This window comes from Leptosomus discolor, chromosome 14 (assembly GCF_034619465.1).
Source record: "Leptosomus discolor isolate bLepDis1 chromosome 14, bLepDis1.hap2, whole genome shotgun sequence".
In the NCBI taxonomy this organism is placed as follows: Eukaryota; Metazoa; Chordata; class Aves; order Leptosomiformes; family Leptosomidae; genus Leptosomus; species Leptosomus discolor.
The window spans coordinates 1,917,701-2,048,070 of record NC_141404.1 but is presented as its reverse complement, the minus strand read 5'-3'; the positions used below and the strand labels follow the sequence as shown (position 1 = coordinate 2,048,070).

The 130,370-nt window shown below is 57.7% G+C and overlaps 8 protein-coding genes and 1 non-coding gene across 9 annotated transcripts; 4 read left to right on the top strand and 5 right to left on the bottom strand.

The window, feature by feature from the left end:
• Positions 1-20,827: 20,827 nt before the first annotated feature.
• Positions 20,828-60,467, bottom strand: HS3ST6 (heparan sulfate-glucosamine 3-sulfotransferase 6). The gene is made up of 2 exons (XM_086473001.1): positions 60,100-60,467; positions 20,828-21,446 (listed from the first exon to the last, which is right to left on the bottom strand). Exons 1-2 carry the CDS (start codon positions 60,465-60,467, stop codon positions 20,828-20,830), a joined length of 987 nt encoding a protein of 328 aa, XP_086329127.1.
• Positions 60,468-84,309: 23,842 nt separating this feature from the next.
• MSRB1 (methionine sulfoxide reductase B1) lies at positions 84,310-85,858 on the bottom strand. Its single transcript, XM_086473237.1, has 4 exons — positions 85,804-85,858; positions 85,104-85,246; positions 84,855-84,969; positions 84,310-84,341 (listed from the first exon to the last, which is right to left on the bottom strand). Exons 1-4 carry the CDS (start codon positions 85,856-85,858, stop codon positions 84,310-84,312), a joined length of 345 nt encoding a protein of 114 aa, XP_086329363.1.
• Positions 85,859-91,325: 5,467 nt separating this feature from the next.
• LOC104345405 (testis-expressed protein 2) lies at positions 91,326-96,137 on the top strand. Its single transcript, XM_086473146.1, has 11 exons — positions 91,326-92,183; positions 92,347-92,547; positions 92,651-92,954; positions 93,256-93,473; positions 93,583-93,840; positions 93,945-94,044; positions 94,203-94,335; positions 94,455-94,592; positions 94,838-95,050; positions 95,183-95,303; positions 96,012-96,137. The coding sequence occupies exons 1-11, from the start codon at positions 91,326-91,328 to the stop codon at positions 96,135-96,137; spliced, it is 2,670 nt and encodes an 889-aa protein (XP_086329272.1).
• Positions 96,138-97,115: 978 nt separating this feature from the next.
• Positions 97,116-105,353, bottom strand: RPL3L (ribosomal protein L3 like). The gene is made up of 10 exons (XM_009949839.2): positions 105,342-105,353; positions 104,310-104,502; positions 103,541-103,709; positions 102,540-102,675; positions 101,193-101,379; positions 100,498-100,658; positions 100,106-100,207; positions 99,361-99,456; positions 98,759-98,878; positions 97,116-97,231 (listed from the first exon to the last, which is right to left on the bottom strand). The coding sequence occupies exons 1-10, from the start codon at positions 105,342-105,344 to the stop codon at positions 97,175-97,177; spliced, it is 1,224 nt and encodes a 407-aa protein (XP_009948141.1). The 5' UTR covers positions 105,345-105,353; the 3' UTR covers positions 97,116-97,174.
• A 560-nt stretch (positions 105,354-105,913) lies between these two features.
• On the top strand, positions 105,914-107,568 carry NDUFB10 (NADH:ubiquinone oxidoreductase subunit B10). Its single transcript, XM_086473347.1, has 4 exons — positions 105,914-106,100; positions 106,615-106,753; positions 107,095-107,234; positions 107,368-107,568. Exons 1-4 carry the CDS (start codon positions 105,953-105,955, stop codon positions 107,466-107,468), a joined length of 528 nt encoding a protein of 175 aa, XP_086329473.1. The 5' UTR covers positions 105,914-105,952; the 3' UTR covers positions 107,469-107,568.
• Positions 107,569-108,041: 473 nt separating this feature from the next.
• On the bottom strand, positions 108,042-111,090 carry RPS2 (ribosomal protein S2). The gene is made up of 8 exons (XM_086473346.1): positions 111,077-111,090; positions 110,735-110,893; positions 110,497-110,586; positions 109,957-110,064; positions 109,259-109,432; positions 109,009-109,168; positions 108,476-108,567; positions 108,042-108,169 (listed from the first exon to the last, which is right to left on the bottom strand). The coding sequence occupies exons 2-8, from the start codon at positions 110,888-110,890 to the stop codon at positions 108,089-108,091; spliced, it is 861 nt and encodes a 286-aa protein (XP_086329472.1). The 5' UTR covers positions 110,891-110,893; positions 111,077-111,090; the 3' UTR covers positions 108,042-108,088.
• Positions 111,091-111,518: 428 nt separating this feature from the next.
• On the top strand, positions 111,519-111,643 carry LOC147414475 (small nucleolar RNA ACA64). The gene has a single exon (XR_015183883.1). It is a non-coding gene; the product is annotated as a small nucleolar RNA ACA64 (small nucleolar RNA).
• Positions 111,644-112,390: 747 nt separating this feature from the next.
• On the top strand, positions 112,391-124,569 carry TBL3 (transducin beta like 3). The gene is made up of 22 exons (XM_086472809.1): positions 112,391-112,443; positions 112,600-112,651; positions 112,747-112,839; positions 113,121-113,168; positions 114,158-114,299; positions 114,778-114,862; positions 115,311-115,478; positions 115,818-115,893; positions 116,295-116,391; positions 116,746-116,942; positions 117,310-117,451; positions 117,892-117,950; positions 118,447-118,550; positions 119,832-119,982; positions 120,126-120,356; positions 121,054-121,124; positions 121,522-121,678; positions 122,050-122,108; positions 122,586-122,689; positions 122,888-122,959; positions 124,038-124,196; positions 124,333-124,569. The coding sequence occupies exons 1-22, from the start codon at positions 112,403-112,405 to the stop codon at positions 124,443-124,445; spliced, it is 2,421 nt and encodes an 806-aa protein (XP_086328935.1). The 5' UTR covers positions 112,391-112,402; the 3' UTR covers positions 124,446-124,569.
• Positions 124,570-126,059: 1,490 nt separating this feature from the next.
• Positions 126,060-129,673, bottom strand: NOXO1 (NADPH oxidase organizer 1). The gene is made up of 8 exons (XM_009949677.2): positions 129,608-129,673; positions 129,075-129,155; positions 128,886-128,961; positions 128,214-128,394; positions 127,756-127,949; positions 127,373-127,486; positions 126,970-127,087; positions 126,060-126,714 (listed from the first exon to the last, which is right to left on the bottom strand). The coding sequence occupies exons 1-8, from the start codon at positions 129,671-129,673 to the stop codon at positions 126,060-126,062; spliced, it is 1,485 nt and encodes a 494-aa protein (XP_009947979.2).
• Positions 129,674-130,370: the final 697 nt, after the last annotated feature.

Genomic DNA, 130,370 nt, shown 5'->3' with positions numbered 1-130,370 from the left:
TAGAAAAGGCCATTTACTTGGAAGGAAAGAAAAGCGTTGGGTTGCAAACCAACTTAATCAAGGTTTTGACTTAATATTAAATGACTTTAAAATGTGAGTTCATTCCTTCCTCCAAGTAGAAAAGTTCTGAATTTATTAAAGTAGATCTTTTAAAAAATCAGTTCATTTCAGGCTGCCAACATAGCATTACTGCCCATTCCCGTGAGCTACTGCGCACTCAGGCCCTCACTATTGCTGCCAAAGTCGGGCCATGGATGCTTTGTTAGCCCACCTGAACGCCTCTCATTATTTCGTGGGTCCCTCAGAGACATTACTGATATTTGGCAAATAGTTGTCAGATTTTATCTTTTTGTAAAAGAAACCATCAAGTTGTCCAAATCTTAATAACCTTTAATATGAGAGAACTGCTGACGTTTCTCAGAGGATGCCTGTTCAAACTGTTGTTATAAAGTCCTGAATGGCTTTCGCAGTCTTTATACCTGGCACCTTGTGTGAGAATTGCTACCCATTTCGTTGGGCTTTGGGGTAATGACCTGTTGAAAACACTGGAAAAGAAACAGACGCTCTACAATTTTTTTTTTTTTTAAAAAAGTAAGCTGTTACCTGAGAACTAAGTGATTTCTCTAGAAGAGAGTTTCAAACCAAACTCTCACAGAAAGATATCCCAAATTTACCTTCCAAAGTCTACTGAACAACGGGGCCCTCAAACCAATTCCCATCCCATTATATGGAAGAATTCACGTTCACTTACGCAGCAAAGTCACCTCAACTGTCCCTCCAAGCCACGTCAATATTCTTACCTCAAAAGAAGTTGAATATTGTTAAATGATGTACCTCACACCGCAGCTGAATCGGGTTAAAGACAACAGCACTGGGAAGGCGATATCAAAGGAAGATTAAAGGCAGTTTCGGATTCAAAATACTCCAGGCCCTGACAGGGGAAGCTGCCACGAGCGGCTGAACCCCTCACTCGCCGCCCAGAAGCAGGGGCTGGGGGTCCCCAGGCCAGCCGAGGGGACTCTCTGTCACCACCACCCAGGATCAGCCCAAGGGGTCTCAGGGGTGACCCAGACCAGCCGGGATGGGAAAGGAGCGCCCTGAAGGGATGGCATGAGGCGCTCAGGACAGGGAGACAAAATGGCGGCGAGCGCCGTGGGCGGGAAAAGGGCTTCGCGCCCCCTCGCTGCCTGCGACCTTCTGCCAAGGGCCAGCGCGGGCGTGAGGGCGGCCGTGGCTCCACACCGCGGGCACGGGCCTGGGGCTCAGAGGATGGCAACCAAAACCAAACTCACCAGAAACTTGAGTCCCGCGGTTTTCACGTACCCGAGCAAGGGCGCGCTGCCCAGGGGGACCAGCCCAGAGCACCGTCAGTGAGCTGAGGGCTGAGAGCTCGGCTTTGAGAGTCCTCTGATCCACGGGGCTTTACCCAAATCCCCCACCATCACCGCCCCGTCGCTCCCTCTGGGGCTTCATCCTGACGCACACGAGGTTTCCTGCGTAGGGTATTAACTGGAGCCGCCCGATTGCATCTTTTCCTTGCTGTTCTAGCAAAACCTCTGTGTTTTCTTGCAGCGCTGCTCCACAGCAGGCCCTGGAAGACTTTTTCCTCCCCAAATGCGTTCAGCAGGATCACTAGCGGGTCTCGAGTCCCTGGAGTTCACAAAGCTGACAAAGCACCAGCCCAGGAGTCTAAAGTCAGGCTCGTTCTGCCACAATTACAAATGCACAACACACCAGCCAGCCAGAGCACATTTCAGAAAGCTTTGGAGGAACCATTCCCTCGTTCTTCTTTTTTTTTTTCTCTTGTGGCAGCTCTAAGCAAAAAAAAAAAAAAAAAAAAAAAAAAGCAGCCTGTATGTTATAAATTAATTAAAATTTATGGTTTAAGATATTATTTGTATTGATTTGCACACAGCACTCCTGGGTTTTCAAGCCTTGCAGAAGACTGGAGTGAGCCATTTTGTCCATTTATATTGCATATAAAATTATTTTTTATAAAAATCAATACTCTTCGCTTCTGTATCATAAAAAATTTTACTCCCGATGAGTAATCTTATGACCTCAAGGTCATGGCTATTGAAGTTTTTAGAGTAGCCTGACAAATTCTATGTTGACTCTGTATTACAGGATCTTTCATTTCTTCAATTAAATAGCTGAAAATGGATACGACCTGTGCTCTCATATTTATTGTGTCACTAAAGTCCATGATAATTACACTGTGCTGATGACAAATGGCATGCCAGAGAACTGACAGCCTGGGTGGTTTCTTTTTTAGGTCACCTTTTATACAGTATGATCCATGGATCTAACTTTGTTCCATAGGTTTGAAGTCTATAAACAGAATCAGGTAATTTTTTTGTTAGTTCCGTTGTTTTAATTATCTCAAGCTAACGAACAAGCAGAAGACAATAAACATGGTGATGGGATCCTAATGGAATGGGAAGGATAACTTGTACACTAGCTGAAAAATGCTGGTCTCATTCTTACCACCAAGGTAAATCAGGAAAACCACCCCAAAACCCAAAATGAAACCTGCAGGGTCTCCACTGCTGCAGAGGGTGACAACAGCAGGATCACAGCCCATGGGCTTGCCGGCACTGAGCCTGCCTAGTATCTCAGCAAGGTTTTGGTGGGGCGTAAGCACCTGCTTAAATGGAGACTTGCTGAACCGGGCTGGGATCTCGTGCTGCTGCCCAGCATGGGCACCATTTCCATTAGGTTTTGTCCAGCTTGAGGTGCTTTTCTCCCACAGGCACAAAGGGCAGGTGAAACTCGACGCTGCGGTGTCCCCGGCCCAGGGCCGCAGGCTTTGTTTCGTTTCAAAGCCACCAGAACAAGGATGCTGTTGTGCGCCGCTCCTCGGCGTCCTGGTAGCCTCAGTAGACATCTAATGATAGGGAGGTTTTGCTTTGTGGTTTAGTTCCACTCCCGTTTTCAATGCACCTACGTTTTGAAAAAAAACCTGCTTTTTTCTTTCCCATGATAGCTCCTGCTAGGAAGATGTTATCAGGGCCATCATGACGGGATGCACCGATCTGGCCACAGGCACAAAGGCAGCAGACGTGAGACCAGACTTCTTTCCCTAGAAGACATGATTAGATGCTGAATTTCTAATTTGCAGATACTGAGACAAGAATTCATTTGACTGATCTGCCTGTCTCACAGCGATGCTGTGACTTTTTGCCATCCATACCAGCGCAATGGGTGACAGTCAGCAATGTGGACTCCTGTAGGCGACTGTAAACAAATAACATCTTTTTTTGGTGCTTGTAATAAACAATTGTCTAACCTGAATGTCTCCCGCTAGTTTACAATGTCAGCTGATTCTCCAAGTTAGGAATTTTTAACACAAACACTAAAGAGAGCCTGCAAAAACAAGAGTTATTCAACAAGTACTCAGCTTTACTCAACCTTTCCTCCTCAATTGACCTCAAAGTGGTCTCTGAAAGAAATCAGCATCGTTATCTCCCTTTGACAAGTGGAAGAACAGAGGCTAGAGGAAGGCCACAAGCAGTTTCCTTAGGGCCATGCACCACACAAGACCTGCTCCCCTCTCCAGTACTACCAACAGCCCCTGCGGAACAGGAACAACATTAATTCAGTATTTTTCTGATCTAGTGCTTGATCCCTGAGTGATTTTAACTCTCCAGCACTTCAGTGGCACTTAGCACTCTGCCGGATCCAACCTGTGATTAGCAGAGACTTCCCATACATGGCTGCAAATTGCACGGTCCCGGCTAATTAGTCTTTCATGAATGGATTTATTTAAATTACACTCGTTGGCATGGTCAAGGAGCGCACATGCTATTTCATAATTCACTTAGCAATTTGTTACGTGACCATCGGTACCGTTTGCATGCAGGGAAAGCTAGTCCCCATCCAGCAGCAGCAGGGGTATTTCAGAAATCATCTTCAAAGGGATCTTCAAAGCTAGAGCAATATAAAAATATTTGCTCTGTGAGTTTTATGCTGCCCACAGCGTTTACTAAGTGGGCTCATTGAATATTTATGCATTCTTAGGACAAAAAGAATCTGTAAAATGAAAAGGGGAGACCTGTAATTTTATGTAATTGGCCTGACTGAATGCATTAAAAGCAGCAAATTATTAAAGGTATTCACTGTTCAGCGGCTTTGGCTGATACCTGAACTGGCTGCGAATCGGGAGTGCTGATGGAGTAATGATGGACATCTTCAGCAGAAGTAACGCAGGTGCTGGTGCAGCCCACAGGTGCTCAGCGCGTTGAGGGATATTTAACCTAAATTTTTCCCGCATCAGCTCAGCGAGTCATTGTTCATCTCTCGCTTTGCCCTGTGTCTCCCCCATCCTGGTCCCCAGCGCTGGAATCATCCCGGTGCTGTTTCAGTGGGATTTCCTCGCTCTGAGCAGCACCGCGACCTCCTGCAGCACAGGAAAATGCAAAAACCCGGAGTTTTATTTTTAAATGAAAACAAACACGAACCATGGCTGGTTCCCACTCAATCTATACTAATTCTGGCTTCTTTGCTCCAGGGAAGACATCAAGACCCGAGGCTGGGGCATCCGCGTGGCAGTGGCATGAGCGATGCTCGTGTGCGTGCAGGCAGCTCGGACGCCGAACGCGTGCGTGAGCAAGCAGGACCACGCACCGAGGGCTCGGGTGGTGACGCCAGCAGCTCCCTGCTGCACGAGCAAAGCCCTGCTGCTGGCAAAGAGGAAAAAAAAAAGGCTTTCTTTAAGGTGTAAAGCTGTGTGGGACATGTAAGTGCTGCTCTTCCCAGCTGTCCAGGAAGGACAGTGTTTTGAAACAACAGCTGCTCTCAAGACAACAAAGTCTCCCTGTTCTCTCTGATGAATTCACATGAAACTGCTTAAAAACAGACCCAGCCTTCCCCACGGGCAGGGAGTGAATGGCGTCCGCAGGGTCCAAATGCAGCAAGCACGGCATTTCTGCGGCGGTCCGTGCTAGGGGAAGGCCTTGTCCTCGCTCTCCAAGGCAAGGCCTGGATGCCCCTTCATCGGCAAGCTCAGCTCATTACTGTTTCAACACTAATTAATCCCTTCTGCGACATTCACGCAATGGTGGAGCAGAAACATCACGCAACGCAGGCGAGGCGGCACGACCCCGAGAGGAGAGCAAGCTGCCGGCGCCAGCCCATACGTTGAAATCAGCTCGTGTCAGGTGGCCATCACAGAATTTTAGCAAAAAATAAACACAGTTGAGATCTAAGACCTTCTGGATAGCTGGTATATTTTCAGTGAATACTTTGCAAGTAAATGCATCCCCGAACTAATCCTTCTGTGTCTTTTTTTGTAGTAAAAAGTCAGAATAAGATGTCCACATAGGAATTTTCTGCTGGAAAACATGGGCACGAGTCTCTCTTGTTCAATTCTCTTTGCCCACACAGGGATACTCTACCTATTTTTTCAGAGATCAAGCTTGATTGCTCAAGATTTTAAAGACCTCAGCCTGCTGTTTAGCTTGCTTGAAACCACAGAGGTGGAAAGTGCTTCTTTTTGGAGCCTCCAAGTGATGTGAGAACATTCTGGCTATAGAGAATAACTTCTCCTGCACATAATTCCAAAATAATTTAAGTGAGGTCAGTGAAATTACTTTGATTTTCATCACTTTCCCCAAGACCAGAATTTCCTCCTCCCTCTCTGAGCAAACAAATGATGAATATTTTCCAACAAAACATCATGAATTAAAAAATACAACAATTAAAAATAGTTTTAGTGACAGCTCCCTGACACTGGGGGAGAACGCTTTGGGAGGAAAAAAAAAAAAAAAAAAAAAAAGATATTCAGCATCGGTTGGCTTCCATTCAAACATTTTCAGCTATTCAAATCAATGAAACCAAAACCAAATAAATTGTATCTGGATTTCAGTTTGAGACACATGATACTGAACAGTACCAATTAGGGCACACGGGATGAGCGTCTTCCAGTGACAAAACTGGAGGAAAACCCTTCCAACCTTCGGTTGCTGCAGTTTCCAACCAAGTTTAAAACTCAATCCTTGCAGTTCATAAGGAGGAAAACTTGGGACATAATTCTCAAAGACATATGGGGATGGCTGTAAAAGAAAACTGGAGTCTTAGAGTAAGTAAAATTTCTTCCCCCACCACAGAATTCAGTGAACAGAGCACCAGTGAAATCCAAACAACCCATCCAAGCTAAACTTTCCAGCAAAAATATACCTTTGATCTCCCGGCTGAGCGCTTGGCCCCGGCGTGGTGGTGGCAAGCCTCCCGTTGCCTCTGAGAGCCAGGACCACATCCAGCCCCTTCCTAGGTAATCGTGTGTCAACATTTCCACGGTACGCCTGGCCGCCTGTCAGCCAGCTCGTTAGAAAATTCCTGCAGACTGACACCGGCTTTTTAAAGTTTTATCCACTGGAAAAGCAAAGCCTCCCCGCAAAGCCCGTTCAGAGTGCAAAGGTACGAGACCTGATCAAAAGAGGACTTTATCAAGAAATTTCCCCTTAAGAAAATGAACGCTAGAGGTCAATCTAACAACTTGTCCCAGAAATATATATCCCCTGAATAAAATATTACAGACTTCTTCTATGTACTGTACACCTCTCTAACTACATCCAGATTCACTGGCTTGGCAACGCACTTTGTATCTAACAAGAGTTTCTTCTATTCTTTTGAATTTGTTCTTGTCTTGCTATATATTAGTATTTCCTTTCCTGGAGCCTGCCCGTACGATCGCTGTCCCGATTCACGTGGCTCAGCGCTGTACTTAACCACCCGTTTACGAAACGAAAGGGGAAATTGGCACTTGCGTGTGTAAATACTGGAGGCCAAATGTGTCCCTGATGTGACTCCCCTGCAGCCGGTTGAGTCAGATTAAAGATGAGTGCAGAAACTGAGGAGCAGCCATCGCTGTGCAGATGAAAGCCCGTCTAACTCGGGATCTTGTGTCTCATGGATAAATCCATGGTTTCAAAGAGGCAGCAGGGAGCCTGCAGAGAACTGGGCTGGGATGCGAGCGATGGGTTTGTGACTTCCATCCTTCAAGTCTGATTCCCTTCCAAAGCATCTCCCATCTCATAGCAAGGGGGATGACTTCATTACTTGTGCCTCGTGCTTTCTTCGGCTCAGATTCCGCGCTCAGATTCTGCAGCACCTTGTGGCTACAAACTCCCACGGACTATTTACGCATAACACACAAAAATGGTTTGGGTTGTGTTGTTTTTTTCTTTACCACGCTTAAACGCCCAGCCTAAGTTTCAGTGAATTTCTTCCTCCCTCTTCCCTGCTCTTAACAATAGAAATAAGACATAACCCTGCCAGCCTGCCTCAGCCTCCCCATTGCAACCTTCTTTAGCAAATCCCCAGCTCCCCCTTCATAAGGTTCGACGGAGGCGCAGCAGGGGCGCAGGCTTCGCTGACACGGAGGTTGCCTCCACCAGGAAAGCCAAGGGAGATTCAAGGCACAAAAGTCAAGTCAGATGAAAGCGCAGATCCAGCAAAGAGTGTGTTTAAGCACAAAATTTCTCCCAGGGAGTCACCGGGACCGCTGGTGTGCTTCGCACTGAGCACATATGTGAGTGCTTTGCTGAACCCAGGCCAAAATGCAGTTCTTTATGAATGTGGGCCAGATCCTGCAGCACTGAGTAACGCCGATGAGTAACATTTATTCACACAAGTGGTCTCTGTGGAAAGGGCTGCCAAGTCCTGGCCCTGTAGGATTTTTTTCTTTAGCAAGCAGCCAGAGCAGAGCTCCATATGGCAGCGCCGACTCCTCACTCAGCAGCTTGCCTGCTGCCAGCTCCTCAGTGGAAATGGCCCAACAAGGCAGAAATGTTCCAGCTCAACCTTCATGTTACAGTTACCTTTAAAAAATTGCCAGATAATTCCTTAAAATTCTTCCATGGGGGTTTCTTCTTGCTGTGGCTGCCTGTAGGACTGCGGCCATCCTGGCTGCAGCCAGCGATGTTCTCCCAGGGCGGCTGCTCTCCTGGGGCAGCGCCTGAGCTGACAGTTGACGGTGTCTCCCAGGCAATGTTCAAAGGGTGTCCATCCTCAGTGCTCAGATCCTTGGAGGCCTGGCACATCCCGAGGCTGTCACAGAGGTGATGGGCTAGCTGAAAAAGCCTCTTACACTCCTCTTCCACCAACCCTACCCTAACTCAACCCTTAAGCTTGTGCAGGGACACATCTCTGATGGCCCTTCCCAGTTAATGCACGCACAGGAGAGATTTAGGAGGGGTACTGGAGCAGTTGGGTACAGAGACAGGCACCTTGTGCCACCATGAAGCTGTCGTGCATGAACACCCTTGCTCAGAGACACCCAAAATTGGGCAGAGCTGAACAGGATACCTCCCTCCTCATCAACTTCCCTTGCAGCTTGCCCCTAGAAGCTGAGGGCTCTCTGTGCCTCACCTTAGTAGCTTTTCTTCCATTAAAATGCACAAGGGAAGACACAATCCCTGTCAGCCTGAGGTGCTGCCCTTCACCCCATCCGCCCGGGAGTCACTGCAGCCAAAGGCTGGGCGCACCCAGAGGCTCTTCCCGAGGGCTGACAGCAGCGACCGCAGCAAGAAACGCCTTCTCACAGCAGGGACACGGTGCAGGGCCTTTGCCAGCCCCGATGCCAGCTGCATCAGACATAAGGACCTCCAGGCACTGCCAGGATCCTGCTCGAGCCCCCCAGCACCACAAACCCCACAGCAGAGACCAGCAACTGCCCATCCAGGGTCCCACGTGCACCCTGTGCTGTCTCCGTCCTTCACCACCCCCTCTTCCGAGGGGCGACACGTGCAATTGCCAGCAAAGGTCGGTAACGGGGGGCTGACATTTTGCAAGGGTCTCTGAAGATGCCGAGCACGGCACTTCAAAGATTTAACTGCCAGCAAGGACCACGATGGGGAGCGTGGCCATCTCGCACCCCTCACCCCCGACAGCTGCTCCCCACCACCTCCAGCACAGCCCTCAGTGCCGTCACCCTCCTCGTAGGGTCTGGGCATGCAGCAAAGCCAGGGGTGACACCAGAGCAGCAAAAAAAAAAAATCACAGCAGTACCTGACATACTGTGGGCTTAACCCAGCCAGGGTCAGGCCTGCTGAGCACTGAGGCAGGATCAGACCCAAATCAAGGCTCGTGGTGAGCCCAGGTTACGCTTATGGAGCCTTTCAGCATCCCCGCAGCCTCAGCCTCACCACGGCATGTGCAGTTACTGCCAAATCAATATGTGCATCTTCCTGGTAAATAATTGTGTCAGTGGGATGTTAATGGTGCACAGTGCTTGTGGTGTCAAGGCTTTTTTTTTTTTTTTCCTCCAACGAAGCAAAGTCATTCATTTTCCTCCCCCTTCCCCCCCAAAGCCTTCCCAAATGCACAGAATGGGCTCCAGACCCACCTCCTACAAGGAAATGAGAACCAGCCCCGGAGGATCACCCAGCAAGAAGCCTCTGTTCAGAGATCTGATGCCTCTTCAAAGATGGGGGGGGGAAGCAAATGCACTCCTACCTCCGCTGATTTATGAAGAACGTCTGCGTCACCGATGAAGGGGAAATGCTTAAACGCTACCAGAGGGAAGGGGAATCGAGCGCTCGCTGCCTGCGCTTCGGGGGTTGCGCTGAACACCCCCTCTATTTATTATAGTTTGTTTTCATATGATTGGATCTACATTGCATTTCGAAGGAAAACAACTGCACCAGACACTCGCTGGCAAAGTAAACACCGGTGTGCCACCGCCGGGACTGGCCGATGACAGGCGGGACGTGCCAATGGTGGCTTTTAAACTGCATGTGGCAGCAGCCAGCCTGGGACCGCGTCCCCACGTGCGAGGGGACTTGGGGAAAGCAGGTGGCACGCCCGTGCTGGTGGGAAACGGCCAATATCACCACGGCTGGAGGCAGGAGCAAAGCCAGAGCCACGGACAGCCAACGTAGCACCCCAGGAAAGGCAGGAGAAAGGCTCGGTTAAGTGAGGGGCACAGCCCAGGAATGTTGTCTGAAGCAATTGTTTCCTTCCTTCCTTCTTCCCTGTGTAGAAAAACTCTGGGTGTAAATTGTTCTAAGTTATATCTGTTTGGTTTTAATTTCTGCTGATGCCCCAGTGTTATTTATGCTCTTGAAATACAGCAGTAGGCACGTGTATAGCATTCTGTCCTGAAATACAGCTCACTGCCTATAGTATTTATTGATCAGTGCAGTGAATAATTCCAACGAGCACAACTCATCCAAGCGAGCAGAGGACACGGCCGAAGGCTGCCCATCTGCCAGGGCCCAACACAGCCCTTCCAGGGCTGGCAGGATTGCACCAGCAGCACAGGGCTGATGACAGAGCCGCTCCCAAAATGCTCTTTTTCATCCCAAACAAAGCCAAGAGAGCCAGTGCAGCTCCCAGGTGGGTCCCAGTGGCAGCTGTGCCCTGTGCTGGCACAGGGCTCCCAGCCAGGATGGCCAGTGCCATAGGGACATCCCCGGGGACACAGGATGCAGCCCTGTGCCCACCATGGGATGTTCCCAGTTAATGCCAGAAGGGCAGTGACAGACAAAAAGCAACTGCTCGACTGCATCCAAGCCGGAGCAGAGACACCCGAGGGACACACAGCCCCACTAGGAGCTGGATCCCACACCACCTCACCACCTTCAGCTCCAGGACAGCCAGGAGGACACTGCTGACAATAAAACCTCTTTGCAAAGGTCTTTTTTTGGTTGGATTTGACCACACTCGGGGAGAAGAGGAAGGCAGTGCATAACAGCCCTGTGTATAAGCAGTTGCTTGATTAGCATAGTTAATGTCTGAGGAATTTATTCAATGTCTGGATTCTCGAACTTTTTCCCAGGGAAAGGCAACAGGGGACTCTGCATAATGCTGTCCATCCAGAACCGTGTCTCTCAGCTGTCCCAAGTATTTCCCTGGAAGCCCTCCCTGTCCTGCAGCAAGGAGAGAGACCTGGGAAAGCCAAGCACAAGGCTGGATAGATTTAGTGTTGCTGCACGGGGAGTCATTTATCTTAGCTCGAAGGTGAACCAACACCATCCTCAAGGACAGGAGCTTAACAAGCAGAGTAGGAAGATCTGAACCAGATCTTGACCTGGTCTCAATCATGCAGCTGCGCTGAGCCAAACCAGATATGATTTATGCCAGCAAGAAGCCAGTCTCTTAGGCTTAAATTCACGCCCAGCTCTTACTGCCACCAGCGTTGCTGGAGCTGCCTGTCCACGCCAGACAGAGCTCATCCCTTAACGCCAACTCTCCCAGCAGCTCACTCTGCCAGCAGCCCGATGCAGAGCCACGACACGACACCGACGCTCAGGCTCCACGGGACACTCACACCAAGGTATTGTACCACTGACCTCAGCATCCTGCCTCATCGGCAGCCTTAGATGTCTCAGGGTAAAATAAAGACCCTCAGAAGGGGTTGTGCTGCAGCAGACACTCCTCTGGGTTTCACACGGCTGCCCATCACCGCAGGATGCTGTGTATTTTAAACACAGCCTGGTTTTAGGAGAGACCCTCAGCACCACATGGTACACATGGGACTGTCCCCACAGGCACTCACAGACAACTCCTCTTGGCTTAGCTGCAAAAATACCCCTTCCCAGAGAAGATAATCCTGCATCAAACTCATGTCAAAGCCAGTCTCGGAGAAGGTCCCCAGTCAGGGACTGGAGCAGGTCACGGAGGAGCAGTGTGGTTGTGCAAACCCGCAGATCAGGAGTGGATTTTATGCTGCCTGCCCGGGTGACACTGCACACACAGCAGCGGCAGCACCTTTGGTGGCACCTGCAGCGTCCCCACACCCTCTGCTAACACAGGGGCCCAGCACCTTGCAGCATCCCCCCCACTCACGCGTGACAGCAGTGACGGGGCTGATGCTAATGTCTCCAGCGACGCTGCCAGCTCTGGCCTTGCCGATCCCAGTTCATCCCAGGGCAGCGTTTCTGAGCAGGGTGGTACGCAGCAGAGCACAAAAGGGCGCTTTCATCAGCTCGGCTGATTTCTACCCTGGGGCGAGCGTGATACCCTGATGGCTTCTCACCAGGGGACAGCTCCTTCCAATTTAGCTGGTGGCTGCCCCAAAGAGGGCGAGCACAGTCGGAGATGCCCTGGAGACCACAGTGGGATTCCCAGCTCCAGGCAGCAACAGCTGTCAGATCGCTCTCCCGCCGGCCAAGCCCTCTGCTTTGCACCACTGCCTGCACAGACCAGGGCCTTTTGCCTTCCCAAGCTCCCCCCAACCACCCTCTTACTCCACAGGCACAGACAGGGACAGCAGCAGACACTCACCGGCCCCATTTCCCAAGCTGCCCTCGAGCTCAGCCCATGCTCCTTTCCACCACCAAGGAACCTTTCACAGCCCCAAGGAGCTGCAACATCTTCCACCTCCTGCAAAACACCCCAACTCACTCCCAGGACTGAAGGCACCAGTCGCCGCTGCCGGGGATGCCCCCGTGCACCCAGCATCAGTGGAGTGACCAGCACCCTCTGTGCTCCCCAACACCCCAAACCCCACAGACACTGAGCGGAGCCACTTCACCTCGGCCCACTCCCGGGGTAGGAGCTGGTTGCCAAGCTCAGACTTGGATCTAGCGATAGCCTTTTGTGCTTTGGCTCATGGATCCTGAAAACAAGAGCTTTAATCATTGCTTGCTTTTATGCGCCGAGAGCCAAAATTGTCTTGTTAAATACAGTAAGTGATCAGTGCTCGCAGTAAAGAGCATTTCAATGACTGCTTGTGCGGGTAATTATTTCAGGCTTGCCTCTCTTCCCCTCTTGAGAAAAATTACGGAATGTGGAAATTATTGCGAAGGCTCTTTGGACTTGGAAAGTTTTCTGCCAGCTACGGGCGCTTGCTCTGGGCAGCGCTTCAGCCTGTGCCTGCGTTTTGCTGCCTATTTGTGCACCACCCTGCTCACCGACAGGCACCAGTCCCCAGGCAGACTGCACCAGGATCACACGCTCCGCAAGCAGGTACACGACTGGCCTTTAGCTCAGACAGGTCTCAATCAGTCCAATACCTGTCCTAAAGGCAGCCTCTGCTGTGCTAGCCTTGGGGTAAGCCTGTCCTCCCCGTGTCCAAGCACAGCACATCAGCCCACATCAGCCCAGCCCAGGAAACATCGATTTTTATGTGATTTTTTCCCCCCATTTCTGCATCCCTGAGCAGCAGCTGTGGGTCTGTGCTCAGGAGCCCCAGCTGTGCCACAGCCCTGGCCCCAGACAGGAGCTCTTTTCTCCCTGCACTTCTCTTCCAGCCCTCTCTAATATTACACTATTAAAGTTGCCTTTTAGCTTTTATTGTGATTTTTTTCCCCCCACAGATAAAAGAGCACTGTGGAAGCGGGGGGAGCTCCAGCACTAACCATGTCATTCGAGCTGACAGAGTGGGGAACCTCAAGCTGGGAGCGCTGCAGCGAGGCCAGCATCCGCAGAGGAAGAGGAGGAGGATGGCGCCCAGTCACCCCATGGCTCAGCCCCGACTTTGATGAAAGGACCAGGAGAGCAGACTGCAGCGACGCTGCTGGCTCCAGCAGTCAGGGGATGCTTTGCTGGAAAAGGGGGAATTTTACCCTTTCTGAGGAAAAACCCCTGAGCCCACTCGCAGCTGGGTTTGCATCATCTCCCGCTCTGTAAGTGCGGCTTCTGGCTGAAACCTCAGCAAGAGGAGGAGAAAAACCCCAGACAGGGGACGGCTGTCAGTTTGCACTCGTTTCTCGAGAAAGGTTTAGGGTTGCAGAGAAACACACAGAACTGCCTTTTAAACACAGACTGCTCCGCACGCAGCGTGCTCCGCAGCAGGGTTTGGCACCCACAGATTTCCGCTGAGCCTGGAAACGCTGGGAAGGCCTGGGCCATGGGGGAGCGGAGGGAATAACCTCCATCTGCGAACGCATCGCCTGCTCTCGCAGGCAGCTCTGGCCTCGGCGAGGAAGGGCGATGCAGCACCCGTGGCCGCCACTACCCAGTTCCCCTGCTACCAGAAGCTTAAACCTAATGCAAGAGGGGAGGGAGGGCTGGGGGCACCCCTGCAGCCACCCACACCCTCCGGAGCAGACCACCCTGCTAATACCAGCCCCCTGCATTACTTACAGAGCACTGCATCATCCCAGCACAACTGTAATTCATGGGGCACTTTCACGACAATAATAAATATCCCGGTGAAGTGGGGACGGTGCATCACAGCCCGCGCCCATCCCACCCTCGTGGCCCGTGGGCATCTCTGCTCTCACCTCCAAGAGGGTTTTGTACAAGGCAATTTTGGCAGTGGGGTGTGGGAGGGAAGAGGGAAAGGCTCTGGGAGGATTTGGGCGAGTGGATGAAGCTTAAAAAGGCAGAACAAGTCCCTGAGTAGTTTCAGCATAAACACCCCTGAGCAGGTTTATGGGCAAAGCAAAGCCTGTCCCCAGCTGGCAGGTGGGCAAACGCTTTCACTCTGGAGCTCATCTCTGCAAGTTCATTGTAGAAGGGGAAACAGGACAGAGCCATTTGCTCCAGCAGATGCCTGGGTGCTCTGTGGCACCCCTGTCACCCCTGCCCAGGGGTCCTGCATCTGTAGGCAGGAGGGGCTGGACAGCAGGGCTGCAGGGGGTGCGGCACCCCACGGCAGGGAAACAGCGTGAGGATTGCAGCAGAAAAGGTGTCCCCCCTTACCTTCTTCCCGCCCCAACTAGAGCAAGATCAGAGCAGAATCCTTTCAGGGTGGACTTGAACATGGGGCTGTATCGCCACGTGTAAAACCTGCCGTGAGGGCAGAGCTGAAGGCAGCGCAGTCCCGCCCAGCACCAAGGGCAGGAGACGTGCAGAATGAAGCTGAGCACCCTCGGCAGAGAAAGCAGATACATCCCATGGCAAGCACAGCTCCACAGCACCAAACCAACAGCAGCCAGGCACGAACAAGTCCCCGAGGGGGAGCAAACATTTTTGGAGGATGCTGTCACCCTTCTCTGGGTGTGAAGCAGCTCCGCAGCACCGGCTCAGCCACACACACACACACAAAGTTTGCTCCAGGCTGACTCTTCAACCCTGATTTCGGTTGGTTGTGTTTTTCTAGAGGCAATACAAAAAGCATCAGTGCAGCCACAGGTACAGCACTGAGCAGCGGTGTTTGCTCACTTCATGGAGAGAGTTTTCACGTGCCTTCAATGCACCCGCCCTGCTGGACAGGAGCTCCTGCACTTCAAGTGCAGCTTTGACCTCCTGTACACGTCCCCAGACCTCCCCACAACCTAGCCACAGCCCTAGGGCTGGTTCCTGGCACCAATATCCCCCTCAGAGATGATCTGGCGCTCCCAATCCAGCATTTGAGTGCTGGGTGTGAGACCACACTGTCCCCTCCCAGCGCCCAGTGATGCCACCGGCACGCTTCCCCCACGAACCCCTCTGGGTGCTGCAGAAGCTGCGTTAAAGATACTTGGGTGTTGCCATTGTCAGAGAAACAGGTTTGTTCCCTGCCTCACCCCTCTGCGAGGGCAGAGGGCTCCCCATCCTCTCCACCCAGGCACGACCCTGGTTTTCTCTGCCCCATTTTTCAGAAGGCGTGGGGGGCCAGGGGCAGTGGGGTGGGGACCCATCACCCACACACAGGGCCGACAGGAAGGGAGTCATTCCCGAGGAGCATTGCTTCTAAACCACTCCAATATGGCAAGACAATGTCAACCAGCTGGGAAAACGCTTTAAAGACCCTTAATTAAAGGCTGGCTGTTGCACAAGCCCCTTTCCCACCCCCACCAGAAGCATTTCCCAATTTCCCGGCCTCTCCCCCACTGCCCTCCATCCCTCGCACTTTCTTTCCCGCTGGCATCTGCCGGCAGCATGCTGCGGCTGCTGCGGGGTGTCACTCCAGCAATCAGCCCCTGCCATCAGATGGAAGTTTGCACTCGCAGCAAAAGGAAAAAAAAAAAAAAGTGAAAAATTCTCTCCCTGTCGACTTTCAGGCATGGCTGGAGGCAGCAGCTGCCTGCGTGGATGCTGAGGCAAAGCTAGCACGGCCCTGCCTGCTCCTGCCCGGGCACTGGGAGCATCAGCTTCATCATCTGGCCATGGTCTGCACCAGCCCTCACCAGCCACAGTAAACTGGGCAAAATGGGGCTGAATCGGGCAATCCAGCACCACCGCTCACCTCTAACGCTGGCCCTCGTGCAATGAGCTGCAGCACCGCTTGGTGCCCCGCCACGAGGCCCAAGGGCTCCATCCATCTGCTGCCTCCTCCTGCCCGCTTTGTGTGGCCATAGCCCCTGGGGAAGGAGCGGTGGTGGCAGTGCCCCATCCACACGTCTCCTTCTACCTTGCACCCATGAGAAGCAACGCGAGATACACGATCGAGGCCTGGGGCTCACCCCCTGCCAGGGAAAAGCTTGCCAGAAAGTCACCAATTTGCTCTTTCTCTTGGTATAAATTCATTAATTACACAAAGTAACATGTTGCTGTTTCTAATCAAAGGGAAAAAAAAAATCAGAGCTTTCACATTAGCTGAGGGAATCGCTCAGCTTAAGCAAAGGTGGGCGGCTCTGTGGGGCCACACTGCTCCAGCCAGGATCCATCCCCCTTGCGCAGCCATAATCTCAGATCTTGGAGTGGGATAAAGGATGCTGCAAGCAAAGGAGACGTTCTTCTTCCTGACCACATTTGTCACAAATGCCCCACACAGCAGCACCTCTGCAAGCCCACGCACCCGCTGCAGCCCAGCCAGCAGGATGGAGACAACCCCGAGCACGGAGAATGAACAGGGGGACCAGGGTGTTTTAAAATGCCCCTGAAGCTGAGCTCTTCTGTGAAACAACATCCAGGCTCACCAACAGCACCAAGACCTGCTCCTGCTCCTGCTCCTGCTCCTGCTCCTGCTCCTGCTCCTGCTCCTGCTCCTGCTCCTGCTCCTGCTCCTGCTCCTGCTCCTGCTCCTGCTCCTGCTCCTGCTCCTGCTCCTTCCACAGCTGAGACAGATCCCACAGGGAGGCTCCCCTCCCCACATTTATAGCCTGCAGGTGCCCCCCATGGCCCCAGCATCACAAGCTCCACCTGGGGACAGTGGCCTGGGACAGGTGCGGCCACAGGCACACACTGCAGCAGGCCGGGAATGGGGACGGATGGGGCATTTTCAGGAAAAAACGTGGCTTTCCCTCTTACAAGTTGTGAAAGATTCCCAGGGCACATCAAGATGAAATGTGTAATTGCAAATCAGCCCTGCTGCTCTCCTGCATCTCCAGACCTACACAAAGGCAGGGAAGTTGTAATTTCTTCCTTTTGGACCTTCTTTTTCATCCTATTTTTGTTCTTTCCCTTCTGTCTTCCTAAATTTGGTACACAAGAAAAAGGAGTAAATAAAAATTTTGGAAAGCTCTTGCAACCCTGCTCTTCCTGGCTTAGGGAGCGGTTGGGCTGGAGGGGGAGGCCCAGGGCACAGGAACCACAACACTTTGGATAGCTGGATTTTCAAAACAAAGATGAGGTTAGAAATGGAAGCTTTGGTTAACTGAGACAGGGATGAAAACTTCACTTCTTGCTTGGCAGCAAAGCTGGATCTCCATCGTCTTCTTGCTCTGGCACTTCCCCCCGGTTTCACCTGGTGCCCCAAAGGCATTTCTGCAGCTCTGGCAGCACGGGGGAGCTTGCCATCATCCTTGGAGCAAGCAGTCGTGGGCACACCACTGCCCAAAGTCTCTCAGGAGCTCACTTGGAAACCCTTCCCTGAGGAAGCGCCAGCGGCGTGCTGGGGAGCGGACAGACGTCGGGGGCTCACCTGAGGTTTTAAGCACGTTGTCCCAGCACCTGCCATCCTGGGGGGAAAATATCACCTTCCAGGCTTCTGGATTTTTAGCAATCTGAGATAGGTACAATGAAGGGAGAAAGCCGTAAGAGCGGCCACGTGGGGCTGTGTCCCCTCCCCAGCGCGCCCCAACGGTGCGTGGTAGCAGGCGCACACAAGACATCAGCGCAGCTCGGCATCGTTTTTTGATAACTTTATTTCCAGAGGTCTTGTGCAGAAAGTTACAGCGGTGTCACCTGTCCCTGGGCCTCTGCGGGAGTATTCTGGGGGTGTTTCAGAACAATTCCCGACTCCCTAAAATCTCCTTTTTCAATAAGGGGGGGTGAGGCAGCGACGGCGAAGGCGGTTTCTCCTCTGGATAGACGTGAGAAACACGTGTTGCACCAGCACGTGACGGGATCCCCGTGGGCCCAGTGACGGGAACCCACCCGACCCTGGGGAACAAAACATCGCGGTGGAGAACTGCTCGGTGAGCACCCTGAACTTCAAGCAGTTGCTACTGGAGCAGGGCCCACCCTTCCCACGCCCCAACCTTTCCCTTGCACGTCAGCTCGCTTCTCGAGCCGAAACCCCCGTGATGCTGGGTGGACCCACACCACAGGACAGGGCGGGTGGGACATGGGTGCTGTGTCCTCGCGTGCTGCAGGTGACCGGGGAGCGACGTGGTGCAGATCCTGGCAGAGCCACTGGCCCAGCAGCTCCGGTTGGAAGCGCGTCGCTCTGCTGGGGCTCTTGAAAGCAACAGAAACGACCCAAAACACGGCTGTGCTGGACATAAGCTTGTGCTCAGAGCAAGAGCCGGGAGATTTCATCCCGGGCACCTTCTCCCTTCCGACCCAAAGCTGCTTTTATTGTCTTGATCTAATGAAGTGCAGACTTCACCTGGACAGACCCATAAGTGGCTCCTCTCGGAGGCAATGAATACAAATACTTGACCTCATGAGCTGCGGGGCAGCAATTAGTTTAAGCAGGGGGTTTGTGTAACACTTCAAAAGTCTTAATCCGTGCGGTCAGCCCTGGCACGGTATTTGCCAGAACCTATTGAGTAGTCTTAATGAGTCTGCAAAGCAAGCTTTCAATACATTTTGGGTCGCTTCAGATGCTCTAAATGGCATAGTCTATATGGTATTGTGCGGCTTTAGAAAGGCCCGGGCTTTAAAAAAGTATGGCTCCCTTTCACAGGGCAGACAGAAACCATCTTTAGAGCCGGGACCCTTAACGTTTTGCATATCAATATGGCTGGGGCTGAATGCAGTCACTCAGCTGAGAAATAGGATCACTATCAGCGTTTCCAGGCTTTCACAGGCACTTGGGAAACTTTAAAGCCCTTCGTGGAGAATAATTTGGTCGAATGTCGTGGCTGGAAACAAAACCTAAACAAGCAGAGCGCAGTCCATCATGCGGAGCTGCCAGCGAGGCTGACAACAGGCTCCAGCCGCTCCGACATCCAACCCCCAGCGGGTCGGTGGCCGGGGCACTTGCAGTCCCAGGGGGACCCCGCGCTGGGCGCAGGGTGCTGAGCCCATCCCAGCAACCGCTCAGAGGGCTCTGGGATTTTAACCAGCAGAAAACCAGTCCTGACTTCATCTCTTCTTGCTATTCCTTCACAATATCCCGTATCCTTAGGACCGGCCATAAAGCCCCCAGGCTCTGGGAACACACCGGTGGCGCCTGTGTCTGTCCCCACACACGCACGGATCCGCCCCACGATGTCCCGCTCCCCGCGCAGAAACAGGCAACTCTTTGCATTTAACTCTGACACCACGTTCAGCCCGTCCCCGCACACGTCACTTGTCCCAGCAGCGACCAGATGAGCCCAGGAGCTGAACGGGGCGAATGTGCTCACCCTCAGCCACAGCCCAGCGCATCGGTGCAGAAAATATGTCACCTCCAAGGGGCGCAAAGGAGGTGCCAGCGGCCAGGACGTGGGAGCGGGGAGAGCTGTGTGGGGTAAAGTCCAACGTGCCGGTGTAAAACGCGGAGGAAAGGGGCCGGTGCCTGTTGTGCATCCCAGGAGAAGCGGTACCTGCCACCTCCGTCACCCCCGGAGAGCAGCAGCGTGGAGGGGAGGCGATGGCACGCCTGGCAGGACACGCCTGGCAGGACGGTCAGCATTGCGCGGTGGAGGAAACCACAGCCAAAGCCTATCTGCAAGCAAGGCAGGGCCTGAGGGCCCTTGAAAGCACATAATTAGCTCATTAAAGAGACAAACACAAGTCACTAATAAGATATTAGAGGTTAATTAAATGTTTTCGCCATCTTTAATTAAGGGAAAACTAGTTAATTCAGATTAAACTAATTTCTGCAGCCTCCCATGACGGCCCTCTATGGCTGCAGATTTGAAAATCTATTGAGATTATTGAACTGAAAGGTCAGAGATTTGGGGCTTTTGTCTGCTCTGCTTGGGTGAGTTCGGGGGAATCAGGGATTTTCACCCTAAGGGTTAGAAATGCCCCGCTTTATCATCTGGGCTACCCAAAGAACATAAGAAGGTATGTGATACGCAACTCCCTCTCCCTAACCCTGGACCTGGCATTTATTCAAAACTCCTGCCCTTAATTGTTTTTCTTAACTAGGAAATTCCTGCCGATGATTTTCTGTCTGCAAAACATACCCCACGCTTGGGGTCTGCCGCTCGGCCGGCCTCACCCACCGCCCCACGGCAGCCGCTGCCGGTGCTCAGCACCGCAATTGGATTCAGCAAAAAACCCACTGGCCGCGTGCCCCAGAGGCTGACTGGTTTCCAAAGCTTTTATTGTGGATGGCAGAGCCATCCTCCCCCCCCCCCACGCACCCATCCACGCACTCACACGCCACCCAGAATGGTCACGGTTAACAGAGATTAACAAGATTTATATTGAAGAATATTTAATCTGGTCAGGGAGGGGAGAGGGGTCATCTGTGGTTTTATTTCTTAAATATTTCTCTCTACTCCAGAAGGGTCCGTTTTCTTGCCAGAAAAGGTCCAATATAAATTAGAACGAAGGGAGGAGGTTGCTGGTGGGGCAGCCAGGAGCATCCCTGAACCAACGGCAGCCACGAGCATCCCTGGACCCGCAGTCCTGGCTCCGCACACTGCTGGGCAGAGTAGGTCCTGGCACCGCGGTGTGCCCTGTGGATGGCTCAGTCCCACCCAAAGTCCTGCCCTGTCATCTGATAAAACTTCATGTTGAAGGGTCTGTAAAACTCCCGCAAGCGCTGGACCACCTGCCCGTCGATTTTGGGGTGCGGCCGCCCCTTGGATTTCCCCAGGCAGCGGGGCTTGCTGCCGCCCTCCGGCTTCTTCAGGCAGGGAAAGCCCTTGGTCTCATTAAAATAGAAATGTTTGTCCGTCACCACCCTCTTGAGACCCAGAAAGTCCTGGACACGGCCCATCTCCCCGGCCGGGTCGCTGACGAGCCTCTCCCCACTGACAAAGAGGAATTTGGAGAGGGGGAAGTACTGCAGCCAGTTGTCCAGGTGCTTGGCGTAGATCCCGATCCTTACCGCGCTCCAGCTCGTGTCGATCAGTCCCGTGCTGGCGTTTTTGAAGGCCAGAGCCTGGAAGCTGGGGATAGCGGGGTTTTTGGAAAGCGTCTGCGTGTAGTCCGAGATGGCGCGGGTGACGGGGTTGCGCACCACCACGATCAGCTTCGTGTCTCGAGACATGTTGTAGATGCGCCGGGGAGCCTCCTTGGTGACGAAGTAGCTGGGGGTCTTCTCCATCGTGATCTGCCCCTCCAGCGTCCGCGGCATCAGGCTCCTGGGGAGAGAAAGGGACACGGTCAGGGCTTGAGGCACGGCTGCTCCCACTCGATGCCATGACGGGGGCGAGCGGGAGCAAGCTCCAAACCTCGGCCAGGAATGCCCAGGGGCTCCTCAACCCTTCTCCTCCATCCCAGCGAGTTTCAGGGGTGGCAACCGGCACCTCAACCCGCGTGTTTTGGGACGGGGCTGGTTTTCATCCCAGCCTTCGGACAGGTTTTTTGTCCTGGAGATGCCAACTCGCCACGTAGGTTTCCAAAGGGGAAAAATCTCATCACGAGGGTGTGCACCCGCGGGGGCGAAGCCCAAGCAGCGGCTGGGGAGGCAGATGCCCACCATGGCTCCCAGCTCCTCTGCCTCCAGACAGCAAGCAGTTAAGGCCGGAAAAAGACTGTTTCCTTTTTTTATAAAAAAAGGCAGAAAAATCTCTCAGGGCTCAGCCTTTGTGCTGTGTAAAATTCACTGCCTTGATTGTTCCCTTGTGCACTTTAATGAGGCATTAATTGCCGGAGAAATTACCCAGGCATGTCACCCTATGAGGAGAGCCAGGGGCTGCAGAGCGGGTCCCTCTGCCACCAGCACAGGCACCTGCCACAGCGCCCCTCATGCCCCCCCAGAGCCCTTCATGTCCCCCCATGTCTTGGGGGTGGACACGTCCCCTCTGGCCATCCTGGTGAAAAGGGGACTTGCTTTCCCCAACGGTGGATCCCTCCAAGCCAGGACGGCAGGGCCAGCCAGGAGGGAGCTCACGGCTCCCTGCGGGCACGGCACCAGCGTGGCTCCCCGACACGCAATGCCACCCCGAGCCGCTGCTGCTCCCCACGGGTTCCTTTGCTGGCAGACAGTGCAGGTGTGCCAGGGGACCGACAGCTCTCGCTGCTGCGTCCCAGCCACGTCCCACCAGCTCGCTCCCACGTCACCCGGCACGGGAGCCCTCGCTGAGGGACCCCACGCGGATGCAGAGATGGAGCTCGCTCTTCATGGGGTCCTCTGGGATTGAAACGGCTTCATCTCCCCTGTGCTGTCACAAGCCACAGTCCCCATTCCCTCCGTCGGGCTCAGGGTGACACACATGCTCCCCCTCCCCGGCCACGTAAAGCAGAGAAGTCTCTTGCTGAAAGCCCCTGGGCTGGAAACTCATTCTGCTCGGAGCACAGCAGCGTTCTACCCCGGTGCCAGGGGCTCAGCCCTGCTGTCCACCTGACCCAGGCAGCTGTCCTTGCACTGGGACTGTCCCAAGCAGGAGGCTGCTTCCCTGCAGGGAGGGGACACGAGGCTTCCAGAAGTTTGCTTCATACTTTGGGAAATGATAAAACCACTTCAACAGTTCTTCTGAAATAAAAACGACACGTCTGGGTGCCCACAGAAAGACATCTACAGAGCAAGCATGTCCTTTGCTCCCACCTGGGACTTTCCTTAGAAGGTGGCAGAGCATTTAACCCAGCAGGCAAGTGCTGGTTTCCCATGGGAAACTGAGGCACCGAGTAATGACGTGGCTCGTGCAGGAGGTGCTGTGTAGATGCCTACATTCATCCAGCCAACAAACATCGACCATCTTGACACAAAATCACTTGAATGGGTCAGCAAACACATGGGGATCCAGCCTGAGCTGCTCCACACCCAGAGGCACCCCAGGATGAGCTCCAGGGATCAGGAAGTCTCTTGGAAAAAGTACCGATACCTGAATATTAACTGTGACAAGGGATAAAATGAAGCAAAATTCAAGTCTAACCGAGACATTTTACTTAATCGAAAGGAGGGAGTTGGGACTGGACAGACTCTTTCCTACAAGGACTTTCCAAATTTCCTGAACTTGGAAGAATTCTGGTTTTAAAATACACTCGCCCTGGTGCGTCCCCTGCACCCCTGGGGCTGCTCCACCCCGTGTCCCTCGGGGCTCGCTGGAAAGGAGAAGAGCTCCAGGCAGGGGCAGGGGTTTTTTAACGTTGCTTGTCTGAGGCCAAGCCAACCCACGCAAGAGCAGCGATTGCTCCAACCCCCCGCTCAGGGCTTCCCGGTGGGAACGCTGGCAGAGCAGGAGGACGAGGACGGACCCTCCTGCCGGGCTGCAGCTGGGTCCCGCACTGGGGCTGGCTCTTGGCAGCAGCGTTTCGGGGTCGGACGGCGTGTTTCAGGGATCCCCATCCCGCTGCTCGGCGCGATGGCACCGGAGGGTTGGGCCTGGCGGTGGAGCTGGGTCCCCACGGTGGGAGGGGGTGGGCCACGCAGCAGCCGGGGCTGTGCAGTGGGGAAGCCAGGGCTCTGCCCAGCAGCATCTGTTCCTTATGTAATGGGAAAAGGCTTGAGGTTTCTGGATTTTTTTCCCCTGGACGCAGGAAAGAACACTTTATTAAAAGCATTTGCAAGCGATGCCGGGGCCCCGCACAACTCCCTCCCCCAAACAGGAGGCAAAAGCCACTTGTGGCTTCCCCCCCACACTCTTTTTTGGGGGGGTTTTTTTGGACAGTGCCAGCATTTTCAGAGCCACTTCTCACCCCTGGCATCACCACCAAACAGCCCAGCCTCTCCGTTGGGCACCACTTGTGCCCAGGCAGGCAGGATGCCCTTGGGGGGTGCACGCATCCTGGGGCAGTGATGGGTGGTTTCCCCAAACTTTTCAGCACCTTTGCCCCCCCCTCCCCAAATAACCATGCTCACCAGAGGGGCTGACGGCCGGGGTTCCCACTGGGAAGCACCTTTCCAAGCCAGGATCAGGCCCTTACAGCCCCACACCCCGTCCCCTCCCCGCGGCGCTTGCCCAGAGGCAAGCCGTAACCAACCGCCCATCTCCGAACGCCGCTGTCAGCACAACTCCAACCCGCTCCTTGGGCTTCCCCCCGCCAGCCAAGCCAGCAAAGCATCTATAACTCCATTATCGCGTCCAGAAACCTGCCACAGGGTTTGCCAGGCTGCTTCCCGCAGCTTCTCTGGGTGACTTATGGGGACATTGCTGCAGCGCTTCCCCGGTTGCCACCGGGATTTCTGCACAGCGAAACAGCTCACCCACCCAAAACCCTCTCTCAGCAAACATGGGCTTAAGACCTAAAACAATCCCTCTCCTCAGGGGGCAATAAAATGTTTATTATCAAACAGCAAACACTTGGGATGACGTGATCCGAGAGCCAGGAGAGCCCACGCTGAACCGAAACGCTGCTTTTCTCAGCCTGTGCTCCCCAAACCGGCACGGATTTGACCCAAGCTCAGGAATTCATGGTTGCGCTCAGCTTTTGTAAAAACACGATGGTTTGGGTTTGCTGCACTTGCCATCGCGCTGCTCCTGAGGACATAAACCGGAGAGGAAACCCGTGAGCTGCCCCCACGACGGCGGTGCTCTCCGAGAGCTCTCACGCAGCGACCGCAAAGAACGACGTGAGTCTGGCTGCCCCGGCAAAGGTTTTGCTAAAATATTTCAATAAAAGTCGTTTTACCCTCCCGCTTCCTTTTTGCAGAGGGACAGCGAGGGCCAGGCTGAGCCCCACGGTGCCAAGTCCATCCCTAAGGGGGCTGTGGGCCAGAGGGACCCCCAGGACACCCCCACCCAGCGGTACCAGCACCTTCCCAGCGCTCACCCCGCTGACCTGGGGCTTCTCAGCACACAGGAACGTCACCGACTTTAATTAAAGCCAACCACACCTTCCTAGGCTTAATTAAAATGTAATGACAATATCACTTTTAACGAGAGCCCGTGTTTGGGGAGGAATTCCCAACTCCGTTTGCAGAGGTACTGCCCGAGAAGCGGCGAGCGGCTCCCGCGCCTGTGAGCTGCGACGGGGTGCAGAAACCTTCCCCCGCCACCAGCACAGCCCCATACTTGGTCCCCCCGCCAGGACCAGCGATGCCCCGTGCCAAACCCCCGCTAGACGGGTCCCTCAGAGCCGTAAGCTCTGCGAGCCAGCACTCGGGGGGACCCTCGGACAGGCTGCAGCACACCCAGAGCTTTGTTTCTGAGGGGAAGGAAAGGCACACGACCCCCCCCCCCCCCCCCCCCGAGCTGGACGCCGCTGACTCGGATTGAAACGCTCGATCCCACGCTCGGTTAATGCGGAGCCACCCGCCGCTGGGGTCGGGGTGGCAGCAGAGGAGCTGGGTCCCAACATCATCCCGGGACCGTGTCGGGAGCGGCAGCCTCGGAGGAGTTCATTGTGCAACACCTCCTCTTCCTCAGCAGCTCGATCCCTCCCAGCTACTCGCAGGATAATTACCTATTTCACATTTTCATTAACTCCCTAATGCTTTCCCCTAAACTACCCCAGTTAATTATTGATAACCCCCGTCTCCCTCCGGATCTGGCTTAAACTGGCAAAGAGCAGACCAGGCTTCTGTTGCGCCCCACTTTAGCGCAAGCACTGGAAACTTTAATTACGTTGACAGTTAATTCTTATTGACCTTAAGAAAACGCCTCGGGAATGCTAAGCATCGCCTACAGGTAGGCGACACTGCACCGAGGGAGCACCTCGGCAGCCTTGGAGGGAATTTGTATTTCAGGAGGAGACTGTGTGCCCAGGGGGAGGAATAAAATTCTTTTTTACCTTTCTATTAAGCTGACAAATTAGGGAGTAAAACAACTGGCACTTGAGAGGCATCAGAAATGGGATTTCCTAGGTAGAAATACCCAACGTGTGAAGCTGCTAAAGCTTCAAGAAAACAGCAAAACTGTGGAGAGGGGTGGAAAATGCCACTATCTACTTCAAAGCCTCCTGGGAGCTGTTTCGCTCATCGTTTTCACCAAGTTTTCCTTTCCACCCACCCCAGTGACCCTTCCTCATCCTCCTCTCACCCTCCAGGCTGCGGTACCCGGTTGTTTGGAGGCTGTGATCGCCGCCGTACCACCCCGTGCTTCGCACGGGCAGCCAGCCGCGACCCAGGGCTGTGGTTACCAGTCACTGAGGGGCTGAGCCGACCAGCTCGGGTCTGTAACATCCCCTAATTGCTCTCAGCCCACAGCATTTCCAAGGGCTGCCGGACCTCTCCGGGACGTTCCCTCTATTAGAGTCACTGGGAAATTGCAGATTACGGCTGTGCTCCCGGGGGGCCCTCGTTTAGATTAATTACCTCCTCTGTGGAGGTAGCAAGATGCAATAACTTACAGCCCTGATAAAAATGCAGAAAGCTGCATTAAATACAGATTAACAGCCATAGCAGGCAGGTAATCAAAGCAGACTTCAAAACACTGCGCCGACATAACTTTCCAGGGTTAATTGGTTCATGATTCCTCGACTCCGGGACGATTTTGTTGCAGACGGAGGAGAACCCCTCCCAGTACCACGCTGAGAGCAGAAAGTAACAGATGCGCCCGTTGGAGGACAACCTCGCTGATAAATAAGTCTCCAGCCCGACAACACCCCTGCGATAGCACCCACAGCTCGCACGGCAGCTTCACGTGTGGGGCAGGCTCTGCCCACACCTCAGCCCCCTGAAAACGCCGAGCAGTATCTGTAGGATGGATGCAGCTCCAACCTGCGCTAGGAGCGTGCAGGGAGGCCCCGAACCCCTGGATAAACCACAGGCGCGGGTGATGGGCGCCATCCGGATCAGGGCTTGCAGGTCCTATGTTATCACCAACAGTGGAAGAGAAAAGGAGGGGAATAAAAAAAAACCCTTCTCCATTATTATTTAAAAAAAACAAGCACTGACAAAAAAAAAAAAGCCCCCCACAAAAGCAAGTGAAAGGCGAAGGGATTTCTGCCGGAGGGGATATGGTTGAGAGCTTTCCGCAGGGCCAAAGAAAGTGACTCTTTCAAGGCGATGCGATGGGCGATGGGATGACGTGGGGGACAAAACCGGCCCGGACAGCCCAGCTTAGCGCCGGTGACGGCCCCGCTCGCCCGCCCCAGCCCAGCCTTGTCTGGGCAGGGGGCACCCAGTGGCGTCCGGCTGCGGTTCCAAGGGGACCTCCCCTCTCAAAGGCAGGGTGACAGGCTGCCCGGGACAGGGCTCAATGGGGGGACAGAACCTTTTTTGTGTAGATGTAAAACAGTTTGGAACCAGGAGAGGGGGACAAGGCTTGGGACAGATTTATCCTCTCCCAGCAGACACCCAGTACCACCCGGATCTGCATATGAATCGCCCCAACAGGCTTATCTCACCCGGGGGGGACAAGGCTGCCTTTGTGGCCACACAGCAGCTATGAAGTTGTTAAACTGGAACCAGTTATGTAGACTTCAGGATACCGGCCTTTTCCTTCGAGGCAGCTAAAACAGCAGCACCTTTGCTGGGAAGCAGGGAGGGAGAAAGCAGCGAAGGGGAAAGGATGCCGGGAGGGACAGATCCAGCCTCGTGTCCCTGCTCCCGCCTCCGCCAAGGAGACCCCGGCTACCGGTGGGGCACGCCAGACCCCCCCCATTCCCCAAAGCAGGGTGGGGGGCAGCCTTGCTTACGCCAAACCCAGTCCCCTCCGTCACCTCTCCTCTTCCCGGAGGAAGCACCAGGGCATCTGTTGAACCTCAGCGCAAGGCACGGAAGGCTGAACTCGCCGGCAAGCCGCCCGGGAGCAAATTAGGCCATGTTCTTTTTTAGTCCTAATTACTGTGATATTTCCCCCTCTCCTTCCCCGCTGCCCCCTCGGAGGAGGCAGCGGGTCCTGCCAGCACCTCCCCGAGCAGGCAGAGCCCCCCGGGCGCTTTCCATCCCAGGCCTGCCTCCATTATTTTTGATTCTTTCACCGATTCAAAAATGTGCAAATGAGGCCAGGGCTTCCCAATCAGGCCTGGCCAGGAGCTAATTGGCTTTAAGCAGAGAAACCTGAATATGCTAATGAAGGCAGTAACAAGCCTGTGATGCGCCTGGAAGGGGAGCCAAGCCCTCGGCTCAACGATCGGCTGACTCTGAGACACGTCAATTAACAACAAGGAAGATAATTTATTAATGCTCCTTTGCACCCCCCTGCCCTTTGCTCCTAATTACAGCTTGATACATGAAACATCACGGAGGTTTGCCGGGTCCTGCCGCAGCCCCGATCCCAGCCACACCATCCCTGGGCAGCCCCGAGCATCTCCTCCTGCCCCCCGAGCCGCCTCTCGCTGGGGCAATAGCCCAGGACCATGAACTGGAGGGTCTCCAGCCAGCACAAAGGACCCCAGAGCTCTCCCACCACCAGACCACGGGGGACGGGGTCCCTGGGCTGGGATGCAGCCACGTCAGGGGGCAAAAGATGCTCAGAGAAGGGAGACACGACGGGCTGGGTGGTGCTGCCGGCCAGGACTGCTCCTCGTGGGGTCCGAGCCCCCCCAGACCCTTCCCAAGGGGCTCCCCTGCCGGCTGCAGAGCCCGGCTGCTTCGTCCTGCGAAGGGCCCAGGCTGCAAAGCACGGGGCGGGGGGGGAGACAGCACTGGGGTCTGTTGGGGGGGGCTCCGGGAAGGGCCAGGAGCCGGAGAGTTTTGCGTTTGACTTAGCATCGAGATCTGGGAGATGTGGAGCGAGGGAAAGGGGAGAAGCTGACGGCAGCATTAGCATTTCTAATGGAGTAGCTGCTTTCACAAGTCACCCGACACGCAGTTATTAACCTCAATAAGAACCGAGGCCATTTGGGAAACTATGGCTGCTTTGTCCATCTATCCCTGTGCGCCCCGAGTCCCCAGCCCTGGCAGGAAGGTGAGAAAAAGCCAGTTCCCTCCCCCCACACCCCCCGCCCCCCAAACCCCGCAGGGCAGCTGCAGCCCCCCTGCATCCGCCTCTGCTCCCACGCAGACCCAGACCCGCTCCCCTCCGCCGCCCGGCATTTGCATCGCCACCGCGCTCCTGTTTATGGCTGGGGGTTGCAATTATGGGCAGCTCGAGGCCCTGAAGGGTTTTTTTTTTTTTTCCTTTGCGTGGTTATTCCAGCGGGGTCATTAAGGCCAAAGGGCTCCCAGTGAATGCACATAACGGCATATGATTATGAAAAGCAGAAACCAGTTAATAAGGGCACGGCCCCTTCCCTGCTCGGAAGCGACAGTGCTGGAGGAAGAGGCTGCTTGGCCCCTGTTAGCACCCAGGGGACACGGTCCCTCTTTGCCCTCCTCCTACGACGCATGGGGTCACCCCAAAAATGCAGAGCGGCTGAACTCGCTGAACAGGCGTCAACGGGGACCTGCCGCAGGACCTGCCGTGGCCGGCAGCGCCAGCGTCCCCCCTGTGCTCTTGCCAAGGGTGGTGCCCCTCGGCCAAGGCGCAAGGCCACGGCCGCCCTGGGACTCCTGCTCGCCCCTGGAGGCATTGCCCAAGGCTGCAGCAGTGAGCATCGGGCACCCCACGGTCCACGGGGACATGTGCTACCCCCAGAGCTCACCCAGGGAGAGAGGAACAGCAGGACGGTGCCGCCTGCAGCCCTCAACTGCAGGAAGGGGACCTGAAACCAAACCAACCTCGTGGTCCCAGGAGCAATATTTGACTCACAGCGAGCAAAGACGTATTTCGAACAACCAGTCGTGAAAAAGCAGCAGAACCCGCTGCTTGGGTTAAAGCAGGTGGGAAGCGGAACAGCTACGTGGATCCCCCAAAACCCTACAGAAAGCCTGGGCTGACACGTGCCCGGCCTCGGTGGGTCGCTGGACTGGGGCCAGTACAAGGCGAGGGCAGGGCTGCAGCGGGCACACACGGCCCTCTCCATCCCTCTGGAATGAAGCGCGTCTGCCCGGCAGCAATTAGAAACCATCTTCTGGCGGCTCGCTCCCCGGTGTCCCTTTGATTCCCGAGTCCCCCTGGCCTCGGGGGCGTGGGGACAGCCTGTGGCAGGTGTCTTGCCTGTGACCCGGGTCAATCGAGGGCTCTGATCTCCAAATGACCCTTCCCAGCAGTGAATATGTACCCACGCTCAAACAGCTTGCAGATGAAGGAGCAACAGACTGGAGATGATTTATTCAGGAATTAAAGGTTCAGTACCCCTTTTAAGGGCTGCGCCTCGGCACTGTCAGCCTTCATTGCACACAATTAAAGGGGTTAGCTGCCCCGGCCCGCCGCGGCCCTCCTCCCTTCCAGGGGAATGAAATCAAACAAAACCAACCCCCCCCCCCCGCCCCGCACATCCCCGCCAAGCCCCGGTCCGGTCCCTCCAGCACCTAGTTGGGGGCACTGCAGAAGGACTTGCAAACTCAGCGCATGAGCGGCCAGGGAAGCTGCTCCGGCTCCGTTCTCTGCCAGGGACCAGCTTGGCTCTGCCGGGGATGGAGGGACGCAGCCGCCGGGGTTTTGGCCCCGCTCGCAGGAGGGGATGCTCGGGGTCGGGGTCTCTGCTCGGCTCGTGGCAGCGGGAGCCCCGGTGCCACCCGTGCAAAGCCCGTTCCTGCAGCTGGGGCTTGGCGAGATGCTCCTGGAGCCCTGGACCGGGCAGGGTTTATTCCTCCTCCTGTTTACACCTCCGGAGCAAGACCCAGCCCCGGCAGCAAGACTCGATCCCCCTCCACCACCTCGGCACCTTCAGGCTCCGAGCAGGGAAGGAGCCAGTCATGTGTGAGCTCACGCCAGCATAATTCAACCACAGCCTCGAATTTCCCTCTCACACCTGAGAAGGGAGATAAGGACAAAAATTGGCATCGTCTGGATGATTTTTTTCCCTTCTAAGTTGTGAGAACTGACGCGGTGGTTTGGCTGTGAGGGGGGGGAGCATCGCTCGCGGGCGCGAGCAGCAGGAATTCAATGAAAAGCTTCCTTCCTCTTATAAAAGAAAAGGAAGAAATCTGCTGGCAGCAGCCGCTGCTGATAATCTCTTTCCAAGGCAGTAAATTTTCCTGCAGCTACCCGGGCAAGTAATCCAGCAGATTATTACACCTTTCAGCAGAATCAGCCTTTTAAATACGCTCTCCCCTCACCGTGCACCTTGTGTTTTATGACCTGACTTGCCGTCTGAGCACGGGGAAACACAAATTACGCTCCTCTGCAACCAGAGTACAGGCACCGGTGACAAATTTTATACCTCTGGTAACCGGGATCCTCAGGCGCATCAATAAATAAGGAAAATTTGCTCTTAAAGCTGCCTGGGGCTCCGCATCACTGCGGCACGACAGCCTGGGGAGGGGAAGGGACCCCCGGCCGCTGCGCTGGGCAAGCACCCTGCTAGCCCAGGCAATTGCAATGCACACGCCGCTGGGACGGGCGTAACACGATTAACGCATACTTATACGCTTCTAATGGCCAGCTATTTTTTACGGACCAGTTGTCCCCAGTCTGAGCACTCCAGGCAGGCAGCACGCTCCTGGCAGGCCGTTCAGATGCAAAATTTATTGCCGTTAAAAAAATAGAAACCCCCCACCCCGAGATCGCTATAAATATGTCTAAGGTCTTTGTTTTCAATTACAAATAAAAAATACACATATTGGTTTTCACTCAATTATCCTCCTGCAGCAACGGGCTGATCGTTCCTGGTTTCCCACCTAGACAGAGGAGAGCACAGGAAGGACATAAAACCCCTCAAAATCGCCTGTTTTTCAGGTTTAAAGTTACGTGGCCAGCAGAAACGGGAATTCCTCCACTTCCCGATGCTTGAGTGGGTGAAAGGAAAACCAGCAGTTCCTAAAAGACAACTGGGAAAGCACAAGGGCATCAAGACAGGTTTCCCCGTGGCACAGCACTCTCAGGTCACAGGCATGAGCGGTGCCAACACCCATCCCTCTGACCACCTCTTCCCCAGTGACTCTGCCTCACCCCACGCAGCCAAACTACGGCCAGATCCCGCCTGGATGCTCCGGGGATGGAAAAGTCGGGCACCCACCGTGCACCCAGCGCCGCGGCCGCGCTCGCCTCCGCCCCGGGAGCAGCTCGGGCGCAGGGGTTTCCCCGCGCAGCCTCCGGGCAATGCCCGATCCCAAGGGTCTCTGTGCCCGCGGTGTTTTTCTCTCCCACGGCTTAACCCCACGCACGGCACAGGAGCATCTGCTGCTTTGGGGAGGGGACATTGAAAAAAAACCCCACACCACCCCCCACCACGCCGAGGAGCTGCAACACTCGAATTTGAGGCAAAACCCTCCAATATTTCAAATGCATCGCCTCCACGCGGTGCCACGTGCTGGGGGACAGTGGCTGCAGGCAGTCCCAGCCCATGAGCAGAGCCACAAGCTCTCAGCTAATTAGGTCAGACTAATTAGCCAGGGTGAAGTGCCGGTGGCAGGATCTCTGCGGCGATGGGTGCCTGGGTTCCCTCCTCACCTCCACCACGGGGTGCAGGCGAGGGGCATTCCCAGCAGCCGGGGCAGCCCTGCCCAGCCCTGGGGAGGGTGCGTGGGCAGGACCCCCACGTCGGACACCCCGGTCCCAGCCCCGTCGCAGGTGCAGGAGCAGCGGGAGCTGGTACGAGGGAGGAAGAAAAGAGGAACCCGCACATGTCTGCCAGAGCGAGCCCTTCCCGCTGGCCGGCGAATTGACAGCTGCTTTGATTTGATTAGCAGATGCTGATGAGGCATCGAGACAAGTCCCCGGAGCCATGAATAATTTCAGTGTGTTTGTGTTTATTTGATCTCAGGATGGGGCTGGCCTCGTCCAGCCCCGGCCCAGCCCCTCGCAGAGCGATGGGGAAGGGGCTGCCGGGCTCTCCAGATGGCCACTCCGAGGCCACCGCTGGCAGAGCTGGCTGTCCCCCTCCGGCACGTGCTCCAGGGAGGAGAGAGCCCTTCGCCGTGCTCTTCTCCATCCTCTGTCCGCACCTCCTGCACAGCCATCCCACCGGGTTGGGGGGTGAGGAAGGGAACCCCCAGCAGCTTTCGGGGAAGAGAAGAGATCCCCCCTCCCAGCCTCATAACTCATCCCAACATTTTCAAGTCTTTTTTACCTTTTCTCCTCTTCTAAACAGACAAAAATGGGAACTTTGCAGTTTCTGGTTCCCGGAGCAGAGATGGGATGGTAAGCCATGTGCCAGGGCCACCAGGTCCTGCTGGTGTCACCAAGGGTCAGGCGCTCTTTAGAAAGCGATTGATGCCTTTCAGAGTAAGGAATTGGCCATAAACCCCCACAGCCCGACACACAAACCCAGTAGCTGGTACCTCTGGACCAGTGTGCCCAAGCACTGCACCAGGTATCAGGCATCCCCCGTGAATGGGGGTGGAAAGGAGAGCTGGCCTAGGCTCCAAACTGGAGAACCAGTACAAAATGCTACCGGCGGAAAGGATCAAGAAAAACTCCCTCCCTGGGTGCCCCCGGGATGCTCAGCTCCTCTGCCCCAGCACCGTGGTGTGCGATGGCACGGGACCCAGCCAGGGCTGAAGAAAGGGGGTCTGAGCCCAGGGCAAGAGCTGAGATGCCTCTCATGGCTCCTCCCGGGGTGGCTTCGGGAGAAGATGACCCAGGACCACGCTCAGCAGGCACAGCCCTTGCCATGATGCTGCCGAGGGTCTCCCTGTGTCTCCCTGACTGAGGACCCCAGGTCCTATTCCAGTAGGCAGCAGAAGCTAGGCACACAGTCCCTGTTTTAAACCAAGCAAATGCAACTGCCTTAACAAAAGCTATTGTAAGGTAATTCTCTCACCCACGGAGCCTTCCACATCCACTTTAAAATGGCACTGGTTGGGTGTGATGACTTAAGAGATCAAAGATGTTCCGAGCGAGGCGAGAGCCTGACCCCTGCCATCAGAGTAACGCCTCTCCCATCACCATGTGCTGATCCAGCACGTGGCGAGTCCAGCAACCACACTTCATGGAGCCTTCTGCAAAAATGCCTTCCCAGTCTGGCTCTCCCCTGCTGAACAAGCACCGAGTCCTGCTCGAAACTTCAGCTTCAAACTAACCACGAGTCGCTCTGAAACGCATCCAAAACTGTCTCATTTCTACCTAAGAAAACATAAATCAGGCCTCGCTGGGGAACTGGAGCCAGGTCTGAGGTCTGCAACGAAGCCGCGGGGATCCATCAGCAGTTTCCAGTGACAGTTTTAAGCTCTCTTGGCCAGATCCACAAAGGTATTTGGGAACCTAAAGCTCACCAAACCCACCAGTGACTGCGCACCTCAATCGCCCTGTGAACCCCGCTTCTCCGAAGAGGAGAATCAAGCTGGTGCCTCACTCTGCCCCGGCTTCCCACACCCTCCACCCCAGCCTGCCGCAGCCTCGGCTGGCCGGGAGCATCTCCCCACACCACCCCTGCACGCAGGGACCCCGTGCCCCGCAGCACCAAAACCCTCCAGCGCCAGACACCCCTCACCGGCAGCTGCCGCCGGCACCGGGGGCTGAGCAGGAGGGTGCCCTGGGCTGCCCGCAGCGAGGAGGGACAGGAGCCAGCAGTGTCACTCCTGCCCTCGCTGCGCGGTGCTGGGCCAGCCCGGCTCTCCTCAGAGCGAGCAGCAGCTTCGACAAACAGCCCAAAGCGATGCAGGAGCTGTGGGGCTTGGCCCGAGGGAGGAAAAGCACCATATTGGGGCAATTCCCTGAGTTTAGAGAAACCTCGGCGGGTGCCTGGGCCGGGTTCAAGAGCTGGCAGATGAGCAGCATCATTTGCAGCATCAGCTCTTGGCTGGCGCGCGGGGACCCTCCGCAGGGCTACCGGGGGGGGGGGGCTCGGGGCAGCGACCAGATGTCCCGCGGGCACGAGGCCCCGGGAGCCACTGCAGGTGTGGGGCAGGGGGGCGGCCCGCGGCGGGGAGGAGGGGGAGGCAGCGATGCCGCAGCTGCGCGCAGGCAGGAGGGGCAGAAATGTGCTGAGGCTGCAATGTCGCCATCGCAGACCCCCCCAGCCCTGCCGCCCCGGACCCCGGCCGCGGTCGGGCTGCGGGCAGGATCCGGCCGTTCGCATCTCTCCAAGTGAACTCACGCGGTGGTTACCCTCGATGCCTTGCGACGGCTGCCTGCAAGGACGCTGGGATGGAGCCAGGGCTGCCCAGCCCTCCTCCTCCTCGCCACCTTCAGTGGCCAAACAGGGTGAAGGAGCCGTAACCGCATCTGAAAGCAGAGAGGTTTCACTCTGCGGCTGGAGAACAAAGCCCAGAGGGTGCCCAAAAGCCCCCCGGGCAAGCGCAAACCATCCCCTTGTCTCCTCCTTCCCCACAGCAGAGGTCACAACAAGCATCCATCAGCCCAAACCCCTGCGTCCCCCCAGTTTCTGCATCGGTGCTGCCATTTGCACCCTCCCTCCCTGGCTTTGGGGGTCGAAGGGGAAACTTCGACTTAAAACCCCCTTGTCATGGTCACCATCTCTGCACCCAGCTGGTGCCCACCCAGAGCAGCTCCCGGCCCTCTGCAAAGCACGTGCTGGGTGTGCTACAGCTCACGACAGCTCCGAGCTGGAGGAGCTTGACTGCTCTCCCCGTCTTCACCAACGACAAAAAAAAACAGAAATACGGTTTGTTTGGTGTTTGTCTCGGGTACAATGCTGTCATGCTGCTCTTGTTGGGATGGAAAATGCATCCAGTTTTCCACAGAAACAAAAAAAGATTCCCCATCTGTGTCAAATTTGTAATACAGCCTGGGGGAAGATGGGAAACAAATTTAGCGCTCTTTTTTTTTTTTTTTTTTTTTTTTTGGCTATCAGAAAAAGCCCCGTTTCCTAGCGAAGAGCAGAGCCGAGCTTCGCCCCGGAGCACGGCGGCGATGTGAGCCACCACCGCTTGCACAGCCCGAGCTGCTCCGTGCCACCCCACCCCGCGGCCTGTGCCGAAACGCCGGCAGGAGCCGGGCAAAGGGAATGGGGAGAGGAGCCCCGACACGCAGCTCACGGCCCCGGGGCAGCTGCCAAATGGTTCTTCTCCCCAACAACCTGCTCAGCCCTTTCCATGCGCGTGCAGGACTTCCCTCCCCAGTCTGCAGCCCGTCACATGGGAGCTAATAACTGTTTCCTCCACAGATAAGGGAGAAGCCTCAGAAATCCAGCCAAACCCAGACAACAAGGCTTTGGGATGCTGGGGATGCTGCTGGGCGCCCAGCGGGACAGCAGCCCGTCCCCCTCCGCATCCCCTCGCACCGCGGTTCAGCTGGTCCCCAGGCGAAGGAAATCCCCCACCGAGGAGGGAGACGTGGGTGGATTACGCACTTTGCTGAAAAAAAAAACAACAAAAAAAAAAAACCCCAAGCTGTTTCTGCAGCTCTAGAGAAAGGGGCCACGCAGCCGTGGGGAATAACACAGAGGATGCAGGGGTTTCTCCAGCCCCGTGCCCAGACTGGAGCTCCCAGCTCCCCGTTGGCAGCACTGGATGAGCCCCAGGTGCTCGGGTGGAGATGGGCGAGCTCCATCCGCAGCCCGGCAGGTTCGGGTCTCTCGCCCCAGCTCCCTTCCTCCCTTCCTCCAGCAGGAACAACTGGGAATTCTCTAACAAAACATTTCTTCACTGGAAAAGCATCGGTTTGTGGCAACCGGAGCTGTTTGTGGGAAAGGACGGGATTTTGATTATTTTTAGCCCGGCTTCCTAAGGAAATGTGGCTTAAGCAATCACACGGTCTGTCTGCCTGTCCGCCCAGCCGTCTGCCCGTCTTCCCCCAGCCACGTCTGATCCCCCCGGCCGATTCCAGCCGGATTCGATGGAGGACAAGGATCAAAAATAGGAAGTTTGCACATTTCCATGGCAAGCTGGGGCCAAGTAGTGGCTGGGACCCCCGCCGCCACCCTCGGCTCAGGGCAAGGACTCTCCAGCACAGCCCAAAACCCAGCAGCCCCATCCACGCCAGCCCCACCAGGAGACTGCTTTGCTGGGCTTCAGGCTCCCCAGGTCCCGCTCAGTGCCAGGGTATCCGGGCAAACAGCGTTGCGGAGGAAGGAGAAATACACTCCTTGCCACTAAACCTCATTTGCAGAAGTTGGAAAGACTCTCAGTTCTCTTCTCCTTAAGCAGCTCCCCAGGCAGAGCCACCCTTGGCAGCCATCCCTGCCCACCACCACCAGGCAGCAAGCAGGAAAGTCCTTCCCGGAGCCAGCGGCTGGATTCTGCCAGGTCTTGGGCATCAGTAAATAACAGCAGCCAGGCCAGACATCCTAAGGGTCACAGTCCTGACCTTACACCCCAGGCTAACGCCTGCTGCTGGCTTGTCCCCAAACTGCCTTTTTCATAAGGAAAAAAAAAAAATGAGCAAGCATCCCAGCCGGCGGTAGCGTGTCTCGCTGCCGCAGCCCCTCTTCCCGAGGGGAAAACCAGCCTCGGGTCGGGCAAAGCGCTGCCTCGGCAGCGGGCAGGGCAGCGCAGGAGGGACTCACCCAGCCCTGGCAAAGCGGGGCAGAGGAGTTGCAGCAAAGAAAGGGCATTTCTGCAAAGCCCCAGGCTCAGGGCTTCGGCAAGAGGAATTCAAAGGCTACTTTATTTGCTCCCAAGCTATTAAGTGTCATCATATATATCTGAGACAGGCTTAAGCCCTCAGAAGCCCGGCAGAGCAGCGGAGGTTGAAGCGCGGAGGCTGGCAGAAGCAGAAAGCTGCTCTTCATTTCGCCCCAGTAGAGAAGGGGAGTAAATCTTGCACCGCCTTTTCCACTGCTGCAGCAACGATAATAGCGCGCTTAATTTAATTTGTGCTGTTTCCAGTCATCAACTCCTGCGTGCTTCCAGGCAGCAATAGGTTGATTTTCATTTCTACGTTCGGAAATTGGGAAGACAATGACCAGCTCAGGCAGTGCTCCCCCGAGAGCTGTGACCTCCACGGCTCACGGCCAAGCCCCCGGGTGCTGCCCAGCCCTGGGTGGCGGCGGAGCGAGGGGCACCCAGACCTTCAGCCCCTCTCTCCAACGAGCTGCCCCTCTCCTGGCTCACAGCAAGCGCAGCAAGGCCTCCATCAGCGAGCGTGGTCCAAACCAGGGCTGGGCATCAGGGGCCTCAGGGCTGCTCCCTCAGGACCTGCCGGGAAGCCCGTGCCATCCCACCGGTGTTCACCGAGGCGGCAGGATCTCGCAAGGTTCTGCCCCGGTAGGGATGCTCGGGGCTGCATCGAGCGACCCCTGTAAAGCTGGACAGGACCCCGCCTCACTTTGACAAGAGCGGCAGCTCCTCGGGAGCCCCAGACCACCCCACTTCCACCGAGACCACCAGGGTGGGGCGGGAGGAAATGCTTGTCTGCCCTCAAGCAGCCTCGGGCTGCAAACGCCAGCAGCTCCCAGCCACCGCTCCTCCAAAACCAACCAGCCCCCAAGCGCCACTGCCCCTCATCCCTGGGGATGGATTTAGGGCAAGCCCCACAGCGGTTGCCCCTCTGAGGTGGGCTTTCTCGCGTCTCGTAACGTGGGGGAGCTCACTCGGAGGCTGCCTGTGTGGATTCTCTGGTGTCCAACAACACGGCTGTGCTCCGGGGGCAGCCCCTCCTGGGAGGGCATCGCCCCAGGACAGAACTGGAGGGGCACAGGCACTAGCAGGGTGCCCGTGCGTGTGTGTGTGTGTCCCCTCTGCCCACCCTCAGCTGCTTACTCACAGCCTGTAGGTTTTGCACCGAAATTGGTCAGCAGTAAAAGCACCAGAGGTTCTCCCACCTCGGAGCCTGACAGAGCGGGGCGGGAGCAAGGCACAGCAAGCGATTCTGCAGTGGCAGAGACCAAGGCTGCCTGGGACTGACACCATCTCCCCCGGGGCTGCAGCCAGACACACAGTAACTCCCTCCCGTGAGAGCGGAGAACCCAGCTCATCCTTTTAACCCAGCTCATTTTTTGAACCTTGCTCCTTTTCCCGCTGAGGCACCGGCAGCAGACAGGCTGGCAGCCACCTCCACCACCTCCGCTGAGGACCTGCAGGCCAGTTGCTGCAGGATAAAACTCTCTTGGTTTAAAGAGAGTCAGACCTGGCAGCGACACGTGGGAGGACCACAGCCTCCTGGCACTCCGGAGTCATCAAAAAGCAAGAACCATGTTCCCACGGGCTCCTCGCTACCCCAGAGCCCAGCACGGGACCACATGGACACTCGCTTACCCGCTTACACAGCACTGGGAATGGTTTGGTGTTCCTGGCTGAGAAGGAAAGCAGTAATTCCACCAGCCAGCCGTCTGAGTCTATTCCCCATCTCCTACAGCATCACTGCGTTAGCGTCCTTAACTAGACACTTCGATACCTGGGTGTTGATGGATGGGCGGAGGGATGATGGATGGGAGCGCGCAGCTAGACGGACACATCGATCCCCGCATCCCCTGGCAGCTGCTCCCGAGAACCCAGCCGGGAGCAGCCAGGGGCTTTGCGAGGGCTAGGGTCCGCAGCGGAGGTCTGGATGGTGAGTTTGGGCTGCAGAGCCTGAGGACACGTGGAGCCAAGCCCACCCCAGGGCCATAATAACCAGTATGACAGGCTGGATTTAAAGGACTGGTAACATCAAGGGTTGCAGCAGCTGAAGTTTCTGCTGTGAAAGAGCTTCACGAACAGCCACCAGATAAGGAAAAGCACTGCTGACCGCAGGCACGGACACAGTTTGGGCTGTTTTCCGGTAATACCCAGCCTAAGAAATCACCCACAAGCAGCAGCCATGGAACCCCCGTCCTACACAAGGGATGGGGGACAGCGAGCACCATCACACGGACCCAACGGCAGCCCAGTTCTCCTGCCACCGTCCCCGTCCCATCGATCAGCAACTGCAGCCAAAGAGCCACAACAAAGCCCAGCACCGCCGACACCCAAGCCGAGCACCTGAGCACCCACAGCGGCCGCTCGTCCTGCAGAAGGGCTGCTCCTGCCCGGCGCGACGCAGCCTGGCCTCTCCGCAGCCACCGCTGCGACTGGGACCAGCCCGTAGAGAAGGGCTGAACTCCCGGGTCGTGCCAAAACAACCGCGGTGGGCCAGATCAGCCCACCGCTCACCAACCCCGGCGCACTGGTCCGCCCGTGTCCCTTGGCCAGGTCCCCAGCCACCCACACAGCTCCGTCAACAGGTCTTTTAGCCCCGGCGCAGCTACACCCGCGCTCACGCGTGCACCAAACAGCATCTTCATCAAAACCAGCCACGAGCAGGGCAAGGGCCAGATCCTGGAGCCCCACCTCACGCCAGCCAGCAGCAAGGCAACGATCCCACGGCCCCGCCGGGATCACGCACTCAGCAGGGCCCCTGGGTCCCCGTGTTCCCAACAGCCGTGCTGGCAGAAAGCGAGCAGGACCCTCACGCGGTCTGCACGGCCCCGGGAGGTGCGGGGGAAGCTCCCCAGCCCACAGCCCCGGCGGCGGCGGCGGCGGCACCACAATTTCCCCTTTCTTTCCCTTTTTGAATGCACCAGAGGAAAAATCCGGGGCCGTTTGGAGCGCATTGAGCGGTGGGAGGCCAAGAGGCGTTCCTCCCGAGGCACGTTCAGCCGACGGCCAGCGCGCCTGGGAACCCCAGCGGCTCTGTAAAAGCCGGGAGGACACTGGGAGCTTGTTTGCTGCTGGACTCACGCAGGGTGGGATGTTACGAGCTGACAGGAGCATTTCCCAGAGTCCCGTCCCCCCCCCTCGCTGCAGCTGACAGCCTCTGGGGTACCACCACGGCCCCCCCACCCGTGGGACATCTTCCTCCAGAGTCCTTGTCCTCATCCCTGCAGTTGGCAATGCAGAGAAGACACTCGTCGGGCTGATTCCCACTGCTCCCCGACAGCGTCATGCCCCAGGCTGGGCTCTGCTCCCCCTCGTGCCAGGGCTGGCAGCTGCAGAAGAAGGGGAGGCTGGAAATCGGGGCGCTGTGCTCTGGTGTAACGGGGTCCGAAGCCGACCAAGGGCTGCTGAGGAGCACCGGCATAAAGTGCCCAGCACTGGAGGGACTCGCTGCTCCACGCCACAGCCACAGCTTGGGAAGCACCAGCTTAAAAGCCTCCAGGGATGCAGGGGATGTTGTGAGGATGATGCTGGAGGATCCAGCCAGAAACCCCACCCGTAGAGTGGGGACCCAGGCAGAGCTGGGCTCAGGGTGCAGGCGAGCAGCAGCAGGAGCTGGACCACAGCTGGACCACACCCCCATCAGGTCCCCCCACCCCAAAAGAGCCACACACAGAGGCACAGCAGCACCCTGAAGGTGCAAACGCCAGGTTGATGCTGGCTGGCTTCACAAGCACATGTGAGCACGCTGCACTGATGCCGAACCACCACGCGCCGCAGGATCTCAGCCCCGTCTGCGGGATCCCACCGACCACCAGGACACGGCGGCAATGACGAGCCCATGGCAAGTCGTCGGCCGGCGTTAGGACGGGACCTGCCCACGGGCAGAGGGACCCCCACCTCTCCTCCAGCGCTGGCTTCCCACCCCACTGTGTGAGGAGGAAACGCAGAGCACGTGGCAAATTAACCCCAGGCTGTCAATGGCAAATTAATCCCCGGCTGTCAGCAGCGTTCGGGGGGACACCAAGGGGCACTCGGGCCCCCCGAGCTGCGGTCGGGGTAGATCGACCCTGATGGGAAACGGCTGTAAAACCAGCGCTGGTCTGTGCGGACGGGAACGGTGGGCACGAGCAGAGCTCTGCTCCCAGTGAGAGCAGGTCACGAGAGTGGGCTCGGCCCCAGGCTGGGACACCCAGGGAAGGCTGCGACGGAAAAAATGAAGGCAAAATAAAGCAGAGGGTGGAGGGAGAGGGGTGCTGGCAGTGGGGCAGATGGCACCGAGCGGTGGCTGCCTGTATACCCTCCCTGCCCACCCAGGTGCTCCCCAGGGCAGGGGGACATCTGGGGTGCTGACGATGATGCTGCATTTATCCCGGCTCATGCCACTCACTAAACAATTCTGTTCCACTCCGCAAGATCACAACTCAGACTTTACTAGCAGGTAGAACAGACCTCGTTTTAATCTGCCGGCAGAGGCAGGGTGCTCACCCGGCTCGAGTTCCCCGAGCTTGTTTTCCCGATCACTAAAGTCAAAACGACGCAGAAAAAGCACGGAACCAAACACCCCGAGAGCCGGGCAGAGCTGCTGCCTGCCCACCGCCCGCCACCCACGGGGACAAGCCCGCAGCGAGGGGACTCGGGTGGCTCTGCCCGAGCTGGCGGCTGGAGAGGCTCAGCACGAGGAAGGGCTTCCAGCGTGGGTTGGACAGATCCGTAGCCCACCAAACCCAGTATCACGACAAAAAAAGAAAGCGAGCGACACACCGGCTGGCGCCAGGGCAGGACCAGGCGTGCGTCACCCCGTGCCAAGGGAGGATAAAGCCCCCATTTTCTCCGCGGCGTCCAACTGGATCACAGCTTCCCCCAGCATCCCAACGGCAAGAGGGGTGCACGCTGCGAAAGCTCCCTGGGCTTCTCACGACAGCGCGTCCATAATTCAGAGGCAGCAGCGCCCAGCCCTGGATGGGACCCCCTGCCTGCAGCGGCAGAGCCCGTGGGTTTCCCATCCCGATCCTGGGGACCGGTCCAGGAAAGCCTTGGGAGCAGAGGGGCCGGTGCAGAGAGGGGCAGGGTGGGGTGTTCGTGCCACTCCGTGCTCCGTTTTCCAGGTCTGGGAGGGGGGTGAAGGGAGCCCATCGCAGAGCCCCACCACCCCCGCGGGCACCGGACGTCCCTCTGTCCGCTCTTGAATGAATGAGCCCCTCGGACGGACGGACAGCGAGGCAGCCCTGTTTCCATTTCAGAGAGGAGTGACCGCAGGGAAGGTCTGTCCTGGGATTTGGGGCTCCCTCTGCGCCCCAGCGAAGGATGCCCTGCCCACTCGGAAAGCTTCTTCCAGGGGCGTCTGCCCATGGCACCCCCCGCCAGCGTGGGCTTTCTGCCGGCAGAGGGGAGGACGGGGGTCCCGGGGAGAGTGACCCCGCACCAGGGCCCACCAGAGCCCCCGGCTGGTGCCAGGCACGGGGCACACGCTGCCCGCCTCGCCGGGGACACGAGCCAGCGGGCACTGGGATAACGCTGCGCCGGCTGGCATCTGCCGAGGATGCCAGGATGAATTTTGCTTTAGGACGAAATTTAATTTGGGGGGAAATAAATAGTTCTGAAAAGCCACCTTCCAGTAAATTGATTTTTCCCTGCATGGCAGTAGCTTTAAAGTAAAAAACACCTAACCAAAACAAAACCAGGCATTTCGGAACAGTTTTTCCTAGTTATTGTGAAAGTTTAGATCAGAAAACGTGTTGGGTAAAATATTCAATTCCCCACAGCCTGGAGAGCTCATCAAAAATCCATTTGAAGTATTACTCTCAAATCCCTCATGGCAATGGGATATTTTCAGGTCAGTTAAACTTATTATTCACTCAAGATTTTCTTTCAGGTCCCTGTACATTTCAAACAGATTTTTCCCCATCTCTAGCCCAACTGTGTTACAAAAAGCCCTTGCCCCCCTTCCCGCCTTTTTTTTTCTGAAAAAAAAAAAAGTTGTCAAAAGAGAAGATACTAATCAGAAACAGCTTCTGAAGTCTTAAAACCCGCTACAGTTTGTACTTGTTACCTAAAAACATTGACGCTATCTCCAGATCCCTAAATCCCTTGACTTTTAAAACACTGAATGGAGCTGTGCTCGGAAAAGAAGAATTAACTCAAATTTGTTGTTCTTGTTTGCAATTCATTTTCCTCGAAACAGGGTATATACTCAGATGGTTTTTTTTCCCCCCTTCCATTGTGCAAGGAAAGAAAACAACTTCAAAAACAGCAACCTGCATTATTTTTGGATTATTTAGGATTACCAACTTAATGTAACTGCAATTTCTGCTCCTACCGTGCCTTTCCTCTCCAAGGACACCAGGCACTTTTTTTTTGCCTTTTTTTTTTTTTTTAAATAAAGATCAGCCAAAGACTAGTATTTTTTAATTTCTGAAGTGTCCCCACCTCGGGGAGGAGCACACCAGCTCTCCTAGAAGCACACAAAACCCAAGAGGGATCAGCTCTCACATCAGCGGAACTTGCCCAAGGGTCAGTAGGATCTGTCCCCAAAGAGACCACCCAACAACCCCGAATGCAATTTGTCTGGTGCAAAACACTCAAATATTAGAGAGAAAATATAACAATATCGATTTTTACAACCATCCAGAGACGCTTGACAGCTGATTATGAGGTTCTGAAGTAGGAAAAAGATCAGCCCTTCCCCTAAACCACAAATGTCCGTTTTCTGCCCAAAACCTCTCCCATTTTGAAACACCAACACACACCAAACCCAAGTTTTCACTTGCTTTGTATTTAAACAAATAAATAAATAAAAAGGCAAACTCCTGCTTTGAAGAAAATTAAACCTTTGACCACAACAAATAAAAGCTTGAATTCCCCGCTGACCTGCAAAGGGTTTGGGTTTGTGTCTTCCCAAAGACAGAAGCTTTTCTGGAGAGAAGATGAAGTGCCGAGACAAAGCAGCTCTGCTGATTGCCGGGGACTCTCAGAAAGGTGTGATTTTGGGTCATTTTCAAAGCCAGCCATAGAGATGTAGCATGGGGAGTATCAGGACACCTGAAGGAAGCGTGGGCTGGGAGAGTTCTCCCAGCTTCTCCAAGCTCTTCCCAGCTTCCAGGGAGGACAACACAGCACCAGAAAGCCATCCTGAGGACTCATCCCTAGGAGCATTTCAGGCACCTTTATCTTCACAGAATCACAGAACGGTTTGGGTTGGAAGGGACCTTAAAGATCATCTAGTCCCAATGCCCCCGCCATGGGCAGGGTCACCTTCCACTAGGCCAGATTGCTCAAAGCCATCTTCATCCCCAAAGCCCTTCAAACACGTCCTCCCTCCTCCCTTGCCTCACGTAACGTGAGGTTCAGCCACTGCCAGGAGGAGGGTGGCACCTTGTGGGACCCAGGTTCCAACATCTCTCCCAAGAAGGATGACTGCACGGCAGCCAACGGTTTGAGCTCAGCTTCTCCGCTGAGTTACACGGCTTGGTAGGAGCCAGAGGAGAGCTGGTGCACACCAGACCCCCTTCTGCCCAAGTTCAGCAGGTGCTTGTCCCACGGATCTGCTCAGGGAGGTGACAGCGATTTTGCTGGCCCTTGGCACAGGTACTCCGGTTTTCAAACCGGCCCAGCCAGGTCAGTGTGAGTTAGACCAAGAGACCAGTCTCCCCCAGGACCCACCCCAGCTGCTGCTGGGCTGTTGAGACCCTGTAACGTATATGGGACTGGGACAGCCACAAAGGCGCTTCCAAAGCCCCACCTCCCTGGGACAGAGGGGTCATCCTTACAAATCATTGGCAGCTCCCTGAAAGACGCTCAACATTTATACCCCAGATAATAATTTCACAAACTTCAGAAGGTCACCGACAATATTAAGAGCTCTACCCAAAGCCAAGAGCAACGCAGCCAACACAGGAGGCAAATCGAGCAGAGAGAAAAAGATCGCAAGTGCCCATAATTTTGCTCCAGAAAGCAAAGAGTTCAGAAATTATTAAACAGTTCTTTGCATTTCCAGCCATCTGGCCTGCATTTCTCCATTTATTCAATCAGACATATGTTGCTTTTAGTTGCTTTTATCCCCACCACTGCCAGCTCTCCCCTGTTCTCTGAAAACATGTGCATCCTCCACTCTCTGCTCATTTTCAGCTCAGCACAAAGCAGAGGCTGCGAGTTCGGCGCGGTGCAGACTCCGAGTGAGTGAACGTGCCCGTCAGAGCCGCTTCCACCAGCAGATTTCTCCTACTTGTGCCTAAAAATCAGTGTTTGCACCAAACAAGGCAGCTCTGGCAGACTGAGACGTAATTTCAAGTTGGGAACCCCACCGCCACAAAGCAGCCTCGCTCCACCAAAGCCAACGGCATCCTATCGACTTGTGCCAGCCAGGGCCTGGAAGGAGAGATCTCCTCCGGCTGTGAAGGCGTGGAGGACCAGAGTTGACCAAAAGAGTGTTTTCTCTCAGATCTCACACTGCTCTTCAACCCTACTACACGCAAGCTCTACACTAACACGTGCAGTAGCACATCCAGGCCTTCCCTGCCAAGGTGTAGCACCACAAATCTTCTCCATCAGCCCACTCTTTGCACTTTTCATTTCCAGCTATGATGTCTTCCCTCTGTCGAGCAGAACACCCATTCCAGGGGAACCAGAAGGCAGAACTGCAAGTAATGGATAGAAAGGGGGAAAGAGGAATGCTGCACGGCTCCAGCAAAGCAGTCTCCCACCGCCTGAGCCACCAGCATCACCCGGGACCTCTACAGTCTTCAGAGGGCAAGAGAACAAGGAGACCCAGCAGCCTGTGCAAGGACAGCCAATGCTGTCACACGAGTGTTGGGCACCATAATAGGCCTACGAGCCACTGAGGCCGTTTCGGAGCTGCAGTCATCACTAGCGAGAAGATAGAGCTGTTGGTTGGGATCAGGCTTAGCTTCCACCAAGCATGAAAACTCCAGCCCTGGCTCTCTTGCCACCTGGAGATGGCTGCTTTCCCGCAATACAACTCTCGTGCCCCAGCAGCCCGCAGCAAAAGATGTCTTCATCTCCACCTCAACTTTGCTTGCACGTTCCTCTTCCACGAGGCTCCTCTGAAGACTGCACTTCCAGCAGGAACAGCAACTCTCAGAGTCTGCAACAGGGCAAGGAGTGAATTATGTTTAATTACACACTGTCCAGGGTCTTAAGTATCAGGCCAAGTGTTACCAGATGTGCAGGGATCTCTGTCAAAGCGATTCGCAGGCTTGAATGCCTGTTTGGATATTTAATATGTTGGTATCTGGGGTGTGAGGGTCAGAGACGGGGTTTTCGATGCAGATGTTACAAATCTTTTCTACTCTCACCATCACCTTTTAATAACGCCATAAATCATCAGGCACTTCTCAGGTGGCCACATAATTGCCCATTTGTGTATCTGAGCAAGCTTATCTGGGCTCTTACTCTTTGCTGCCACACAAAACTGCCAGCAAAGCAGACCTGCTGAGAGCAAACTCCAGGCTTTTGCGTGCCCCACCTCTCCTCCAACAAGTCGTCTCTTGGCATATGTGCTTCAGATGCACTGTGGCAGCGCAGGAAAAAGACAAGTAACTGATACAGGAAGATTAAAAAAAGGTTGGATTGGTCTGTTCCTAATGCGAGCCTCGCTGCTCGCAGCCCTTTGATTGCAGCAGAAACAAAAGATGGAAATTCACTGGAGGCAAAGGAATTAATTAAAAGGAGAATAAAGGAGCATCAGTCTGTTGGAGTCCTGGCATCAATTCTGAGACTAGTTTTGAAGTGGCAACAGTTTTACTCGTTCTTTAAAGTTGTTCTTCTTACATCCTGCACGGTGACTCGGGGAACTAAGGTGCAGCACGTGCAGGGCCTCACGCTGATGGCCATCCAGGGCCAAGGCGATCCAGCCAGCACAGGACCTACCTGCCTGCCTGCCAGCCAGGGGGGACACCCAGCCACTGCCCCAGCACCTTTCCACCTTCTTCTGCTTCAAGGGTTTTTCCTCCAGACCCTGGAGGAAAGGACATTTCTGTACAAATCAAGTCTCTTCAGGACCTCACACACCACGATCCTACGCCGAACTGCTCCTAACTGCTTTCTTCTGATCCGCTGAGATCTTCAAACCACGGTGGAGCCACCGGGCTGCCAGCACTCATTTGGGGCTTGTAAACTGTCCCTGGATGGTTTCAATAACTCTGCAACAAATAACTGCCAAGGTTTTTCTGTAGGTGAGAAGAACACCAACCACCTTCAGCCAAATCACAGCTCAAATTGGGATTGTCTTCAAATACAGCTATCCACATACACACGGACTACGGTTCTCCTTTCTTCTGGCTCCTGAGCCTTCAGTTTCGTCAGGAGATACTTACTTCAAGCAAGAACTGAAACTCTCCCTGTCCCATGAATCCAGGAGCTGAAGCTCAAAATCTCCACCAAGTCTCTTGAGATTCACCACAAACCCAGAAGAGTTCCCAACCCTGCCCTCCGCCCAGGCTGTGCTTTAAAAAATCACGGTCAGCTGCCACGTGAAGAGCAGGATCTGGCACTGAGAGCGTCCCAGCTGAGCTCGGGAGGGTTTCACGGCCAGAGAGCGTTCCAAAGGGCACTGGTCCCCCTTCCTCTTCATCTATGAACTTGGCCCCCTCTTCACCCACGCAGAAGCATGGGGTTTGGGGACTGTTTCCAGGTCTGAGCTGGGTACATCACACCCACACAACCGATGGTGTAATCCACCGGCCTATGATGCCATGCAACCAGAAACCCGCTAACGACAAGGTGTACGTTAACACTTACAGGCAACTCGTTGAGCCGTGACGCAAACGCTGACGTGAGGCTCCCACAGCCGGACACAGCTGGAGCCAGGCGGTCGCCAAACCTTGGCAGGATTTAAGCCTGGATCTGCCTTTGCTTTAAAGAATGTTTTCCTAGGAAACAACGTCTAGAAGAGGTCTCGCACCATCAGAGTGATTAATGCTAAAAAGGAATCGCTCATTCAAGGTTCCTGTTCAGTAATTCAAGTTTTATGAACCTTTTACGTGACAGATCCCTGCTAAGACCCGCGAACACAGCAAGCCCTCACACGCTGCCCGACGCACCTCGAAGCAGGGAAATATTAATTTTTAATACACATTACAAGATCAGAACTGAACAAGGCATTCCCTTGTTATCTGCCGGTAACAAGATCAGGATCAAACCGAACGCGCTCTCGGAGAGGACACGGTGGCTGGGTTACCTGCAAGTAATTAGCCGGCACGCCACGCTCGCAGCCTGGGCTAATCCCAGTGACCCACTGGGACCCGTGTGGGCTGTACCAGACTCAGCGGCCCCATCCCCTCCCCGAGGCTGACGGGCTCTGATGCCACCTCTGCTCCCCCATGGGATGGAGCTGAAGCACCAGAGGTGAGCTCCGACTCCCAGCACAGCACAATACCCCCCCCGCCCCCCGCCATCGTGCACAAACACAAAATAAATATTAAAGCACGACTTCAGGCGCAGGAGCCCGCCAGACGCAGCCCGGACCGCAGGGAAACGTGGTGGGTGAGGGCAGGACGGTGCCCTGCCACAGCAGGTTTGGTCCCACTCCTGCACGTGGCCCCTTCCCCAGACCAGGGCACCGGGATGCTCCCGCCATCTGTAAGAGTCGGTCCAAAACCAGCATTGTCTCAGCCTTGTCATCAGGAGTACGGACTCTGGAAGTGAGGCTGACACCTTGACATGAGTCTGCCAGCAGCCTGAGGAGCAGTTGCTGATCCTGGGAAGGGAATACCAGGCTTGAGAGGTCCTTGTGCCCTGGACAGAGCAAGGATGAGAGCTGAGCAGCTTGTTCATCTGGCAGGAAACAGCAAAGGATAAGAGATGCTGCTGTCTGCTGCTCCCTTCTAGAAACCTGGTGGGGGGAGAGAACAGCCGAAGGAGGGAGCCTTGCGGAGGCAAGAGGGCTCTGGTTTGGCTCAAGAGTGCTGTGCTGTTCTCCGGAGCCAAGGACGAGCCTGAGAACCGTTATCAAGAAGGATCGATCAGCATCGATGAAGCCAAGAAGAGGCAGAGATGCAGAGGAGGAGCAAGGGCTGCTGCTGGGCATAAAAAGGGGGCTCCTCAGCACCCAAACTTCAGAAGCTTTCCCCAACAAGGATCACGACGATCGTTAGGACCGGCAGGACGCTGCCTGGACCTGGGACCACAGGGACGCCTCGGACCCGCGGTGGCAGCTATCGATCTCTGTCCCCTTTCCACTTCACTTTCTCCTTTCCTCTCACCCTCTTTCCCAGTCGCACGCCGCTTTACGGGCAAACAATAAAGTTCCCCTCTTTGATTGCAGCAAACCCCTTCGGTGTGGCCGCCTGAATTTTGCACTTCCAGATCACAGCAGACCGAACCACCGCGAGTCCGCCGAGCGGACCGCCACGCCATCGCAGTCCGACCCTCGTCTCCCACGCGTGCGCTGAGCCGGCAGCAGCACGTGCCCTCGCCACGGGGCAGGATCAGGCCCTTGGGGACGCCTTTCTCCCTTCCCTTCCCAGCAGCAGCCCAGCCCCTGCCTGACGGCCTCTTTATGAAGGAGAGTCACCAGCGACAGCTTTGCGACGCCCGGGTGGCAGCGGAGCGGATGCAGGTTGTCACGCTCGGGTCTCTGACGCCGCAGGGGGACGTTCATCTCCCTCCCTCCCCCCCCAAAACGGGCTTTTCATGGAGACAAATGATCCCTTCCCTCAACAAAACCTAAATTCTCCGCTGAAAGTACTTGGCAGCAACCCCCTAAAATTTTTCTCATGGCTTGCGTGGCTTCGGAACACGACTTTCTGAAATATAAAAGCAGCCGGAGGAAGCGGCTGATGCTCTTGTCGAAAAATAACCCCCCCATACACACCCCCCCGCCCTGGCTACGTCCCCCGCTGGGCTGTGGCTCTCAGGGATGGAGCTGGTAGGTCCCAGCAGCCGGGAAAAGCTCTGCTCGGCCATCAGCAACCCACCCAGTCCCAGAGAGCCACCGCCTGCTTCGGCTGGGGACCGGAGGGGCGGCCAGCGGCCCCCTCCCGCTCCACAGCATCTATCGACAAGCGGCAGCGATGAGGGATTGCGGTGAGAGGCACCTGATCAATGGCACTTATCGAGCCCCCTCCGCGCTCCCGGTAATTGGAAGATTTCTTTCGCTTCCACTCCTATTGACGTTTCCTCCCTGGCAGGGTGTCCGTGGGGGTGCGTTGTCACTTGGAATTACGGGGGAGCTTAGTGGGACAGGGGGGATTGGGAACAAGGGCACGTGGTGCGAGGCATCTGGCAGGCAGAGCCAGCGGAAGGGAAACCTTCGGGGCACGACCAGCACCCACCCTCGGCCTCGAGAAAGGGAAAAAAATAAACTAAAACGACCTGACGTGGGGCTGCAGCGGTGGCAGAGGCATGGCAGGACCCTGCCCCATCGGTGCGGAGAGGCAAGGCTCTGCTCCCGGGGGTCGCCCCACCTCGCTGCGCCGTGGTTTGCTTTGGGGGCTTGATTTCACCTGCAGCAAGGAGAGAGTCTACTGGCACCCACGGAGGAGCCCCCCCTGCCCTTGGTGCGGGGAGCAGAGGGTGGCAAGCAGCCAGCCCTGCCTACAGCCCAGCCCCCCCCCCCCCCACTCCAAGACTGGGATTTGGGATGCTGGGGGCTCCGGAGCAGCTGGGAAGTTGGGCGGTGCAGGAGGGCTCCGCCAGCCCCCGCCGAGCGGCACCACGCAGCGCCGGGCAGGAGGCAGAAGCGTGATGTGGCCTCCGGGGACGGGATCTGTCACTTTTCTTGTCCCTTCCCATCAATCACCGGCGGGTCCCTTTTATTTCGCACACCACGGCGCCCGCCGAAAGCGGCTGCTGATTCACCGTCTGAACTAGCCCAAAGGGCGAGGAGATGGGCGGCTCTTCGTCTCGGCTGCAGAAACACCTCCCGCGCACCCACGCGTGCCCACAGGCACGGCCACGCGCGCACACCCCCTGCTTCGGGCCCAAGTAACAAATCAATAGCAAAGTGGTCAGCCTTCCCCTCTGCAAGGACGCTTGACAAGGTCACATCCTTCTTCTCTCCAGACTAATGAGTGGAGATTACTAATAAGACCTCAGTGACAAGTGACTGTATTAATGTAATTCTCTCCCGCTTGTAATCAATTTTGTGTGTTAAAATGCACAGCGATCTCGGCCGCCCGGGATCCCTGTGCCACCCCCAGCGCCGCGGAGCTGCTGGCTGGGCTGGGAGAGAGGAGTTGTACTCCCCTGGCATCCCCGCCGGGCCGTGGGGTTTCCTCAGCAGAGCACGCTCGCTCGTACAAAATCGCTCCCAGGAGGAGCCCAGCGGCGCATCCCGCTCCCGAAGCGCTGCTGCTCCCCTCGGGCACCTCAAAACCTCTCCGTGCTGGTGTTTTAATAGCCCAAACAGGGGAAAGTTTTCTGCAACTGCTCAGGAGAAGCTGATTTCAGCCATTTCACCCCAAGTTTCAGTCTCGAACGGTGCTGATCCCAGCACTCTGCATGCTGCGGGGTCAGGGCAGTTGGTGTCACCCGCAGCCCCAAACCGAGCAGCACGGGGAGGGGGGAACAGGGATGCTCTTCTTGGTCCGTGGCTCCAGAGCACCCCAGCCATGCAAAGCCTGGAGCTCTGCGGGCAGAGGCAGCCCTGCTGTCGGCAAACACCAGCAGCACACCGGGCCGGGCATTTACATCCCCGTGCATCAGGATCACTTGCAGGTTCACACTCAGTTAGCCGGGCACGCTGCCTCCGTGCCCTGGCTACCGCCCCAGTGCCCTGCCTGACTGACTGCAATATTCCCCATTTGCATTTCAAACGACTCTTCGGATCAAGAGTGACTCACTTAAGAGATGCATGAATAATTTCGAAGACTTCTGTGGTCTGGGAGCTGCCTCTGCGCAGAGGGAGGAGGTGGCGAAATCAAATGAGTTGCTGCGAATTTTCCACCCAGGACCCTCAGCACGAAAGGTGAGCGTGTCAAACCCGAGCAGCCACGAGCACACCGAGCCCCAAGACTTCGGGACCTCAGATCCTGCTGAGGGGAAAGTCCCCTGAATGCACAGCCCAGACGAGACTCCCCCAGCCCAGGACACCCGACGGGCGCTGTAACGCCAGACACGTGGTGCCCTGGCGTTTAGGCAGAGCCCCAGTAACTAATGGAGCGGTGCAGGATCAGACCCACACTCCTCTGGACTCTCAGCCCGTCTGCAGAAAGCTGTAATACATTCCCTGTGTCTGTCACTTCTTTATTAGAGAGTGGAGCTGGCCCACCCCACTCAGGGGGACTAATTCGGCCAAGCCCAGGGTAAGTCACTCTGCTGGAGAGATCCCAGTTGGCTCCTGCAAACCCCGACTCGTGAGAGCAACGCACAGCGTCCCCCGGCGCCCCGCACACTGCTGGGGAGCGAGGACAGCGCTTCACTCCACCTATTCCCACATCCAGCCCCAACATCCCCTTGCAAGGAAAGACTCGGCTTAAACCAGCACGCTGGCGGTGCCCGGGTTGGACCAGACCCGGCCAGCCTGCCTCCACCCCACAGGCCAGGCTTCCAACCAAGCGCTCTCCAAAGACCCGCAGAACACCCCTCTGCTCCTCGCTTTAACAAATATCTAAACAAACGCACCAGAAAAACGCGGTGGGAGGCGCAGAGGGAGATCCAAGAGCTCCGCGGGCTCCTCTGCCATCCACCCCCCGGTAGATGAGCTGGTGGAGCAGGGCAGGGAGGGCACGGCTGGCAGAGACGCCTGGCACAGCTCTGCGCCCCAGGCAGGGCTCGCTGGTGGGGCTGGCCGGGCACGCTGCACCCCTCAGTGCCGGGGGACTCGGAGCATCTCGGTCTCCCCCACAGCACGTGGCTTGGTCCTCACTGGAGGGCTGAAACGCAGCGTGAGGGCAAGGGCAGGAGTTAAACCAAGCCCTCCGGGATGCTCTGCAGAGGAGGGCAGCAGCGGGGGGCACAGACCACCCCGAGGGGCTCCGGGCTGGTGGCCGGGTGATGCCAGCCTGTCCGAGCCCCTTCGGTCATGCCAAGAGCCGCGACGTGGGGAAGGAGCCCCCAGGCTCAGGTCTCGCCCAGCTCCTGGAGCCCCTCAGCCCTCGCTCGGGGGCAGAGCCCGGTCCTGCAGGACGCGGGAGCATCCCTCCGACGCCGGCCGGCTCCCTAAGCAGGCGGATTTCCAAAGCCCTTTGAAAAGCCATTTAGAGCTAAGTCCTGGTATTAAACCTGGCCTTTCATTAGTCGGGTTTTCAATCACTGCCCGAGCCTGTTTCAGCAAAAAGTTTTTTAAAAGGTCAGGAAGAAGCTTTTAAGCATATTTGCCAATTAACTATTGTAACCCCCGCCTCGACTCGACGCGAGCTGCCCGCTTCCGTCTCAGGGGATGGTAATTACTGTTTTATAAATAAGCTTTGAACTCTTCTTAAGTAATAGTCTCTCCTTGCATAAAAGCACCCTCTAAATCCACTGGCCTTTTCCACCTTCTGTCACTGTCTGAGTCTAAAAATAGTCTAGGGGGGGAAAAAGAAGGTAAGACTTTCAAGAAACAACTCCGAAACTCTGTCTTACTCTGTGATGACTATTTCTCCAGCCCCTCAATAACTCAACTAACAGAAACCCTGCAGCCTTGACTGCTCTCTGTGAACTTTTCGTGATATCTGATGTCTTTTCAGAAGTTCTCTGGAATTACGTGTAGGTGATTAAAAAACCTGTCCATGTTTATACGTTTAAATTTCCAGCCCCTGAGGTTACAAAAAGAGTAACCAGGGGAGGACAAGAAAAAGGGCACGAATGAAGAAATGTTTTCCAAAGGTATTGATTCATGAAATATTGATTTTTTTTTTTTTTTTTAAAAAAACACCCCCGTGATTTCTAGGTGCCCGGCTTTATATATTTATTTAAGCAGTCTGGGACAGCAACACTGGCAGACTTGAAATCCTTTAGAAACGCGGGTTACTTCTGCACACCCCACTGCACAGCCTGTATATAAAACCACCGTTTATTTAAAAGAGACAGTGACAGAGAAAGCATTCCTCAGCTGGGAAGACCACGACTCGTTCCACTCCGCAAGTCACAGCTTTTATCCAAAAAAAAAAAAAAAATCGCAGCCAACACTAACACGCAGCTTTAATCACTTGAGCCTGACGCTATCTACGTAACAACACATGGAACAACCCGACTTCATCTTGCCTTGCAGCTGAGCCAGGCTAAAAATCAGCCTCACAAACCTGCTTGTATCAGCAAGAAGCACTTCGTCGGCCTCGGCGGGCTTTGGATCGGGAACAAAACTCGGGAGCTGCCACACGAAAGCAAAGGAACAACGTCAGCATGAAAGCGGGGCGGGGGGCAGGAGGGCCAAGCCATGCTCCTTGCCCCATCGTTGACTCGGTGCCGGTGGGGAAGACCCCCCGCAAAACACAGCGGGCACAGCCCCTCTCGCCTGCCCTCCATAATATCTCCCTAGGATCCCTTTAAACGGTTTCAAATGTTAATTCCTCAGCGTGGCAGTAAAAGCTATTTTTAATCCCACGCGAAAGCAGCTTGCAGAAGACCAAACTTTGCACGTGTTACGGACGGCTCCTAAGGACGGGCGCTGCTGCGCGGCAGGGAGCAGCGAAGCGGGGACGTGCCACCGTGGGGACACCTGAGCGGCTGGTACGGACGCGGGCAGCGCTTTGGCCCCCTCCTGAGCGTAGAGCTGGGGCTAAAACGTGGTCTAAACAGGCAGCGATATCGAAGGGCCATAGAGCCCCTCTGCCCACGGACACGCTTTTTCTGCCTAACAGCAAATCCAAAGTATCGTGCATTAAGTACAAGCATCAAAACATCTTCTTCATAGTTACAAAAGTTACAGCTTTTTCCCCACGTTTCCTGCATTTTCTCTTTGCATTTTCAGATTCATTTTCCCAACACGAGGGTGAGGATAGGGGAAGCTGATAAAGGCCCTATTTTTGTAACAAACGTTAAAAAAAAAAAAAGAAAGAAAGGAGATATCATGAAGTAACAAACCCAAGCAGTGTGCTGCAGGACTGAGTCTCTGCAAATGCACCGAGAACAACGAGGGCCACTCTCAGCCGCGGAGCGTTGAAACACGAGTCCGGCAGGAGAACAGATTAGCCGGTGGCAATGAATAAAGATAATGTCCCGGAGCAGGTCTCGGTGCATCGCCATCTGACTCCTCGCAAGATTCTTTTGTCTCTTCCCACCTATGTGTTTCTTAAACGCGCCTGTGAAAAGCTCTCCCTGGAAGGGGATACGAGCTCCGTGCCAAAATGCAGCCTGGTGACTCCAGAGTAGCTGAAATGTCGGATTTTATTCAACAGCTTGCGCTATAGAGTGTCTTGATCTGTCTGTACAATCACAACACACACAAAAACCCCTCAAGGCATCTACTTAGCTCTACTTTTCAGCTGCCAATAACACTCACGGCGAAAGTCAAAAGAGCAGCGCCGGAGCCGCGTCCTTTCCCCACCGCTCAAAGGCTTCGGGGTTGCAAGGTTCGGAGATAACAAAGTCTGGCTCAAGAAATCCTGGATGCCTTTCAAGTACATTATTAGCTCCCATGAATGGGTTTGAAGCAAGGGGGGGGGTGGGGAAATAAAAAAAATAAAACCAAAACAGCCCCAAAACCAAACCACATTGCATGTAGCAGCTCTCTGCTCACCGTCCATCTCCCCTGGGCGCACAGGGATGCTCCAAGCTGGGGCCCCCCCCGGCACTGTTTAAGGCACGCACGGAAGCACAGTGTAACGCATGACAAACCACATGAAAAGTTCCTCCCCCCCCCTGCCCCGCGGGCAAATCTGCATTCACCGCATCTGAGCGAAAGGGGAAATGACAATAACAAGCTAAATTCAGCCTCCAAGAGACTCAGAGCTCCGCGATGAGGGATGCTCGGCGGCGATGGCCGGTCCCCGTGTTCCACCACAGGCGGCTGCAGACCTCCAGCCTGGCCACTCACCAGGAAGCGTTGGCCAACTGTTACTAGCCATCCCGTGCTACTTTTTTACTGCTTCTGCCCCAAACTGTCAGAAAAATAAGGAATTCTTTCCAATTCCTATGAAACCCAACGCGCAGTTTCACCGAGCACAACGCCCAGGGCTTTGTGCTACACGCGGGGACGCGACGGGCCGCTGGGAGCCTCAGCCCAGCCCCGTTCCTGCGCAACGCTTCCTTTGGCTACTGGGAAAAAGCAGGAAGAAGAGATGGAAAAGAGGGACTCGGCTCATAGATCATACAAAGAAATACAAGACAGAGCCAAGCCGTCGCGTTGAGCTGACGTCGCTGCAAAGTTTTGGTGGATGGAGACAAGGGAACTGTTCTTTGTAGAAGCTACCTCGGGCTGAATTCCCCAAAACTGCCTTTTGTGCAAGCCAGCATCTGCAAAGAGCCTTCCCCGCGCCGCCTTCATGCTCCAAAGCCGCTGCTATCCACCGTGTCTCCTGCCCTTTCTCCCCCAGCACCACAAGTGCCGAGGCCGTGCCGGATCCCGGCGCGAGGCAGACGGAGCGATCCGCACCTCGGAGCGGCTTGGGGCGGCTGCGTGGGAAACGAGCCGGGCTCTGGCAGCCCAAAAAGGAACAATCCCCTGCAAAGATCTCAGCGACGCCCACGAAACGCCGCCAGTGGGGCAGAGCAGCGGCCGCCGGAGCACGCAGCCCCGTTTGCACAAGCACCGTACGACTTGCGGGCGCCCCGAGCACCCCAAATGCCGGCTGTGACCCCAACTCTGCTCCTCCTCGCACTGAGGAGCCCCTGGGCCGAGAGCGGGCGCTGCTCTGCGGACGCAGAGGGGGTTACAGCCGTCACACGCCGTGGCGACGCAGCCCACGAGCGCGGCTTTTCCTCAGCTCACGCGAGCAAAGGCAGGGTTTGGCCCCGCGCCGCCACGCTGAGCATCTCTTCACGGTTTTGCCATGAAGTTCTACATATCCCCGGCCAACACCTCGGATCCAGTTAAGTTCTTCCCGTTTGCCTCTGCCTGCCTTCCCGTAAAGCAGCCAGCCAGGCTCCCAAACAGGACACACACGCTCCCCAGGCCGCTGCGTGGGCAGAGCGGTGGACACCCCGACATCGCTGCTGCTTCTTCTCGAGGTTTACGTGCAGCAGCACCGAGCGCCAGAAAAATTAAAACTGTTTTGCTTTAGGATAAGCTGTCGCATCGCGCTTGGATTATCCGTTAGGTGATTTATGTTGCAGTCTAGAAAAGGTGTTTAATCTTCTTCTAATTATAAATAAAGCTAGAGTAACTCAAGGTATTTCATAGGAGATGCTTGCTGCTTTTGCAGAGTGTTTTCTTCTCACTAGCGAAAGGGACTACTTCAAAAAAGGGGCTTTGGGCTACTTCAAATTTAAATAAAAAAAACCACTCCAGTAAGAATAAATGGGTTCAGTCAGTACCTTGCATTATCACGTAAACTACTCGGCACCCACAAGCAGATCCTCCTGCCACAGCAGTGAAGTCGCCCCAGGACTGAACTACCAAGAAGGAACAAAATAATTCTGTGGTGATATTTCCAAGGGATTATTTTTTTTTTCTTCTTCCACATTCACTTAAGACAAGCAACGACCTACAGGTGCCTTCGGGCCAAATATCTTGGCATGAGAAGCAGTTGGTGTAATTTTGGTTTCCTAGCAAGTTCAAATATTTTAAAAATGTTTACACCGCTTTGAGATATTCATTGGAAAAACCTGAACTTCTCTCCAACTTCTATTTTCCTCCACTCCAACACACCCCAGCTTTAAACATTTAGCTCTGTCTGGCTTTCCCGGGGAAAAAAAAAAAAAAAACCCTCAGTATAGCAAGGTCTGGTAAGAAGACAAAACACGAGAGGCAAAGGGAAGAGGAAACCAAAGAAAATAGTTGTGCGCGTGATTGAAAACACACTTACGCTACGCAGAGTTAAAGCAAAACATCTACTGATTTTTTTTCCCCGCTAAAAAGGATGCAGCTTCTTCCCAGCACAGCGTACGCTTCCCCGCGATGCATCTGGCTGCGCCAAACCCCCTTCCCTGCTCCATTTCTCCAAATTTACCATAAACATCTGCAGAGCCATCCTAAAACATCTCGCTGGTACCCAGCCAGGCTCCCTGCAAGCGCTTACAGCGCTAAAAACTCACGACGCAGCGATCCAAAACTAAGATTTATTTATTCTCCTCTCGCTGTGGTCCACCCTGCGAACGTCTCGCCGGACCACGGCGAGCGATATGAAAGCGTTCCATCTTCCACGCTTTAATTATGTGCTCGCAGCCATTAAACTCCCATTCTGCCCAGTGAGCTCTGCCTTGTAGTCCTCACCCAGAAAGATTAGTTATCGTCATTATTGTTTCTAGAGCAGCGTAGGTACAAACGGAGCCGAGCAATGAGCCCATAAATCACGGCAGTATTAATACAGTCACAAAAATAAGTGCGCTACTTACTGCGTTTGAAGGTGTGTTAAGTCAATAACTTTACAGCCCAGATGTGGTCTTACAGAGCTGAAACTCTGCGGGTAAAATTACCGCTAAAATTACACTTCCCATTAAACACGCTGATTCTCACAGGTTATTATTTCGGCGAGGATGGCCACCTCGCAGCCTCCCCCAAACCATCGAGAACCATTAAGAGCACGCAAGAAACGCGGTATTCCTGCAGAGCTTGGGGAGAAGGGGATGGAGAGGCAGGAAGGACAGGGAGAGCTACTCCTTTTATTATTTTCAGATGTTTCCCCGAGAACACCGCAGCGCTTTTATAAATCTACACGTTTGGACTCTCTTCAAAATAACGGACCAGATTCTTTCACTGCCTTCAAGGGACTTAGCGCTCCGGCTCCCTTTGGCCCGGCCACTCCGGAGTTGGCCAGGAGACGGGAGTTTAATAGACACCACATGCACAGTAGCTGCTCTTCCGAGCGCTTTATCGCCTGAAGAGCTCTATTCCATTGAAACCCTCAAAACTCAACAGCTCCCTTGAATCGATACGCCTCTGCCCCTTGACACAAACCCAGCCAGGACTTCAGGTTTTCCCCAGGACTGCCAAGTTCTCCCCCCTCCTTCGCTCTTGCAACGCGCGGCCAGGATCGAGCCCGCTCCTGCCAGCCGTGGTCCTCGCTCCCTCGATTTTTATAAACCACTCAAATAAAATAATGCTGAAAGGGACCCAGTGGGGAAACGGTGGGGTGGTTGAAAAGGAAGCGTTAAAGGTTAAAATCTCAAAGCTTGGATAATTATTTTTAAAAAAAAAAAAAAAAAAAGCTAATTTCTACTGTTGGCCACCTGTCCCCAGACAGGGGACACGGGGGGACAGGGGGACACCGGCTCTCCCGACTCCAGCCCCCAGCCCCCTCCCCACGCAAGGCGGAGGGTCGGACCTATCCCCCCCCATCCCCCATCCCTCCGCATCCCCGCCTGGGACCCTCACCCCACCCCCCCCCCGCACCCCTTTATCTCCGCGGAGCCGCCGCGCTCAGCCCAGCCTGTTGCAGCGCAACCCCCCGCACAGCCCGGCAGGCAATTAGAGGCGGCTCAGCGCTTAATTACCGATTACCAGGGCCACCCCCCCCCCAACCCCCTCCCCCCACACCCCCCCTTACCTGTACCACCGCAGCCCCTTCTCGTAGCACCTATCGAAGAAGTGGGGTTCGGCACCCACCGCCCGCACCCCGGGGTGCACCCGCAGGAACTCCAGCAGCGCCCGCGTCCCGCCTTTCTTCACGCCCACGATGATGGCTTGGGGGAACCGCCGGCTCCCGCCGCCGCCCCCCGCCGCCGCCCCCAGCCCCGCTCCCGCTCCCGCACCGTCGGGGAGGGCGGCGGGCGGCGGCAGGAGCAGGGCGGGCGGCAGCGGCTCGCAGGGCCCCGGCAGGCAGTAGAAGAAGTAGGTGAAGAAGAGGATCATGGTGAGGAGCAACGAGGCGCGGCGGCCCCCGACGGGTCCCAGCAGCCGCCCGCTACATCCCATCGGGGGCCGCTCCCGGCCCCGCCGGGCAGCGCATCCCGCACCACCGCCGCCGCCGCCGCCGCCACCACCACCACCACCCCCCCCTCCCCTCCCGCCCCGCACCTCCCTTCCTTCGCCCCGTACCCCCCCCCACTCCTTCCCGCGGCCCGACCCCTCCCCACCCCGGCCCCGCCCGACCCCTCCCCTCCCCTTCCCGCACCGCCCCCCACGCCCACCCGCGGGGCGGGGGCCTGGCACACGCGTGGAGGGGGGGGGGGGGGACACCCGCGGGGGGAGCGAGGAACACCCCCCCCAGCGCCCACCGGCAGCCCCCGCCTGGGTGCAGCCCCCTCCGGGGAGCCGCAGCCGAGGGAAACGCTCCCAATCCCAGTGCGCGGGGGGGGGGGGGGGGATGCGTTTTCCCATGTTTTTCCCATCTGATTTTTTTTTTTAATTATTATTATTCCCCCCTTTTTACAATTTCTGGGGCAGCCAGAGGGGGTGTTTTCGACCGCTGGCATCCCGCCGGGGAGGCTGCAGCTCTGCAGCGGTGCGGGACCCCAGGCAGGAGCCATCCCCCAGCGCCACGCAATTAGCAAGCGCGGTGCTAATGAGGCTGGAGGGGCTCCCTCTGCAAGCGCTGGAAACGCACCAGCCGTCTGCGTGGAGTTCTGGTTTGGGATGGGAAGGACAGTCTTGGGTTTCCACCCGTTCCCTCGCCCCTTCCGAAATAAGCCCGAAAAGCAGCCGTTGAGGTGGCGGGTGTGTGGTATGGGCGGTGGGGTGGGAATGAGGTGGTTTTCCTGCTGCTGCTGGGGAACCCCCAGTCCCTGGGGCTCAAAGCAATGGGCATCCTAAATAAATCCCATCCAGTCCAGCATCGTCGGTGACACACGGAAGCCGGACCCTGCGGCGAGCAGCTCTGCCGGCAGCATCCTCGGATGCCGCTGGCCAGGCCTGGGCCTCGCGTGCAGCAGCGGCACCGTCCCGGCTTGCTCCTGCCCTCCCGGCAGCGTGTGCCATCACCAAACGTGAAATAGCCAAGGTCCGGTCCTGGGGTGCCCGTGCCTGGGGGGTCCCACGGGGCCGTGGCGCCTGGGACCCGCTGTGGCTTCATCGCGATGCTCCTGGCGTCCGCCCTGCCCCACGCCTCGAAACGCTGCGGCTGATTCCCAGCCTTGCGCCTCCCTTTTTGTATCTGCAATCAGCAGTGTCTTAATTAACCTGTTAATGTAATTAGCTCTTTTTATAATGAGATCCCCCGAGTCTTCCAAGAGCTGGAGCATGGCGGGGAGGGGGAGATCCATGGCCTGAGACCGGAGCGGGTGCAGAGCTGCATCGGGAGGCAGCGATGCTCTCGCGCGGCTGCATGGTGCCACGGCTGCACCATGGCACGCTTGTACGATGGGACGGCTGCGAGGTGGCACGGTTGCATGACGGCGCAGTTGCAAGACTGCCCGGCTGCATGACGGCATGGCTGCATGACAGCTCGGCTGCAGGGTGGCAGGGATGCATCAGAGCATGACTGCAGGATGGCAGGGCTGCAGGGTGGCAGGGATGCATCAGAGCATGGCTGCAGGGTGGCAAGGCTGCAAGGCACCATGGCTGCAGGGTGACAGGGATGCATCAGAGCATGGCTGCAGGGTGGCAGGGATGCGGGATGGCATGGCTGTGGGATGGCAGGGCTGCAAGGCACCATGGCTGCAGGGTGACAGGGATGCATCAGAGCATGGCTGCAGGGTGGCAGGGATGCGGGATGGCATGGCTGTGGGATGGCAGGGTTGCAAGGCACCATGGCTGCAGGATGGCAGGGATGAATCAGAGCATGGCTGCAGGGTGACAGGGATGCGGGATGGCATGGCTGTGGGATGGCAGGGCTGCAAGGCACCATGGCTGCAGGATGGCAGGGATGAATCAGAGCATGGCTGCAGGGTGACAGGGATGCGGGATGGCATGGCTGTGGGATGGCAGGGTTGCAGGGCTGCAGGGGGGCAGCAGGACGGGGCTTTGTGCCCTCTCGTGGCTGGTGCTCGGAGGCTGCGCTGGGGCTGCCTGGCCCGTCCTGCCCGGTAGCTTCGCAACGAGGGGAAACAACTGCGCGAGTGCGCCTGGAGATCCCTTCCAGCTCGCATCGCGAAGGTTCCCCAGGGAAAAACGAGGAGGAGAGATGACGGCGAGGAAGTGAATCTGTTATCGGGAGCAGTTTGATAAATAAAAACGCATCCAAAATCTGCCGCGCGGCACTTGCCAGCTCTTGTTGGGTTTACGTAAGCGATTAGAAATAGGGACTGTTTCACTCGGGGCGAGAGCGGGTGGGAACCGCTCCAGCTCCCTGTTTGGGCTGGGGGGGAGAGGGGGGTGTTGTTGTTGGAAAATGCCACTTTGTCAGGATGGAAACGTTTGGCAAGAACACATTCATGTCGACAAACTTCTGTCAAAACGCAGCCAGGGAGGCTCGGGGAAGGTGGGGGGGGGGGCGGGGAGCGCAGCGCAGCACACCCACCCTCCTCATCCTCAGCGCAGGGGGAGCCCTCGGGGGCGCAGGGCTGGGGCTGCCCGCGGCGAGCTGCTGCAGCGGTGTCTTTTGGCACTGCCAGCTCCCCCCGCTGCGCCCGCAGGCGCTGCCGCGTCTCGGGTTGGAGGAGCAGCGCCTTTTCCTTTCTCATCTTTGGAATTGGGGAAAAAAGGCTTAAAATGGGAGCTGGGGGCTTGCTGCTGGGGCCAGGTGCCCGGCAGCGAGGAGGAGAAGCACCGAGTGCTGCGGGTGCTTGGGCTGTGCCCGAGGCTTCCCCAGCCCCGCGTTTGGGTGAGCCGGTGGGTGGCCCTGCAGGAGGGTCCCCAGCTTCAGCCGAGACCCCGCTGGACACGGACTGGCTCCCTGCCGTGCTGGCAGCTCAAGCAATTAAGGACAACGAGCGCTCGGGTGCAATTTTTTAAGCGAAAGTGGGACATTTTCTTTGGGAAAAAAAAAGGTGCCTTGAAATGATGTTCCCTGCGCTCAGTGCCCTCGGCAGGCGGCAGACGCCGTCGCTTCTCCATGGCCACCCAAGGGTGGCTGTGCAGGACATGGGATGTGGACCTGGGCCAGCAGGGACAGTGCCCCGTGGCTCTCTGATCCCCTGCCCACGTCCCCCTCCGCTGGCACACCTTTGCCCGCAGCTCTGCTACCACAACCCACCGGAGAGCGCGGCTTCCCGAGAGTTTGGGGATCCTGTTGGCATGTCTCCTGCTGCAGCCGCTCGCTGGGCTGCCGGCGGTGCCGGTGCCCATGGGGGGACAGGGCTGCCTGCCCTGGGCAGGAGCAACGCCACTGCGATGGGCACCGGCAGGCAGCAGAGCGTGGAGCCAGCACAGCCAGCACGATGCACGTCTGGGAGTGGTGTTGGGAGGATTTATCCTCGCCCCTGGGGAGAGCAGGGACAAGCAGTGCCGTACCCTGTACCCCAACACCTCAGCTCGCCCCCAAGGCTGATGCACGCCGCGATCCCTGCCCTGGGTCGCTGCGTTAGCCCTGGCTGCAGGGCTCTGCACCCTCAGGTGGCACCCGTGGGCACCCCTGGGGCACAGCCGGCTCCCAGGGCCGCTCACAGCACACAGGAGCCACCGGGCTGCTCCGGCAGAGGCAGATGAAAGGGTTTTGGGGCTGTCACCGGCGTTACGGATGGGCTGCGAGCGCTGGCGGAGAGCAGCACGCAGACACGGCGGATATGGAAGGAGCCTCCGCGTTTCCGAGCCCTGATTGATGAGATGCAAGTGCCGGCCGTTTCTCTTACTATATCCCTGTTGCCTCAGCCCTCTGACCGGGGCGAGGGTGCTTCAGACCCCAGAGACAATTGCCTCCACTGAAGGACGAGAAGGGACAGTGTTTTCCCCCTGGGGTCCCGACAGGAGCGAGCGGGTGCCCAGGAAGCCCCATGACCCGGCTGATGGCTCAGCAGCTCCCTGAGGATCAGGGGGCTCCAGCAGCCGGGGGGCAGCCAGGGCACCGTGGCCGTGTGGGGGACGACGCTCCGTGGAGGGGCTGGAGCGTGGCCAAAGGAGCGTGCGGTGGCTGCCAAGGGGAAGAGGTGAGACACATCCGAGCTCCCACGGCAGCGAGGGGTCAGCAGCAAAAGGGGGAAATAAAGCAGCAGAGAGGCCTGAAGCTGGCTGGTACCCGCACTGGTGGGCTCGCAGGAGGTACCAGGGAGCAGCCTGCGGGATGCTCGGCGATGGTGCTGCTCCACCCATGCAAAGACCCACCACCAGTTTGCCTCAGGGATGCCTTTTGCTGGTGACGGGCCAGCCCGGCTGGCTGCGGGGGTCCCCGCGCTGCTGGGGGCTGCCCGCCCGTGTGCTCCCCACGGCTGGGGAGGGCTGGGGGCTGCCTCCTGCCCTGCGCCCCTCGGCTGGGTCAGTGGTGACACGAGCCCTCCATCCACGCCGCTGCAGCACCCAAGGGGGTGAGCAGGGACGCCCTGCGTGGCACCCACCCTGTTCCAGCGGGGAGGGTGCTGCTCCTGGCCCCCCGCATCCCCACCTCGCTGGTGTGGGGCAGGCAGCTGAGGCTCCCCGGCTGGTGACGGGGGGGTGCAGCTTCCCAGCCGGGCTGCAGGTGCCCCTCACCATGCCAGGGGCTGCGGGGTTGGGGGCTGGCGCCTGCCTTGCCAGATCTTGTGGCAGAGCACCAGGTGGAAGCCTCTGGCGACCGTCTCAAAGGGCCGCGTGTCTGCGCAGCGGCAAGAGCCCGATGCCAGATGTGGTCGTGCACATACGTGTGGTTTGAATTGGGGGGTTTTTTGGGGGGGCGAGGGCTCCCTCCAGCCAGGTGCACTGCCCTCTCCTCTCCCAACGCGGGGCTGTACCCGCCAGCCTCCCTCAGGGTGGCTCAGCCTTGGAGAGAGGAGGCATCGGGACAGACCACGCGCCCAGGGCAGCCACCCCCGAAACTCCCCGTGCCCCATCCTGGGGCTCACCCGGAGCAGAGGGGTTAGCTATTCCCACTGCGGGCTGAAATCCTGGTCCCAAAGTGGGTGAGGCTCATGCCTGATCCGGGACAGCCGAGTCACAAGCCCCAAACACAGCAATATCAGCACAGCACCACGTGAGCTCGATGCTCCCCTTGTCCATCCTCTCCCCCACCCCAAAACCAGCACGTCCGAGCAGGATGGGACCCTGGATAACCAGCCTGAGCATCCTGACCGGCCACCCCAGCACCAGCCCCTCCTCCGGAGACCTCCCCTCTGCCCACCGCAGCCCGCAGGCAGGAGCCGCAGCGTGGGTGCTCTGGGATTTCCCAAAGTTTGTTATTACAAAGAAAGAAAGAAAAGGGCTCAAGGGATCAGCGGGGATGAAAAATGCTTTAGAAACACGGGAGATCATTTAACAGGTCACCTCCAGAGCGGAGTTTGCCAAGCTGATAAAGGCGAGCAAACTTATTAAGGCGCGCACAGCTTGATTCGAAACGGCTGCTCCCAAACAGCCAATTACTCCGGGCTGTTCCAATCCAATTAGGAAGGCTGTTTCCCTGATTACGGCAGTGTGTTTTACACACATGTACAAATACAGCACAACTCCTCGGGTTCAAAGAGCAATCCGTTAAAGGCAGCTCGGTAAGAGGCGAGCCAGCGCCCGCAGCCAGGCGAGGCAAACCCCATCCCCAGGGATGTGGGTACCACAGGGGATGGGATGCCCAAGCCCCAGGCACGGTGGAAGAGCAGCCCTGTGACCCTTCCTAAAGCAGCACAGTGTCCCCCCCTCCAGCCAAGGAGACAGGATCTTTGAGCTGTGGTCCCCACCAGGAGCTGAGGTCCTGCCGTCTTCTGACTAGGGGATGCCAGCGGGGTCCCTGTCAGTGCTACCCCTCCAGGGTCTCAGTGACGACCACCCCTTGTCACCCAGCTCAGCTGGCCTGTGACTTTGCCTTTCCCCAGAGACCTGGCAAGCTTTGAGGTTTATCCACTGGATACTGAAAAAAACCCCCAACAATGTAACGTAAAAAAAAACCAACCCAAAACCAATAAAAACCAACTCCATGTAATGTTGCGGGTGGATTTGCGCTGACCCTGCTGCTGCAGGTTTTACCGAGGGAGAAACGCAGTCGGGACCATCGAGGCTTTGCCCGAGCTCACCAGGGCCAGCCGAGCTGGGATGGATACGAGGATGAAGGAGGAGGAGGAGGAATGAATCGTGTCTCCCTCTAACTGGGATCACGGGCGCTGCGGTGATCGCCTCCAGAGCGGGTTCCCCATCACCTGGGGCAAAGGAGACACCGACAAACCCCGCACTGCGCTCACACAGAGGAGGCAAAACGAACCCGCAGACTCCGTCCTCGGTCCAAGAGGCTGAGCCGGGCTGGGGGGGGCAGGAAGGGCCGGGGCTGAGCCGCGGCTCCAGCGCCTTCGCGGCCATCCAGCCCCTCACCGCAACCGCTCCAACGGGTTCGCTCCGAAATCCTGGCGCGCGGCCACCTCTGGGGTGTAGCACAGCCCCTGTTATTAAAACGTGTGACAGCAGCTCAAGATGGAAAGTGAAGTTGTACATTCTCCATCTGAAACTCCGGGAGGAATTTCAAGCAGGGGAATGCAATTTCCAGCCTGGAGGAGAGCCAGCAGCACCAGGGCGAGATTTTTCTTAATATGGTTTTGCAAAACTCGAACACAGAAAATTGCCCGTGGCTATAACAATACCAGCGAGCTGGAGACAGCCCCGCTCGGGGTGGAGACGAGGCAGATGCACAACAAAAACACCCACCGACTCCAACAAGTGTGCAGTCCCCTGCCACCGCCGGGACGCTCGGCCACCTCAGCTCCCCGCTCCAGCCCGGTCTCCACTGGGATTTGGGGCCTGAGCCACGCGGAGGCTGCAGGGACCGCGGCAAAGCTGCTCCCCTGCCCATCTTGGGAAGGGAGCAGCATCCCCGGAGCGAGGGTTTGGGCAGGGGAAGCAAAGCCCCCTGCACCGGGCGCTGGCTGCAGCCTTGCAAAACTCCCCAGGGGACGGCGGGACGCGGCCGCTCGGCCCGACGCACCTTCCCGCGGCGGTGCAGGCGGCCAAACGGCAGCGCAGCGTTTCACAGAAGGCAAAATCTGGTGCTGGCAGCACCGAAGGGAGGACGTGGCTTCCCCCTGACCCCCAGCACTTAAAGGTCTCTGCCCCCTCCGTCAGCCCAGGAGGGATGCAGGTTCAACAGCTCCGCCTTATTCTCACGATGGCATTTTGGGGCAGCAGCCTCCTTTGCCACGGGACCCCCAGCCGCCCCACCGCCCTCTGCCTCCGCCGCAGCCCGGGGAGCACTGCCTGCCCACGGCAGCGCAGACACGGCTGGCCCCTGCCCAGCCAGAGTTACAAAAGGAGCCTTCCCCCTATTTCTGCTTTTGATTTAAATAATCCCAATAAGGGGATAAGGCAGCCAAAACCCACTGATAGGGGTTTTTTTAAAGCTTCAATTTAAAAAATAATATACATGAAATGTGCGATATTTATTAGAGCAGGCAGAGCTGCAGAGTATCAGAGACAGCCCCTCGCCCACCAAACCTCCGTCCCCGGGACACCGGCTATTAACGGTGCCATCCAGCGCGCTCAGACACCCTCCACACAGCTTCCCAGCTCTGCCTTGGCCCCGCTTTCCTTCTGGTTTCCCATGCAAACTCGGAGCTGGCTGCAATTAGTCCTTTATTGATGCCCTCCTGGGCGAAGACACAAGAGTGAAAACCCTTTCCCATCATCCTGGGAGTGAGAAATTAGAGGGACAGGGAGGAGGCACAAAAGCAAAGGTGCTTTTTTTCCTCTTTTCTCATATTTGCTCAGCGTCTGGTCACACAGGTCGGTGGGAGGAGAGGGATTTCTTTACCCTGGTTAGATGTACGGGGCAACAAGACCATTTCCAGCTGGGAAAGACCCCTTTGAAGACACCAAGCGATGCCACGCAGACAGACAGCGAAATGTCACTGTTTGCAGGTGGCCGATGGCCACGGCCGAAACCACAGCGCGGAGCCCGCCTGGCCGCCGCTCAGGGGAGGGGTGGGACTTTCAGCGCAGCGCCCAGCACCCTGACGGGTGTTTCAGCAGATCTGCAGCCCAAAAAGCCTGGGGACAAGGGGGGTTCACTGCTGTGGAGGTGGCAAAGTCCCCGTGGGTTTACCAGAGCCAAGACCCGAGGGTGAGCCGGCAGCACCTCTGCCTTTCCTGGGCAGAGGGGGGAGCAAGGTCTCAGGCCCTGCCGTCAGCCCCTCGTTACCAGCCTCCCCGACACCCCTCGCATCCCCTGCAGTTATTTCTGCGCCTCTGCTACATCCATCTGCACAACGAGCGCTTGGCTGACCAGCCAGGGGTATCTTGACAACTGCTTACCTGCTCTTTACAAGCTCTGTAGCTCGGTGGAACCATAATTATATGTTCATTGCCGGCCTCATTTAGAGTTAATTACATGCCAAATAGACATATCTCTAATGTGCTTGGAAGCATCCCAATAAGGGCTCTGAGCAGCCCGTCGATACGTGTGTGAACCCGGGTATTCGCTCCGCTGGGTGTTTCACCACCCGGTGCTTATTTGCAGGTCTAAATCGATAGCATCATCCCCTTTGGGTCGGTGGAGGGGGAGATGCAGCATCAGTTCAGCCCCGAGGGAGAAGGGGAACCTGGGGGAACCTCTCCTGGCCGCAGCAGGCGAGACCCAACCCCATGGCACCGCTGGCAGCCCCAAACCCATCAGCTCTGGCAGCAGCACAGCCAGGATGGGGCCAGTTGGGCTGATAAAATAGCACACCGCCCTGAAATTCCCTGTTTCTTTTTTTAAAATGCATCTACAACAGGCTAGCAATGGGGTTGCTGTGTGGTTTAATCCCACTTTTTTAGCCTAAAAATGGAGCTGACTGCGTTCGGGTCATGACCCCTTTGCATTTCCCCCCGCCCCGCTGCTAGGCTGGGGGCTGCCAGCTCCACCGTAGGCACTGGGACAGCACTGGTGTGGGACTGGGGAGCACGGATGCACCAGCACCCTGCAAAAGGGTGGTGGCAAGGGAGGGGCGTTAGCCCTGTGCCTGCTCTCCTGGCACCGCGGTGCCAAACCCACCGGAGAGAGCCGGGAGGGCTGGAGCCCGGCTGAGCTCTCCCACGTGCTGGGCAGGCAGGGCCAGCTCCGTGCCGTAAAAAACAGGCACAGCTTGTCACCTTGGAGGGCAGAGCTGGAGAATTATACCCTAAACTCTCCCCAAAATCAGGCAGTAAGTGCGCAGAACTGGTCCCAGTCGAGCAGCGAGCTGGCACAGCCGGGGCACATCCTCACCCTTTCTGGCTTCCCCCAAGTCGTAGCTGGTGAGCTCCACGTCACCCTGCCCAATCTCTGTGGGAACCAGCTTTTCCCAAGTAAAACAGTTGACCAGTTTCCTTGGTTTTGAGGGGGGGGGAAAAAAAATAAAAATCCCTCCCCAAAAAAACTAAACCAAACCAAAAAACCACCACGAACCCCTTTGGGGGTAGGAGGCTGTTTTGCTTGTTTGCCTTTAAAAAAAAAAAAAATCATCACATCACCAGGTGCAGATGGCTGCATTTATGAGTCTATGAAGCTCTGGCATGCCCACTGCTAATTCCATGCACAGGTGGGGGGTAGCTTTCATTTGGCTCCGATTCAGCCAAATATTCAGTGGCCAAAGGGAGAAGGAAGGTGTGGGATCAAGAACTGGAACATCTGGAGCAGCGCTGAGCAGTAACGCAAAGTTTGAAAGAAAACGTCTCGAATGGATGAAGGGGGGAAAGCGGAGTTCAAAGGGCTCCCCACCGCCAGCGAGGAGGGAGGCAGGCTCCAAAGCGTCCCTCTGTCAGGCCTTTGGTTGGGTTTTGGAAACAGGAAAACAAATGTGGTGTCGAAAAGAGAGGCAAAACCAACCAGTGGGTTAAATCCTTGCCAGCTGGGCCACCAGCAAAACCTGCTCCTCTGCTGCTGGCAGGGCGGATTCCAGGGCTTTATGCGATAAAACCCGAATTTCAGAAGGTTTTCAGTAGTAGCAGAGGAATCAGACTGCCGGTTTGGGTCAGAATCCTGACTTTTAGCCCCAGTTGATGCTGGTCGGACCCTGGCAGGGGGCAGCGGGTGCAGGTGCCCCCGGCATCACACAGGCTCCATTTCCCAAGCAGCCCCGGCAGCAGGACTGAAGTCCTGCCTAAGGGCAACGCGTTTTCTTTGTCCGTTTTCATTGTCTTAACTCTGCAAAACCCCTAAGACAGCAAAATATTGCACCATTAAGAACGGCTAATGAATGGACAATGAATTGGGTAATGAACATAACGAGCTAATACTCTCACCCCCCCAAACAGTGCTGTGCCTCACGTGCGCTCAGGAATTACAGCTGCCGAAATCAAAGCCTGGCAGGTCACGCCAGGCGTGCCACGACCCTGCTTTCCGGGTGAAAAACACCCGCTTTCCGGCAAGACCTTGGGTCTCACCCGGGAGCGAGGAGAGGCGAGGGCAACGGAGCCGCGGGGAGCACCTCTGCCTGCCGGGAGCTCCCGCCGGCGCGAGGGCAGGGGCCGGCCCCGGCTGCCGTGCCTCGCCCAGCAGGCAAGGGCCGATCCCGCTCATCTCTCATCATCTGCCACGCACATGCTGGAGCAATCGGCGGGGAAAGGCTGGAAAGGCTCCAAAATGGGCGAGGGCGCAGGGTACGCCGGTGTTGCCGCAGCCCCGGGGCTGCGATACCTCCCGCACCAATAAACTGCAGGTGCTGGGGGATTGCGAGCACTTGCCCGTGCGCTTCGGTAGCGTTCGGATCCTCCTCGCCGGCACCCCGGCCCCTTCCCGGCTCACATACGGCAGGGAAAGCGTTGGGGAAAAGCGGCCCACTGAGAGACAAAAGCCTCTTGGGTGGTGAGGATCCCCGTTCCCGGGGACAGTGGGCATCTGGTTCCCATAGCACAGGCACCCCCATGTGCTGCGCGACCCCACGGGCGCCATCCCCACCCCGAAAAGGCAGGTCAGCGCTCACTGGCTTTGCAGGAAGGAGTCGGGGCTTTGTCTGGAGCCTGGATGATGACAGGAGCTTTCAGGCAAATCACCCGGGCTCTGCCACGGCTGGAAGAGATGGAGCCGGGACCGAAGGTGTCGGTAACCCAAGGCACGTCAGCCTGAGAGCTCTGCGCCGCGGGGAGAGCCGCCCCGGGGGGCCCTTGGACCGACAGCGCTGGGCTTGTGGTACCCACCAGCATCCCATGCCTCTAAGCTTCATCCGAATATTTGGGTGTTTGTGCTCCGGGACTTGCCTGTCGCTCCCCATGTCATGGTCCCACACACAGCGTGGGGGGCTGCTGCAGAGCGGCAGAAGCCCCCTGCCCCAGTCCCAGCTCACCCACCCGAGACCCTCTGCCTGTTCCTCCACCTCCTGCCAAACACATCTCAACAGCACCGGCTCCTGCTCCCGTGGGAACTTCACGGATAAACCCCACGGAGAAGGAGAGAGCCGACAGCCCTCAGCGGAGGGAGCGCGGGAGCGTCCCCCCAGCTCGCTGGGCTACAGCACCCTCCCCGCAGGCAGCAGCGCGTGGCGTTGTACGTCCCCACCTTGGGTCTCACCCATCACCTGACACCACCAGAAGGCCACAGATGACAACAGCAAGAGAGCTCATGAATCCAAAATGCTGGGAACAGGCTTTAGGGTGGCACCTTGGGGGTGAAACCCAGGCAGACACCACTCCGTACCGCACGTCCCTCCTGTGCCGGGGCTCGGGTCCCCGCTGCAGCACCAGGGGGGACCAGAACAGCCTGGCATGGGGGATCAGCCCGTTCTCCAGGCTCAGGCTGGGGGTCTCACGTGGCCATAGCCAGGCTTTTGCATCCCAGGATGAGGCCGAAGAGTGGGACAGATGACAAGCCAGGGGCAGCTGGGGGAGCTCAGACACAGGGGCCAGCTGCCCGCAGCCCCCCCAAACGGGGACATGTCTGGGACAAGCCTGCTGGCTCTGCCCTGGCCGCGCCTTCCAGGGCATCCCCGCATCCCTCTCCCTCGCATCACCCCCACCTTTTAAGTCTGGTGGCCGTCAGAGCTCCTCGGAGCACCCTCTGCCTCCCCGAAACAGCCAGGGCTGCCCAGCAGGGTGCTGGGGGGGCACTTTGGTGCTGGAAGCCCCGATGGTGCTCACCCACCCCACGCAGCACCAGGCGCAGAGGCAGGACGTGGGGCCAGGCCCCCCCCCAGCCCCTCTCCCAGTGCCCCCCACAGCAGGACCAGCCCGCAGGGACCCGCCATCCCGGGGCTCATGTGAACGCCCCGTGGTCATTTCTAACCTCAGATCTTCGGCGTTATTAATAACATACATGTGGGTCTCGCTTCCCCTATGGGGTAACATCTGGGGGATATTCATCACGGCCACCGCGGGCTGCAGCCCCCCGCTCTCCCCGCGGAGCGGGATGGGTCACATCTGAGCCCTGAGCCGCTTGATGTGGAGTCATTAGCATGCACAGACTTCCAGCCCAATTACTTGACAGATGAAATCAAGATCCGTCAGCCTTATTGTTTGCATCTGGAGTGCTGCATCCACATGCACACACTACTCCTCCTCCTCCTCCTCCTCCTCCCCAGCCCGGCCGCACCAGCGTCGGCTTCATCTGGATGTCGTTTACCCTGGCTTGGCGCATGGGAATGTAACAAACACACCGTAATAAAATTAGCCCTGCACAACAGCAATTATCCACAGCACCTCCAGAGAGAAAAAGATGCACCGTTTCCCGACCCTCCTTTCTCTGCCCGTCTGTGGGGAGAGGAACCCGCTGATTTTCCTCCCACGAGCAGCTCGCTCAGGACAAGGTTTTTTTCCCCCAGCGAGCGTGGAGCCAAGCCCAGGTGGATCACACCACAACCTGTTTGCCATTCCCCTTGAGCAGCCGAGCCGCTGCTATTCTACCGGCTGATTTTACACAAAGGAACAACTATGCTTCACATCTACCCATTAACACGTTCAACAGCTTTAGGAGCAGGGGGGAAAAATAAAAAATAATAAAAAAAAAAATTGCATCAGAAATATTTGAGGTGCTGAAGTCAGCAGGCAGGTGTCGGGGCTGACGCGGCGCCCGGCAGCGTGCCAGCACCAGCCCAGGCAGAAAGCTCCTAATCCCAGCGGTTACGGCCCATAAACGTGGGTGTGGGGATGGGGGTCACACCCCGGGCAGCACCGGCCACTGCAGTCGGTGGGTTTGGCTTTGCCCCGGAGCCTCCCCTGGAGCTGCTAATTAGGGGAGAGGAGGTTAATTGTTGCCATGTGTCTCCCACTGCGCTTTGCTCCTCTCCAGGAGCTGGTGCTCCGCTGGGGGCTCTGCTCCGCCGCAGGGTGGGGACACGGGGTCTCTTCAGTGGAAGCCCAAAGTCCTCCTGGGCCATCGCTGGGGAAGCACCGGGGGGTCGGCCACGAGCAGAGAGCGGGGCTGGCTCTGGCTGCTGCAGAGGCATCATCCCCAGGGCAGAGGTGCTGCTTTCCCCACAGCGGCTCACCCAGCGCGCAGGAGGATGCCCAGCGAGCCCCGTGGCCAGCACAGAGCCACAGCGGGGACAAGGCACTGCCTCAGAGGCAGGCACCGAGCTGCAGAAAGGAATTTGGGTTTCTTTTTCCCCCCTGTAACCCATCTGTCCTTAATTTCTTTGGGGGTTTCACTCCAAATTCTTCAGATTCTACGGCAAATGTTTTGCAGTCCTCGGCTCAGCTCGCCTCCGCGGCTGCCCAGCTCAGGGCTGCCTGCAACCGGAGCAGAGGGAAGGAAAAAAACAACCCCACAAATTCACCAACAAATAACCCACGTCCGACCAGCGTCACCAGCGGCAACGCAGAGGCAGTGGGAGCCTTTACTGGGGGCTGCACCAGCCCGTCCCTCCGTGCAGCAGCAGGGGACAATGGATTTTGGGGCAGGGGACACCAGACTGCGCACCAGCCCTTGTCTATCCATTCCTGCGTGCTGTGCTCCACGCACAGAGAGGGGTCTCAAGCTCGGCCCGTTTTTGCCACCCCCTGGACCGGGTGGTGCCAGCCCTGCCTGGGAGGCGCAGGCACAACCACGCTCCCACTGGGCATCCCTTCCCCGCCCGCAGACCGCAGCGCCGGGAGGCAGACGTCTGCCTTGCCAGCGCTCTGGTGGGACGCGTTCCCATTTGCTCTTATCGTTTGTAGCAACAAACCGCTTGTTTTGCCCTAATTTCGCAATTACAAGATGGTAGCTCCGGGCTACGGGCAAATGCAAATGTCTCGGGCTGGGGAGCGGACCAGTGTCGCACAGGCACCCAGTCCCGCTCGGAGCAGCGGCGTGGTATGACGTATGCTGCAGTCGTGGCTAATTAGCCGCTAATTTTACAGACTTCTTTATGGTTTGCAGGGATTTAACCTTTCCCATGGGCTGGAGCCCTGCAGCCAGAGCTCTCCTGGTGGGCACCAGGACGGCTCTGCAGCGGCTCCCCAGGGAGAGCAGGGCCGGCGGCGGAGCAGGAGCCCCGGCGCCAGCCGCAGCCCCATCCCCGGGATGCTGGGGACAGCCTGGGGAGCATCCGGATGCACTCGCAGCCTGGCTGAGGCCAAGCTCGGAGCAGTCACAGCTCTCCTTGGGTGCTCCCACCTCACCGGGATCTGACAGCTCCCCCACTGCTGTCATACAAAGCAGAAATTCAGATCCTGCACAGTACTGGCTAAAAATGATCCTGCTCCAACAGCAACTCACGCAAGCCCATGTACAGGTTCGATTCGGGCTGAGTTCTGGAGATTTAAGCAGCGCCTTGGCTTGACGCAGGCTGTGCAAGAGCACGTTTCCTCCCCAGAGCCTGCGTCCAAGCCACAGGTTTGATAAGTATCAGGATACCACGCTGGCCTCAAATGGAGAAATTAAACAAATACCTTGCATATTTTGGCGACTCACGCACGTGAGCAGCTGTAATTGAAGACACGATCCGTCTCGCCCTTCAGCATGTATCGGCAAATTACAGCCACTCGTTACTTCCCCCAGTTTAATCTGCACCGAGGCAGAGGCGTCCGTCTCGCGTTCGCCCCTCACAGGGAGCCCAGCTCCCAACGAGTCCCTCAGAAACAAGAAATGCTCCAGGCTTATCTTCGCCCGTCCTGCCAACACCCACGGCAAGAAAACCCAGAGCACGGGGATGGACACAAGCTCTAGCAGCGAAGTTTCCCAGCAAAGACCTTCTTGGGCTCACGGCTCTCTGGAAGACTCGTGCACCCACGACACGGGGTGGTCGTTAGGGGCTATGGGTGCATTTGGGGCAGGGGGTGCGGGAACCCTGCTGAGCAGCACCCCCATCACCCACCACCCAGACCGGGGGCTCCACACTGCAGCTCCCACCTCACAGCCAGCGTTTCGCCCTGGTGTTTACCAGCATTTATGCGACATCTATTGTTCAGTTTTTTAAATACACAGTAAAGCGCCTAAGACGAGGCTGCAGCTCAGAGCTGACGTTTAAGCCGGGTCTTGGGGATTTGCTGCGTTCAGCTGAAGCATCCACTCACCGAGCAGGGCCATCAGGCACAGGGTTTGCTCCTGCTGACTCCAGCAAGCTCTACCGGGAGGAATTTGGGGGTCACAGCTCTGACAGAGACCCCCAAGCAGCCTCTGCCCCGACCCCCAGCTCAGCTCATCCCAGGAGGGGCCAGGACTGGCTGCTCCCTCCTTTAAGCCCTGCTCTGGGCGATGCCTGAGGCAGGTGGAGCGACTCAGCCCCATCAGTGCCCAACCCAGCCCTGCGCTCCCCACCCCACCGCACCCCATCAGCTGTGCAGGCAGGAGCAGCCCCCGCGGTACCCCCCATTTCTGCAGGGCTCTCAGGAGCCGGGACCCCGCTGGCTCACGCCCAGCTCCAGCGCGGGTCCAGGCGCCCGTGAGCTGGGAACACCGGCGCATCCAGCTCTGCAAAGCAACGGGACAAGCCAGGCCGAGCTCTCCTTCTGGGCTGGGAAAGGACGTGTTTGCCCGCTGCTCAAACTGAGGCTGGTTTTCAGCAGGTCAGTGAGCTTTAGAGAGCCGGGGAGGTGGAGGCAGCCAGCCTGATGAACCCGCCACTGGGGGCTTTGTGACCCACGTGAATGAAGAGAAGAGCTTTTTGGCAACGTGGTAGAAGAGGGTGTCTCCCCACCTCGGAGGCACACCGGGAAGCGCGGCTGAGGCTGAGCCCACTGGCGGCACCAGCAAAGCCTCCAGCTCCCATCCCGCAGAGCCACGGGGCGATGGGACAACCCAGACCAGCTCCTTAGGGTATACTGGTCTCTACCTCGCTTTGTGGATGAGCTGGGGCGCAGGGAGGGTCAGATCCCCACGTACCGGACAACCCAGGAGGTTCAAAAGCTCTTTGAGCACCGAAGCCGTGACCCCTCGGGGCCTGTTCCCATCCGAGCACCGACTGAGCCGGAGCGGCACAGGCAGCTGGTCCCCACCAGTCTCCCCCGTATCCCACCGGAGCGGCCGTGCCGGGTTGTTGCCATCCCTCTGCTGCTCGTGGGCTGGACAGGCAAAGCGGACAATCTCCAGTATTGCATCTTAGGAGCCATCAGTTAAACGAGCTCTTTTAATTAAGCGCAATCTAAGTTATGTGGTAACGTCGGGAGAGATGATAGAAAACACTCCGCTTGGCCCCGGCAAGGACGTATTTCATGAGCTTCATTAGCCCGTGACCCGCCACCGACCTCGTCCCACGCGTGCGCTCGCGCACACTTGCACGCCTGCACCCACAAACCCCGCTCCCTTCGGGCCAGAGTTCCCGGGAGAAGAGCATGCCACCCGATTTCTGTCCCCCCGCCCGATTTCTGTCCCCCCACCCGATTCCTGTCCCCCCGCCCGATTTCTCTCCCCCCCACCCGACTTCTGTCCCGCCGCCCAGGAGGGGTGGATGGAAAGCCCCGCAGTCAGGGTTAGCTCGTCCAGACAGACAGCAGGGAGCGGTGCCCCCACGCCTGGACAGACGGATGGACGGACACGGGATGTGGCTGAGAGAGGCAGCACCTCCCACCTGCATTGTTGCATCCCTGTCAGAGCCTCGATGCTTCACCCACCCAAGCCAGCAGCTTAAATTAATCCGAGATGAACTAGTTTGATCTCTTAGTTTGAATTTTGTGCCTGCAAGATTTTTTTTTTTAAAGCCCAGAGAAGTTAATTTCCAGCAGAGCTGTCGTGCTGCTGGCAGGCACAGCCGTGGCCATAAAATACCAGCCCCGACTCAAGACGTCAGAGGGGAACAAAGATAGACTGTGATGCAGAAAAGCTGCACGCATTTAAAATGATCTCCGAAGAATGCAGCGCAGCCCCGAAGACACGTCTCCAGTGTCTCTCCCGAGCTGATCTTTTCCTCTTTAAATAGACTGCTCCGCTTATTCTCTCCTGGTGGCTTTCCAGTCTTTATTCTGCATCTACCAGCAACACAGTTCAAATCCATCGTGTCCTCCCGGCCCCTCCGGGAAGCCCCTCGCTGGGTGCCGCTGCGGAGCACCCGAAACCAGAGCCTGCGGCCCCGGAGAAAATGTGGGGTTTGCAGAAATTCTTGGCAACCCTCCCACAGCTTCCCTACTCCCGAAATTAAAGGATCGAGCCACAGCAACCCCTCCATCGAAATTAAAACGAGCTATATTTACTGTTCATGCTAATTGAATTATATTAACTCCGAGCTGGATGATAAGCAGAGCCGTCCCTTACAGTTCCTGGTCTTAATACGTTTAGCGTCCAGACCAGCGCACGCCAGCGTGTCGTCGTGTTCAAAGCGGAGGAATTTGGTCCTGGGCTATTTTCATCCTGCCCTGACAAGGCTGCCTGCGGGACCCGGGGAGTTTTTGGGGGGCTGCAGCGCGGAAGCTCTGGCGAGTCAAGTGCAAACGCCGCGTTTCTTCCTCCGGCGCTGGGGAGCAGAAACCCCGCCGGGGCGGCACGGGCGGTGCCAGACGGTGATGGCAGCACCAAGACGGGCTCGGGGCGATGCCGGTGCCACATAGGCACTGGGCAGAGGGTGGTACCAGGGACGGGAGCAGCTTCTCGCCCCAGTCTATATCCCCCCATCTCTGCAGGGCTGCGGTAGGGCAGGACCCAGCCTCACCCTCTTGGTGCTGCAGGATCAGGTCCCTGCGGTGCTGTCCCCACTGTCCCCACCCAGGCCGGTGCACAGGCGGGTCGGGAGGGACACAGCCCGCGGCACCCCCCTGACAGCTGGGGCAGCAAAGGGGTCTGGGCTGGGGCAGAGCACCGTGAAGTGACAGGACAGAGGTACGGGTGGAGGAGGAGAACACGCCATCGGCCCTAACGCTGTCAAGATGAACTTAACTCGAAAAACTCGGTCAGGAGGCTTCGATAAGACCAAAGGACCCTGCCAAGAGTCACACTTCCTATATTGAAGTGCGTAAAGCTGGACATGTAAGACATGAGGAAAGCACTGTCAGGGTAGGCCAGTGCCAGAGAGCAAATCTATAACAGTGGGAACATGAAATATTAATCACTGGTGCATAAAACAATAGGAAAAACCTGCCTTTGGAGGCAGCCATCAATCCTCGCTCAGCAGGGAACATCAAGAGACGCTAATACCATACAGGTTCTGCTTAAATATTTGCCTTCCTTAATGCTCACGCAAGAAGCATTTGCTTTGAAGTTGAGAATAGACTGTAAATGTCTTTTGTGTGAGATGAAACATGATAAGACATGAAACCAGGAGGCTAAACTGTAGTTAATCACGGTGGTTTTACAAGCAACAAATCATTATTGTAGACAGGAAAGTGTATCGCTTAAAAGCACACGCCATGAGGATCGCAGAGGGGAGAGCCCCAGCCGGGCATCGCCCGCCACTGGTGGGTTTTCGGGTTGTGGCCCATCAGGGTGGCCCTGGGAGCAGCTGTGGTGCTGGACCGATGCTGGCACGGGGCTGGACCGATGCTGGCACGGGGCTGGACTGATGCTGGCATGGGGCTGGACCGATACTGTCACAGCCTGGAGCAGCTTTCCCCACTGAGGTCTTTCCCCAGGGGATTTTTGGTGGGGTTTGGGTTCATCCAGCTCCCCGCAGGGCAGGCAGGAGTCCCCGTGCCGGCACCACCGTTTCGGAGCCTGGCTCTGTCTGCACCCACAGCCCGGGAGGGCGTTTTGGCAGGGGGTGATTAGTCCCACCCTGGGCAGAGTCGGGAGCTCCACGCAGGGAAGCCACCCCTGAAAACTTGGGATGCGCTTGGGCGGAGGATGGAGCCCGCGGCGGACACGGCAATTTGGGCACGGGAAGGGCGGCCCTGCCGCCAGCCCCCGGCCCATCCCGGCCCAGCCGGCAGCCGCTGCCGAGCGCAGGAGCGTGCCAGCGCCACGGCACGCACCGCCGGCCTGGGACAGGTACCTCCCACATCAAAAACGAAGATCGTGATTAGAAGCGATGTGCACTTGGGAGCGTGAGGTAAGACCCCAAAGCAAGCGTAGAAGTATGACTGATTAACAAATAAACCCTCACTAATTGCCTTAAAAAGTCGGATCTCGACAGCCACAGAAGGGGAAAAAAAAAAAAAACAACAAAGATTTAAATTTTCCTTGGGCTAAACATTTTTCCGGCACGCTCAGACTCGCTCTGAATGTTTCCAGTCATTATCTCCCTAATTAACACACACCGCAAACCAAAAACAAATTTCCCCACCTCGTGGCTCTGGAGGTTCAGATGGATTAAACCAACCTCAGGAACGAGGTCAGCGCTTGCCCCCCGCCCGGCAAGCGGCGTCTTGGGGTGGGAGGCAGCCCAGGACAGGGAGAGATGAAGTTATTATTGGTGAATGAAGTGGAATAAGCCTTTAATTTCCTCCAGCTGCTGCTGGATGCGCTGAGGGACAGGTGAGATCCCCAGGATGGAGCGGGCGAGCCGGGCGATGGGGAGGCACCTCGTCCCCTGACAACCCCCCTGCGTCTTGGGGGGGGGTGCGGTATTTTTTTAATTACCATCGCTTTATTTTCTATATCTGACACAAAACCAGCTCCAGCCCTTATTGTCCCACAAGGAATTCAAATAATCCCTTTTTGGCAAACTGGTGCTCCAGAGCCCATCACCGGGATGGGACCCCGGCACGGCCCGGAGCTGCGGCTGGGGCTGAAGGCTGCCAAGACCAGGCTGTGCAAGAGCCCCCCCAAATGAGGCTGTTCCCCCTGCCCCAAGGGATACCCCGATATGTAAAAACCCCAAAAGTGCTGCTCCGGGCGCTCGGTGCGTGTTGACAGCCCAGGGCACCCTCCTGCCCTCGCTGCGCCACCGTGGCCACGGCCCTGCCGGCACGGGGGAGCCCGTGGGCTCGGCTGGAGTGGGAAAAACTGGGTAAAATGAAAGAAAACGACACAAACAGAAAAGAAGGAGCCAGCCCTGCGAGGCCAGGCAGCCCGCTTGACACACAAGTGAAAATTTCAGGTAAAAGCAGCCGGGTGCAGGCGGAGGACTGCCTGCCCAGCTGCCTCGCTCCTCCCGCAGCCCTGGCTCCACGGAATAACAGTAATTAGAGCTTCCTAATGCCTCCAAGTCATTTTCTTTTTCCTTGGCGTAACGTAATTTCTATAGGGCTTGTCGTCTTTATTAGGAGAATTAATCTAAATCTCGCCGTGCTCTGGTCGCTTTGCCGTCCGCTGGAGCCATCCCGAGGAGGGTCAAAGAGGCAGGTCCTCTTCGTGGCATGCAAATAAAAAAATTAAAAAAGGAGGTCAGCTGGAGGCTACGGCGGAGGAAATTGATGATTTTTTAAACAACCAGGGATGTTTGCGTCGGCCTGGTAACGTAATTCGATTTCTGTCGTTAAACCCGCATCGCTGATGTGGGGCCACTTTTGCCCAACTAAGCAAAAATCCTCTTGTTAAACCCGAATTGTCATTAGTGGAACGACGAAATGAGGATGAACGGCGGAGGGGAAGGACTGGCCGCAGCCCAGCGGAGGCGACGGGGATGCCGGTGCCGCAGAGCGAGGGGAGGGCAGAGCGGGTTTCCCCCCGCCCCGAGCACCCGCAGCGGGGAAGGACGAGGGACCCCACAGCACCCGGGGTGGTTGGGGGTGCTCAACGGAGCTGGGAAGGGGCAGGGATGGGATGTGCCCTCCAGGGTCGCATCCTGCATCCTCAGCACTAGGTGATGCTGGTACCCCTGGGCAAAATCCCTGCTGGTATGAGTGGCTCCAGCCAGCTTTCCAGGGAAACATCCCATCCCTGTTTAAACCATCCTGAGGGGTTTTTTTTTTGGCCCAGGGTAATTTTTCTTCTCGTTGCTGCAAGGGTAGACCCACAGGAAGGGGAGGCCAGTGCCATGCCCACCCCAGCAGCATCCTCCTCCCACCCCAGCAGCATCCTCCTCCCACCCCAGCAGCATCCTCCTCCCAGCCCGGCAGCATCATCCTCCCGTCACAGCAGCATCCTCCCACCCCAGCAGCATCCTTCCCTCCCTGCAACGCCTGGAGAAGGGTTAGGAAAAGCACTTGCACCCTCCCGTGCCTGCGTCCACGAACTGCAAGGCAGCCTGGAAGCATGGCTGGGTCGCCCGCGGCACACGGTGCTGGACACAGCCCACGAGTGGGAAGAATCCTCGCCGTCCCCTCGCCCAAGAAGGTTTCCTTCCACTGCAACATCTCAAGGGAAACCACCCAAAAAAATACTTTCCTTCCCAGTGCTGGGTTGCTGGGCAATGGGGAGGTGTCCCAGAGATGGATGGACGGTCCCGTGGTGCTCCAGGGTGGGAAGCAAAGGGGCAGCTCGTGCTCTCCCCAGGCTCATGTGGAGGTCACCAGGCAAGGGACAAAGCAGCAGATCAGAGGATTAATCCATCAAAAAGCAGCTTGAATGTTCAGGCTGGATCCTGATTAGTAATTAGAGCTGGTGGTCGTCCCACGCACGGGGAAGGTGGGGAGGGCGCAGCCACAGGGCACGAGCCAGCGGCAGGGCAGGGGGGAGACGTGGCGCTGGCTCCTGTGCTCCAGAGCGGCCTTTACCCCCTTGGAGGAGGGAACTGGAGTCCGACAAAGCCCAGCTTAAGTCTCCAGCCTCCATGAACCCCGTATCCAACCCTGCCAGGGCAAAGAGACCGCTGGGTTGTAGCTTCCAGTCTTGCAGGCAGCTTCACGCAGGGAAACTATCGTGAGACATTGCCGAAACTCAGATCCCTTCTGCCCAGAAAATCCTGCCAGCCCAGAAGGTACCAAGAACACGCTATGCAACAAGCTAAAAGCAGCTTCAGTTGGGCAAAAATGCTAACCGGAGCGAAAAGGAAACCTTCCCCGATGGAAGTTTTGACCCCGGGAACACCCAAGGGCCTCCAGTGCATCAGCACTCCCCGTTCACACGGCAAAACCTGGGGTGGCGGTAACAGATACAGGATAAACCCCCCCACACCGACCTCAGGCCGGCCCTTTGGGTTGCGAGACCGCGCCGGGCGCGAGACACCTGGGGATGCGGGTCTGTGCCTGGGGACATCAGAGGAAATCTGCCCTCAGCTTCCCAGCCGGGGCTTTGCAGACGCAGAAACGCGCCCTGCGTTTGTGCCTGCGTTCCTACCTGCCTCGCAGGCACCCACCACCAGCGCAGCCTCCCCAGCCCTGCACCCAAAACTGGGCAGAGCGAGCAGGGCAGGAATCCCAGGGCAGGCGCACCAGGGCGCCAACAACCGCGCTTTTTTTTTTTTTAAAAAAAAAAAGAGGTTATTTCTCCGACACAGTGAATCAGTGCTTTATTTTCAGCATTGAAAGAGGTGCAAGACCAGCAGTGAGCTCCGGGTAAGGAGCTGGCGTGTTGCACTTTTTTATCAGTGCCCTCCTAACGGCGGCACGGAGGCAAAACCCACGCAGAGAAAAGCCTCTGACGTGCCCCCGAGCGCAGCCGTGCCGTCCCAGCACCAGCAGCGCCGCCTCACCAAACCACCCACGCCTCGGGCTGCGCCACCGGACCCCCGGGTCAGCAAAAGGTCTTCCAAAAATCATCATGTATTGATTTCAAACAGGAGGGTTTGGTTTCTGGGACAGGGAGGGAAGTGGAATTCGGGAGAAATCGGTGTCACAGCCCTTCCGAGCGCAGGAGGGAACGCAGACGCCGTTCCTAAAGCCCCAGTTGCGCCCAGTGCAGCCCGTGAGCCCTCCCAGGGCGAGGAGGAACCGTTAGCGCCCCTGGGGTTTACAGCACAGTGATAAATCTGGTGTAAGGCCAAGCCAGAACCAAGCCCGGAGGACTGGGGAAACCTAGAACTGTCTCTACTGTGTGCAAAATGGGTAGAGGGGTGAAACACCTGGGTGCTGTCCAGTGGGATCATAAAATCCTCCTTGCCCTAGCACCCTGGAAGGGTTTTTATAGGGCAATTCATACCATGACCCCAGCCCAGAATAGCACCAGAGATTAACCTAGACTCTGACCTCAGCTAATCCAGCGTTACTCCCTGGAAACGCCAGCGGAGCGACTCTGGATTGCACCGGTGCCACGTCAGAATCCGGAGAGCGTCCTGGCTCGGCTGAAGTCAACGGCAAAACCGCCCCAGAGCTCAGCAGAGGCAGGACCGCAGGCACGCGTGCTGCTGGAAGGGCCAAACCCAAAAGGACTCGGTAGTAGCTGCTACCAGCAGAGGTGAGGGTGCTGGGGAGAACAGGCAGCTGGGGAGGGGGTAAGGGTGGGGAAAAGGAAGAGCTGCAGCCTTTGCATCACCCCAGTTCGCGTGAAACACCCCCAGGCACAGGTCACACAACCCGCCGCCCAGCAAGCGCAGAGCTTCAGCAAACCCATTTCCCCCTCGCCCACCCCCGTGCTCCTCCCGGCACCCCGGAGAGGGAACCGGCCCGGGGAAACCAGGAGCTTCTTCAGGGTTTCTCTTGCTCTCGGGGTCCCCTGGATGGGACGGTGCCCCCCAAGGTATGAACGCAGGGTCAGCCCAAGAGCAGCGTGCCAAGTCGAGCAGCTCGCTTAATTCTCCTTCAGGTCCTGGTCTGCTTTGCCTAAAAGAGGGGAAGGAAAAATCAGGGAGGAAAATCAGGGCTCATGTTTCTCGCACCAGAACCCCCAACCCCTTTTATTTTGCTAACATCTCACAACCGTCACACCCCGCCAGCAAGCCGGGGGGCTACCCTGAGCTCGGCCTCCCAAAGCCTTTGTCTGGCCCAGGGCGAGCAAACAGCACGGAAACCACAACGGCGAGACCCGCTCCCTACCCGCAGGGCAGCTGCGAGGCTCAGACTGCCCCGAGGAGCGAACGAGGAAACTCTCCCAGCCCCGTTTTCGCCACCGCCGGAGCTCCCTGCCCTCACTTTGCACCCCCCAGCAGAAAACCCCCCCGCAAGGCTCAGCCGCCCCTGGGGCAGGCAGAGACCTGCGGCCGCACCCAGGAGCTCCAGCACGCTCCGCAGCTCACCGTGAGGTTTCTCTGGGACGCGCACGGCACGCCGCGTGGCTCGGTTACGAGCAGCTTCCCCAAAAGTGAACCGCGCGGGCTGAAAAGCCACAGCCTTTACCTTTCGGGATGAACTTCAGCGAGCTGCTGAATATTCAGAAGCGGGATTGCCCCCTCTTCGGCCCATCGTTGAGGAATTCGTGGCCCAGCCCGTTGCCACACTTGCCGCAAGACACCTAGAAACGCAAGGAGAGGGTTCGCCAGCCGGCGGCCGTGCTCAGCAGACCGGCTCGTGGGAAAAAAAACACACAGGGTTGGGGTTTTTTTTTGTGTGTGTTTTGCTGTTTCCCAAGAGTTTCAGAATCGGCACCTTTAAAGCCCCCGGCCGGTCCTTGCGCTTGGACACGCTGTCCTCGTGGACGGTCTCGGTGAAGGCGGGCCACGGGGACGAGTGCTCGTACTTTGCCCAGCTGGAGAACAGCTCGTGGCCGCACTTGGCGCAGACGTAGATGCCTGGGGAGGGCGGCGGGAGAGGGGTCAGTGCTGGGGGGGGCAGCGGGGCGGGGATTGCCGGGGATCGGAGACGGTGGGGGATGGAGGGCAGCGGTGGGGATGTGTCAGCAGGGTGACACGGGACACCCCACCAGTGCTGGACTTCGCCCAAGGGGGCCACTGCCAGACCCTCAGGCCCATGCAAGGGAGCTTTGGGGAGGTGGGGCAGGACCCCCAACCCCTCTAGGGGCTCCTCCACAGCACAGCCCCGCAGGACAAGAGCCTTCCAAGGCGCCTCCATAGGGACCCCCGCCACCCCCCAGCCCCAACTTTGTAGACAGTTTCCCCCCCCTCCGCCCCCCCCCAATCGGGGGGATCCCCCAACAAGACCCCCAGAGAGGGGACCCTCAGCGCGGTCCCCACGGGTGGAGGGTGCCCCACCGGGAGGACCCCCACACTCGGGGAATTCAGCCTTTTGGGGGGATAAATCCCACCAAAATTCCCCATTTGGGGGGAAATCCCTCAACACCACCCCCACCCCCGACCCCACGGAGAGACGCCCCCCAACTCCCGCTCACCCGGCTGGAAATGGTCTTTGAACACCTCGGTCCCAAAAAAGGAGCAGAACGACATGGCTGCGCCCGCCGCCCCGGCCCGGTTCCGCTCGCCCCGGCCCCGGCCCCGCCCCCCGGCCCCGCCCCCGCCGCAGCTCCGCCCCCCCCCGCGGCCGGCAGGGGGCGCTGTGGGGCAGCCGGTACCGCGGGCGGGGGCGCGGGGGGCGAGTCCCGGTACCCAAAAAGGCGGGGGGGGGGGGTGTGGGGGGAGTGTCCCCCGGTTCACCCCGTGGTAAACCCCCTGCCGGGCCCCGCAGCCCCCGCGAAGGGCTCCCGGGTGAGGAGGGGGCGGCGTGGGGGGGGGGCAGCCCCGGTAGGGTGCGGGTGCGGGTGCGGGTGCGGGTGCGGGGCGGGGGGGGGAGGCGCGGGGCGGTGCGGAGCTGCGCGGGGCGGAGCAGGGAACCGGCACGGTCCTGCGGATGCTTCGGCACCGCTGGTGGGAGCGGGGCGAGCTCCAGGCCGGCCCCGGTGATCCACAGCCCGTACCGGGACCAGGACGGACCCTCCGCCTCCAGCACCGGTTCTTCGGCACCGGCACCGGCACCGACAGCAGTCCTTGGATCCCGGCACCAGGACCGGCCGGCCTCCTTCAGCACCGGCCCCAGCAACAAGGGTCCGGTTCTCCCCCCCACCCCCGGCACCGGGACGGACCCTCCTGTCATCTTCCCCCCACCCCACCCCGGGCACCAACACCAGTTCGCCCCCCGGCACTGGGACCAGTCCGTCTTCCCGGCTCACCGGGACCTCCCGTCTGGCCCAGGTACCAGCGCTGCAGGAGCAGGGGACCTGCAGGGAGGGGGCTGGGGGCTGGGGCCCCCCCAGCTGCGCTGCCCGGGGTGGGCGATGGAGGTTGGGCAGCTCTTGGGGTGAACTGCGGGGTCCCCCAGCGCGCAGACGCCAGGGTCTGGGTGGATGGGGGGCAATGGGGACCACCCCTCCCGCCACCCCAGCAGCGCAGAGCCAGGGGTCACCCGTGGGGACCCTCTGCGATGCGGGGTCTGAGCTGCAGCCCTTCGTGGGGTGCGTGGGGCTCCCGGAGAAGGAGGCAGCAGCAGCCCAGCATGTGGCAAGGTAAGGGCTTTGAAGGTGAACCGCAGGCAGCCGGCTCCTTGGCAGGCTCCGGGAGGGAAGGAGCTGCATGCGGCTTCCTTTTCCTTCAAAAAAAAACCAGGCACCACAAGTCTCTTCTTCCCTCGTTTTCTTGGAGGAGTCTTGGAGGAATCCTTATCCAGCCGGCTCTCGCGGAAATTGCACCTTCCTTGGTGCAAGAGCAAAAATGCCAGAGCCCTTTGGCCAGAAACCGGGGACTGTCCCGAGGAGCCAGCCCTGCTGCCGGAGCCCTGCGGCCCGCAGGGAAGCCCTGGGATGGATCCCCGCTCCCTAATGCCAACGGACGCCTCCATCAGCCAGGAGCTCACCCAGGAGCTGCACCCGGCGTGGAAACCCCAGCGTGGGGCCAGCGCTGGTGATGCTCCTGCCCGCTGGATGCTGCCGGTTTGAATTAGGTCAGGCTTTCATCTCGGGCAGGGCTGAGCTCCCCGCTCCAGCCCCTGGGATTGATGATTTATGGCAGGCGCCCGGGCAGGGGGAGGAAGGGGCTGCAGCACCGTGGGGCGGCGGGGAGCCGAGGACGCGCCGTGTCACCGTGCGGAGAGCGGGTGACGTGCTGTTTGGAAAGCGCCTCCTTTAGGATCCACCGAGATCAGACGAGCGGGGTGTCGGGAAAGGCTCCAAAGAGACTCAAGGGCCATGTAAACCTTTGGGGCGTGGAATTTCAGCCAGTGGAAGGAGCCACAGCGGCCACGCTGGGACCCTGCGTCCCGGCAGCATCGGCCACCCGGCTGCCTGCTGCTGACCACAATTCAGAAGGCGAAGCTGCGCCCGTGTTAGTGCAGTAGATGGGTGACCCGGCCGGGCTGTGTCCGGGTGACACCAGGGCTGAGAGCTCTCCTGTGAGCTGCCAGGGCCACGCCATGAGGGAGGCGAAGGTCTCGGGAAGACGGGCAGAGGACGAGGACAGCTGAGACGTGGGGGCGAAGCAAATTCCACAGCAGAGGCAGGGCTGAGCTCAAGCCCTGGGACAGCACGGGGTGGTGGGGAGGCGTTGGGAGCGGGTCACTGGGGGACCACACCGGGCGCTGAGGCTGACGGGCTCTGAGCTTTCGTGCGGTGCTGAATCCTGCCCGGCTCCTCGCTCCCTCAGTGGCACGAAATCTGCTCCAGTACCCACCGGTAAACCCCCTGAGAAGGAGCGATGTGTTGTGGAAGCAGGAGCAGAAGATAGAGCTGGGATCCCGCACTGGATATCCGTTGCCCAAAGTTACGTCTTGAGGTTGCAGCAAGACTTTCTTCAAAGCCCCACGCCCCTCCGCCAGGGGATAATGCAGAGAGCCCTCCAGTTCCAGCGCTAATAACCACAGCAGTTTGGTTTCTGTAGTGGTATATTGTGGAGATAATTAGATGAGGGATTTCCAGCTCGTTTGCCTGGGTGATGAAAACCTCCTCTGCACCCAGGCAGAGCCGTGCCACCATCCCCGCCAGCAGCACCAGCCCTCCGCAGCCACCAGCACCTCTAATTAACTGGAGAGGGCTGCTGGAAATTAATTTCTCAATTAACTCTCCCTGATTTTACAACAGAAGCAAACAGCAGTCGGGCAGTGCCCACCGAGGAGCGAGCGGCTCAAGGCACTGATGGGGCAGACCCCGGCACGGGGAAACTCTCTCTTTCCAAGGGGTTTGGGGTATTGCACCCTGGGGTGCCGGGCAGCACCGTGCCGTGCCGTGCCGTGCCCTGGAGGCTCCAGCCACCTCCATGTAAAGGCAGCGTTTTGGAGGGGAGATGCTCAAAGACACCAGCCTGGTCCAGGCTGCAGCTTGTCTCTGTGTCACGTTGAGTCCAAGCCCTGAACTTGAACGAGAGCTGAGAGCAAGGAGAGGAAATTTGGAGCCTGGGTCCAGCGGAGAGGCTTGCCGATGGTCACGGTGTTTCCAAGAGCGGCGAGGGGGGCCGGCAGTCAGTAGGGATCTCGTGTCCCTGCCCAGCTCGCGAGGCTCTGCGGAGATGTCACCCTCCCGGGCTGGCTGTCCCAAGCACTGCCCCTCAAAGGGACAGCCCGCACAGCACCGATCCCTTCTGGGTGCTGCTGGGGCTGGGCTCCCAACCTTCGGCGAGGCAGGTGCTGTGCGGGGGCTGTGGGGAACATCCCCCAAGAGCTGTTGGCTGAACACAAAGCTGCCGTCATCCCCCTTGCTCCATCACCCAGCCGTGCCCACCCAGGCACCCCCAGCACTTGATGAAAACGCTTGCAAGGACCTTCATATTCAATTTATCCTATAAAGAGCAAAAAGATCCCCCCTACCCTGCATGTCCTCGTGGTCGCACGGTGGGGACGAGCTCTGGGCTGGATGGGGGGTTAGCGCTGGCACCGAGGAGCCAGATTCCGGGACACGTCTGGGCTGGATATTTGCTCTCTGAAGCCTGAGCCAGCAGCAAAGCCTTCACCGGGGCTGCTCCGTGTGGACCCTCCATCTTGGGGTGCTGATGTTCCAGCCATGGCACCCAGCAGGGACCATCCCTGGCACCCAGCGGGGTCCATCCCCCATGCTCCCCACCCTCCCAGGCACCCACGCTGCCCAGAAGTGGCTGTGTCTCTATAGCCCCCACTGTACTTGACGTCCCTGCCAGATGAAAACTCCCATACAGACCCAAGCTATTATTATCTCCGTCTTCCACTGTGCTAATGGTCTCTCAGGAAACAGTCGTCTTTTCTTTTTTTCTTTCTTTTTTTTTTTTTTTTTTTAGCTGTTAAAACCCACGAGTACCAGAGCGGGGGTAACGAAAAGGCAGGCACGGCGGAGCGCAGCACCGAGCCCTCGCCAAACGCAGGGGAGCCGGCGTCCCCCTAACCCGGTGGGGACGGGGAGCAGTGGCCAGGCAGGACCAGCCGAGGACCAGCCCCGGGGCCTTCTGGTAGGCAGGGCTGGGGAGGGCAACGGGCAGCACTGGGGATACTGGGGATGGCTGTGGCACGGGGCCACTGAGAAACCTGCACGATGAGGGGGCAAGTGCGGGTCCTGGCTGCCCCCCACTTGCCATGCTTGGGTGGGAGGTGTAGGGGCCCCGCAGCATCGCAGAGGGGGGCCTCTTCTCATGCCCAGCTCGAACACCCATTTTCCTCTGCTCGCTCCCCGGTTTACTGTTTGGGCGCTTTGCCTGGTGCCCCGGGCTGCTCCGTCTGCCGAGGAGGGTGCCGGTGGTGCCAGCAGTGCCGGTAGCCCTGCCCGTGGGCTGGATGGCACCAGCTCCGCAGCCCAGGGCTTCTGCAGGGTAATCACCCGTGGATTATTTGGGGTTAACAAGTGGCTCCTGGAAATCAGAAGCAAAGCGAAAGCTGCGAAACGTGAGATTATATAAACGGCGCTGGAGGCAGCTCCGGCACAGCCTGTAATTAATTCGCGGCAGTGAAGTGCTTTGAAGATCCAGGGTGACGCGGCTGGCGGGGGTAAGGCAGCCCGAGGAGGAGCAGCACCCGCCGGCGGCAGGGTCCCGCTCAGCCCCGGCTCCCCTGAGCCGGCGTCCCCGCTCCTGCCGCAGGGATGCTGCGAGGGGAAGAGGGCGGTGGCGATGCTCGAGCACCCCACGAACCCGCTGGGTGCTGGGCTCACCCCCTGCAGAGCCCATCCTGCAGCCTCCATCCTCCCTCCCCAAATGATGCAGGGGGCACGGCTCAGGAGCGGGGTCAGCCCCGCTGCTTTGGCAGGGATCGCAGTGGGGAACGGGACAACGCTTTGCCGTGGCCAGGGGAACCCTCAGGGCTACGGAAACTTCGCGTGTTAGGAAAATGTCCCTCCAGTAAAAAAAGGCATTGCTGCCCCCCTGCTTCCAGAGCACCCTCACGCTGAACTGGGGCCACAGCTCAGGCTTGCTTCATTTCAGGCTCTTGCAATGCCTTAAGCAAGGGCCAAACCACTGTCGGTTAAGCAAGAAACATCTAGAGGAGCCAGAGAGTCCTGCCCGCTGGCGTTGCGCCCCCTCCTCACTGCCCTGGGACCGACATGATGTCCTGGTGTGGGAAACCCCCCCTTGTTTTGCTGGAGACCTGGCTCCCAGCTCCAGGTTCTCAGAAGCCTCATTGCTAATTGCCTGGCTGAGGTTTATCCTCGTTATACCAGCGGTTCCCCGCACGCTATCATTAAGCTCATCTTACCACGGTGCCTTCTCTATACCAACACTGCCGGGAAGGGCGGGGAGAGCCACGAGCCTCCCTGCCACCGGCAGCTCCGTGGCCCCAAGGGCATCCCGAAATAGACTGGAAGGCGCCCAGCCCGCGATGATGTGGTTCCCAGGGGCACCCCGCTCCTGCTTGATGGCTCGTGGCGATGCTGATGGGAAAGGCAGGACCAGGCATGGGACGTGCTGTGCCTTGAGGTGGCGCGGAGCTGAGCTGCTTCCTCCCGTTCCCTCGGCAGCACCGGCACCGTCGGCAATGCGAGCGATGGCAGACCAGGCTGTGGCGGCGGTGGACACCTCTCCAACCCTGGCACCGTCCCCGGGCTCGCCTCGGCGTGGGGACACCGGTGGGCCCCATCCCACTGTCACCAGGGAGGACGGTGGTGACCGGGATGGCTGCGGGCTCGTTTTCACAGTGGACGGCGACACACTGGGGGGGATGCTCCTGGCCGACCTCCCGCGGGGCCCCCAGCCCTGGCTGAGCCCTGCCAAGTCCCACACGGCCCCGTCGTCCCCCAGCGTCTCCCCGTCGGAGAGCCGCGCCGCCCTGCTCCGGCTGCGGGAGGCCAGGCTGGAGGACACCAAGAGGCGGCTGTCGGAGGCCGTGCAGGAGCCCCTCAGCCGGCTCAGCCGGCTCATGGCCGAGGAGAGCAGCCCCGTGGCCCGGGCGAAGGCGGGCGCCGGGGGGCAGGAGGGGGGTCACGGGGCCGGGGGCCGGCGGGCACGGGACTGGAGCCCCTGGGAGCCCACCCTGAACTGCCGCTACGAGATCTGCTCCTACGGGGACGTGATCCAGGTGGTGGAGGTGGCGCAGCGGGATGCTGAACCCCAGCTGCCACCCGCCGAGGAGCCGCCGCCGGCACGGGCACGGCCGGGGGGCACGGTGCCGGGCAGAGCCCTCGCCTCCATCACCCTCCTCACCTACGGCTACTTTGTCCTGCCGCTGCCACCCTACGCTGCCGGTCTCTGCCTGGGGCTCATCTGCGGGCTGGTGCTGGGCTTCCTCGCCGTCCTCCTCCTCGTGCCGAAGGCTCCGCCGGCAGCACGGGGACTGCGGGGCTGCCTGCGCCCCAAGCTGCTCCTGGAGGAGCCGTGGGAAACCCCCCACCTCCAGGTAGGAGAGAGGTGGTCCAGGCTGGGGCGCTGGGTGGTGGTTGAAGGGGAGCCGGGGGTTCGGGGTGCAGCATCGGGCGGGGGGTGCCGAGCCCACGGCGGGTGCAGGCTGCCACCCCATACGGCACAGCGGGAAGCAGCCGGCTCCCTCTCCTCCCACCCAGGGCTGGATGAACCAGCTGCACGCCTACGACCCCGAGCTTTTCCACCCCTTGCTCACGCACTCGGTGCTCGCCACGCTGGATGGGGCCACCCTCAAGCTCTCCTACCCCAAGAGCAACGTCCCGCGCCGAGCCGCCTTCGAGGAGGAAATCCTCGACGCCACCTTCATCAGCCACCGCTGCTACAACCTGACCGACGCCAAGGTTAGCTTGGTGGTGCCAAGGACGCTCCCGCAGGAGCGGGGGGCTCGCCCCTTGCAGGAACCCCCCGCCACCCCCGGCTTCACTGCTGCTTTCGGTGTCGCAGGTCTTCCTCTGCCCCCCCAGCCTGGCCCGAAAGCGGACGTGGAACAAGAAATACCCCATCTGCGTCCTCCTCCCCGACCGGGCGGAGGTGGAGTGCAGGAGCAGCGAGGAGCACGACGTGGAGCTGCAGAGGGACGAAGGGACGAAGAAGGCACCAGTGCCAGGGCAGGACGTCCCAGGGGACTGCAGGGAGCGGTGCCTGTACCTCTTTGGGCGGACAGGGAGGGAGAAGGAGGAGTGGTACCAGCACCTCGTGCGAGCCTCCCGCGGGACAGCCAGCAGCAGCCGCGGTGAAGCCAGAGGAGGTGAGAAGTGGCCATCGTGGCCTCTGCCCTGTGCCGGGACCGATGTGGGGTGGGAGCTGCACGTGTGCCGGGAGGACAAGCCCTTGGTGGGCACCAGTGAGCGTGGGGGGACACGGAGGAGCCCAGAGCCAAGAGCATTTGCAGCAGCAAGGAGAGCCTGGAGGACCCCCCTTGCCAGCAGAGGGTGGGTGGCATGTCACTGGCATCTCGGGCGGGCAGCATGTCACTGCGTGTGCGTCACGGCCCGGCAGCGTGTCACCTCTCATGCCACCCTGACCCACTCGTGTCCCCATGTCCCCAGGCGCGGGACCAGCTCCGCGGAGCAGCGGCAGCAGCAGCGGAGGGAGCACCGAGGACATCCCCTCCGCTGTCCCACTCAAGGACCTGGCGGGAAGCGTCCGACAGAAGATTTTCCTGGATTACAGCACCTACATGGCCCGATTCGTGCCAGTGCAGGTCGGGGGCAGCCCGGACCAGAGCCCCTGTCACGGAGCACTGGGCAGCCCCACGCCCACCAAGGTGAGTGGGACAAATCCAGCACTGGGAGCGGGACACGAGCACTAAGTGGAGGCTGACGGACCTCGCGTGCCACCACTTCCAGTCTTGTGGTTCGTCTTCTCCCTCCCAGCCCCATGGTTTGAGCAGCCAAGCCGTGGTGCAGGGCAGAACCTGGCCAGCGGGTCCCACCGCTCATGGGGCCACCTCGCTCCAGGAGCTTGTGGCTTCTGTCCCTGCGCAGCTCAGCGAGGACACGGCCAGGCGCAGCGAGGCGTGCATGGCTTGGATGAACGCACTGGTGGGGCGCATCTTCTGGGACTTCCTCCGGGAGCGATACTGGGCCGAGCAAGTGTCCAGCAAGATCCAGAAGAAGTTGAGCAAGATCAAGGTGAGAGGCAAGAGCATCACAGCACCTGCGGGAACCCCATCCCCAAGGCCCCACGGCGGGTGCCAGGCTGCGGTGACCATCCCCATGGGGTTTCCCTCCATCAGCTCCCATATTTCATGAACGAGCTGACGCTGACGGAGCTGGACATGGGCACATCCATCCCCTCAGTCCTCAACGCCTCCAACCCCACCGTCAACGACCGAGGTAAGAGCCCCGCAGAGCAGCAGGGACCCCAGGGCTGGCTCCACGGCAGCTGTTCTCAAGGTGCCACCCTGAAGCAGGGAGGTTTCGGCAGGCACACGAGCAGCCCTGGGCCCCTGCAGTGCCGAACGGAGGGCTCACCCCGTCCCTCTCCCCGGCAGGGCTCTGGGTGGACATGGAGGTCACCTACAGCGGCTCGTTGCAGATGACGCTCGAGACAAAGATGAACCTCTGTAAGCTGGGGAAGGAGAGCGCTGCAGAGGAGAGCGGCCCAGCAGAGGCAGGCGGAGAGGGGTAAGGAGGCTGTGTGTGGCTGGGTTTCATCTTCATCCTCCTCCTCCTCCTCTTGCCTGAGCAAGGCAAGAGGGTGCTGGCCCCGGGGCACAGCCGTGATCCCCCCTTGGGGCTTGCAGGGCCAGGCCAAGGCTGATCCTGCTGGCAGACAGCGACGCGGAGTCGTCCAGCGCTGGCTCCTCCGATGAGGAAGACGTCACCGCTGCAGAGCCCACGGGAGCCCTGGGGGATCGGGCCCCACCACCCAGCGCCGAGGGGTAAGGGGCTGTGCGGGGTCTGCCCCGCGGGGTGCATGGGGGAGGCACGGTGCTGCGCCAGCACGGGGGCTCGGGGCCGGTTTCCCTGGGGAAGGCACCCACAGGCACCCCGGCACATCACGGCAGCCCTGGATAGGGGAGCCCTGTCCCTGCGGGGTGCTGCGCAGGCGGCCGGGGGGATGCCGAAACCCAGCACGGCCGCTGGGTCTCATCCTGCTGCTGAGCTGTGGCGCCCCTCGCTTCAGCCACGTCAGCGGCAACAGCACGAGCCGGAAGATCCTGCGCTTTGTGGATAAGATCGCCAAGTCCAAGTACTTCCAGAAGGCCACGGAAAACGAGTTCATCAAAAAGAAGATCGAGGAGGTTTCCAACACGCCGCTGCTGCTGACGGTGGAGGTGCAGGAGCTGGCAGGCACCTTGGCCGTGAACATCCCACCACCGCCGACGGACCGTGTCTGGTACCAGCTCTTCTCCCTCCCGTGTGGGGACCCACATGCATCCTCCTTCCAGCTCCCCTTGCTCCCTGCGGCTCAGCCAAGGAGCCAGCTCTGGGGCTTGATGCTTTCTCCCTCTTTCCTTTCCCCTTGCAGGTACAGCTTCCGAGTCCCACCTCAGCTGGAGCTGAAGGTGCGCCCGAAGCTGGGCGAGCGGGAGGTGACGTTCCTCCACGTCACCGAGTGGATCGAGAAGAAGCTGCAGCACGAATTTCAGGTGCCTGGTCTGTTAAAGGGCTCCGCAAACCCTGCTGAAGCGTGGGCGTTGCTGCAAGCAGGGGTGATCTCCGCAAAAAGGCAGCATCTGAGCTGGTCCGTCCAGCTTCGGAGAGCAAAAAACCCCCCACAACCTAAGTAACCAGCCCTAAGGGCTGGTGCCCTGAGCACTAGAGTGCTGGAGGAAAAGTGGTTTCTCCCAGTACTGCAGCCCTGCCCCAAGCAGGGGGGGATTAGGAGTGTCAGCAAGTTTGGGAGATTTACCGTCGCAAGGTCAGCGATCTCCCGTCACAAGGTACCCGCTGGTTTGTTTTCTGCCTCTCACCGTGGAGACCTTTGTTCAAAGCACAGAAATGTCCCCACAGATATTTAGGTACCCAAATTCCCCCCAAAGCGTCACCGATTTGAATGGCTTCAAAGTGCTGGTCCCTGCCCTCTGCCATGGCCACCCTTGAAGCCATACGTACACGTAAGGCAGGGCAAAATAAAACCGCTCCTGCTTGTCCCCACCCCGAGACACCCAGAGCTGGTGACCCCCTCGGGCCAGGCACAGCCAGCTGCTGACGAGGGGACAGGAGCCCAAGACCCCCTGTTCACCTCTGACCCGAGCTCCCGCGGCTCCTGCCAAGGCCACTTCCCAGCAGATGTGTCACCAGTCAGGCGGCGGTATTCGAAACCGCTGATTGTTATTCTGGATTCCTCCTTTCAGAAAATTTTGGTGATGCCAAACATGGACGATCTCATCATTCCCATCATGCGCTCTGGCCTGGATCCTCAGCCGCCCACTGGGGGCCTTCCCAGGGACCCACCAGCCAAGGGAGAGAAGAGGCTCTGAAGCGCAGCCCCCACGGGCAGGGCAGAGACACTGCACGGAGCTCAGGGACCTCGCTGGGCCCCGGGGCCACTGACTGCACCCAGGGCTATGCCCTGGCGTCCGAGCTGCTCGGTTCATCTCATCCTCAGCACTTTTGTAGACGAGCCTCCTCCTGAAATACTGCAAGCACACGTTCAGAGCAGAACCAGCCCCACGGCGAGGGGTTCGCTGGAGACCCAGGAACTTCATGCACCTCCTACCAGGTTCCCAGGGCTCCTGGTCAAGGGGACAGCTCTGGACCAGCGGAGGGCTGGGCTTTCCACTGTCTGGTTCCCAAAGAGGGTGCAGGACGCCCAGACCGGTTCTGCACTGAAGGAGTTGGGATCACCGCTGATCCAAGACATCACAGCTCCGACAGGCATCACACCCTCCCCGCTGGCAGCTGGACTGCGAGGAAATCCTGGGTGGGAAATGAGTCCGAAAGCTGAATAAATCCATCACTGCCCAGTCCTACCTAGCAGCCGTCTTGTTGTACCCGAGTTCCCACATCTGAGGACGCCAGACGGGATCGTGGGGCTTGGGCAGAAAGAACTCCACGGGTCATACTTCCAGCGCAGCAAAAGGGGGGCCTGGGTGGGCGTGTGTGAGAGGCAGCGAGGGGAGAGATGGTCAGTGAGACCGGGAGGCCCTGTATTCCCAGTAGAAACTGGGGCAGAAGTGCCGCTACCTGCCCTGCTCTCCTCTGGAGCAGAGGAAGGGGAGTCTTCACCGCGGTTTGGGTGAATGCAGGCAGTGGGGAAAAAAAAATCCCTGGGCAAAGGAAAGGGAAGATCCAGAGGACAGAGCAGACACTTGGCTGTCCCAGTTAGTCCCTGTCCATATGGGCCAGCCCCAAGTGCTGCGTGTCCCATCCTCACCTGCTTGAGGACACACTGCTGCCCACAGGCAGCACCGAAAACAAGCGAGACCCCCCTGCAGAAGGAGGAGAGGGAGCCAGCGTGGCTTGAAGCCTTTTTATTGAAGGCACCCAGTTAAGCAGTCTTGAAAAATCTCAGTTCTTACAGCTCTTCCTGCACTCCTCGCTTCGCTTTCACCAAGTGTTTCTTCTGAGGGCCCTGGAAGAGAGCGGAGAGGAGAGGTCTCAGGGTAAGAGGCAGATGAACCCGGCCTACAAGGCTGCGCGTGAGCTGCGGGGAGCAGAACCGCAGCTCTGGCCGCTTTCTGCTGCGCGAGGCTGCTCCTGGTGCCTGCTCCTCAGCTGGCAGCTCCGTGCCGCCGCTCCCCAGCCACCCCCGGGGTGTCCCTCAGCGCCGCAGGAACCACGAGGGGAACATCGCTGCCCTCGCGCAAAGGGGGTGTTGACGTGGGCAGCGCGAACGCAGCCAGCGAGCCGCCGCGAGTGGCCTGCTCGGAGCCGGGCGGGCAGGCGGGGGACGGGGAGGGGAGCAGTAATTGCGCCGACGAATTCGACCAGGAGCTTGCCGTGGTGGTGGAGCGGCTGCCGAGCTGCTCTACGAGCCCTGGAGGAGGCAAGGCCAAAGGCCCAGATTCTCATCAGCCAACTCGACAGAGCCTTGAGGGGTTTCCACCAGCTCCGGAATGGGGTTGTCCCAGACCAAGTCAGTCCTCTGGGAGCAGGTGGCAAGAAGTATTGATGTGTGTCTACTTCCAGCCAAAAGTAAAGTTTTACCACAGTATATACATGGGGGAAAAGTCTCACCCCACGGGCAAAAATGGCAAAGAAAACAGCTGTAACCAGGTAAAACCACCTCCTGTCACTAGGATCCACGTCACAGCCCCTCAGGACTTGCAGCGACAGCCAGAGCAGAACACAGAACAATCCCCTAACAGTGAGATCAAGGAAATCAGCTTAACCTCGAAAGAGCTCTGCAAAGGCACTGCACAGCCAATCCCCCTGGCAGAGCTAAGGAGGCTTAGCCAGTTGCACAGGGGATTTCCAGCTGACAGGCCAGATCCAGACTGGGTTTACGCCTGCGCGGTATCCAGGCAGTTGTTTCTTTCATTTCTGCCAGCTGAAGGCCTGGCTTGCTTAATGCTTCCTCAATTTCACACTCAGACTTATGCACCAGCCCGGTGCAAGCTGCAAAACTGTTGAAGAAACTCCGATTGCTCTGGATTTATTTCATTTTTTCTTTCGCCCTGGACTTAAGAAAAATATACCGCTTGGCCTTTCTGCAAGCTTCCTGACAACAGAATCGCAGATTTGTGTCTGAATTTGACCCAACCTTTTCTTCTGAAGAACATTAAAGCTGTAAATCATTCCAAACAAATCAAAGCAGTGCACAATTATGGGTGAAAGGGACCATATGGCCAACGCAGTGCCTGCCAAGTTAACGGCTTGTTTAAAACATCCCGTGGTGAATGGAAACTGGTTGGCCATATGGTGTATTATTTGCTGGTTGGGTTGTCTTGGATCACTCACACGACCATCATGTTCTTCCTTAGCAAAGTATCTGCTGTGTGAATTGAATTCATGCCTGTCTTTCACGCGAGACGGTCCCGATCACCCGTTTGGCTGTTGTTATATCGCGAAGTAGATGCTTGGTTGGAGTCAATCGGTTGCTTTAGCCCCGGCTGTCAGCACGGCCTGGGAGCTGGAGCCGGCGCAGAGCATAACTCACCATGAAAGCCCGCTTCTCCTGAGCTGTCTGGAAGCAGCCATGGCCAAACTTGGAAGTGGTATCAATGAATTTGAGCTCAATGGCTTCCTGAGCCCGGCGGCTTGTATGCACCAGAAGGGACTGGAAAAGAAGAGTCACGATGCTTCAGAAAACCTGGACACCCGCTCTGATGGAAGCAGCGTTGAAATACCCTAGGTGCACCCATTAGACAAATATCTCCAGGAAAATCTGCCTTCTCAGAGAAACACCCTGGTGCTCAGGTGGCAGGTGACGCCCTGGATGGCAGAGCAGCGCCGAAATGAGCCTGCTCTTCACTCAGCATTTCGTTTCCTCGCAACCTGCTGACGGCCAAGGTTTCCATTTCTGCATCCCAGCCCCCACAGGCTTCCAGAGGGACCACATTTGGCTGCACGCTGCCACAAAGCATCTAGCTGCGAAGGGTCTCACTGAGCACCACCCTCACACGCCACGTGCCCTCTGTCAAGGACCCGACCAGCCCCCCTGCCCGGCTGTTAGGAGGCAGAGGCCTTCTCCACGGGGTGAAGCTGCTCGTGGAGAGCTACAGACCGTGTCCCCCCCCGCAGCGCCAGCCGCGCTCTCACCTTCCGGAGGGTGAGCACACGCTTCTTCGTGCCCACGACGCAGCCCTTCAGCATGAGGAAGTCGTTGTTGACCTCCCCGTAGTGAGGGAAGCCACCCTGCGGGGAGAGGCAGAGAGGAGGTCGGCGGGCGGGAGAGCGGGATGGGAGCAGACACGTCCGCAGGTGGCATTTTCCAGGGAAGGAGGAGGCAGTGGCCGACAGTCCTTCCAGCTAACGACGCTCTGCACCCTTCAGCTTGCCTGCTCAGGACCACCAGAGCGTGTCAGCCACGCTGACGGCATGATCCCAGCTAAGGTGCAACCCGGAAGAGCTGGGGAACCAGTAACCCTGCTTCCTTCCCTGGAGGGTGTGGGTGAACAGAGAGCAGAGCTGGATGGACTTCCGAGTTAACAGTTTTTAACAAGCAAAAGTGAATTTTTAAATGGAGTAGCAAACATTTATCTGTTAAGTGTCAGATTTTTAATGTCATTTAAACTTATTTTTCTTTTTAAACAAAGTTCCCAGTTCCCGCCCAAGTTATCAGCTGAAAGTTAAATGTTTGGGTCTAGCAACGGACCTAAAACCACACCTCACAGAGATGGTTTTCCACGTCCAAAACACAAGGAAAAGAATCACTGCACTCCTTTCAGTGAATTTTCCTTCAAATCCTTTCCTCTGCAGCTCTCTCCAGCCAAGGAATTACTTCCCTGGCTGGGATTCCTGCAGCGAGGGACACTCACAGCCCTGTTCCCCGCTCGGCCCTTACCAGAGGCGTAATGGTCTTCTCCGTGACATCGTAGTGTGTCGAGGCGTTGTTCTTCACCACTTTGCCATCCTCCACGTGGATCCCACGGCCAATGCGGTAAATCTAGGAAAGGAAACAAGAGATGGCGGCCTTCCCACCCCCTCCCTGAGGGCTGTCACAAGGACGGCACGGTTTTCCCCAAGGTGAGCTCCCTGCGGTGCGTCCCTTGAGCAAGGAACAGGGAACAACAGGGGAAGACACGGAGAACAACAGCCCTGCAGGTCTCTGGGGAAACAGCTGAGAAACCGGCGGGGAGCGGAGGCCACCGTGCCACAGAAGGATGGTGACAGCGCGGGGGGGAAGGAAGGCAGGGAGGCGCAGTGGTGCTCTGAGGAGCCCCGCCTGGGCCGTACCTTCTTGTTGAGCTCCGTGCGGTGGTGGTAGCCCTTCTGGCCAGCCCGAGCAATGGAGTAGCCAACGCGGGCCGGGTGCCAGGCTCCGATGCAGGCCACTTTGCGCAAGCCTTTGTGCGTCTTCCTGGGGAGCTTCTTGGTGTGCCAACGGCTTGTCACCCCTGGAAGTGTGACCAGACAGGGCGGTGAGAACACCGGGGAGAGTCAGCGCCGGCGTCTGCGTGCTGGGGAGGGGAGAGTCTCATCGTTCTTCTGCCGTTCTCAGAAGACACCGCGTTGGAAGGAGACCAAGAGCTGTCACCACCGTGAGAGGCCAGAGCACAGAACTGTTCTCACTTCCCATGGATCTGATCAGCCCGCGATACGCTCCTGCTGAGCACAGCCACGCGCACGCACGGGAACGCTCGCACCTCCGCACACGTGAGAAGCGCAATGGCTTGACGTACTCACCGCGCCGCTGAGCCTCCTGCGAGGACTCCGGGCACGGCAGACAACGTGGCCTTTCCTGAGATTAAGGAGACCAAGCTCTGCTACAACGGAACTGCACGTCGTGGTTGAGGTCCAGAGGCTCTTTGCCACTCCCCGTGCAGCAAGTTGGTGGGTTCTCAGCACGGCTAACGCGCCTCTCCCCCAACTCCACCTCGTACGAGAAGGATAGAACCAAGCCCCTGGGCAAGGGTCTCCCTGCTCCGTACCTTTCATCCCATGCCCCTTGCTCACGCCGATGACATCGATCATCTCGTTCTGGCTGAAGACGCTGTGCACAGAAACCTGCTTCTCCAGCCTCTCGCGAACCCAGTCAACCTTCTCGGCCACCGTCCCCCCGTTCAGCTGGATCTCCATCACGTGGGCCTTCTTCTGCCGCAGCGGGAGCAGCTTCATCTGCATTAGACAGGGCAAAACGCTGCCCCTCACCTCCCAGGCATGGACGGGAGGGCAGGGCCGCATCACCCACCACTCGTGAGGGGCACAGGGGGTGAGCAGGACCGGCTCCTCACCCTGCTCCCTACCACACTGTCAGCCCTTTCCACAGCAGCCAGCGACCCGGGTCAGCATGCCTACCAATCTCTTGGACCTAACTCCGTGTCCTCGAGCCCAACCACCCCATCTCCCAGCGTTCCCATTCCAGGCAGGAGCCGATGCACACCCTCTCCACCAGGGAGCACAGGAGCAGGTCAGCCTCATCCTACCCCAAGAGCTAAGCCCAGTAGTAATGGCCGTGGTAAATGCCCCAGAGGAGCCCATCACCAGAGCACCCTCTGAGGCTGAACGCTGCGACCAGCCAGGACGCAGCTCCGTGCTCCAAGCCAGAGTCAACGCCTCTCCTTTGGTCACGCTCCACCTCTGCTTACAGACTAAGCAGCTATTTCTAGTTCCTACCAAGAGGCGCCTCCGCTCTCTCCCAGCGCCAGCTCCCTCCGCAAAGCCCCTGCCAAATCGCCGCAGTCGGGACTTTGAGGGTCTGTGCCAGCCGCAAGCGAAGCCTTGAGCCAGCTTAACTCTGCCCCAGGCTCCAAAGCAGCCATTAACTCCAGGGATCAGCATGAAAACGGACCCCGTGTATCCCACAATCAGCATCTGGCAAAACCGTGCCTGCCCGTGGGTTATTTTTGCCCCAAACATTTGACACCAGCTGCTAATTTGAGGGGATCACGGGGCCTCAGGTCCCTTGCTGACACAGGGCTCACCGCCTGCCGAGGCTCTGCGCAACGTCTGCTCTCCTCCGCGGGTGTGTGGGCTCCCCAGTGCGCCCGAGCCCCAGCCCCCCTGTGGCAATCCCCCAGCAGGGAGCTCTGCTGAGCCCGGCTCAAAGGGGCAGGGCTGGTGTCAGGGCACAGCGGGGAAAGTCTGCCGACACCTCCCATCGCCTGCGTGCCCCGTCCCGCTCCCTCTGACCAGCGTCTGTCTGCTCAGCCTCCTGTGACCCCACCAAGACACCCCCGTGGATCCCAGCTCCCAGGCCCTCACCACGCTCCCACGCTGAGGAAGACCCCGAGCCCCCCTTGCCCACCTCCAAACCCCCCCCGGGGTGAGGCTCTGACCTGGGTGTGCACAATGACACGAATGACCTTGCAGTACTTTTTCATCGCCGCAAAATCCTTCTCCAGCTGCCTTTTGCCATCCTTATCCTGCCATTTTTTGCAGTACTTGGTGAACGCCTTCTTCTTGCTCTTGTGCCTACGACAAACGTGTTTGTTTGACATCCAGCAGAGCCGAGGGGTGCCGTGCTCCTGCTGTGCCCTCAGGCAGCGCGGCGTGGGGGGACAGATCACCCCGCCAGGCGCTTCCCCGGAGGCACAAGGTACCTGCGGATCCCTGAACCTCGCCTGACTGTCGGGGCCGTGACACGGGGCTTTGAGGTGGGAAGAGGGAAGTGAATAACGAGCTGTGGAAAAGGGCTGGTAATTCAAACCCGTTTGCTTGAGCCACCCAGTTGTCTCCCACTGACTGGCTCGGTGCCATCAAAATACAAACGCAAAAATCAGAAGTGAGTGGAGAAAGGAGAAAACAGGCTCCGGCAGGGATCAGAGGCATGTGGTGGGTGGATCTCAACGGCAGCTCTTGCAGGAGACACGATTCCTGCGGCTATGAAATTCATGTTTCCATTTTCCTCTCCGCTGGTGCGGGATTTGGGGCGTCGATGTTTAGAGGGGCCAGGGGTCACACTCTGCATCACTTTTTCCCCTGACAAATCTGGTTTTACTCTCTGCACTTGGTGCCCCAGCCCAAATATTACAATTTAACAGAGAGTAGATGGGCCCGACCTACACGAAGGAAAACGAACCTGCAGCACGCACTGCCATACGATCTTGTGGAGAGAGCTAACTTACTTCAGCCATTAGAATAAATTTACATATGCATATGCTGATTCCCAGCATCAAGCTGTTGGCAGCTATCTCTGTGCATGACTCAATAAATGGCAGCCTCACTCCACCCCAGAGCGCGGCGGAGCTGTTTGCCACGGCGAGGCTGCGGGGAAGCCCTCGAGGGTCTCCCCCCTTGCAGCGCCCCAGGGACCCTCCCCAGCGGCGGAGGCACTCACCAGTTCTTGTAGAAGCGCCGCCGGCACTCGTCGCTGATGTGCTCAGCAAAAACAGTCTTGAAATTCCTCAAGCCCTTGGGTGTTTCTACGTACCCCACGACCCCCACCACCACCACCGGGGGTGTCTCAACGATGGTCACGGCCTCCACCTCCTCCCTCTTGGAGACCTCTGCAAGAGAGCAAAGGGAACTGGTGCTCAGCATCGTCTGGGGTTGGATTCTTCCCCGGAGCCATCCACCATCACACTCTGCTCCTCTCACAGCCGGGCTCAGCCCTTCCATCTCCCACCCGCTGGAGGACCAGGCAGGGTGGGATCCCCAGACACTGAACAGGTTAGACCCTGCGGCCCAGCACACCTGAACCCGTCGTCCCCAGGCTCGGGGGAGCAGGACATTGGATGGTTCTTGCCCTGGAGTTTGGCTCCAAGCCTGTGGGCATCCCAGCGGAGAACATCATAAACTTGCCCAGCAAGCTGTCCCAAGCCCAGGGTTTATCAGGTAGTTCCCCTGCAGGGTCCTTCCGCCAGCAGGATCCAACAAACCACCAGTCACCATACCAGTGTGAGGACTTCCCAGGAACCCCCAGACTCAGCTCACGCTGGCCGTGAGGTGGCCCTTGGCCATCCAAGATCTGGATGGCACTACAGGAGGTAGCCTGGAAGCTTTGTGCTCCACCACCCATTCCCAGGAGCAGCCTTTCCCACCAACAAGACCGTTCCCTTGTTTCCCTCCTGGATGTGGCTCCCCAGCTTCCATCAGCCAAGCCTTACTGAGCCCAGGCCGGTGCACCTCCCGCACGGTGTGCGTCATGCCGGCTTTGTAGCCCAGGAAAGCTGTCAGGTGGACTGGTTTGCTGGGATCATCCTTAGGCCATGTCTTCACCTTCCCCCGGTGGCGACGGCTTCTCTTGTGGGGGAGGAAGCCCAGGTGGCCATGCCTGGGAGCAGAGAACTTGCGGTGGGACTGCGGAGGGGAAGAACAAAAAAGATCAGCTTCACTTTCAGGTCCTAGAAGATGCTGGAGCACAAAGCACAACTGGAAATCTTCCCCTTTAACATCAAGCGAATGCTGGAGGGATTCTGGGCTCTTCCTCGATTCCGACACGACAAAAAGAACGCGTAACAGGATGGGATTTTGTTCAAGCTTCCATCACGTGCGTTGAAGAATTTAGTAAGTTTCTGGACAACTGATGCTGATTAAATAAAAAAACTTCTGCTCGAGGACTTTGAAAGAGAAATACGTTCTTTAATAGGTCTGCCCTTCCATGATGTTAATTATAATGACTTGTTTTGTATTCTGCAGCACCAAAAGGGGCTGCTCAGAATTCCTGGGCTTCATGTCATCAAGGCAAACGGCACCCAGCAGGCACAGCTAACCATCAGAAGAAACGGGAAAGGATGCCCCAAGGAATTGGTAATAAGAACACGAGCAGGTTAAATACGCACCTTGAAAACCAAATTAGAAGAGCTAAATATATAAACCCCAATCGCAAGGTCATGCTGAGCCAGGCGAGAGAAAGCAACAGCGCTTTAGAGACAGGGACAAGTTCTCACACGATTGGCTTCAAGGCAGGGGAACTGGGGGGCAGCCCGAGCAGCGAAGGGTTAGATCTACACCCACTGCAACTCCCTCCTTGCTAAGATCAGTCTGGTTGCACTTTCCACCAAGCTTATTTTCCAGCCCAAGTGGAGTTACAATGAGCTTGACGGCATTTCAGCTGTACTACCATCGCCGGTAACCCAGTCCTGCTCGCTGTCCCTCTTGCACACAAAGGAAAGGCAGCAGTGCCGAGCTTTACGAACCATGGGACGTCTTCAGCCCAGGTCAGCCGCAGAGAGAGGCTGTCGGTAAGTGCCTCCCCCGTCTAGTACTTAAGATGGTTCTCGGTCTGAAGACACAAATTTAGCTCCTAGCTTCACCCGCGGCTATATTCATTCCGTACTGGGCCAAGCTGGCAGGTTTGCGGGGTGATAAAGGTCAATGGCCGGTGTCTCAGTTTACACCTCTCCCTCCTGAACAACTCGAAGGCGAATGGCAGCAGTTAGAGCTGCCTGACGGGGCCCCCCGCTGCCCAGGGCCCCCGAGCTCTGGGTAGAGACAGGCCAAAAATCCTTCCATCAGCTCAGGCGAGAAAGACTTTGCGATTCTGACCGGGAAAGAGACGGAGGCGATAGCTCTGGTTGTGAGGGCGGGCGCTGCTGCTCCTCCGGGCCGGGGCCTGAGGCCGTTTGGGCGGACGACAGGGGCAGGGCCCAGCCCCGGGAGGGGGCAGACGGACTACATCTCCCAGCATGCATCGGGCACAGAGGAGCATGCGCAGCGCGGCGCCCTCTGAGCCCGCCGTCCCCCCGCCGCCGGGGTTGTGTGGGGAGCCGCCATCTTGTCCGCGGCTGCTGCCCGGCCCGCCGCCGTCATGCCGGAGGACAGGGACTGGGAGGCGTATAAGGTGCCGCCGACCCGCACCCCCGTCTCCGAGAGGACCACCTCGGTGCCCAACCCGGTCGACTTCTTACAGACCGTCTTCAACTATGTCGTCGACGCGCCCGTCACCTTCTTTCGAGGTACCGGCGGGCCCAGCCTCTGCCCGCTCCCGTCGCGGGGCGGCCGGGCCCCCTCACTAGCGCCGCTCCGCGGTGCGCGATGGCTGCGGGAGTCGGGGGGGCTGCGGCATGGCACGGGGGGACCGGGGGACCGAGACGGGCAGGGGCGCACAGGGGCACGGGGCAAAGGCACAAGGACACGGCCACCGGGACAGGCACAGGGGAGGGGACACGCAAAGACACGGGCGACAAGAGAGCACAGACACGGGGACAGGCGCAGGGGCACGGGGACAGGCGCAGGGGCACGGGGACAGGCCCAGGGGCACGGGGACAGGCCCAGGGATGTGCAGACAGACAAGAACGCAGCACGGACACTGGGAGAGATATGGGGATGCAGGACACAGACAAGGACACAGCACAGACAGAGGGACAGACAGACACGCAGGGGCCAGGAACACAGAGCTGGACACGCATAGACACAGGGTCCCCTCGCAGACGGGGGCCAGCGGTGTCTGACCGCAGGCTGTTGCTGCAGAGTGGATCGAGCGCCAACATGCCAAGAACAAGTTCTACTATTACCACCAGAAGTTTCGCCGTGTGCCCGACCTGAGCGAGTGTCTGGAGGGAGACTACCTCTGCTTCTTCGAGGCCGAAGCCCAGTGGAGGAGGGACAGGTATGGCTGCCACCGGGCTGCCCCCCAGGCGAGACCACAGCAGAGAGCACCGCTCTGGTTCCTCAGCCCTGGGAACCCCAGCAGTTGCCTTAAACTCACAGCATTTTCATCTAGTGTGGGGTGTTGAGGAGAGCACCTCCTGCCCACCCCATTACCGAACACCCAACTCCATAGTCCTGCTGTCCCCTGCAGCACATCCAAGCCGAGCAGGGTGGCATTAGGACACATCCTCCTGCCCTGCCCAGTTCCTGCAGCACCGCAGGATCCTGTAAAAACCCAAAGCTGACCTTCGAGACAGAGCATTGCCCCTTCATTCAGCTTTTCCATCCTCTTTCCCACAGGCTGGTTGATCAGGAAATCGTGGAGATAGTCCGGGAAAGGCTGGGTGCATGCAAGCAGAGGGAAGGACCCAACCAGTTCCAGAACTGCGCCAAGGAGATGGAGCAGCTGGTGCAGGTCACCAAGGCCTACCAGGACAGATGTGAGTACAGCGAGAGCCTGTGCACGCCTCCGCTGCGGCAGCACACGGGGAAAGGGGGTTTTGAGCCACGTCCCAGACTTCACACAGGACAGAGACTTATGAAGCCCATTTGAGACATTTACTTTCTTTTTAGATGGTGATCTCGGTGTCCATGGAAACGCTAGGACGTGCCTGATGAAGCAGAAGCACAGGATGATGGAGGAGAGGAAGGCACAAGAAAACGCATCTCAGTAGATCGAAACGGTGAGCGCCTCGCTCCGTGGCGCGTGTATCGAGTACCCCGTGCTGCGTCCGTGATGCGCCTGACCTCTACAATAAATGTGCCGCCCAGACACCTGCCGTGCAACAAGAGTCGTTCTTTGAGGAGATCTGCAAACACGTGCAGAATTCTTCCTTTTCCAGCTCTGCATTCAGCTCTGAATCCCAGTGGATTGTTACCATCCTCTGAGCATTATCCAGCCCCTCACTCCAGGCACCCCTGGCTGCCTTCCCTGGGATTTCCCCTCCGGAGCTCTCCCCCACCGCCGTGAACCAACAGAAACGCGCTGCGCTGCTCTGCCAGCCCTGCCAGGGAACTCCCTCCGTTCGGGTACAGATTCCGTGCTGTAGGACAGCACATGACCTCCAGAGCTGGTGCTAGACCCCATTTAGGATTAACGCACAATTAACAAGGATCAGGGGAACGTATCACACCGTTTCCCCTTCAACAGGTGTTCAGGCTCTGGCCTGCAGACATGAACCTACTCCAATCCCCAGCAGAGATTTAATCCATCTGCCCAACACACCGACCATCCTGCCACACCAATCGCAATTTCTCCGTCACTGATCACTTTATTATCTTGTGCAAAACCCCCTTAAGTCGTTGCCACAGCAGCTGCCTGGGTTCTCTGCACAGAGACTCTGGTGTGGGTCTTTGCCAGATGATCAGTGAACTCCTGCAAAAGAAAACAAACAAAGCCCGTGTTTTTATTTTTCTTGAGCACCATGACAGGTTTCTCCGCGCTGCAGCCCTTTCCAACAAGCTGTGTATTACTTATTTTTACTTCTATTTCAAAGTTTTCCCATTTCTTTTGTCCACAAAGTGCCATTTTCAAGCATTACTTGGAAGCACATGCTGAAAAACCCACGCTCTGCCCAGCAGCCAGCTCTGGCTGAACTCTGCTCCCCCAGTTCTCCCGGCAGAGCATCTGAGCCTTACGGGGCAGGAAAGGCCGAGCTGCCAACGGCAGAACTGCTCTTACCTGGTAAGGAGACTTGGTGAACACAGTCTCTTTCCAGAGGTCAGGAGTCAGGTAACTGTAGGTCTTGGAGATGGCATCGAAGGTGGCTTTAGCTAGGGACAGAAATCAAACGTTGCACAGCACAGCTACAGAAACCAGATCCCCAGCACCCGCCCTCGCAGCGCCAAACCTGTGGAATTCAGGATGGGACAGGGAGCCCACAGCAGGGTCTCTCTGATACGCATTCAAAACTCGAGTTTCTTTCTCTCTCCATTTACGACAATTACACTACTGCAAACAAGTGCAATCGCGCAGATTGGGAGATTTTTTTTAATACTAATGCACGAATAAAAAGACAATTTCTTGTCATTAACTGTTACAGAAGCTCGGGATCATCTACAGCAGGACTAACCTGCGTCGTTAAAGGCATCAGCGGAAGCCTTTGCCTCTGCTTGACTGCTGGAAGGGTTTGATTCAACACAGAGTCAAAAATACGACCGAAATAGGTGCGTTGCACCCCCGTCCGCGACCAAACACGAGACGCTAACACTCACCGAAGTTGCCGAGGGTGGCGGTGCAGCCCCTGGCCGAGGTGTAGCAGTCATCGATCCCCGCCATCATCAGCAGCTTCTTGGGGACAGGGGCCGACACGATCCCTGTCCCACGGGGGGCCGGGATCAGACGCACCAGGACAGACCCACACCGGCCAGTGACCTACGCACAGACACGGGGGGACAGCTCCCGAAACGTGCCGCAGCAGCACCACCACCCCCCCCCAGGCCAGGCCAGGCCCATCATCCTCACCTTGCAGGGCACGGTGTGGGGCTTGCCAATCTTGTTCCCCCAGTAGCCTCGTCGTACCGGTACGATGGATAACTTGGCCAAAATGATCGCCCCACGAATAGCAGTAGCGACTTCTTTCGAGCATTTAACGCCCAGACCAACGTGGCCGTTGTAGTCCCCGATAGCGACAAAAGCCTGGGATCGAAAGGAAAGTTTCCAGCGGCGGCTGCACCGCGCTCTCAGCAGAACAGGGTCCGGCAGGGCCTCGCCAAGGACAACCCCAGGGAACAGTCACAGCTCAAGAAGCCCGTTTTTCCCCTTAAAGCTCATCCTTCAGTCAAAACCAGCTACCGTTGGAGAACTGGAGTTCAAGACAGGCTTATACTGGTCAAAAGTCCCAGTAATTTCCAAACTATGTTCTCTCTTTACGCCCAAGACTTCTCTCTCCCCCACAGCCCCTGAAAAGCCCACACTGCTGCACGAGCGTGACTTCGTTTTGCATTAGGGCTGTTTCAAATAATATCTGAACGTATTACAAGGATTTAAAAATTAATACGCTAACTTTATAAGCTACACAAACACACCTCTGTACTAAAATATTTACTATATACTACAGAAAAAAATACCACTGCTTGAGCTAATTTATTAATGTAATACCAAAAAAAGCAGGAGACAACACACAGAGTTTTCAACGTGAGCAAACAGAAGAAAAGGGCTACCTTGAACCTAGTACGCTGGCCAGCACGAGTCTGCTTCTGGACCGGCATGATCTTCAGAACCTCATCTTTCAGAGAAGACCCCAGGAAGAAATCGATGATCTCCGACTCCTGCAAGAGTCAGTCATTTAATCGCACAAGGCCACGCTTTTTAAACAAACTGAGCACAGCCAGGAAGACTCTAATTCAAGTTCAACAACCCAGTACACGTGTATTTTAAGGAATAGCTACTGAAGTTAAATTTTGAAGGTGTAACCTCATTCCAGCCTGCTGGGCAGTCCGACGCAGCAAGTTAAAACTTCATTTTTTTTCCTTCATTTCCAGAACTGCTCCGCAAACGCTTGGGCAAGGCACTGCCATCACCACACAAGGCAGCACCAACGCACACCCACCCCGCTCCGTCTCAAGCAACTGCACCGGCCCTCAGCTCCTGCCCGTTTACGCCTTTAAGTCCAACACGCTGAACCGGAGCATCCCAGAGAGCAGGAGCAGCCACCGCTGGCAGCTGCACCCCGGATGAAGGCTCTGCTCACGGCAGCTTACCTTGATGGGAAGCGAGAAGAGATAGATCTCCTCGAGAGACTTGATCTTCATATCCTTAACCAGGCGACCGAGCTTGGTAACAGGAATCCACTAACGAAGAAACCCATGGGAAAGGGTCACCGGCAGTACCCGCTGCCAGCCCCCCCCCCCCCCGCCGGGAACCGGCTCACGTTCTGCTCCAGCTTGCAGCACGGCAGCCAACACCGGCTCGGCCCCGCCAGCCCCGGGAACCACTTACTTCCTTATCTTCTGCCTTGCCTCCACGAGCCCCGCGGCCTCTCCCTCGACCCCTACCGCGGCCACGCCCGCGGCCCCGCAGCCCGGTCCCGAAACCGCCGCGGAAGCCCCCTCGGGCCGCTCCTGCACCTCCCGCAGCACCGGCGTCGTCCGCCATTTGCTAGAGCAGAAAGGAACGCGCGTTAACCGGGACACCGCCGCAAGGAAAGGGCAGCGCGGTGGCAGGGCCCGGCAGGAAACCGATTCGGCCGGGGACGGGCAGCCTCCCCCGCGCCGCCGGTAGCCCCGATGGGCGCGGATAAGGAGCGGGCCTCTCCGCCAGCGCCATCCCGCCCCAACTTACGTGATCTCTCAGCGTAGAAGGCCGCACTACCCCGCCGCTCGCTATTTATAGCCCGCCGAGTCTCGCGAGAGTACCAGCCCCGCGCGCTGAATGAGGAATACATTGCTGTGCAGAGCGGCCCTTTTCGCTCACTTATACAGGGTGCGGGGCGAGTAGACCCACAGGCAGCCGTGCGCATGCGCCACACTCCCTGTATATAAAGAGGGGGCGCAGGCGCGGAGCCCCTAGTCTGAGGCGAGCTGAGGGTAGGTGAGGTTTGGTGCGTGAGGGGGAGGGTGGTGTCTCCTGCCTTCCGTGCTCCTTGGGCTTTTAAAGATAATTTCTTGGGGGCGTTTCTGGTGCTGTCTGAGTCTGTGTCGAGTGGGGCGCGGAGAGGAGGGCCTCGGTGAGCAGCCTGGGAAGGCGCCTTGGGGGGGGGCGGTGTTAGCTGTGGGTGCCGGGCGCAGTCTGAAAATCACTTGGGGTCTCCCGTGGCCCCTGGTGAGATAACTGTGCCGACAGCATAGGGAACATTAAGCTTATTACCCACGGTAACGTGTGGGGAGTGAAACCCGTGTTCCCATAGCTCCTAACTGGGCGGGACTGGGGCGTGCTGAGGGAATGGCTGATGCTCAAGGCTGCTTTTCCTTCCGCCGGCAGGTGCTGAGCGCGGCCCGGGAGCGCTCGGCCTCCCCGGATGGACCTGCCGGTGCTGCTGGGTGTGGGGCTGATCTGCCCGTACCGGCCCTCCCGAGGGCGAGGTGCCAGCCCCGCTCTGCGGTGTCGTGTCCCTGTCTTACCCCTTCGGGAGCGATTCTGTCCTTTCCGCAGCCTGTGACGGTGAGCCTTGTAGGGGGGGCTGTGATGGACCGTGGCAGAGCGTTCACAACTGGAACGCTTTGAAATGATTCAGTTATGTATTTTTATGTACAATAAAATTAGTTGAAAGCTTGTCGAAGTCTGTTCGTCGTTCCTATTGTCTAAAAATCCCGCTTTTTCCCTGCGTTTGGGGCCAGGAAGTCGCTTCCTTGGGGCGGGGAGGGAATGCTGTGCTGGAACACGCCCTGGAGCGCTGGGAAGTGCGGCGGGGGCTGCTCCGGGCCCGGCTGCCCCCGCCGGCGCGGAGGTACCGGGTATTTCCCCCACCGTCCCCGGGGACGAGGCGGCGTGGGGTTGTCCCGGCGGGGGCCGCCTCCTGCCCTCACCAAAGATGGCGCTGGTGGCGTCTCCGCCCCAAGGTGGGTGAGCGTGGTGGCGTCACTCGCACGCGCCGGAAGTAGCGCCCTTCGCCCGTAGCAACCGGGAGCGCCGGAAGCGGCGGGCACGCGGAGCGCGGCGGTGTCCGACATGGAGGCGGCCGCCACCAGCCCGGTGCGCTTCAAGAGCAAGTGAGGAGCGGCCGGGACCCCCCGGGCGGCGGGGCCGGGCCTGGGCGGCGGCGCTGCCCTGAGGCTTCGCGGGCGGGAGCGAACGGGCCGCCGCCATTTTGGTGTAACCGCCGGTCTGCGCGTGTCTCTCTCTCTCTTTTTTTTTTTCCCTTCCAGCTACGCCGTGTCGAGGAAAATCGAGCCTTTCTACAAAGGAGGGCGAGTCCAGGTAACGCCCGACCCGAGGCAGCGAGGGGGCAGGGCTGGGAACACCCCGTCTCCCCGTTCCGTAACGTTCCTGCTTCCCGTTCCCTTTTTCTCCAGATCAGCCGCGATGGAAAGTTCATGTTTTGCCCCTGCGGGACCAAGCTGAACGTCATCGATGTAGAAACAGGAGCTCTCCACAGCCTCCAGCAGGTGAGGAGACCCCTGACCCGTGATGAAGCCGCTGAGGGTTTTCCACGGCTCCCGGGTGCTTTACCGCTGCCGCCCGCTCTTGTTCTAAAGCCCCCAGGAGCCGAGCGGTGGCGGGAAGGATGAGAATGGTTCCAAACACGGACGGGTGTTGTTTGGGGTGTCCCTGTCGCAGCTGGGAGCTGCTGGGGGCGCTCAGTGTCAGCAGAAGCAGGCAGAGAAGGGAGCTCTGGGAGCACTCCGCGGGTGGTTTGACTGCGGGGCTTTTCTTCTTGTTTTTCTAGGACGACGGAGAGGATATCAGTTCGTTTGTTCTTAGCCCAGATGACGAGGTACGCGCTCTGTGCTTTTCTGTGCTGCCCTGCGAGGCCCCCTGCTAAAAGCCAGCGAGCGCTGAAGGCTGTTCCTCCTGGCAGCACCCTGCCTTGCCAGGGGTCTCTGCGGGGGCTTCGCAGGCCTTTCTGTTGAGGGAGGGTCGCCATCACGGCAGACTCATCCACACCGCGGCAGAGAAGCCGGCACTTCCGTACGGCAGCGCTGGGAAGCGCGGGGGGTGGCTCCTCCTAACGTGCTTCAGAGTTACTAAAAAAAAAAATTCAGCATTTTCTATCCTTTTTCTGCAAAGTCGTGATCTTTAACATAAGCACGGATGTTATGCCCGCTATTAATTTTGACATTTACAACGACTGGTCCACCCTATTAAGTAACTTCATTAGTATTCCTATACTAATATAATCATTGGTTATCTTATCGATCAAGATCTCTGATCTACAAATCAGGATGGGGAGGATGTGAGGGTCTTCACCTTAACATGCCTTTGTTTCTACGCTTTCATCCCATGAGATAAGAAGACACGTTAAGAACGTGCACTTGCACTCCCTGTCCCTGCCTCCGTCTCCCTGCCTCCCTGCTCTGTGTCCTGCACAGTTTCACGCCCCGCAGCAGCTTTAGCTTTGGCCGTTTTCACCAGGCCTGCAGCTGCTGTCTCTGAGCAGGAGGGAGGTTTGGCGTATTTCTTACCGTCAGGTAAATTGATTGCATCAGGAAATTAATACAAAACATTAGTTATTCATCGAAACAATTAAGTCATTCATTAAAAGCAGTTAGTTATCAATGAAAATTAATTATCTATTCAAAATCCAGACTTGGTTATAACACTTCTGTCTGTCTCCTTTTCTGGGCTCAAGTCAGGCAGAGGAGCGCGGCGAGGCTGAGCTTCGAGTGTCGCAGCAACTGGCGTTTCTGTGCTGTCTGCGGGCACTGAAAGAGATTAAATCAAATTAACTATTAACTCTGATTCCCTTCGGCTCGCTTCCCGCAGATGCTGGTGACGGGGAGCCGGGCGCTGCTGCTGCAGCAGTGGGACTGGCGGGAGAGCAGGTGTGTGCGCACGTGGAGAGCCGTGCACACGGCGCCGGTGGCTGCCATGGCCTTTGACTCCACCTCGACGCTGTTGGCCACCGGTACGGTCCTGTGACGCGGTGGGAGCGAGGCCGAGTGGCCCTCCTGCTTTGGGGTGGTTTAGCTCAGCTGGACACGGCCTGAGGGATCTCCTGTCCTCAGAGGTCGTCAGAAGGGGTTGATTTAGGTAGAAAGGACGTCTCGAGAGACAAAATCGGGTCCTTGCGATGTTCCATCTGACCTTGTAAAGTGCTGATAAACATCAGGCGCCTGTGAGACAGCACCCTGGGGTGCAACAGGGACTCCTGGAGGTGGAGGAGGCCAGGCATGACCTAGAACTTCGGGTCTGCCTGGGAGCAGTCAGGTTTTGCCCAGCTCTGACACTGTGACGTGCTCCGTGGACGTTCTTGGGGTGGGTCATTGTCACTGGTTGCATTTTTCTTTCTGCTGCCTTCGCAACCCGTGAGATTTTCCTGATACCTTGGACCTCCTGTGCCTCTCTCCTCTGTGGTTCATGTTCCTGTGCCCTCCTTCTCCCAGGTGGCTGCGACAGCACCATCAAGATCTGGGATATGCTCAAGCAGTACTGCACCCACAACCTGAAGGGATCTTCGGGAGTCGTACAGTAAGGGTGTTTGTCCGCCGCTGGCGTTACCGTGGTGCTTGGACACCGGGATTGGTGTGAAATGTCTTGAGTTAATGCAATAGAAAGGCCCATCCCAAGCAGGTTCTGGGCTCTTCTGCTTCCTGATTTTTGGGATGTTCTGGGGAAGGGCTCTGGCTGACTTTAGCCCCGAGAGGAAAGAGTTTGATCAAGGAATTTGTTGGGATTTAAACGGACCGTCTGTGCTGGCTCACTGGTGTGCTTCAGGGACGTGGAAAGACCAGCTGCCAGTTTTCCTGGTGGGGGGCAGAGGAATGAGGTCCTCCAAGGAAAGTCCTCTTGTAAATCCACATCCATTGATCCATCAAAGTCTTTGTGTAGAATGTTTGTTTATTTAAATGCTGAGATAACGGCCAGCGTGCCAGGTGCTTCCCTCCTGTCCTGTTCAAGTGTGTCTCCTCCTGCCCAGCCTTGTGGAGTTCCACCCCGACATCTCCCGTCTGCAAATCTTCTCCTCCTCCATTGACTACAAAATCCGCATCTGGGACCTGAAGTCCAGCAAGTGTGTCGCTCTGCTCGACGGCCACTTCAGTGCTGTCACCTCGCTGGCGTTTGCGGACGGAAACACGCTCGTTAGGTAAAACCTGGCGGAGGCTCAGCCTTTCTCCTGTCCACCCTGCCCCCCGCCAGGGACTGGGGCTTTCTGTAGGCTCTGGGGAGGTTCTCCTGGGAGGAGAAGGGCTGCTGCTGGTGCTCAGTCTCTGCTTGACCGTACGAGTGAGGAACTGAGGGTGTCAGCCCTCGCGTTTCTGGCGACGCACCGCGCCTGCCGCGTGGAAGGCTGGTGCTTCCTTTCACATGGACCTCTTCGGAGAGGTGTTGAACTCCCACCCTTCCAAATTGGCACTTAAAAGCTCGAGTTCTCGGAGTCGGATTTGAAGGGATTTAGCACTGAAACTGCTCTTTTCACTCACAGTTCTGGCCGTGACAAGATCTGCATGGTGTGGGACCTGAAAAGCAGAGAAAGTAAACGAACCATCCCTGTCTACGAGGTGAAGTTGCATTTTTTTCTGTTCCTTTGAGATCCTCTGTCGTGTCTAGGTCTCTGTCCTACAGTACCTCTCCCCCTTTAGGCCCCTATATATCATGAAATCAGGCTTCTCTCCCTCGTACTTCCCAGAGGCCTTAAAACCCCGTGTCCAAAGCCGTGGGGTTCGTTTCTCTCCTTGTCTGGCGGGGTCGTGTCTGGGCAGTTGGAGGAAATATTTGCCGCTGCTGCCCCAGCGCTGGAGCAGGAAGGAAGGGCAGCCGTGGAAAACCTGTCCTCAGGAGCCCTGCGGTGTGGGGCTGGCGGGGGCGGGGGGTGGCTGTCGGCACCGCGGCGCGGCTCGGGCTGCCGGAACGGGGCTCCGGTGCCGCGCGCTCAGCCGGTGCTTGGCCGACTCTCCTGCAGAGCGTGGAAGCTGCCGTCTTGTTGCCGGAGAAGGGCGATTTCTCTCAGCTGGGCGTGAAGAAGGAAGGGCTGCACTTTGTCACAGCTGGCAGCAAAGGTGAGTGAGGCTGAGGGAGGACGGTCCTGAAGGTGCTTCTTTGGGCTGAACCCCCGAGGGCGGGAGAGCGGAGCCTTGCCCCGGTCCCGCTGGCAGCGGGGGCTGCGCAGCGTTGGTCAGGCGCGCTGTGGAGCTTTACCTCCGTGTGTTTTCAAACTGCAACGGAGTTTGGTTTGGACTGAAGAAGAAAAATGTGGCCTTTCGTGCCCCTGTGGTTGGATCCCTTCGCAGCCCGGCCTTAAAGCCGCCTGGCTCTTCCCAGCAGGCGAGGCCGGGGGTCGGTTCGTGTTCCTTGGACAACCGCTGGCTACGACAGCGGCTCTGGCGGATAATGGACATCGTCGTTTCCGTTAGGTGTCCTGAAAGTTTGGGCAGTGGCCACAGCGGCTTGTGTGTACACCCAGCCCGTGCCCTTCGAGCTGAAGGAGGAGGCCAGCGAGCGCAGCCTCACCCAGTGCCTGCTCGTGCCCGAGAGAAACGAGATTGTCACCGTCTCCGCGGAACACAACGTTGTTTTCTATGACGCTCAAACCCTTCAGCTCAGGAAGCAGGTAAGGACCCTGGGCCTCCCTCTTTACCCAGGCTGGAGGGTCAGCTCTGCTCCTGGTGAAAGCTTTGTCCAGGGCCGCCCTCCTTTCCCACACGTACTTTAGTTCTGCCCTGGTTACAAGCCCGAGAGCCGGTTTGGCTGGTGGGGTGGTTTGGAGGGATATTGGACGGAGACAAACGTAGGGAAAAGCAAGCAGAACAGGCTTCGCCACAAATCCCTCCCGTCCTCCAGCTTCTGTGTAAAAAAAACCCAGGGTTTTACATGAAGTATTAAGTGAAAAGTAGCAGGAATGCAGCCTGGCTGAGCAGGGTGCTGTTGGGTGCTGCTGGCTTCCCCCTGCTCGACCGGTCCTGTCGTGCCATCCTCAGCTCGCGGGTTACAACGATGAGGTTCTGGATGTGAAGTTCCTGGGGCCTGGTGACTCTCACATCGTTGTGGCGACCAACAGCCCTCAGCTGAAAGTGTTTGAGCTGGCGACATCCCACTGCCAGATCCTCTACGGCCACACAGGTGCGTGGGGTCAGCTCTGACGTGGGTGGGAGACGGGCAGGTCCTTCACCCAGCTTCTCTCACTGCTCTGTGTGAAGGCTGGAGCCCTTCGGTTCCCTCTGGAGCAGCACCGCAGCAGGGTTTTGGAGCTGGGTGGAGAAAGGATGTGTTCCACCATCCTGGTTTTGCAAACGCCAGTTTGCCTTTTCTGGGTCTGTCGGTTCCTCCCTCTCCCTCGCGGTGAAATCGGTTTAAATGGGAGCTAAAGCTGTAGGGACGTGAGGGCGAGCTCTGCGTGCGGTGTTGCACCGATGCCCCAGCAGCCGGTCGCTCCGTAGTATGTTCTCGAGTGTCCCAAACCCATCCCCGGTCCGTGAGCGACGGCCTCGTTGATTCCCAAGTTTCTCTTGCCCCGTTTCAGCGTTATTTTGCATCCAGCTGCTTTTTCTTCTTGCGCTTAGAAACCGTTCTTGCTCTGGATGTCTTCAGGAAAGGCCTGATGTTCGTCAGCTGCGCTAAGGTGTGTTGGGTTTCTTCGTTTCACAAAACTCCTCGTTTCTAGTGATGGCTGTGGGCAGAGTTGTTCCTTTTTGGTCCTCCAGAAAGGGATTTGGTTCAGATTTCCTGCCTGCTGCATCCCCCAACCAGAAGGTTCTTCCACTGCCCCTTTTTGACATTGTCCCTGGGGAAGTGTGGTTGCATTTTGGTAGCCTGAAAGGAGATGTCTCGTTCTCCAAGACGTCATTACTGTGAGACTGATGGGGGGCTGTGTGTAAAAACTGTAGAAGAAAAGGTGCTGGCTGCCCTGATACCCCCAGAAATAAACCCCCACGCTGGAATCCCAGCCTGCCGGGCACCCTGCTTGCCTCTGTCTGCCCTCGCCCGCTCTGGGGAACGCAGGCAAAGGGTTGAGCTTGAAAACAAGCGAATGCTCAGGCTCGGGAATGCGGTGAATGTCTGGGGAAAACCGTTGCTTGCCAGAAAAGCACCATGGTTTCTGTCCTCTGCCGTTCCAGGACAAAAGCCTTCGAGTCTGGCGGATGAGTAAAGGTGGAAGGGTCACCTGTGTTGCCCAGGGTTTGGGCCATGCCCATGGGGTAGGCGCTGTCTCTTGCTCAAGGTAACTGAAGCCGAGAAAACTCACCAACAACTCCGTGTTATCCAGCGGGGATGCGTTATCGCGGCGCCGGGCAGCACGGGGGATGGCTCCTTCCATCCCTGCGCGCCCCAGCGTTCGGATTCTTGCCTTATAGTTACAGCTTTCATGTTTATTCATTGCATTTGTAAGAAAAGGTTGGGTTATTCTAATTATTTCATTAACATAAGTTCCTCCCGTAGTCCCGCCTCAGTCCGCCAAAGTTACGCCCCCCTCGGGGGCCCTTGGTGGTTGTTGGGGATGAAGGTCCGAGTCTTCCTCAGGGTTGAACTTTTGAACTTGTCCTGTGGCGCCTGCCCTGCACCATCCTGGGGCTTTTCCAAACGGCAGCACCAGCTCTGGCTCGCTGCCCTCCCTGTCTCTCCTGCTCAGCCCTTTGTGTTCCTTGAGCCCCACGGTCTGAGGATCCCACCGGGCGTCCTTCGCTGGGCGGATTCTGCTTCGTTCTTACCTTTAAAGTGTGTGTTAGTTAGTCCACGATGGATCTGTGCATAAGGGTCAGTGCAAATCAGCCTCCCTCCCTGTCTCTAAAGGCTGGGCAGCAGCACTTTTCTAAAAGCCACTTTTCTAAAAGCCAGTTAGCCATTCTTCATTACATAATAACAATCAAACCAGTGTTTCCCGTTGCAAGCACGAGTCACGGCTGCTTTGCCGCTCCTCAGGGCGAATGTTCTGGTGGGTGCCTGCCTCTGAGCCCTCCTCTTTCTCATCCTTGCTCCCAGCTTGCCGTGGAGGTTGAAGGAAAGATGATGGTTTTTATTTTTATCCCTAAGTCGTGCAGTTTGTGTTTCTTTGTCAGTCCAGCTCCCGTTTGCCTTAAAGAGCAGCGGCGGGATGAGTTGCCAGATAAAGCTGGAGTGATCTGGAGGGGAGGGTTGGAGAGTGAGGAGAGGGTGTCTGTGATGGTCCTTGCTTGAATACCCCGTCTGCTCATCAGCTCTTCTCCTTTCTTGGTGCTGCCTGGCGGCCTGGAAGCCCAGCGTGCCCGTTGGGGAGCTGCAGCCTGCCTCTGCCTGTGCCTGAAGAGAGCCAGCAGCGCCCTTGGCGAACGGCTGCGTTGCCGGAGGCTCTCCCAGGGACCTCAGTGAAACGAAAGGCGGCTCGAAAAGGCATTAAAGCGTTGTGTTTCACGGGACTGAGTGCACGTAGATCCCCGTAGGGAAGGAGAAAGCCTTTTTTTTAATGTGCCGGGGAAGCCGCTGTGTTTTGTTTCCGTATACTTGTTTTTTTTGTTTTCCCTTTCAGACTGAAGGAAAGCTTCATAGTAACCAGCAGCCAGGACTGCACCATCAAGATCTGGAATATCCCAGAATCCCTCACTTCCAAAGCCAAAGCAGCCTTGATCTCCAGTCCAGAGAGCCTTCATGCCAAAGTGACAGAGAGGGGTCACGACAAGGTAAAGCTCCGTGTCAGAACGTGCTTTCAGCGCTGAAATCTCTCTCTCCTCTGTCGTACCCTGTGTTCGTTCCCTGTCCGACCGCTGGAGCAAAGACTGAAACTGCTTTGCCCCCCTCTGTGCTTGGGGGGGGCTTCTGTTAGGACATCAACAGCGTGGCGGTCTCTCCGAACGACAAGCTGATCGCCACCGGCTCGCAGGATCGGCTGGCCAAGCTGTGGGCCTGTTCCGACTGCTCTCTGCTGGGCGTCTTCAGGGGGCACAAGCGCGGCGTCTGGTGCGTGCAGTTCTCCCCCGTGGATCAGATCTTGGCCACCTCTTCAGCAGATGGGACCCTGAAACTTTGGGGTCTTCGGGACTTCAGCTGCCTGAAGGTAACGAACTGGCGCTGCCCCGGCTCTGGGCGACCCGTGCGTGCTGCGGGCGTTGAGCGAGGCTGCGTCAGGGAGGCTCCTGCCGGTTAATGCCACTGAGGGGCAGAAGGAAGAGCCGTCCAGGTCCAGCCTTGTCCTCCAGGATCAGGGATCCGTGAGCTGCGGGCAAAGCTCGCGGACAGGAGCACCTGCACGGCGCGCCGGTGATCTCCTCTAGCTCACCGGCGCGATCCCGGCGGATCGCAGGGGGGAAGGACAGTCAGGCTGCCGTGGCCTGACTCAGCTGGGGCTCCGAGCGAAGCCGGCACGTTCGGATTTCAGGCGCTGTCGGTCCAGTCCAGCAGCGTCTCGCTGAGGCCCTGAGGAGGCGGCTGCCGGCTCTGTGCCGGCGGCGTTGCCTCACGGGACGGGCGCTTCCCGCGGCGGAGGGGAACTGGCCTTTTGGGGAGGCAGCCTGCGCCGCGGGCCTCGCCGTTCGGCCCGTTGGCCCTTTGACCTTGGCCGACGCGTTAAGGCAAGCGGGTGGTTTGAGGAACGCTGCGGGGCCAAGCCCTTTCCTCCCGCCCTGTCAGTAAAAGGCCCAAGGACAGAGGCCTCTTTTTGGGAACTTCCCTATTTTGGGCTTTGGGAGTAAATATTTTCCCCTCGAAAGGCCGGGCAGCGACGCTGACGCTCCCGAGCTTCCCTTGTTTTCCAGACCTTTGAGGGTCACGACGCCTCTGTGCTGAAGATCATCTTTGTGAGCCGGGGAACGCAGCTGCTCAGCAGGTAAGTGCCTGCCCCGGGGGTCTGGAGGAAGGTGCTGGAATTAACCCGGAGAGAAATCTCTGGGCTGACAGCAGCAAGGGGGAAGGGTCTGGTGCGACGGATTTGGGTTTGGGGAGACTGATGGGAAAGCGCCGCGTTTCTGCGCAAGGACTGACTTGCCTTCCCCGCCTCCAGTCCCGCTGTGGGTTCCAGTGAGCTGCTGGGCCCTGGCTGGGTGGGCGACGTTCACCGGAGCTGGGCAGAGCGAAGGGTGCACCTCGCCCCTGGCGGGGCTGGTTCATTCCGCTCCTGTTTGAGAGACGTTGGGAGGGGACGAGCGTATGTGATATTTGGGGTGGGGCAGGGTGCGGCTGGATCTATCCAGTGATTCTTCTGCTGTTTCTTTCTCCTCCGCAAGCGGTTCTGATGGTCTCTTAAAACTCTGGACCATTAAAACAAACGAGTGTGTGAAAACGTTAGATGGTCACGAGGATAAAATCTGGGGTCTTCACTCCAACAAGCAAGACGATACGGTTGTGACAGCATCCAGCGACTCCTGCATCATGCTGTGGAAGGTACAGCCTGGGGCCTTCTGGGTTAGCAGTCGGGATGCCGTGGGAGAGCTCAGGATCCCAGCACGAGACGTGCTCTGCTCCTTTTGTGCACTTGGGGGCATATCGTGGGGTTTGGGGGGTGTTTTTTTTTGGCCATACTGTATTTCCCCAGTCGATGTTGTGAAAGGAACAGCAGATGGGCCTTAGCAGCCTGCCCAGTGCTGGTGGTGGAAAGGTGGTTTGGAGGGAGGTGGTGAGTTGTGGGATTTAACACTGAACTTGACCTCGACACCTCGCTGCGGAAACGGGTCTCCTGGTTGCTGGATGGCTAAATAAAAAATCGTCTGGATTAAAGCAAGACTCGACAAAGTGACATTCTGTTGGTTTTATAGGACGTCACTGAAATTGAAGAGAAAGAGGCGCAGGCTAAAGAGGAGGAGCAGATTATGAAGTGAGTGGATCTTGTGCAACAGCGAGCTGTGAAAGGCAAACTCTGTCCTGTGAAACTGTCCGCACCTGGAGCCGTCCAGCTCCACCTAATCCCCATGATCACGTCGCTCAGCTGCTTGGAGGCTGTCAGGGCACAGTCGTCTCGACTTTGTAGTTTATCCTTAGTTCTGCAAAGCCTTGCTGTAATGCTGTCACCTTAACAATCCGTTAGTTCCGTGTTCAGGCACCGCTAAGACGAGCAAAATCAAACCACCAAAACCTACTTGCGCTTTCTCCTGCTTCAGCCAGCACCAAATAGTCCGGGGAGCCCTCGAACGTGCCGGGGTGGTTATCTGCACCACGGAGGCATCCCTTGGCAAGCAGCTTGGCGTTCAACCTCTGCCCGCTGTTATTGCCACATCTGCTGCTTTCTGTATAGCTTTTATTTCCACCAACCAAATATTTGTCTCGCTCTCTTGACCCCAAATTTGTTTTCCAGAGAGCAAGAGCTTTCAAACCTGCTTCATGAGAAAAGATACCTCAAAGCTTTGGGCCTGGCAATCTCTCTGGATCGTCCGCACACGGTGTTGATGGTGGTCAAAGGTGGGTCCGCGCTGTGCTCCGAAGGCGTTTTCCTGCCCTCTCTGCTTTCCAGAACATCTCTCCAGTTGGCCAAGGCTACGATAATTGTCCAAAAGCCTCGGTTTTCCCTTTCTCTTGTGATTCCTGTTTTCCTAAGTGCAGTCACCCCAGGTAACAGACGGTCTCCCTGCTCTCACTGCTCGTTTCTCTTCCATGCAGCCATCCTCAAGGAAACGGACGGGAGAAAGCACTTGGAAGAGAACATTGTCCGGCTCCGGAAGGATCAGAAAGGTTTGTTGCAGCATGTTTTAAGTGCTAAAACCCTTCAGGTTAGGGGTTTGTTTTCTGAACTGGAATTAAAAAGCAAAGAATCCCCCTAGACTCGGCCTTTACCACTGGGCTCCCGCCACCCTCAAGCAGGGCCGGTGCCGCCAGCCGCTGCGCCGAGCTTGTGCGAGGGGCTCTGCCGGGCTTCACCCCACCCCGTCGCTCAGCGCGTCCCTGGGGCAGCTCAAGAAACGGTTCTGTGCCGGGTGCTGCCCCGCTGGGCTCGCGGTCGCGGTATGTGGGAGCCGTTCTGCAAGACAAAGATGTTTCTGACTTGGCCTCTGGGTCCCACCAACCCCCCCGCAGCGCTGCAGGCTGGGGAGGGGTGGCTGGAGAGCTGCGGGGGTGGGAAAGGGCCTGGGGGTGAAGGTGAGCCGGCCGTGTGCCCAGGTGGCCAAGGCGGCCAACATCACCCTGGCCTGTGTCAGCCATGGGGTGGCCAGCAGGAGCAGGGAGGGGATCGTGCCCCTGTGCTCGGCCCTGGTGAGGCCGCCCCTCGAATGGGGGGTGCAGCTTTGGGCCCCTCACTGCAAGGAGGACATGGAGGGGCTGGAGCGTGTCCAGAGAAGGGCAACGGAGCTGGTGAAGGGTCTGGAGAGCAGGTCTGGTGAGGAGCGGCTGGGGGAACTGGGGTGGTTTAGTTGGAGGAGGCTGAGGGGAGACCTCATCGCTCTACAACTGCCTGAGAGGAGGCTGTAGCGAGGTGGGGGTCGGTCCCTGCTCCAAAGTAACAAGTGGAGAGGAGGAAATGGCCTCAAGTTGTGCCAGGGGAGGTTGGACATCAGGAAAAATGTCTTCACCAAAAGGGCTGTCAAGCCCTGGAACAGGCTGCCCAGGGCGGTGGTGGAGTCACCATCCCTGGAGGGATTTAAAGAACGTGTGGCCGTGGTGCCTGGGGACAGGGTTTAGTGGAGGACTTGGCACTGCTGGGTTAACGGTTGGACTCGATGATCTCAAACCAAAACGGTTCTGCGATCCTCCGATCCCCTGCCTGCCGGCGCCCGTGGCAGGGCCGGCACAGCCGAATTTCCTCCCTCCCCAGAGGCGGTGTTAACGTTCTCGGTGACGTGGAACACGAACTCTCGAAACTGCCACGAGGCCCAGGCGGTCGTCGAAACCCTCCTGAAGCACGAGGCACCCGACAGCCTCCTGCAGTTCTCGGGCATCAAACCCGCTGTGGAGTCCCTGCTGCCTTACACCGGTGAGTCGCGGGCTGCGCGCCGGAGGCCTCCTGTCCGGTGAACGTTCCCTCTTGGCCTTGGCCTCGAGATTTTTGCCCCCCATTCTGCTGAGCCGTCCCTCCTGCGCTGCCAACCGTTGCCTTTCTCTCTCTGCAGAGCGCCACTTCCAGAGGCTGAGCCGATTGCTCCAGGCCTCCATGTTCATCGAGTTCATGTGGCACAACATGAGGCCGGCTGGCGCGGCCCAGCAGGAGAACGCGGCTTTGTGACCCTCCTCCCACCAGTTGCTCTTTCTGGAGGGGAGAGAGAGTCCCAACTGCTTTCCCACTGGGTCTGGCAACTGGACTGTTCCTGTATTTTTATAATAAATTTCTAAAGTTTGAATTTCTAAAACCAGCCCAGCGTTCAGTCTCCTTGGGGCTTCCGGAGAGGAAAAGGTCATTTCTTTGTCCGAGCTGTGGTTTCCCTTTTGTGGTTTCCCACCCTGCATTTTCAGGCCCGGACACGTAAGCAGCACGTGGTGTGGAGAGAAGGCAGAGCCCGGCTCTGGACGAGCAGTTGGTCTTTGCTGGGGACTTAAAGACTTTACGGAGCTGGGAGGCACCGCGGGCAGCGTCGTGCCGTACCCCAAAGCCCAGCTGGGCCCGGGGAGGGTCAGGGTTGTGTCACTGAACCATTTCTTTGCTTGGACAAACTGGCCGAGGCAGGTCGCTTGCCCGTGCCCACCCCAGGTGTTGGCACCCGTGGGGGAGATCAACGCGGTTTTAATTCCCCAGCTGGCAAATTTTTGAAGGATAAAACCTGAGCAGCTCTCGTAGGTATTTACATGTGTTTTATTTTAGAGACAAAATTGTATAAAATTCAGAACAAGATGAACACTTCACAAATTGCTTGTTTAAAAATAACCCAAACAACTAAACACACACAAACAAAAATCCCACAACAGATGCCTGGGAGAATAACTGAAATTAAAGGTAGCAATCTATATAAAAAAAGATTAAGTTCTCCTCTAACTATTTTTCAAACTCAATTCTAGCAAACGCGTTTAGGATGAGGATTGCTGTGAGTTTCAGTAACGATCAAGGGGATGAAAGGGGAATGTTTTGCTCATAAAAACGAGCTCTGCCTCCCTCACCCAGCTGGGGCACGAGCTGCTCTCCAGCCGCTTGTGGTTCTGTGCCTGCACAGGCGTCGCTGTAGGGAACGGGCAGCGATGAGGGGGATTTTGTTCTCGCAGCCCTTCAGCAGATCCAGCCCGTTCCCGTGTTTGAGGGCCAGTTCTCTGCTACTCAAGTTGATCTAATTTAAAAAAGAAAAAACAGCCAATCGACCCCCAAAACCCCAAACAAACCCCAAAAATCAGGGAGTTTAAAAAAAAAATCCATAAAATAGGGGGTTCAGGTAGATGACGTTCATACAGCTGCCTCATCCCATTCCTGCCCCACACCAGTACCTGCAGCTCTGGATTTCATGGGTGACTCTAAGTCACTTGATCTCTCTGGGTTCTGCTCCTGCTCACCAGGGCGGCTGCAGCACCAGGGGGAAGCGGGGAGTAACGCAGGAACGACGGTGAAATCCTCACTGACTGAGAAATGCCTGCCTGAGGGAGAATGAACTGCGGCTGAAGTGACCTCTGACTGACTGCCCTGACTCCCCTGACCAGTTAAACCACTACATCCTCTCCCACTGACTCCAGTAAAGCCCCTCCTGGCTCCCTGGCCAGGCAGGTGTTACCCAGGGAGGTGACGGTTGCATGTTCTGTCAGGATCCTTGGAAAGCAACAAGTCCCAGCCCTGACGCTCCAGCAGGATGGGGGTGAGGAGGGTGCCCGGCTCTCGTCGTGGTGCCGGCCCAGGGCAGGGTCCCTGCTCGCCCGGGGGTCGCTAGTGCACGTTGGGGAGGGGGCGCAGAGCGTGGAGGGCCGGCCGGGGGGCAGACTGCTGCACAGCTCGCTTCGTGACGGTGCTGCACTTCTGGAGGATCTCGTGGGCCGAGGGGCGCGCGGGCACTTTGGGGGCACAAGCGGCCAAGTCGGGATCAGTGAGGGAGTAGCTTAGATCGGCTGCAGATGATTCCACGAAGCCAGAATCGTTCCTGTCCTTGGGGGTGAGGCATGGAGACTTGCTGCTGTGCGCGGCCAAGGCCTGCCCCAGGGAAGGGCTCCTGGCCCGCTCCACTTCGGGCAGGGATCTCGACAAGTCAGGCTTCCAGCTCAGCCGGCCATCGCGCTCGCTGCTGCTCCCCGAGCTGAGGGACAAGCTGTCCGACTCCAGGTCCGAGGTGGAGCTGGCCCTGGGCAGGGACCTTGATCTGCTTCTCAGAGAGCTCACGTCCTCCTCAGTCCGGTCAAGGGAAGAGCCAGCCTGCGCCCTGCGCTGCCCCGTGGCCTCCCCCCGGGGCTGAGGAGCCGTCGGGGAGGAGCAGAGGTTGGGGGTGGAGATGTTGAGCCCGCAGCTCATGATGGTCTGGAGCTTGTGGTGAGGGTTCCTGTAGGGCCGGAGGCACATGGAGGGCAGGTAGCCAGTCCGGCCGTTGTATCTGAGGGGGAAGGAGGAAAAGCGACTCTGAGAGGAGCCCGGCTCCCGGCTCACCCTGAGGGGAGGGAGCAGAGCGCCCGCGGGTGAGGACACGGCCCAAGGCTGCACACGGGGCACGAGGAAGGGGAAAACCCTCCGTAGCCAAGAGCAGTCAGCTCGGGGGGAAGCTCCTCTTGGGGGAGGAGCAGGCAAAGGAGCAGCTGCAGCCGGTAACCAGCTCCCTCGGGGACCGCGAGCTCCGGAGAAGGCTCCTTACCGGATCAGCCACCAGCCGTTGTCAGATCTCCTGACCACCTCCACCACGACGCCGTTGTGCAGCGAGAGCTCGTCTGCTTCCCGGGACTCGTAGGCCCGCGCGACGAAGTAGAGGCCGCCTGCGGAGAGGAGGGGGAGGTTGGGTTTGCCTCGCAGAGAAAAATCCTCATGAGGGAGCAGCTCGGCAGCCCTGGGGAGCAAGCGAGAGCCGCAGGGCAAGCGTCCCGGTGAGCGACTGATTCGCTCAGAGCCCCAGAGAGGATCAGAAAAGCCAGAGCTCCAGGCAGCGACTCCAAGCAATGGCTAAATGGTTAAGCAGTGGTTAAAGTGGTGGGGGGTTTTTGCAGCACTCATCTTTTTTGAAGCAGGAACTGTGCTGTCCCAGGGCTCAGAAGCAGACTTACCTTCCTCGTTTGAGCTCGGGGCATTCTGGGTGTCCTTGTGGACATCAATCTCTTCCAGGTACGAGGCTGGGAACCAGGCTATCTGCTTGTCTGCGTTTTCCACCAGCCACCATCCTGTAGCAAATGGCAAAAAAAAAAGGGTTTTCAACAGCCTCCGAGCAGACAGATGACCCTAATCCCTGGGTAGGGGCTGCTCGGCCACAAGAGGCAGGAGGGATGTTCTGCAGAGCAGCTCATGCTGACGCTTTGTTCTTCCCTTCCGTGCAAATTCGGGTAAGCACAGACACCCACCCGCACCCGGGGTGCCTGACTCGGGATTTGCCGAGCTGTGAATCGATCTGCACCCTCCGGCCGGGAAAGCAGAGAATCCCTGTCACACGTACCAGTCATGTCCTTGATCAACACTTCAACAATTTCCTTCTCGGTGACTATGAAAGCCTTGTTCTTTGTGTCTTTGGTTTCAAAGGTTTCGATGCATCTGTAGCTCTGGGACGCCTGGGGGTGTGTGATAGAGGAGAGCTGCTGCTGGGGCTGGTTTTTCTTTTCCCCTCCCATTTCTGAGGGCATGATCACAACGCTGGAAAGTAAAGGTTAACATCGGTTTACTTGAAAACTCACATGGAAGGTCCAGTTTAGTATTAACCTTGGTAAAATCAGCTGGGCAGTCGGCTAAGAAAAGCTGAGGCATCAGAAACAACATGAACGTGCGCTAAAGCATTCGGTGGAGCTTCCTGCTCTGCCGCCCCGGTGTGTGACCACTGGTTCTCTTCCACCTGTATCCTGGGCCGTTTCTCTCTCGCAGAGACACGTACAAACAAGAAATACAACCAGGATTCCATACCTGTTTTCAGGAAAGGAGGGATCTAGGTCTTGGGTCTGCGCCTTGAAAAACTGAATCACATCTTCACCCTGGGAGATTTTAGCATCCGTTTTCAGCAGCTTCTGGGAGTAAGTTTCCAGCAGTTTCAGTGTCTCCAGGCACCCGTTCAGCCTCCCACTCTTCCTCTGCCTCACGTTTGCGCCTTTAAAACAAGGAGAGCGAAGTCGGTGTCAGACAAGAAGGGGTGCGGGTGCCTCGAGAGCAGCACCTCGGGCCTGAGCCCAGGGCTGCCCTCACCTCCCGCCCTGCCCTGCCCAGGCCCCAGCTGCCAGAGGCTGAGGCAGCCGCGCTCTCTGCCTCCCCGTCGTTTCTAATAGCGCCCGATACAACTTCCGAATATCTCAAATTTACCTTTGTTCACACCTAAATGCTGCAAGGAGCCCTGGGCCAATATTTAAAGTGTAACATCAATGTACCAAGTGCAATTAGCTATTAAAAAAAAAAAAAGTCTTGCTGGGTTATTTTAAGTCAGTGACGGTCCCAAGCCCACTGGTGTACCCCAGCCACGAGCAGGAGCGAGCTGTTCGCCTGTTCCAGAGGAGGGTCACCCTCAGACTGAGCTCTGTGTCACCCGTTACGGCTGTCCCCGGCAGCTCTCTCGTGTTTGTTGGTCCATCAGAGATTCGTTCTTACCTTTAAACCTGGGTAGCGTCCGGTCAGAGCTCCTGAGCGAGCCGCTCTCGATGGGGAATTTCCTCTTCAGCTCTCTCTAAAAGTGAGGAGAAGGAGAGAACGGTGGTGCCTGGCAGCCCCGTGACACGGCTGGGCTCCTTCCCCCCTCCCCCGGGCAGGAATCCTGTTTTCAGGGAAATATTCACTTACATGGAATCTTTTAAAGTCTTCAAACGTCCGGTAGATGAGAATGTTGGTTTGATCTGACCAAGACACAAACATCATGTAGTTCTGGAAAAATGAAAGGGAAAAGGAGTGCGTTTGTTTTAATTACAGGGTTCACTACTGGTTGCTTTCGAGCCATCGGCACGTGGCAGGAGCTGTGGTTTAGCTCTGGCTTTGGGCTGCTAGACTGTCGTATTAAAAATTAAACTAAACATTAACCCTACAAAAAATCTCCTTAATTTTAGGGCCCCAAGTGCGTAATCATTGTTAAAAGCAGAAGAAGTTTAGAAAGGCAGCAGAATCCAAGATAACCGTTTTCTTATGCCATTAAGCCCATTAAAAACCACGTCCAAGCCCCCTGTCCCAGATCACGAGGCTCTAAGCCCAACCCTGCAGGGGGGGGGAATGAGCAAACCTACCCCTGCAAGAGTAACAAAAACCCCTCCAGTTTCCCCATTTGTAAATATTTAAGGAGAAAAAAAAAAAAATTCCAACCAAAAAAAAAGCCATTCAAGTACCTTCTGCTTCCTGCATTGCATCAAGCCTACAGCTTTCACATCCACGGGGTACCTGCCGCAGCTCATCTTCCCCCAGCCCGCTCCTCCCTCCCCAGGGCTGCTGGAGGCTGAGCAGAGATGCAGCACCGGGCACGACTCCCGCGGTTAAATAGGCTGGAGCGGGCGGCTGGGGGCAGGTGCTGCCCCGCTTCCTCCTCCGCCCAGTCACGCCGGCAGAAATTCCGTAATTTGGCAAACTCCCGCGCGGCTTTTCCCTGTCCCGCGGCTTTTACCGCGCAAACGCTCCCGGGTGCAGGTGGCGGGGGCGCAGGTCAGAGAGCTGGGGCGGGGGGAAGCTCCTTATCTTATCGCATCCTCATCTGATCGCATCCGCGCTGGAACGGTGCCGGTAAAGAGCCTGGCCCTGCGGCGGGGCTGTTTGTCATCCCTGGGTGCCGGGGAGGTCACCGGGGCAGCCGTGAAGGGCTTTCCCAGCGCCAGAGGTGTCGGGCCCGCCGCTGTATCGCAGGGACGCGCCTGGCGGAGCTGCCTGTCGCTGGGGCTGCGCCCGCACCGGTCCCAAAAAAAGCGATTAAGGACGTGGCTTGTTGCAAAGCGCGAGTCAGGCACGACCTGCCGGGTGCGCTGGCTGCCACACGTCTCCTTACCGCCTCGTCCCATCCCTCAGATCCTTCCGGTGGGTTTCTGGTGTCTGTGTCAATACCGTGTGCCCTCAGAAATGGGTGGGAGACGCTGATGCCAACGTTGCCGGAGCAAAGGAGGA

What these genes read in the sequence shown, in the direction of transcription:
- HS3ST6 (XM_086473001.1), bottom strand. Translation starts at nt 60,467, where the DNA reads ATGGGATGTAGCGGGCGGCTGCTGGGACCCGTCGGGGGCCGCCGCGCC. An exon ending in AAGGGGCTGCGGTGGTACAG is followed by an intron (nt 21,447 to 60,099) that starts GTAAGGGGGGGT and finishes TTCTCTCCCCAG; the next exon opens with GAGCCTGATGCCGCGGACGC.
- LOC104345405 (XM_086473146.1), top strand. Translation starts at nt 91,326, where the DNA reads ATGCGAGCGATGGCAGACCAGGCTGTGGCGGCGGTGGACACCTCTCCA. An exon ending in ACAACCTGACCGACGCCAAG is followed by an intron (nt 92,548 to 92,650) that starts GTTAGCTTGGTG and finishes TCGGTGTCGCAG; the next exon opens with GTCTTCCTCTGCCCCCCCAG. An exon ending in AGCTGCAGCACGAATTTCAG is followed by an intron (nt 95,304 to 96,011) that starts GTGCCTGGTCTG and finishes TCCTCCTTTCAG; the next exon opens with AAAATTTTGGTGATGCCAAA.
- RPL3L (XM_009949839.2), bottom strand. An exon ending in CGGCGCTTCTACAAGAACTG is followed by an intron (nt 102,676 to 103,540) that starts GTGAGTGCCTCC and finishes CGTTTGTCGTAG; the next exon opens with GCACAAGAGCAAGAAGAAGG. An exon ending in AGGAGAAGCGGGCTTTCATG is followed by an intron (nt 97,232 to 98,758) that starts GTGAGTTATGCT and finishes GCTCTCTTCCAG; the next exon opens with GGCCCTCAGAAGAAACACTT.
- NDUFB10 (XM_086473347.1), top strand. Translation starts at nt 105,953, where the DNA reads ATGCCGGAGGACAGGGACTGGGAGGCGTATAAGGTGCCGCCGACCCGC. An exon ending in GCCCGTCACCTTCTTTCGAG is followed by an intron (nt 106,101 to 106,614) that starts GTACCGGCGGGC and finishes CTGTTGCTGCAG; the next exon opens with AGTGGATCGAGCGCCAACAT. An exon ending in GCCCAGTGGAGGAGGGACAG is followed by an intron (nt 106,754 to 107,094) that starts GTATGGCTGCCA and finishes TCTTTCCCACAG; the next exon opens with GCTGGTTGATCAGGAAATCG.
- RPS2 (XM_086473346.1), bottom strand. Translation starts at nt 110,890, where the DNA reads ATGGCGGACGACGCCGGTGCTGCGGGAGGTGCAGGAGCGGCCCGAGGG. An exon ending in GCAAGGCAGAAGATAAGGAA is followed by an intron (nt 110,587 to 110,734) that starts GTAAGTGGTTCC and finishes TTTCTTCGTTAG; the next exon opens with TGGATTCCTGTTACCAAGCT. An exon ending in TCTTCTCGCTTCCCATCAAG is followed by an intron (nt 110,065 to 110,496) that starts GTAAGCTGCCGT and finishes TGACTCTTGCAG; the next exon opens with GAGTCGGAGATCATCGATTT.
- TBL3 (XM_086472809.1), top strand. Translation starts at nt 112,403, where the DNA reads ATGGAGGCGGCCGCCACCAGCCCGGTGCGCTTCAAGAGCAA. An exon ending in TGTTCGTCAGCTGCGCTAAG is followed by an intron (nt 117,951 to 118,446) that starts GTGTGTTGGGTT and finishes CTGCCGTTCCAG; the next exon opens with GACAAAAGCCTTCGAGTCTG. An exon ending in GCTCCGGAAGGATCAGAAAG is followed by an intron (nt 122,960 to 124,037) that starts GTTTGTTGCAGC and finishes CTCCCTCCCCAG; the next exon opens with AGGCGGTGTTAACGTTCTCG.
- NOXO1 (XM_009949677.2), bottom strand. Translation starts at nt 129,673, where the DNA reads ATGAGCTGCGGCAGGTACCCCGTGGATGTGAAAGCTGTAGGCTTGATG. An exon ending in AAGACTTTAAAAGATTCCAT is followed by an intron (nt 128,962 to 129,074) that starts GTAAGTGAATAT and finishes CCTCACTTTTAG; the next exon opens with AGAGAGCTGAAGAGGAAATT. An exon ending in GTTGATCAAGGACATGACTG is followed by an intron (nt 127,487 to 127,755) that starts GTACGTGTGACA and finishes CATTTGCTACAG; the next exon opens with GATGGTGGCTGGTGGAAAAC.